Source organism: Vidua macroura, chromosome Z (genome assembly GCF_024509145.1).
Source record: "Vidua macroura isolate BioBank_ID:100142 chromosome Z, ASM2450914v1, whole genome shotgun sequence".
NCBI lineage: Eukaryota > Metazoa > Chordata > Aves > Passeriformes > Viduidae > Vidua > Vidua macroura.
Genome location: NC_071611.1, coordinates 59,521,283 through 59,665,461, shown reverse-complemented (window position 1 = coordinate 59,665,461; position 144,179 = coordinate 59,521,283). Strand labels below are relative to the sequence as shown.

Sequence of the window (144,179 nt, the reverse complement as noted above, 5' to 3'; positions counted from 1 at the left end):
TAATTGGGCAGTTTTCTGTATCTCTTCTACAACCAATCCTCCCTCCACGGAGATATCTTCTGTTAATGGGCCATTGAGTCTCACTGCATGACTGCTAAAATTGCATCATCCCATTGGGAGATGCTCTGCCCAGAGGGAGGAGACAAGTATTCCCACCTGAATATAATCAGAGATTTGAAGACCACAGGCAGCCTTTTCCCACTGTATCCCAGAGGAAGACCAGGTGCATCTACACCACCACTGGACCTTCAGAGGAAACCTACACCCTTCTACAGGATCACTGCTTCAACAGAACCACACCTGTCACTCCAGGAGGACTGCAGCCACCATTTAATCAGACTGCTACCAAAACCCTGACCCACAGGGTGTCAGGTTCTATTCTGACTTTGTCAGTGGGTTTTTTTGTTTGTACTATTACATTTGTTTTTCTAGTTTACCTAGTAAAGCACTGTTATTCCTATTCCCATATCTTTGCCTGAGAGCCTTTTAATTTCAAAATTACAATAATTCAGAGGGAGGGGGTTTACATTTCCCATTTCAAGGGAGGCTCCTGACTTCATTAGCAGACACCTGTCTTTTCAAGCTAAGACACACATGCAACAAAATTTTCTATACTGGGGCCAAATATCTAAAAAGCTGAAAAGTAGCCGTACTCACACTTACTGTACTTTGGAACTTTGTACCATAGATTACACATTTGTGATACAAACTAGGTCATCATGTAGACCTTCTGGTCTGAATCCAACTCAGATCTGCAGGACTTTTTATAAGATTTATTGTGTTACTTGGAGTAATAAGGAATTCTAAATTGCAAGATATTAAAAGAAAATCATAACAAAATCTATTAGTTCAATAAAAAGATTAAGCACAAGAGTGGATTATACAAAAAAGAAAAAAGTTTAGAAGACATTTTAAGGGTCTGGATTACAGGGCAGCAGGAACAGTCTCCAGGTTTCTGAGACTGTGCTGTTTGGCCTGTGACTCACACATAAATTCCTAGTTCTGTTTCCATTACAAGATTTCACAGTTTTGTTTAAAACATATTTGACAGGAAAGTCATCCCCATAACCCCAAGATGTATATCAAGCATCCATATTAACACTGGAATCATGCAAAAACATCCCAAGTTTCAGAATTTGCTGCACCAGGCACAACAGAATTGTTACATAGGCCATAAAAATCTCTGTTTTGTCTCTAGACAGGCTAGAGGTCTCTGGGTTTCAAATTGTTCTTTTTGTTGGAGCTAATATTTTAACAATTTCAAAGACTTCTATGCATTGAGAAAATATAAAAACGTTGTGAGCACAGGGCAAAAAATTGTGTGCTTCAAAGCACTTTAAAAAATAAACATAAGATTAAAAATCTCTGGAGGTTACAGACTTGTAGAATAGCAAATCAGAAACTAGAAAATCTATTATAGCTATATAATCATAACTATATCAAGAGCATATGAAATAAATAATTGTGTTCAGTTCCCACTCATGCCATACATATTCCAGGAATAAGTTATTTTTCCACAGGATGTGTAAAAAAAGTTTTTTAAATATACTTCAAATTACAACAGATCTGATATTCATGCATTGCTAGGCATCGAGGCTTAATTTCAATTTGTTTTAATATTTACTTGAGCTTTCTCTCCTCTTATTTTAAATGAAGACCAAAAGATCAATAAAGCTTTTAAGTGGATGTTCCGCCCTGGAGTAAATGATGGTGTGTGGTGGAATAAGGCAGTTTTTCATACATTTAAGGTGCAGGTAGTGTTTAAAACCTTTATAGGTGCGCTACAAAAGTACAGAGACAGCGGGTAAAATTTTCTCCCTGATGCAACCTCGCTTAAATCAACAAATCTACACAGGGGAAAAATTGGATGGTTGAAAGTTCTCTGAAAAGCAGAAAAATAAGTGAACGTACTTCTTTTTCCTGGGGAAAAAGCAAACCCAGTGCGTTTGAAGATGTTTTTTTGTTGCTAAGGAGAAAGCTAAGCCCAAGCATGGTCTGGGCCGGTCCCCATGGGGCTCTCATGCCATCTAGTGGTTCCCACCACTCAAGTGCTTAAATAGTAGCTGGTTTTGTCAATAACTGACTATCGGCATAGTTTTGCATCATACCTACTTCTAACTACATAGTCGGTAGCTAATTCTAGAACAAACGTATAGCACTGTGTATTCAAAGTACTTTTTTTTTTTTTTTTTTTTTTTTTTTTTAAGCATAGGGGTGATTACAAGTTAAATACTTGCTTCTTCTCAAACCAGAGAATTCAGGACCAGCTGGCACCAATACATTTCTACTGTGGTTTTATTCTCTATGTTTTTTTCCCCCTTCCATGTGTTGACATGGAAAATTATCAGCTGGACCAAAATGCTAATCTCCATGTCAGCTGTGTATTTTAGTCTTTAATCAGTAACAAAGGAAGCCATCCCTTCCTTAATGGAGAAGAATTTGTTAATTTTAGAGACTAATATGGAATAATTAGCTTTACAGTCTATTTTGGGATCTAAGTTATTGGTTCTGGATGCCCAGAGGTTTGTTGTTTGTTTTTTTTTCCTTCCCATAGCTCCACCACTTTTCTCTTTAATCTCATCTTGTTGGGAGCTCTCACTCTGACTCAACCTGGGATCTATGTCTTTTGCCATAGGTTTCTGAGCTAGTTAATGATCTTTCCTTTACCTTTGCTGCATATTTATACCATTTCCAGATCTCCTGATTTTGCCTTTATTCTCTAAGATTTGCAAAATTTTCCTGTCTTACACCATTATTGCAGGTTGTTGCAGGTGGTAATGAGGACTTCACACACACAAATAATTATTATCAAGCAAATGTATGGATCAACATTCAGATCCCTCAAAAAACATTATAAAACAATCCAGACAGTACTAATTATCTGCTAAGTAAGCAACATAATAAAGGTTGTATACAAGTTCTACTATAAATCATTAACATCAGCCCAGATCTCCATCCTCATGCATGTCAAGCAGTATATCAGTCTGAACACAGAGGCAAACAGTATAGACATTTTTCTACTAGGCACATTCAAAACAACAAGAAGGAGATGGTCGAATATTGTAGAAACATTTTACATTCATAATTCTTTAATCTGTAAATATCTGTACTGCCTTCCTTCATCAACTTATATGATGCCCATTTTGTTTTCATCTTGGCTTCCTGTGACATTCTTTTGTTCTTCTTTGGATCTCTACAGATTTTCAGAAAATTCTGTGGATTCAGTCTTAAGCACAAATGTAAAATATAGAGACCTAGATATGGTGAATAAGACTTTTTTCATTAAGGTGAAAAGAATAGAAACATTTGTACATTTATATCAAAATAATGTATTGCATTTTGATTGGTAGAGTCTTACCGTTGCCATGCAAATTTCCTCATGTAAAACAGAAAAATTCTTAATTGTTCCTTATAATCCAAGTATCCACATAATTCCTTATCTAAAACTAGGAAACCTTCTCTGTGCTCTTATTCTGCTATTAATTTGAGTAGACTTTTCTTCCTTGATGAAATGGGAAAAAAATTGTTGAAGGTCTGCTGCTCTCATTAAATAAAAATCCTCCTTTGAAGCTGAGTTTTCTACATTTTAGTTCCTTGACCTTCAGTATTTATCTTATGACTGTAGCTATTCTAAGATTATTCATCTTTTTAAGACTAAACCCTAAAGGGTTTGTCCCATGAACATTATCATTCTTTGGCTTATACAGTAAGGATCCCATTGTGTTGATTAGTGTCTTCTGCCATTCCTAACATCTTCTCTGATTTTCACATACACTCTCTGTATCTTCTAGTGCTCCAGAGTGTAACATCGGAACCCTTAAATGTGGGGGCGATCTTACATAGGACAAAAGTAAAAGACAAAAGGCGCTTTTCTCCTCAGGACTAAAATCCTGTTTATTCAGGAGCTACCTCAGATCCAGGCGACACCTCAGGGGGTAACAGAGGCTGAGGCATCTGGTGGCATCCAGAAGAGAAAAAGACACCGAAGGTTTCGTCCAGGGGGATTTTGAACCCAGGAAAAAGGTGGGGCAGAGCCGAGGGACCACATCCATTGGGATACAGGTAAGGAGAGGGAGGGGGAGGAGCAGACTAGGGAGAGACCACACACCTGAGGCTCAAGGGCAAGAAGGGGGAGACCATGTGATACCAAACACCCAGTGCAAAACAACAACTAAATAAACTATTTCATGCAGTACAGCACCAGAGCACCTTTTGCTTCACTCTCCACTTCTTATTTCTTGGTTTCTTCTTAAAAGAATCAGAACCCGCATTTCATTCCCATTTAAATAACTGTTCTCCCACTGCAGGTCCCTCACTTAGCGGCTGGGCTGCCTTACCCCACAGCACACACTGCCAGACAGCTCTTCATTCAATCAACAGCTCAGAGCAGCATTGTGCAAATCAAAACAAGTTAAATTGCAGATGGATTGTTGTATTTTAATGAAATGTCTACCGATTAAGCAGCCTCACTCTTGTAAACTTCAACAATGAATTAGCTCTTGTGTGAGCTACAGTAATGGAACAGGCACAGGCAGAGATGCTGAAGCTGTGTTTTGCAAGATCGGCACCAAAGAGTCCTTACTAGAGCACAGGTACCTCCTCCAGCTCCTGTACCACAGGGTTGAGCTTCTGAGATGACAGCCACCCCACATGAGTCAGTCACAGGCAGTCCTTGCTGGTTTTCACCTTTGTCATCACCATAAATTTATTGCTTTCTTAATTGATTCATGTTACATATATTTTCCCCTGGTGTTTATATGGTACTTCATGGTAAGTAAACCCTTCATGGTCAGAGTGAAAATGAACCTAAGTGACCTGATTAGTACATGTGTCATACAAGAACTCTAAAAAGGGGTGTCATCATTGTCATCATAGTAAAAGACAGGTGGTATCCTCCTGTAATATTCTACAGGTAAAAAAAGTTCTAACAAGGTTCAGTTGCTCATTTCCATTAGTGGTAGGTACAGTATGGCTATGCATGCCTGCATTTTCTATGCTTGTTATGGATTCAAATATTGCAGATGCAAGCTTATGAAATTGATAGAACCGTGAGTCTATCCTCAAGTACCATGGTGGTAAGCAATTACAGCCGATCAAACTCCCACTGGAGATGATAGAACTGGACCTAGTGACTTCAGCAAAGAGCTTTGCTATTCCATTTGCAAAGCAACTTAGAGGCACCATTCAGTGCCACAGTTTCACATTAAAGTAAAGTAAATAAAATTTTGAAAAAAAATTTAAAACCAGCAAAGCTAAGTACCTTCTGAAGCATCTTAGAAACTTAGAGGTAAATCAGCCTATTAAAATATGGGGTTTCTTTTTTTATTTGCCTGAGTTGAAAAGTAATGCTGGCCCTGATCAGTCCACAGTGCTGAGAAATAAAATAGTTTTTATAAGAATTCTATGCAAGTGTGGTTTTGTGTGCACAAGCTGATCATACTTGGTTTCTCATGGGAATCAGCATGTTTTACTGCATTCCAGTCAAGCAGTTCTTGATTCATTAATGCTAGTAGGAATTTTGCCATTGAATTCAATGGGAGCAGAAAATGATACATTTGCAAAGTTATAACCTATTATTCCAAAAAGCCTTCATTCATATCTATGTAGATTGTCTAGGAGAAAGTAAGGTGCAAATTAAAAAAAAAAAAAGGAAATGTAATTTTACACACTGATTATTTATTTAATTTAAAACAAGCTTAGAGAAAGGGAATTAACATCAAAACAAATTTTAGAAACATAAGAGGATGGGAATCAGAGAAACTCAGGGATATCTGTCTAAATTTTTTCAGTTCATAAATTATTCTAAGGTTATACTTTTAAATTAACATTCAGATTAGTCTGTACTTGACATATGGTTATATATGTTAGTGTCTTCCAGCTTGTTAGGAAAAGGTGCAGCATGAAGAGCTCATGATGGTATTGGTCAAGTTACCCTGATAATTATTTATTTTTGATTATTTTTCAGTCCTTTCATGAATGCAGCATTTTTTTCAGAGTATCTTAGTAAGGGATCAAGTATCTGTGGTCCTAACTCCAGACACAAGGCACTGTGCTTAGCCAGTGAAGACTTGTTGAGCTTGGGAAGCCACTTTTGTGACAGAGGCTTTGGGAATTTGGGAGGACATGAGGAGTTTCAGAGTGCTGCTACTCTTGTCACTGGAGTCCCCACTACAATGCCCAAAGCATTTAACTCAAGCATTGCAGCTTTCTTGCTCTCATTATCAGCAGTAAAACCAATTTCACAGATGCAGGGAAAACCATGTCCACAGGTTTTTTTCCCACTGCAGGAGTCTGTTGTGCCTACCACGTCAGTGCACAGAACCCTTCCACAATGTTACATATATTACTCAACAGAACTGATCCATAAGCTTCCAAAAGTGATGGCAAACAAGCAAGAGAGAAAAAAAGTATTCATCCTATTAAAAATTTATCATCTTTTTAGATAATTGCATACCTTTGTAAATAGTTCCTTTGGCCAGCAATCCAACACCAGTACTTTTCAACCCTTTAAACAGTGGGTACTTCAGTACTTCCCCTCCCCAGAAAACAACTTCTCTGATATCCTGTCACACTGGATGTTCATACACAATGACTTTTTAATGATTCTTACTTCACTGTGTGGAGTTACGTTTTATAAAAGTCAGAGATCAACAAATATAACTATTGTGGTATTCATGGAATTGTCTCTGGATACCTGGGGAAATGAGTGCTAAAAGAGAAGTCCAGAAGAATTTTATCTTGAAGTTCCCCCCACCACCCCTTTTTTCTTTAAGGAACATTGTTTCAGCCATGGTTTTGTGTAGCAATTAATTACACCACCTGCTCGCTGGTTATATTAGTCATCTGGGGGCTTCATATGGATATTCCAAAAGATTTAGTCTCCATGCTCTTCTGTTTCAAAATGCTGGCAGAAATTCAGATGGGATGAACAAAATTTTACCCTAAAATATGTTACAGGATCTAGTGCTTCTTTACACTTGCTAGTCCTATTCCTAAAAGTATATTGGTCAATTTGTTTCACCACCACTGAGAGCAGAGAGAGCCTAACCCGCTAAGGTGACATATGAGCTAAGACAGTTAAAAAATGTTAGTTCTCTTGTCATGGGACTGGCAGGAGCTGAGAACACCAGACTATAGTCAGCTGCTCTGTCAGGTCACTGAACTCAGTGGTGGCAGCAACTTCCACAACAGAAGACCCCTTCCAGAAGAAGCCATCTGTGGGACAATAATTTTCCAGCAGTTCATCCCAGATTGCTGCCAATTGGGGAACATTATTAGTATTCAAATAAAACCTTAAAGGCATGGTTTTAGGAAAGTCAAATAAGTGTAATTAAAAAATTGGCAGAACTTCTCTATTTATGGTACATCATGGTGCTGGGAAGCAAAACAGTGATGAACAACACTACAATGGGAACAATCAGAGGTGATTAAAAGGAGGAGTTTCTTGACATGGAAGATACAATAAATATTGACTAGAAATTGTTTTCCATTTGCCCAGAGTATCAAGAAAAAAGAATAGAGTATTCTGAAGGGAGTAATTGCAGAAAAAAAGAATAGAAAAAGGCTTTTTATGTTGCATACATCAAAATTCCTGCTGCAAGTTAATGTCATGGCTTTTTTATTTTAACAAAAGTGGGTTAATGTTACCTTTTGGCAATATTTCTCTTGGAAATGGCCTGCAGCACTGTCTTGGTTTGAAAAGACAGGTGTCTGTTAAGGAAGGCAGAAGCTAAAAATGCAGGAGTTAGAAGGTGGGTGTCAGAACCCAAGGTGTCCCTCAGACACTCTTGGATGTTCCGGGTCCAGGGCAGAAGCCTCTGAGACCCTGGCAGGCAGCCAGAAACCCCTGTGGTTTTGAATTTGACCCATGGAACAATTTACCAACTTTGCAGGAAGAACAAGAAATCACAAAAGTTTAGATATTATAATAGAAGTAATCACAAAGTAAAAGGTAGGATTTTTGAGTGCTGTACAGGGGGGTTTTAGGCCTTGTACAGAGGAGTCTGAGTTTTGTACATGGGGGTCAGAAGTTCTAAGATGGAGGGATTTGGGCGTGCCCTGTCCTCCTTCTTTCTCCTTCCTATTCCCCATGTTCTTGGTGATGTTGGCACTCACAGATTGGTTTAGAGTAGAAAGCCACCGTTCAATATAGTTAATAGGCATTGGGGAAAAACTATAAACATTTAATACGTAATGTGTGATATAAAAGATGGCACCAGCCCCTTGGGCGGGGGAGACGAAGACGAAGGGAGACGGAGAGAGACGCAGAGGGAGAAGGAGTCAGGAAGAATGTCAGGGAGTCTGTGTGCCTTGAGATAACATGCAATAAACTGCCTTGAGACCGGACGACTGAAGACTACTGAGTCTTTCTTTGAAGGCACGGGTTGGAGGAGAGACTTTACCACCACCCGGAGTCACCCCAATCTGGGGGAGATTCCGATAGGTGGGTGCTGCTGCCTATTATCTGTTTCAAACAAACCTCTCCTGTAGAAAAGCAAGTTGGGTTAACATTTAGGCAATGCAGTCTGATCCACACACAACACTCACCACATCTGGCTCAGCGAGAGAGGCTAGAAGGTTCCTTTTTGCAAAGTTTTATTTCAGCAAAGTATCACATGTGGTAGCTGAAGGGAACCTGGCAAGAAAGAGAGGACAACCATGTGGTGCAGGCAGCTGAAAAAGGGGACGGGGTGGGGGCAGAACTAAGGGCAGGGCAAAGGGGATTGGTCTTCAGGGGAGGGGGGCCAGCCACCAGTGGTACCAAGCCAGTGAGGGGAAAGGGAAAGGGGAAATCAGGGGAAGTTCTGAAACCAAAGTGCATGTGGGAGTCTTGTTTTTTCTCATAGGAGGAATGACTCTACAGTAGATGCTTCCAGGGCAGCAAGCTTGGGAATTGGATAAAGGGAGAGAGTTCATGGGATGCTACAGGGAGTCTCCCTTGAAATGCAAAATGTAAACCCCCTCTGTCTGAGTTATAATTTGAAATTAAGAGGCTCTCAGGCAAAGATATGGGAATAGGAGTAACAGCTCTTTACTTGGAAAACTAAAACTACAAATGCAGTAGTATAAACAAAAAAAATCCCACTGACAAAGTCAGAATACAACCTCACACTCTGTTAGTCAGGGTGTTGGTAGCACAGTTGGTAGTCTGATTAAAGGGTGGCTGCAATCCTCCTGGAGTGACAGATGTGGTTCTGTTGAAGCAGTGATCCTGTAGAAGGGTGTAGGTTTCCTCTGAAGGTTCAGTGGTGGTGTAAATGGGCCTGGTCTTCCTCTGGGAATCCAGTGGAGAAGAAAGCTGCTTCTCTGGGAATCTAGTGAGAAAAGACTGTCTCTGGTGTACCAAATGTCAGATTATATCCAGGTAAGAATGCTTGTCTCCTCCCCCATCTCCCAATGGGATGATGTAATTTTAGCAGTCATGCTGTGAGATTCAATGGCTCATTAACAGAAGATATCTCCCTGGAGGGAGGCTTGGTTGTAGAAGAGATAAAGAAAACTGCCCAATTAACGGACAATAACTGCTCCATCTCTAACAGATGGCAAATAGAATACACACAACCAGCTACATCTTTCAACTTAAGCCAAGCACATAATGTTTTTTTGATAAGTCTATATATTTAGGGTAAAATTAAAGTCTTTATCTCTATCCTAGAAAAATGTCTATAAGCCAGCAATCTGGGGTCATCTCCTCCTGTAAACTTCCCCAGGGCACTTCTTTCTCAGTTTGAGGGCAAGAAAGGAGTTCACTCAGAGGAGCTCAAGAAATGTCACATGTATTTCCTCTGGTTCCTGATTCAGAGAGTGATCAGACTCCTGATTTTTCATTGGTCTCATATAGTTGCAGCAATCTTCTGGAAGCAAATGGCAGACCAGCAGCTGATAAATTAAGATCCAACCATACAACAGTGCAGCTGTTGATATGAGGTGGTCAGACAACTGTCTTCCACTTCTCTGCTCAAAACCAGACCATATCTTTTCCTGGTGCCACTCCCCTGAGGCCTGTCACCCTTCCACTGATGGCCATTATGGGCTTTCACTCTAGTGCAGGAATAAAATGGTCTGACTTTTCTGCACTTACAGCATGATAAGCACTGTTTTTAAAAACTGGATCCCACTCTGTAATCTAAGCAATATTGTATTGGCAGAAAAATAATCAAAGTAATCATATTTCCACTGGACAATTATTGTCATTCTTGTAAACTTAAAGGGCTTGTTCCTTAAAGCATGCAACACAGAGCATCTGATCAGAAAATTACAAAATAACAAAAAAAGCAAGCAAATCACATTGCTTTATCAACACAGTATCATCAACAGAGAAAAAGGAAAAAGAGGATTCTGATTGATCATCATTTAAAATTAGACAACAGAGAAACCTTACACACTGCTAATTCAGACTTTCCAGCAAAACTCATCTTACAACAGTCTGTATTTTTTTCTCAGGATAAGGTCAGTTTACCAAAAGAAACAAAGTGCACATGACTAATACATTACTCAACTACTTGTATACACACATTTATTTTTCTTACCTGGCCTCACTATTCAGAAAGGTAGACATGGCAAGATGATAAGAAGGGTCATTTAAGAGACTTCACAGAAGCTCTCTACTGTGAAGGATTGAATTTTCACTTGAATGCTTAAATTTTCACATCTTTTTCGTTACAGAAATATTCCCCTTTTCAGTGACAGGCTACGTTTTGGGGTTTTCTTATGTTGCTGACCAGGAATCTATAAAATATTAGAGCATATTTGCCCCATGGGAGTAGCACAGCTAACTCAGAGGTACATCACTGTGATTATTGTGGTTACACAGCCAGCCCTGTCCAGCAATCTCTTCCATTTCTGCACATATGAGAATAGTACAGAATGACTAAATTAAACCAATTTCCCAAATCATTAGTTCCCAGACATATTTGCAGGGCTGTCTTTCATAAACTTTACATCTTCCATGAACTGACAGAATTCTCACTCTCTGTATTTTCCCTTTTCTCAGCAAATTTAAGTGTTAAAGGACAATAATTAAACGATATCTGCATGTTGATTACAGGAATAATTGTGGGCTTGCATTTGTGCACACTTAACCACATGGTGGCATGAAGTCACTCCATAGTCCTATTGGAATATCTCTGAAAATACAGGATGCTGAACAGACACAATAGCCGTTTCAAAAAAAGCACATGGAGAATTGTAGGAAAACAATTTCAGGAATTGTTTCAGACTTGGCAACTTCTCCAAAGCACTGTAAGTTTTGGTGACACAAAAATGAGCTGAGTTTCACCCAAGGAGATGGAACTATTCTGGCTTGATATGGACAAGGTCAGCATAACTGATTAAACTAATTTTTTATTGTGAGTTATTCAGTTTTTGCTAGTTATCTACTGAAACACAGAAGTAGGTTGTGCACAGTGAAATAAGCCAAAGATTTACTCAGTCCTCTGTAATGGCTTGAGAGTTTGGTTCCCAGTCAAAGAAATTTCTTCCACTAATCTCTTAGGCCTATTTTTCTCATACTCTATTTTAAAACATAGAAATATAAAGAAGGTGAGAAGCAGGGTCAAGAAGAGAAGTAATTCCTAATAGACAGCAAAATACAATCACTGTACTTCTGGCAAAAAAGGAAATTAATATACCACAGCTTTTCTAAGATATGAATGGGTAGATGAGTTTTTAGTTTTATTTGTTCAGGCATCCTTGTACTTTTTTTCTTCTAACAACATTTGTCTAAAAGAAATCCTTTTTCTGGTGCTGCTGTTTGCTTTATGGTAAGTTTTAGAATAACTACAAAAGGATGTCATAAATGAGAAGAAACTTATAATGATATTCTACTCTAGCACATGCATTTTTTCCCTATGAGGAAAAAGTGAACTTTAAATAAAATTACACAAACGTAATCCGTTAGAAATGTCCCATAAACAGGATGTAGTACAACCAAGCAGCAAAATATCTGGTGCTATAAGCTTAGATGAACACTGTTGATCCATCACAAATTTAAGAAGAGACTTTACTGGACTTTTTACTACAATGTCTAATCCTGAGGCTTGAAAATTCAGGTGTCTTCCTGGTCAGTATATTTTCTAATGGACTGCTGTCCTTTGAATTTGTTGTAGAATGTTTGTTGTAGCTTATTTGTTGCAGTACAATAATTTTGAACAGTCACAGCCTGTTCCAGGACAGCTGAGAGGTAGAATCTGAGCTAATGTGAAGGGGAAGAAGGACACAGGATCAATGGTGTTTTGTCAAACTGAGGTTCACCTGTACTGCAAAGCATGGCTGGCAGCAGACTTTTGAGGGGCCAGACCATCAGTAGTGAGATCATTTCCTCTTCACAGCCCATCTGTCCTTTGTTATGTCCTGGCATCTGCCAGCCACTGGCTCTGGTTCTCTTTTCTAAGTATTCTCTCCTTGTATTCATATGCTATCTTGAAGAGAGTGCTCAGAATTGCATTAGAGGCTCAGGATCAGGGAGTACCTGTGAATTTACACAGTGACTTTAAAAGCTTTTTGAGGGTCTTTTGCTCATGTCCACATAGCTACCAGCAATGTCAGTGATAAAGTAAATCAAATTGAGCACCCAACACTGAGCACCAACAGCATAAAACACAAACCTGTTCACATGGGCTTCCTTCCTACTGTAAGAATTTCTTTAATAAACTCAAGTCTGTTTATCCCTCACCTCCTTCATTTACACTTTACTCTTTGTGTCCCCATTTGGAGCCTGGTCTGTAAAGAGAGACAAGATAGAGTTGAGCTAGAGGCTGTGGAGCATGCCTGCAGAACGCCATGGCAGCAGAGACGCTTGTCTCTGCATGACCTTGGGGGGAGGACATGCCACACAGCAGACACCCTTCAGATAGGAGCCTGCCAGAACCTGGCAGACATCTGAACAGCGTGTGATCACCCCTATAAGAACATTAAGAAAGAGTGTTGCTGACATGGCAATGTGTGATAGGGTCACTTAGTGAAAAATACCATATAAGGAAAGAAGTGAATTTTTATACACTTGAAGAAATGTATAAAGCCAGCTCATTTCTCTCAATAAATGTCCCAGTACCCCTACTGGTCTGAGTCCATGCCTAGGTCGTTACACTGGTCTGCACTTGGCATCTGTTACTTCTGAACAGTATTTTAAGCCATATGTCATTTCAGCTGTTGTTTCTTACCTTCCTCAATAGTTTTTTGTCATATTTAAAAAGTCTAGCTCTACATTTCCATGGTTTTATTACTTTCTTACCTGCCTAGTTGTCCTCCTGCAGATGTTACCAAGAAGATCCTACCAAACTAAAAGATTAATTTAATGCTATTTAGCATCTTCATAAATGATCGCTGAAAGCTGTTTGAATTCTGTCATGACACGGTTTTTCAGCACTCAAAACTGTATCTATCTTTCTACCAAAAGTTTTGGCCAAGCATTGCAAATTAGTCCAACTAGGGCAAAAATATTTGTGATTGCATGTGTACAGTGATGAGCTATACATTAATGGTAAGACACTGGAAAAACACTCTGGATGCAATGCAGAGAGAAAACAATTTTATCCAGAGGTACTAGGAAAATAATAACTGAAGAAACACAGAAATGTCGTGGCTTAAATTTCTGCTGCTTCTATGGCTTGAATATTCTGTGAATTTTTGGGTCTTCCTTTCAGGGGAAAAGAAAAGGGAAAAGAAAAAAAAGAAAAAGAAAAAGAAAAAGAAAAAGAAAAAGAAAAAGAAAAAGAAAAAGAAAAAGAAAAAGAAAAAGAAAAAGAAAAAGAAAAAGAAAAAGAAAAAGAAAAAGAAAAAGAAAAAGAAAAAGAAAAAGAAAAAGAAAAAGAAAAAGAAAAAGAAAAAGAAAAAGAAAAAGAAAGAAAAAGAATAAAAGCTAACAAAAGACATGAGGAAAGGGCAGTCAGTATGATCACATGATGGGGTCTACTTTGCTTGGAATGACCCCAAGATCATAAAAGTCCTTGTTCCCTAGCCTGTGCAGATGAAGAAGAAGTCTGGAATGTGTGAGGTCGAGTTTTCAAGGTTGTTCATTTTTCCTTATCTATAACATTCTTTCTCTGACCTGCCGAGGTCCGTGTAGTAAAGAAGCCATAGCAGTCTGCCTCAAGCCTCAGGCAGCTCCCACATTATATAAACTACATGTAGTATGTTTACAATTTTGTGCCAATATCCATCATTTTTGTTAGACAGTGAATCTCTACCTTAAACCAATAGAAAAGTGTCACCATCACACCAAGACATGGAGGACAAGACGAAGGAGAAGAAGGCTAGGACACATCCAGATTCCTCCATCTTGTATCCCTGAATCACATTCTAAAAACCCCAAAATTCTACTTTTCCACTCTGTGTCAATTCACCTATCACACTACTCAAACCCTTTTGGTGGCTTGTAATTCCTCATATAGAATTGGCAGCCTGCCCCATGGGCTAAAATCGAAGCCACGGGTGTTTTTGACTTCTTCCCAAGGTCTCCCAGCCCCCTGCCAGGGTCTCGAGACAGCCAGAGCAGCCAGAGGGATGACCCAGACTCTGACAATCACATAGGAAAATTCATCAGTATGAAAAGATATTAAACAGGCTAGGCTTCTTGGCTTGGAAAAGTCAGAAAGGTGTAATATATGATTTAGAATAAATTTGTGCTCAGGACTAAAAAATACAGTATCCTTTTAAATGGAACCAAGTGATGGAAAAGTGCAATTTACATAGGATGAATTTCTGTCTCAAAAGAAAGTTATTCTGAAGGATTATTCCGTCTAGAAGATATACATTGAACGATAAGATGAATATTCATCACCAGAACAAGATATTCGAGGGGATTACAGTCTAACAGAATTTCAGCAATCAGAGTATTCCAGGAAAACCTCTGTTTAGAAGCACCACAAGAAAAGAACATGCATTAATATGTGAAAAAGGATAAAAGGAAACAGAAGGACACCCCCAGAATCCTGCTAAGTCTGGAAATAGTATAAAAAAGACCCTGTGAAATCAGTACCTGGTGAACTGCCAGGGGTATGGAGCTGCATAGTCCAGACCCAGTTCACCCAGCACTGATCGCCTGGCTTGGTGCTGATTTGCTTGTGGCTTTTCCAATTTTACTTTGATTTGTTTTAATAAATTCCTTTAATTGTTAAATTGATTGATTCATTTATAACAATTTGGTGACCCCGACATGATCCAATTTTGGATCTGAGGTCCTCTCCTCTGATCAGAAGGCGCCCCACTATTCAAGTGGTCCAGTGGTGTGGGGAGGGCCAGCAGAGCCTGTTGGATTTCGAACAAATTGAGGTGGAAACCAAAGCAAAGGGAGAGAAACAAGCTCAGAGTTCCTAGACGTTTTTATAGGACCCACAGGGTCCTCTGAACCACGGTATTTAAATACTCATAATTCTACACGCATGAAGATCCACACAGGAAAAGAAAGAAACCGTTAAGTACTGTGGGTTGAGTAAAGTGTGGCTGAGCGTATGTGTGAGATGTGATAAGTATCATGATGTGAGTGTGGACCCCCGATAAACCGCAGTTTCACCATTTCCTGCAAGGGGACCGGTCAGCAAAGGGGGGAAGCAAATCTAAAAGGGGGGACTCATCATTTACGGATTTTAATCCAAAAACTCGGGTTTGGACATTAGCCACAAGAAGACTAAAAAGGGAAAGGCACGCTCTCAGAGAATCAGGGAGAAGGGTAAGCCCTTTTTAGTCTAGGACCAGGGTCCAGGAGACAGAAAGCAGGAGGAAATAAAAAAGGGAGCTCATTACCAAATCGAATGCCAGGGGACAGTCCTCCGTTGGTTAGTAGAGTGGTGATAAAAATTAGTTAAGCACAATATGCACCAGCTAAAATTAAAAACAAGTGTGTAAGTGTGAAACTGAGTTATGAGAAGAAAAGTGATTAAGAGTCAGAAAAACAACACTTGGTGAAATGGGACAAAGGAAGATTAAAAACCAAGGAAGCACCTAAGAAAACCTCTTGGGGGAAAAACAGACTGACATACCAGGAATTCTACCAGAAAGCCCACTAGGTTTTTTGCTGGAAAACTGGGAAGAATGTCCCTAGAGAAACGGGAAAATCAAAAGAAAAAAATGATTCATTTTTGTATGGATGTGGGAGGGGGGGAGAAGAGATTAGGAGTCATTTGATTTGGCCTGTATTCAGGACATTTGGGGAGTGGACATGTCAAGCCCTGAAAACTTATGTAGATGGCAGGAAACCACAGAATCAGGAAGAGAGTGACTAAGCTAGGATATGGGTGGGATCAGCCAGTTCGGTTGTTCACAGTGGAGATCAGAGAGGGAGGCAGATCCGGGGGTGAGGCTTGGGATCCCTTGAACTATTTGCCACCCCTGTGTCTGGTTCCGGCGCCCCCACCCTTGCCCTTGCCAGTGTGGGCTCCGCAGCCTTGGGCCTCACATCTAATCCCTGTGCCCCTGTCCCAGCCCGTGCAGGTGCAGCGGCCCTGGCTTCCATCCCAACCTGCAGAGGCTGTGGGTCTGGCTGCCCCCTAGCCCTGGGGTTGTTCTTTTTCCTCCTGCAGGAGGAACACAGAGTGAAATGAGGGAGGGAATTGATGGCAAAAGCAGTGGGGGTGAGGAGAAGGGAAAAAGGGGCACAATCTTCTCCTGTTGAGAGAAATACCAACTGCACTGGGAGTTATTGGATATGTATGTGCCACTTAACACTGGGGACGTCAGAGCCTTCAGAAAGGAGATGGGTAGCTTAATGGATGATCCCCTAGGGTGGCAGACCAGTTAGACCAGTTTCTGGGAACCAGCATTTATACATGGGATGACATTCAAGCCATATTGAGAACTTTGTCTACTATTGAGGAAAGAGAGATGATAAGGCAAGCTGGCGTACAGGAATGGGAACACTGAAATCCACAGGATCTACCTGTGATTTCAGGTAGAAATCAGAGAACAGAAGAGATCAGAAGTGGCAAAACCAAAGACCCAGGTGGAATGCTCAAAAAGAAGAGGGTCAGCGAAATATAGTTGATTTAAAGAACATTATAACACAAGGAATTCAAGAGGCAGTGCCCCAAGGGCAAACATTAGCAAAGTATTGGAGAGTGCTAGGGGAAAGACAAATCTCCTACGGAGTGGTTAGAAAGATTAAGAAAGGGTTTGCAAATGTATTCAGGGCTTGATCCAAATTCACCAGTAGGGTAGGTATTATTAAAACCACAATTTGTAGCGAAAATTTGGGTAGATATATGTAAAAATCTTGAGAAATTAGAAAACTGGCAAGAGAAGGCATTACAGGAATTATTGAGAGAAGTACAAAAAGTTTATATGAGAAGAGATGAGGAAAAAGAGAAGGATTTAGGAAGTTAAAAGAAAGGCACTGGAAGGATGTAATCATAATTGTGCAGAGGTGGTAGAATTGTAAACAAAGATAAGGCCAGACATAGAAGAAGAGGAATTAGAGGATGGGGAAAAATGGGTTGTGGATAGGTCCTCAAGAGTCATAGAAGGGAAAAGGAGATTGAAGGATATAAAACATTAGGAGGCAAGTGGAAAGAAGGTAAATGGAAGCTGCCTGATAGAAGGGAATTATTATCTAAAGATTATACAAGGAAAGTTTTAAATAGGCTTCATCAACAGACCCATTGGGGAGCACAGGCACTTGCCAAACAGTTTCTGAAATTTTTTTGATGTAAGAGAATTTATGAGTTAGTTAAGCAGGAGGTACAAGAGTGTATGACATGCCAGAAAATAAACCGGGCCAAAGCATGGCAAACTCCATTAGGAGGCCTCCTTTAGCATATCGACCATTTGAAAAGATTCGATAGATTTCACTGAACTACCTAAAGTGGGGAAGTATAAATACCAGGGCTGGTATTTATAAATATAAATGGTATTATAAGTATAAATACTAGGCTGGGCTACAGCCCAGACAGTGTCAAAAAAAGAAAAAAAAAAAAAAAACAAACAAAACAACCCCCCAAAGTGTTAGAAGAGATTATACATCAATATGGTATAATGGACTATATAGATTCAGATCAAGGGACACATTTTACTTCAAAAATCATTAAGCAATTGGCTAGCGCTGTAGGCATCTGCTAGGAATACCACACCCTGTGGCATCCTCAGAGTTCAGGAGGAGTAGAGAGGATGAATCAGACATTAAAAGCGCAGTTATCAAAACTAATGTTAGAAACTAAAATGTTGTGGGTTAAGTACCTGCTTCTAGCCCTGCTAAACATAAGGACTATGCCACACTGAAAATGGGCTGTCACCCTTTGAAATGCTTTATGGGATGCCATATGAACATGGGATGCCAGTGGAATATCCAAAGCTACTTATTTAGTAGCGATTAATAAGAATCTACGAGAGTTAAAAAAAGAAAGAATTAATAACGCCAAGCACCCCTTTAGGGTTTGCAATACATAAAATACAACCAGGAGATGAGGTATTGATTAAAACTTGGAGAGAAGCTTCCCTCACTCCTCATTGGGAGGGTCCTTTCCTTGTGCTTCTAACCACAGATACAGCAGTACAAACAGCTGAAAAAGGCTGGATACATGCTTCCTGGGTTAAGAAGATTGAACATGAGAAGAAAACACCTGAATGGAAAGTGACATCTCCCCCAGGAAGCCTGAAGGTAAGACTGCACCGGCATACTAAATGACTGAAGGGGATAAGTTGTTCAGTACCTGGGTGCAAGTGTTATTCATTTGTTCATTTTGAGTGCTACTATTGTCAAGAAATCTGGGTTATACACTGTAGGCAAGGATATAAACCTAAAGGGCTTTGTCCAACGTGTTGGGAGGAAGAAACCACTCTAACCACCTTAGTGGTCACTTAGTGGTATAGTGTAGCAGGCAGAGGCCCTGCAAGACCTCCATGGCAGTCACTCACCTAAGATAAGAAATGCAGAGTCATGATGAGTGGACCAAAGCAGCCCCTCTTCCACCCTCAGACCCTTGTTATCTCTCTGTAAGGCTATAGGTCATATGCTCCTCAACCCTGGCCATTGGACAATTCTAACACCCCAGAATCCTACATAAACCCCCATCTCTGCCCAATTCGGCAGAAGAGCTGTGACTGGAAACCTTCGCAGGAGCTGCCAATAAAGACACCACTGCAAAACTCCATACAGGCTTCTCCTCTCTCCATCCCTGTGTCTGCTCTTGCGCATACATCCAGGGCATATAAAACAGAACTGCCAAAGGTGATCATGACCAGCAAAGGATGTGATGTGAAGAAAATACAATGGAAATACAACTTCAGGATGTTTCCCAGGCACATAGGTAAAAGGCAAAATTATTTCTCTGCTTTTATGAGTATTGGTTAAAGTCTGGTAGAGGATAGGAGTTTTGTGACTATTTCCAGTCCATTTAAATAACAAAATAACCACAGATCAGTTGTCAAATCTGGCTCACACTTTGGGTAGCATGTTATACTGATCTCCTCCTCACAGCTAATTGCCATGAATTTCCTAAACCTTTTTTCTTTCTAGAACAGATAAAGCATCCCATGACCTATTTCACAGTCATCTTGCCTCTAGACTCTGGAAATACACTTGTACAGAAGTACCACGGAGATGAGATGCAACTAGTTTTTCAAATCAAAGGCAGAATAAGCAGTACAGGCAACAGGAGTTGACAGAGTTGTTTTATCAAAACATAGACTTCAGTTATTATTTCATATTATTAACTAATTAATTTTATATTTTTTTAGCATATGATATCTACTGTAAATAGGATATACTCAAAGCAGTTTACTGTGTCTTGAATTTACTGTCCTGAAAATATTTGTCTTTTTTCTGTTTTTTTCTTGGTCCTTTATCCCTCTCATTGTTTCACCAACCACTGTCTCCTAAGAACAGAAGTCTGACACCTTGCCATAAGCAGTCAATATTCCAAACAAGATTTTGCTTATTGAACTGTGATTCATCTTGTAAATTATTAGGTGGTGATTTTTTTCTCTACTTTGATCCAACAAATCCACATTCTTAGAAGGCAAGTCTGAAGGAGAATGGAAGACTTAATTTTGCCAAAAATTAAAGGATAAATATTGGATGAGCAGAAAGTAGTCTCAAGAAACATTGTTCTTTTAGGACCAAAGCACTATAGACTGAAATATAATTCTTTAAAAATAGGTTGCTCGAAGACAAACTGACTGAGCGCATGGAAACCAAAATTTTCATTTCTGTTTACCCATGCCATCAAGCCTGCAGAAGAAGGTGGCTAAGTGGAATGCACATCTGTATTGTTTAATTTTTCTGATCCAGAACTTTGAGGAGAGGTGGTGATTCTCCATGAATTTTATGTATCAAGTAGTGTGACTTTTTACAAGACACAGTCATAGTCCTTGTTCTATCTCACAACATATGTACAAGAGTTAACACAAAGACAACTTTGAACAGACATTTTATCACTCTTGATAGGGTTTCTTAAAATATTACATTAGAAGGAGAAAATTGAAGAAATTAGCTACCACCAGAATGGAGTTTGGTGGTAGAAAGATGAAAAAAGCAGGTTTTGAGGGGTGTGAGAACTCTTTAGATGTTTCAGAGCCAGAAAAATGACCAGTTCTTCTTTTCTTGGTCATATATAAATCTATGTATTGGGAAAATTAGATAATGCACACTTAATATCTGTGTGTATATATACACACACATATATTTATACACACATGTATTTATACATACACACACACATATATATATAATCATATATATTATTATCATTATTTATTTTCTGCTGGTGTGGAAAACCAAGTTCACAGTTAAAACAAAGATGAACCAGATGAAAATAAAGATATTACCAGCATGTGCAAAAAAAGCCTTTTTTTTCGCTATTATTATCACCAAGATTTCATACTGGATTATTAAAGGGATACTTCAAAAGCAGTAAGTCATGTTTGATACTTTTATTTTTATTTCTTCATCATGCTGTAGTTTCTCTGTCATAATTTACCGTATTGTATCAGATTAATTTCACAGGCAATATGCTCAGAGAAAGAACAGATCAAAGAAAGAAGAAAAAATGACTTGAAGAACCTTAGGTTCAGCTTTTTGCAAGCCTGCTTTACTAAGACTTTTAAAAGTCAACTTATTAAGCTGTAGATTATAACATTCTGTACTTTCTTTACCTTAGGAAAAATTAATGATAGGTATAGGCACATTAAAAGAAGCCATTGCCCAGTTATGTGATCACATTCAAAAATATTTTTCAATAGAAGTTTAGCAGCTGCAACACAGCTCAAATCTAGTTTGAATACTGATAAGCATAGTTGTATTGAGCAGTCTATTACATTGAGCTAATGTTTGCACAGTTGCTTCATCATGAATGGGGTGAAATGTGCACTACTGGGCCCAAACAGTTATTCACTGAAATGGTTATAAGACACCATCTTTCCTCTGGTCTGAAGCAAAGTTAGAAGCATGAACTTAGCAATGAGATGTGGCAACACAAGAGGTTTTATAGGTGACATTTGCCTTAACACAGCTCAGCCATAATAGAAAGATGGGAATTCCAGAATTTGAGTCCTCAATATGTTGGTTGTTATCCCCTTGGAGCTCCATGTTCATTATGGTTACTGGCGTTGGTGGCAACAATGTTCAAAGGCAATTATAAACATGACAAGAAAGTTCAGCTGGCTAGTTCATTCAAATAGATGGAATTTCTGATGTCTTTTTTATCTTTCTTTAGGAAAGAGATATAAGATGGTCCATTAAAATTCCCATGCATACATCTATTGTCACCACTGGAGCAGGAACATGGTTTGTGGAACTACATGCAAGTTGCATTTTTGTTTTTAATTTGGGTGAGAGTTTAAGATACCATAGTTTAAGATACCATGAAAACCAGTTTCAAAAGACTGAGAACTTCTGTTGATGTCTTTTTCAGAGGAGAGATTATCTCTGAAGGTAAAATTAGATTGGCTCCATATGGCCCTGAAACCCTTATGAAAAAAATGTCATTGTGAGTCATTAATATCTAATTAAATGTCAGGATACTTCCATTTTTCATATCATTTTCCCTTCATTTCAAGCTTTAATTTGGGTGGCTCAGAAAGCAAGGAGCAGAGTTGTATTCTACATAAATGACTGAGATATCACAAGACTCTCTTGATCTAATACTGGCTGGTCACTTGTCAGAAAACAAAGCTCAAAATATTTTTTTCCTGAAGTCTAATTTACAAAGCTGGGCATGTTCCACAAAAAGAGAGAGAGAGAGAAGGAGAGAGCATGAAAAAAATCAGAACATTTAAATCAACTGGAAAACAGGATCTTGAAGTAGCTATTGATTTGCAGAAAGCAGAGCTATCCAGTTAGTGAAAGGAGCACACACAAAAATTAAGATTACTGACACCAGATTCTCGTTTGAGCTGTACCCAAGTAAACAACTTACACAGCTGTGTCAGGAAGGTGACTCCCGTGTTAAACTAATATATTGGCAAGGCTTTAGTAGGGTTCATACTGACTATCTGCACAGAAAATGAGCATTAAAGACTGTAGATAGGTCCCAGAGTGAAGTTCAGACAGGTAGTTGCTCACCAAACAAAAAGAGGTGTCCTCAAAATTCCCCCACTGATCACTGAAGTTATATTCATAGCTCAAAATATAGCAAATATAGCAAATCTTTGTTCAATCTTTCTGTAGAATTCAACCCCTATGTTTCAAAGAAAATGTAAAGACAAAGACCAAATGGATTCTTATTCAGAAGGATAATCTGCTTCTGTGCTCAAGTAAAAGCTCAGTGCATGTCCCTCACCCATGAGATGATTGAGGAAGGGCAACAGAGAAAAGGAATAAGGGGAAAGATGGTCTTTCAGATGTTGCCATGGGGTTATAATGCTTCTTACAACTTTCCACCTGATTTGCCAGGTGAAAGGACATCCATTCAGCAGGATATTTATGATCCATACTTTCATTTTTTTAAATTAGATATCAAAACACATAGTTGTAGGAGCCTAGAAAAGTATCTTTTCTAATGGCTCTTTCCTATATCTTGGGGCATTGATAGGATCCTTCACCATTACTTAACAGCCAGAAAATTTATGGGGACTTGTTATATTTGATGCATCAGCCTAGCTAGCAAGCTTGGTTAAAATTAGTCAACAAATCCAAAAGTTATTGAGAGGGGAATAAACAAGTTATATAAATAAAAATTATTTAGAGGGGAAGAACTGAACAGGAGATGACTAAAGAGATACATGCATGTTCTCCTTGATAAGAATTAAATAAACCTTTGTTCACAAGGCAAAGAGATTGGAATCATTAAATTTTAAGAGCCATTAGTACTTAAGTGAGAAGCTTAATAGGGGATAAAATCCCTGGACCTTCTTTCAAATCAGTTCAGGTGTCTAAGTTCACTGTTCACTCCTTTCACTTAGTTCACTGTCTCCTCATCCAAACTGTAAGCACAGGATTTCACCACTGCTGCTTGAGAGCTCAGTCTGGGTTTCCTTTCTCTCCCTGTTTTCTTCTCCCTCCTCGTTTCTTTGTCCCTCATTTATGTCCTGGATTTGCTACAAGGCAGAACTTACTGACCCTGCAGATTTAATGCAGCAAGCCTGTGTAACAGGAACAGAGAGGACGAGTATCTCCATAAAGCAAAAGGTGCAGAAGCTTATTCACATACACATCTGGAACAGATATGAAAAATACTTGTTTCAGCTGTGTATAGTAGGGAAAAGGTAATAAGTCATAAGCAGATAATGTGAGGATTGACTGTCACAATTAAGGGATAATATATTGTGTGTATGTTAAGAGAAGTTTTATTGATGTATGGTTATGTTATCTAGTTTTTTGTTTAGACATCCTCCGTTCTCCCCACAGTTCCCTTCCTCCCCTCTGTATTGTTGCCACTAGACAGCCTTGGTTGTTAGGGGCATGTAGAGGGAGGGCGTGAACATGTGCCCCCTTGCATGGGGCAGTTGGGAATAGGGAAGGTTTGCTGCTAAGAAGACGCAGCATGACAACACCTGACCTCCGGTCAAGTTGCAAGAAAGTAGTCTCCACCAATGGACAGCGAAGAAGAGTTGACTGACAGACTTCAGGATGGGCCAGGGTTGGCTGTTTCAAGACCAGGGGTATAAAAGGCAGAGCAGCCATTCTGGGGGCATGTGTCAATCAGTCACATGCTCTCCCTGCACTACCCTTTTTCCTTATTCAGTCCTTTGTTGTATTTGTTAAAGTTTAATAAACCTTTAAAATTTTAAAAGTGAAGGGTCATTTCTCACAATGCAAATACAAATTTCCACTTCTACATATTTTTTTCCTCCACAGATCCTGAGTGACTATGTACTTTATAAATATTCTTATTTATAGTAAAAAAATCAAATTATTTCTTAAATATAACCTACTCAGAAAGAAACTGGAGTAGGCAGAGACTTTAGCACCTGTCTCTTTGCCCATAAATTCATCTCCCAGACCACAATAATGAACTGACAATTTTTGTTCATTTGCTGTAAGATTATTACATCGTATGGGGCTACTGGTAAAGTCTGAATATTTCTTTCATACAGAAATTGTTCATCAGAAATAATAAGTGCCTCTATATTTTAATATGATTTTATTTTTTAAGTTCCACAGTACCAAGGATGAGAAAGTTACCTGACAATTCTAAATGTCATCTGCTTCAAAAGAAGCACTGTACTGGTTGTTACACTGATACCCAGAAGAACATGATAAGCATACAGTTAAAGCATATACCTTGCTGTGGTTTGCTCTTCTGTAACTGAGAGTGGGACCTGGCCTCATTCATTAAAGTACATTGGAGGGAAGATGAAATAAGTATTTACTTTTGAGCTAGACTGCAGGATAGCATGGGCTTGGTTCTTGTGAAAGCACCTGAGATGCTCAGCGCTCAAGTGGCAAATTTTAAGCCCCAAGGCTTAAGAGTCTACATTGTCCTGCATCAGAAGGGCCTGTCACACAGCTAAGTACAGATTTCAGTATAAAAATCAAAGCACTTTAAAAGATCTTCTATGGCTCAGCAGAAGTTGTAGAATGACAGTAAAACTTGTGTTTTGCTTGGGATTGGTTATGTCTTTTTAAACTGGTGAGGAGAATTCTGAGCAATTCATAGTCGTCAGCTGATCAAAAGGTAGTGCAGAATATCAGTGAAAATTGTTTTTGCACAAATTCATATTTATTCTGTGGTACAAATATTTTGCAGTTCAAGTTTGAATGTGTGCATAAAAATGAGTGTCTTGGATTATAACCTAAAATAGGAAAAAATAATCTTGTTCTAAGTACATACAGACGCATGTACATTTTTCCATAAGTATTGAATATCTATATATTTCTATTTATTTTATAGAATACATGCATATAAAATATAGTTTCTGTGTCTCTGGCTTTGTGTGCTGGTTATAACTACACTTTGTATATAAATTATTTATTATAAAAACATCGGGTTTTTTAGATTATGCTGCATAGTAGATAAGCTGTAATTAGAAAAAAAATAAAAGAAACACACATACAGTTTTTCAACAAAGGAAGATACTGATACTGCCAGATTGTTGCTGTGGTTTGGGTGTTTCTGTGTGTATGCATGTCTGTACTTGTGCATATCTCTGTGCATTTTTTTTTTTTTTTAGCATCCATCTCTGCCAATCTTTTCACTGTCAACAGGGAAAATCATATTCATGGCAACGAAGTGCACCACCCTTACCCACATCAATGATGACTCCAATCTAAACTGTCAAATATTCTATATACATCATGTAAAATGGGTCTCTTTCCTTATTCCTCTGTGTATCTTGTTTCTGTGGCTATACATGTACGCAAATAAGAATTGTCCCTTTTCTCTTAGGTTGACTGAACACTGAATTTGCTTTGCACCTTGTTTTGCACCTCTTGCCATCTGGTTTGCCACAGAATTGCATTATAACTATAATAGTTCTTAAATTAGCTAGATAAAATCAACTATGTCACTTGTGAAGAAGATGCGGAGTATGCTTTCAAAGAAGAACAGTAATATGGAGCTGAGATATGTGAATAGTGTTTAATTGGTTCTCTAAAGTGTACTGATTTTCAGAACTGTAAAGCTACTCTTTGACTTGCTATTTACAGTTAGTGGAAATAAAGAAAATACCTTTAAAAATCCTCAACCTATTAGTCACCATTTTTTGTACAAAACCATCAGATTCCAAGGATTGCCCCCTCCCCCCCCACCCCCACACCCCCCCCTTTTCTCCCCTCTTCACTCCAGGGAGACAGACAAAAGGCGTAAATTATGGGCTGAGATAAGAGCAACTTAGTAGAGCAGGAGGTACTACCAATCTCAGACACCAGAACACAAAGCAAACTCTAGAGAAATGCAAGATTTTGACTACAGTTTTTCATACATAGAAAAATCTGGATCTCTAGACGTTGTCAGTGGTACGTGGTAAATAAAAAGCTATGGACAAAAGATACAGCATTAAAAAGGATATTATTTTGAAGCAAAGATCTTTTGGTAGTGTTTTTCTGTGACTTGCAAGAATAATTTTGAACTTAAAACTTCCTCAGGTACTGTGGCTCTTGGAAGGGTGAAGTGGTTGCACAAGTCTGTGACTTAGCAGTGCAATCAACAAAAGCGAAATTGTTCTTGCTGAAGAAAACAATGCCAACATGTAATTTAATAATGATTATCCAAAATAAAGGGTATTCCGTTTGTCACAAATGCTATAATTTAAATATTAGCATGTAAGTGCACTTATCTTTTACAAAGTTTTGACTAATCAAAGACAAAAAAATTTACAAAAATGAGTGTTCTCACTAAGTAAAATGTGTATTTTTCTGTGACGATAAATGTTTTGTAAACAGATATGACTTTGTCATACCTCAACTAGTAAAGTGTAATACACACCACAGTGCTGTACATACAGCACACTACACCTGTGAATCCAGAACAAATTGCACCAGTGAGACTGACCATTGGTGCCTTATCCACCTCCTGGCATTGAGAAGCTCATAAAATATAATTCCACTGACAATATTGTGTCTGGATTTTCTCCAAAGACATTGAAAGGAGAACATTTTAACATAAATTTCTGAAACAGTACCAGTGCCTCTTCTGAAGGAAGAATGTGAAAAGGTTATTGCAGACTTTAAAAATGAGGGTTTCCCCCTGGCCTAAGGGAACCTGAGATATAAGAGAGAGGATGGCCTCTCTGGAACTGTCATTTTCCTTCTGAAGTTCCCATCCCATCTGCTGCTCAATGAAGATGTGGTGGGAACCCCATACTCTGCTTGTGGTGCTCTGAGGAAAGCTCCTCAGCCAGACAATGAGAAATGCAGGAATGTGAAGAAGAGGGAATAGATTAATGGAAGGGAAGTATTTTTGCTTACATCATATCTGAGTATGATATGGGAAACATGTATGTATATGAAAATTCAGAATTTTAGAAGCATATAATATGCTTAAGTGGGTAGAAGAGAAACAGAATTATATATAGCTTATTTAGCAATTTTATAAAAATAAGAAACAACTGTAACAGAACACATAGGAATGTAACTTGTTAGGTAGGAACAACTTGTAACAGAACACACAAAAATTTAGTTGCTAGGTAAAGGCCATAAAGATAAGAAAACTCAGTAAAGCAAGACAGAAGTATTATGGAAACCCGATAAAGCAGAACCTTTTGCTTAAGGAGCCAGCAAGAACCAGGCTCCTGGTCTTGGCCTAGACAAACAGACCAGGGAGTTAGCTAAACCTCCACTGTGCCTGCCCAGAGATGAGGTCAAGCAACGAACACCTGAGGAAGACCTCTTACTTCATCAAGACAACCTCTGCCCATGACCCCCAGGGGGCATGGCACCACTGAAGACTAATTATAATATGGAGCACAAGGAGGCAGAGAGTGGGTGGGGAATGGGTGGGCAGGGAGATGTGGACTTTGTGGGATCAATGTGTACGTAAACATGAAACCTGTCTCACCACATACGCATGTATGGTGAAAATATCCCCTATGTGTCCCAGCTGGCATAAAACATACTTGCTTTAAAATTTTAATTGTAACATCCTTATTCACCAACTCAAGTATATATTTGGAAATGCAGGTCAAATCATATAATGTTCAAATCATATATCCTCTTAAATCATCATAACCCTCGAGAAAAGTGGACACAAGCTTTAATCATTGGAACATGGGAGATTTTATGTCTTCATGTCTAGTAGACAGTGTTCTTTGTTGAAATTAATTTTTAGAAATATTTATAATAAAAAGAAACTACTTTTTTTTTTTTTTTTTTTTTTTTTTTTTTTTTTTTTTTCTGTGATAGTCAGGAGTGAGCAGGGTATATGATAACTCCTAATAATAGAAACCCTGGTCTCAGTCTTTTGTCACCAGCTGATGTGTTCCTATGAAAACCAGTGATGTCGTCCTGCTGTGAAAGTTAACAAGATCAATTGCGTTCCCATATTTTGTAAGGTAAACATAATCATGTAAATGGTGTAAAATCAGGAGGCAATTTTGCACATGAGTATCCATTATAAGACTCAGGACCTAATGGTTAAAATAAAATCTTCTATAGTATTTTTTCACCTTTATTATCAGTAATATCAGAAAATAACACAAAGATGCTTTCCAACTGTGACTATCCACAAAAGCACCATTGTTGCCTTCCGCGGAGAAGGCAGGCGACCTGGTTTCAAGACACAGCATGGCAACCCGGCCTTGCCCGGGTCACTCGGGCCACAGACATGCACAGACACCAATGTGGTGGATGGTCAAATGGCGTTTATTATCTCATCTCGTGAGGTTAAAAAGTCAAGGGGGTCTTACTACGTCAAAGGGGGACGATGGGTCCGGCTAGGGTTAGTAAGGAGTGGAAAACTACTGGAGTTAGGAGGGGCTGCATGCTTCAGGGGTGATTGATTACCTATAGCAGGATGAGGGGGGAAGGGTCTTGCTTTCCGTCACATCCCGAGATTTTCCATTCACCTGTCCCTATCTACCACACACCATTCAGATTATTATTTGTGCATAAGAAACCCATCATTTAGAGCTACACATGTTACAAATCGAGACATCAGAAAGTGACAAGTTTATTTTGTATAAACCTACATATGCATGAATAACCTTACTATAGTCATACCATGCTCTATTATTATTAGCAGCAGCAACTTTTTACTGACTTTTGTCCTACTGTGGATTTGAGTCCATTCTTAACAAGCCTTCTTACTGAAAGCTGTTCACATTCAAATAATGCCACAGGGAGAGTCAAGGCACTTACACTAAATGCACTTTATAGTCTCAGGGCACCATCCGGGGTACCTCTGACATCATAGAACAGGAAGTCAAATGCATTTTCTTTCATAGTTTGAATGAAGTGCCTCCTCTGGCTATATCAATATCAAAGACTTTATGTCTTCTAACTCATGAACTCATACAATCCTCACTCTGAATTTTTACTGGAGCAATCTGCAAATCCATGTTGGCTAATTCAATTTCCAGGTATCTGTGTCAAGCTGCTCCCCTGCTATGAGGATATCATCTATATAGTGATACATTATAAAGGCTGGGTTTTTATGGCGGATTGGGTCCAATGTCCATGCTACTTACATTTGACACATTGTGAGCAAATTTTTCATTCCTTGGGGTAAGACTACCCAATGATATAGCTTCATGGATTCTCCTTTGTTGACAGAAGGCACTGAAAAGGCAAACTTAGGGCAGTCATATGGGTGTAATGGGATTGTAAAGAAACAATCTTTTAAATCAGTAATCAAAAGATCCCAGTTTTCTTGTGTCATGCTGGGATATGGGAGATCTGGCTGTAATGCATCCATGTCCTCCATGACATGGTTAACTTTGTGCAGGTTATGCAACAGTTGCCATTTTCCACTTTTCTTTGGAATAGTAAACACAGGAGTATTCCAAGGGATGTTAGAAGGAACAAAATTACCCTTTTTCCAATTGGTCCTTGTACCAGTTCTTGTAAATGGGCAATCTTTTCATTAGTCAGCAGCCATTGGTCAATCCATACAGGAATATCTGTTAACCATATTAACTTTTGGATTGGTCACCCTCCAATGACTGCTCCTAAAAATCTTTTCCCTCTGAGGTAAGCTGAATCCCCATTTGACTCAATACATCCCTTCCTAATAAGCAAATTGTGGTTCTCATTACATATGGTTGTGTTGATGCTTTTAACACATCAGGTAGTGAAAAGCTAATTGGCAATTTACTGATTTGAGTAATTTGAACTCCTCCCACCTCCATTGCTGGTGTCTTTAGGCTCTGTAAAGGCTAATGTTGAAGCTATTTTTCCCTAGGAACAGTGGTGACATCCACTCCAGTATCCAGCAACATTTTAAGCTATTTTAAGCTGTAAAGTGGTCTTGTCTGGTCCCATTATTATAACTGCTCTGACTGGTTTGGATTTGTCAATTTCCATAGTAAAGTACATTTCAGATTCTCCAGCTGAGCCAAATCCTCCACCTCCTCTAATAATTTCATATCTATTAGGGACCATATCTTTAAATGGTATCAATTTTCCAATTTTTGTCCTTGCCGGGACAGAAATTGGTTGGCTGGGTGTCCATACTATTATTCATATATACTAATTCATCACTATAATCTGCATCAATTACCCCAGGTAAAACAAACAAAACTTTAAATGTTGCTGATGATCTGCCTAACAGCAAGGCACTTAATCCTCTTCCCAAGGGTGCATTCATATTAGTAGGGATACATTGTACCTGGTTATCAGTAAGAGTCACAGCTACTGCTGTTGCCACGTCCACTCCAGCAGTCCCTGGTGTGGCAGCAGAGATGCCATCCAGGCAGCCAGGCAGCCCTTGTTTTGTGTCATCATGCTCAGGCTGGATGCGCTCATCTGCCCATTTCCTAAGGGGGGTCACATCTTTTTAAAATTTTGAGCATCATTCCTGTGCATAGTGGCCAAATTTATCACAACAGTTACAAGTTCCACTAAACTCCTTGCCACCTGATTGTGACCATTTTGTTTGTTTGTTGTCTGCCCCACCATTTTCTTTGTGTGGCCTTAAGATGACCTGGCTTAAAACAATTAAAACATTTTAAACTTCGGTCATTTTCCTTGTTGAATGTATGGCTTAACAGCTGCAGCAAAAGCAGTAGCCATGTACTCTGCCTTTTTCTCAGCTGTGTCAACTGTGGAACAGGCTACAGTCATGTCCACCAAGGTTGCAGTTCTTAGCACAGTCTGCAATAATCGCTTACAAGTTAGATTAGCATTTTCTACAGCCAAGGACTTTAGCAAGGCTTCCCTTACAGAGTCAGTAAGCAGAACCTTTTCTAAAGCATTTTTCAGCCTGTCTAGGAATTGCATGTATGATTCTTTAATACCTTGCTTGATTTTTACATCAGAGGGAATCGATTTCCCATTTTCTGGTAATGTTTTTAAAGCTTCCCTTGCTAAACCTTGTGACTGCCGTAAAATTTCTAAATTTGCAGTCGTGCTTGTACTTGTGCATCAGCAAAAGGTCCCTGACCTAGTAACATGTCTACAGAAGTTCCCCTTAAAGGATCCCCATCATTGCTTTCCAGATTGTTAACTGCAGCAACTTGACATAAATCAGGCCCCCTTGTCTGCCATATCAACTCTTGCATAGGTGTTAATATCAGTCTAGCTATCTGCCTGCTATCAAAAGGAGTCAAGAGTGTTCCAGTAAAAATATTGTCAATAAAGGTTTGTGTATAGGGGGAGGTTAACCCATACTGCAAAACTGACTGTCTAGCTTCCTTCATAGTTTTCCTGTCTAGTGCAAACCATGTATTTGGATGCCTCCCTCCTTTCCTGTTACTCCCCCACAGTTGTACTGGATATGCCACTGGAATAATTTCACCCTCAATAATCCTCTATTAGTCCTTTCCACCGTAATCTGGGATCACTGCTGTCCCTTGTATTATCAGTCCCTGTCAGTCGGTCCATGGCTGCCATTTCATCTCACATGGATTGCTCATGGAGTTTTTGCTGTTGTTCTAACTCCCATAATTTCTCAAATAACTCTAATGCCCCTTAATAAAGATTGGTCACCCCTTGCTTGCCGAATATACTGGCCAGCAGGTGATGGCGGAGTTGACAGAGGGAGTGGTGGGCACATATGTCAGGTGCAGGGAGCAGGTTGCAGTGGAGAGGTTGTAGCTCCCTGTCCCTCAGGCTCAGTTTCCATTGGCTCATTTTGTGCTAGCTTCGGTGCCTCTCAGGGGTTAACAATGCCTAATTCCTGTGCTGGAGATAAAGTTCTGTACTGTCTGTGACTCTCTTCCCTCTGCTCCCTCCAGCAGGGATGCTGACAGAGGAGCAAAGGAAGGAATGCCAGGGTCATTGCCAAATACTTTTACTGGATACACAGACACAGAGTCCTAGAGCAGCAAATGCTGTGGTGGCAGTGTTTTGTTCTGCCTTCATTTCTTGGATTACCGTAATTACTAGTTTCCAAGTTGTTGCTAATTCTTTTGCCTCTTTTGATCCATTACTTCATCCCACAGAAGCTGTCCTATTTTGTTCCCATGTCTCTACCTTAAACGCAACATTTCCTTCTGCAGATAGTCCATATTCCCTGCTCCATAATAACTGTTTTCTGAGAATACCCTCATCATATTTAATTCCTCTCTTAGAAAGACTATGGAGGAGAAGCTTCACTATTGCACTTCCATCTTTAGTCAGATTTTGTCCCATCTTCTCCTCCTGGCTGCTCACCTCACTGGGCGCCTGTTGCAACATACATTAGTCAGTGCCAGGCTATCCTCTGACTTGTGGGTCTCAGTCCTGGTGATCCATCCTCCAGCCAGGCTCTCCTTCTGGGTTCTGCTGCCTTCCCTCCGATGCGGATCACATTGCGGGGCATCAGCTGAGGAGACAAAACAAAGGACTCCTGCATGATTCAAAGTGAATTAAGCAAAAGCCGTTTATTGTGCTTCTAAACATTGTTTATATTTACTTCTTATCTTGGTCTACACAGTCACACACTGTGTAACTGGTAGTTCTGCTTTCTCCACGCATCTCTTGACTGGTAGCTCTGTTTTATCCATGATGCAAGCATGCATCTTTTTCTTTATCTAATTGGTAGATGCTGTAAGCTTCATTTTACTCAGTTTGACACCCCTATGTCTGTCAGCAATTTTTCTACTACTTCTTCTTGCAACATCAGCTTTTTTATCCACAAAGATAACCTCGTTCTTTAGTTCCAGAAGGTTAGGCTGATTCATTTAGTACATGTCCATTTTCCTGTAAATATGATCCTACACCATACAACTGACCTTTATGTGAGATGCCTCAGGCATTGTGATTGTACAAACCATATTTGGTGTCGGATCAGAGACAACCTGAGTCTGGTACACCTGAGGTTCTCCAGATGATCTGAAGCCTCGGTCTCCTCGTGTTCATGGGTCTGTTTTGGGAACACAAGTCTTGAAAGGTGTAAGCTGGGCAATACAAGTTTTAACTGGGATATTCATAGGAGGAGTAGGTGTTGACACTATGGCACATATCTGCCCTGTGTAATCAGCTTCTATAACACCGGGGTGAACAAAAGTACCTTGCAATGTTGCTTGGTCTTCATAAAAACGGTGCACTTAACCCCTTCCCTATACATCCATAGGCCTTGAGAGGAACTTTATGCACCTGCAATGAGGTTATGATTATTGTGATAGCAGTGGAAACATCCATACCTGCTGCCTCTCTTGTTATTCAGGTGAGCTGGTCGCATAGGCTCACACTGGGGGACGGGAAGATGCTTGTGTCTGTGCATGCTTCCCCGTCGTGCTCCTGTTCCCATTTCCCTGCTCACTGAGAAGCGGTCCATTAAGGTGAAACTTGGACCTGCACAGCTTGGCCAGATGACTGAGCTGCCCACAGCAGTTACAGTTTCCCATTATAGTTCCAATTCTCTCCTTTTGATGTGTTCCTAGTTGGTTAGACTTATGGGGATAGTTCACTTTCACATGACCTTGTTGCCCACAACCCTAACACTGGCGTGTTAATAGCAGCTGCAAAAGAATCAGCTAACAAAGCATACTATATGATTCAGTTCCAACTTTAGCATATGCATCAGTTAGTTCATTTAAGGATGGATTCTCTTTTGGTAAAAAATCTATAGCCCTTTTGCAGTTCTCATTTGCAGTATCTCAAGCCAATTGCAATATATATTGATTTTTTGCATCATTGTTTGCTATTTGATTTTCCGTACACTCATGTAATTGTTCTATAAACTGGAGGTACAGTTCCTTGGAGCCCTGTTTGATTGTGGAATACCTCTGGGTTGGTGTTGCCATGTCTGCAACCTTAAGCAGGGCCTGCATTCCCAAGTCTTTTGCTTGCACTAAAATTTAAGGACAGAAGCGCACCTGTAACTGTGGGCTGTCAATGGGAGGCAGACCTGTAAGTTGAAAAACCCCAGCCCCAAAGTGTGGATCTTGCTGTGGTACCTCTAAACTGCACAGCCCTTGATCCTTGCATATCGACGCCAGGTGGATTTGGACATCCTATATTGAACTGGGGTACAAAGCAGCTTCACTATCTGTTTAATGTCAAAGAGTATCATCTCATTGGCAGTTAGAAATTGTAGCATGATTGCTACTGCCAAAGACCCCAGTTCGTATTTGGCAGCTAGATGGCGCAGTTCAGAGAGGACCTGCCATTTGATAGATTGCACCATCTATCAGGTGCAATCCTGTCACTTCACAACACCAGGAAAGCTCTGATCGCCCTGCCCATACGCTCTGAGCCACCTGATCACAGTGGGGGCATGAGCACAGAGATCATTTCTGTGCCTTAGAGATCCCCATCCACAGTGGCAATCAACTTTACCTGCCTCCTGAAGCTGACCGGATTGTAGGTGGAGATGGTGACCAATACCAGCAGTGCGGTACAAGCCTTAGGTTCCCCCTGTTAGGATGCTGTGAGTTTAATAATGAAAAGCGTTGCATGGGCTTCTCAAGTCCCAGCTGTATATGCTGCAGGTACAGTGTCCCACAGTCCTGGGTGCCGGCAACCTCCCGCCAGTGCTTCTGGGTTTGGGTGCTTGCAGCTCCACCCCAGTGTTTCTGGCGCCAGGCGCCACTTGACTTCTGGCTTCCACCTGTGTGCTGAAGCTGTAAATGGGTGTGCCAAGTCGTGGCTGGGCTGCCCGATCAGCCACAGGCAGGAGCATACCGAGCACATTAACAGCGATAACTGGGTGTAGAGCACAACTATGGGTCTGGTGGCTGCAGCACGGGCAGGCTCAGGTGCTGCGCAAATGTTTCCATTGCTGGTGGTGGAGGAGGTCTAGCAGCACAAGGGGATGGTACCACAGGGACAGGGGGCTCTGGTAACGGCTACTCCCCTGCTGATTTCTCTCCTGTTCTCTCTGCCTATGCACCAGAGGTTGTATTCACTCTTCCCCTGGCTTCTCCTCGCCCTCCGTCCTTATAAGACAATGCAGTAGGCAGTGCCCATGAAGTCTCAGGTGTGACTGTCGTGCTCCACTCAGCTTTTATTTGTGTCAAGGTGTCTAGCACCAGCCGCCAGGTTGTTAAAATGCCTCTAGCCGATTCATCATGAAGCTGAGTCAAATATCAGTCCACCAGCCCCCTCCCATATTTGTACATGTTGTGGTTTAACATGGAAGTGAATTTTTTCTAGGAAGTTGGGTTAAACTAATCAGTGGTCAGGTTTGGATATTAGCACTTAGAGTGACTACTAAAAGTATAGACACGCCTCTGAGAACACAGGGGGTTAAAAGGAGAACTCTCTCTTTTAGTTCTGGTTGTCAGAGAGTGCAGACGCTCCCCTGCCCAGCTACGGGCTGGGTAGGGGAGGGGAAGCTACGCGGCCTTGTCTAGGTAGGCTGAGGGGCTGAGAGTCTGGAACTGAGCTAGCTCTTGGACGGAAGGGTGGAGAGGAGCGGAGATGCCTTTGTTCCCTCCCCCCCCCCCAAGAGGGAAAGAGACAGAGAGCTTGGCGGCACCTGGAAATTTGCCGGCAGAGGAGAAAGAGAGGGGGGGGGATGGTGCCCAGCGTGGGAGGCAGCGGAACACCGGACCAAGATATCAGCCATCCAAGGAGTCTGAACGTTTAACCCTTTCCAGGAAATGAGGGCTTTTTAAAAGTATTACTCCACCTTAATTTGTAGTGGAAAAAAGATGGTCTGGGACCTGAGATGTTAGAAGAAGAAATATTTAGGTAAGAAGAGAGGATGAAGTAGCTTTTGGCTAGACTTTTCTTGTTAGCCATGGACTGAACTAAAATCTCCTGCAATAGAGACTGCATTTTGGAGGGATGCAGTGGTGACCCAGGGAGACCTGTTTCAGCTTCGAACAGCACAAGAATGGCGAGAAACGAAGAAAGCTAAAGAAGAAATGGTGGTACCCTCTGTCTTCAGGAAGAAAATGAGTCCTGTTTTTAGACCCCTCAGCCCCAGGGGAAAATGGGGGGGACTGTAGTCCCAAGATGAGAAACTGAACTGTTGTATTTTTGAGTCCGTAGCAAAGCATCCTTAAAAGAGCCCTATGAGCAGTCTGTCCATGCACGGTGGTGAGAGCACTGTGACATGGAATGGAGAGTGTCACACTGGCAGATTTTTTTTTCCGGGCAGTTGCCATGTGTGACAGGAAAACACAGGGGGGCAGCTGTGTTTCCTGGGTAGTCTGTAGTGCAAGAGAGACTTCTCTCTCCCTTAATAGTTTAAGTATAGATTACCTGAAGAGTGGTAATTTGATCAAGAATCCCGGGTGATGTTTCATGGCTAAGTGTTTTTAGAATTAAGAAGAAGAGGGGTAGTTTAAAAGGTCTTCATCCTAGATTTAGTTTATGTGTTTTCTATATTAGTAGTAGTTTAATAAAGTTTTTTTCCTTTGTTATTAAGCTTGAGCCTGCTCTGCTCTGTTCCTGATAACATCTCACAGCATTTATTTAAAGAAAGTGCATTTTCATAGGGACGCTGGCATTGCGCCAGTGTCCAACCATGACAGTACATTAAAAGAAGCTTCTGCAGTGGTGTTTAATCCATGGCTCTTGACATGTCTCATGACAACAAGGTTTGCAGAGCCTTTTCTTCATATTTTATTGCCTGTTTGGGTAAAAGGAGGGTCCATACCTGCATAACTGCTTTTTCCTCCATTCAGACTTGCATCCCCATGTTCCCAGCGGACACTTTCTATTTACAATGGTCCAGACTCTCTGCATCTCTACACGCTGCTGGCAGCTTGCCAGCTGCCTCTCCACTGGGCTCTGTCTCTCCTCTCTCCTGGCAGCAGGTACACATAACATCCCTGGAATACCTAGGGAAGGCATCTCTTGATTGTTTAACAGAAATGTATTTAAAATGTTTGACAATTGCATTTTCTTTAACTTGTCTTTAGAAGAGGTACACATATGTGATTCTTCATTTCCTCCCCAGGATTTTGAATTTTTGCTCTTGGAAGTCAATTTCTTTGCCTTAACAACATCCATATCCTTGAAAAATTATTTCTGATTTTTCTATTTGCCCAGGTGTCTATGCTAAAGACTGAAATAGTCTAGCTTTTCTTAAAGCACTTGGATGCAGTCTTTTAAGCTGAATTCAATTGCAGCAAATTAACCACAAATAATTTTTATATAAATAAAATTGACATTTAAATTATTTATCCTTCAGGATCAATGCTGCAAGGAGAACTTTGAGGACTGCATAAAGACAATGGAGAAAAGGCAATACTATTTGTTAATGAGAGTGTTGGCGTTGGGTTTTTTGTTATTTGTTGGTAGACTTGGGGTAAGAGCATTTAAGTCACTTCCCTTGTTGAGCGAGGGAAGGTTTAGATTGGGTATCAGGAAAAGGTTTTTGACCCACAGGGTGGTTGGGCACTGGAACATACTCCCCAGGGAAGTGCTCACAGCACCAAGCCTGACAAAGTTCAAGGAGTGTTTAGACAATGCTCTCAGGCCCATGGTGGAATTCTTGGGGTGTCCTGCGAGGGCCCAGAAGTTGGACTCCATGATCATGATGGGTCCCTTACAACTTAGTATATTCTACGAGTGTATGATTCTAGGAAAAATCTGAATGGGATTGGGTGAAATAGTTAATTTTCTGAAATACACCGATTAGGCTGAATTCTAAAGCAAACACTTACAATAGTGGCAAAGTGAGTGCATTCTCAGCAAATATTTTTATAGTGGTTTTGTTTCTTTTTCATTTGTAGCATTGTAAATGAAGAGTTTCGGTAAATCTATCTTATACTTCTCTTTACTGGATAAAATGTGGACTCCAACAAGTTTATATAAATAGGAGTCAGTGCTGTTAACATACTTCCGTGTTTTTAAAAAGTAAACATATAAATAAATAGATCTAAAAAAATGGTAGCAAGGAGAATCGTTAATTATGTGATGTCAGTGCCTATGTTCTGATGTAGTGTATGCCCCATCATGTTCTGTACATCTTCAGTCAAGCAAGGATATAAACTTTTACACCATAGTTCTCAAATGTAATGCAGTACAGTTACACTACATATCCAAGAAATAATATTTGTTTAAGAACCCTAATATCTTAAAACATAGCAAATGATGTCATAAACATACAAGGCTACTTATAAAACAGAGAGCTTTAGGTGTTACAGTATGAGCAGATTTCTATTATTGCTGCACAAAGCAATCTGCACCTCAAGAAGGAGACATCCTAACATCCATGCTGCTTGATGTTTCACACATCAGCCTAACACCATGTTTAAAATTTATTTGGTAAGTGGTCCACTGTGAAATTGCCTGGATTTGTGTTCTTATATCACAATGGGACCCAAACCTCCCTTTCCCAAAATAAATTCTGCAAGATCTCCTGAGTAAGGCATCAAGACAGTAATAATAAAGTCAAACTAACCACAGGAGATTTGTGTTTGACTACCTGGTAAAATAGAGAGCTGACTGTAACAATATTTTCAATTTATCTTTGAAAATAGCACTTGAAAAATATTTCCTCCAGTTTTTTTCCATTTCTCAATCCACGAAGCAGAAAAAAAAAAAAAGGGAGAGAGGGAAAAATTCCAAACAAAAACATGTTACAGGAATTGAAAGTATAAAATAGTCTTATTCCACAAATCTAGAAACTTGTACAGAATTCAGGGCTATTAGCCTTTTGTTACTGTAGCATCATGCCAATACATATGTGAAAGATTTGGTTTTTCTAATATGCCCTGCATTACATATGAGAATGATAATAACTCTAGCAGCTGATTTTTAAAGAAAAGGAATTCCCAGGGGTATGATTCACCTTGCAGCTCTGGATATGCAAACAACTCATTCATTATGTAGAAGTGCTTCCTTCCATTTTAGGTATTTTTTTAATTGTTAATAGTCTATCAGAACTTTCATTCTAAATGCTGATTAACAGTGGTAGGCAGCAGAAAATCCTACAAAATATTTTTGAAGTCAAGTAAAAAACAAGAAAGAATAATTTTTAGAAGTTTAAAAGGATACATGTGCAATAAGGCAGGCAGTGTATGTGGGTAAATGGTTTCAGAAAAAAAAAAAAGCTGTGTACTGGATGTCAGTGTAGCATTGCTATTTTGGAATGCATAAAGGTGAAATACACTTGATCTGCACATATTATAAGTCTGTAGCTTATGCCAAGGTCTATGGTGACACAGCCAGAGTAGCTATCTATTGCATTTTTTTGTCACTGAGAAAGCTATAAAAAATTCAAATCTTGATTTTCTTCTTCCTTTCTTTAACATGGGTCAGCAGTACCACCACTGATGTCAATGGTATTGTGCCAGTTAAAACCAGGGTGAGAGAGAGGTGAATGAACATTGTAATTTATTGTTTCATGCCAAGCTATTATTTTTCTTTTTAGGGCTTGGTCCTACAGTTCTCCAGCACAGCAACCAAAATCAGTGATACTGTACCTGTGTAAAGGTTACTCACAATGGGAAATGAAAAACAGTTTTTCTTTTTAAAACAGCATGCAAAACCCTGCAAGCCTGTTTGTTTCCTTTTTCTCCCAATAACTTTTTCCAATACCAGAAGTACAGGTTTTGTTCCATGCTGTTGTCAAACTGGAGTATGCCATCACAAGCACTGGAGGAGCAAAAACTGTGGAAGTGGGATCTTCTACATTCAGATTTCCTTCTTGATTTTGTCTGCACAATTAAAAATCTATAAAACTCCTGAATTAGAATTCATGCATTGTTGGCCCCCTTGCTGGTCAGTTAAGGATGAATTAAGTTCAAAGTTCAGTCTCCAATCACTGCTATTGAAGACAGGCTTCCACTAATTATTTATTTCCCCTAGGGGAAAAAGGAAAAAAAAAAAAAAAAAAGAAGAAACAGCAGGATCTATGAGGCTTTATTTCTGATTACCCTGAAAAAAACAGGTGAGATTGATTCATTCAATATTATGGTTTTATTTTGAAGGTAAAATGGAAACTGCTGTATATTTGCAAGGACTGGTGATGGGTATTTTGGAGGTGCTTAGGAGTGTATTAAGATGGGTTGCTCAGCCAAGCCAAAGCATGCGTAGGAAGAACATGTTTGTCATGTTTATCTCTAAGCATTCAGCGTGGATGATTGGGTTTCTGACTTTTATCACATCTTTGCTTGGAGATATTTAAGCATTTCCAACCATACACTTCATCCCGTCTCATTATAGACAATTACATTGTGCTCATTGGCCCTCAAGGTTTTTTCCCCAGAAAATGTCTCGGGCATTATCTCCTTTATGTCCTATGGTGCCAACTGTTCATTAACAACTGTCAAAATTTTTAAAAAATTTAAAAGTCCTTTCTCCATGTAAAATCCCTGCACTGCCTCTGGAAATTTCATCTAAGCAGCAGTGGTAACAGTTACAGGTTACAATCAATTTCATCAGGATATTAACAAATTTTTGAAAAAAGCAAGGGAGGGCTTAACACAGAGTGAGGTACTACATCCTCACAACATAATAATAATATATTTACTATTACAGATGTTCCTCACAACATTTTTTTAATGTTCTATTAAGTATATCCTTTAAAATGATCAGCCCTAAAATCCCCATAATGTGTTAAAGATCACTTATTATTTATGATAGCTGTAAACATTTAATGACTGAAGATTAAATGCACAGTGAACTTATTAATAACTGAAAGATTTAATTAATTCAACTTGACAGGTGATGTAAACTCAAAATTAGTTTTAATAATTCTGTATAAAGTTAATACTTTTTAGAACCTAATAATGAGAACACTTTTCTCTATTTTGACATCTTAAGTTTTAGCCCACTTTCTTGTTTCTTTTTCAGAATACCAGGCACTGATGTAAAGGAAAAATGAAAACAAAACTTGAAAACAGGTCAAATAATGAAGCATGAATCTGACAGGCTCCCTGCTAGGAATCCAAAAATATTCTTTTGATGCCATACAAGAAATGGTAGAAATATTTGAAGACATACCTCAAATGAGGAAACTAGTGACTAAACCAAACATCTTTGTTTTTTCTTCATTCCTTTTTTGTTTCTTTAGTTTTCATTTGCACTAGATTTATGGGAATAGTTGACACAAACAATGAAAATGCTTTCTTTGCTCAGCATCTTGTCATTGCAGATCACAACGCAGTGGAAAACACACCAACTGGACATTATATGCCTCACATTACTCCAGGTTGCCTTCAGTCAATCTAAGGCATAATTTTTGTAATGTGGTATTGTTAAAATCCATCTGTTCAGGTTTAGAGGTTCTACCTGTAGTCCAGACCCATGGACAGCTCATTAGCATTTGTGAAGAACATGCATTGCTGTATTTGATATAGTTTAATAGATAGATTGCCAATTATGCTTTCCATTTAATATGATTTTTGACCTCAATTTTATTGTGTATCACACCTCTGTTTCATTAATTTTTCTTTTCCACATGGCCATCTTTGGTACCCACATATATATTATATTTGCCTGGGACACTGACTCCTTCAAGGACCAGCATACATACAAGTTTCTGGATCAGAACCCTTTGTAACAAGCAAGCTTGAAATGGGGTTATTTTATCCTCCATGTTGGGTCATTTTAAGACACTCACAAAAACTGAATACTAAGCAAAGAATAAGGAGAAGGACACTAATTATCTTCAGTAATTTAAATACATAAATTAGCTTTGACTCTCTATGCCATGCAGAATCCTCAATTGCCTTCTCGCCTTTCCTTAATTTATGAAAAAATAGCCATCCACCAATCTTCCTCCTTTAAATTACGTTTTAGATAGCACAAAAATCACACTAGCATTATAAGTAACACATTTAGTGTGTAGTTATTCCTTTCCCAGATTGCATCCCAGCATAAGCAGAGATGAGGCCAGAGATTTCCAGTATGCAAAAAGGAAGGGTGCACAGTGCATACCAACAGAAGTGTTTCTTATTTACATGTTGCTCCTATTTATGCAAGTTAAAAGTACACACAGGTGATGCCACCTTCCCCATGAATCCCAGGCACTAGTCAAGGCTACAAACAGTGGGCACAATCGAGCTTATATTTCTCATAAACAGTGAGAAGTGCTAATAGCTGAGGGAAAGGGAGAGACATTAGTGCAATTCTCTTTGGAAAGATAGCCAACATTTTCAAAAAACAAATACTGCAGATTAGTACAGGTTCTTTAGTGGCTTTCAGGTTTATAGGAACATTTGCCAGCAATGAAAATATTGCAGAGCTAATCAAACCACACTGCCATATATACATCCATGCTAGGAGCCCACTGTTTAAAATAACCCTAATGTATTATTCATTAAGAGTTCATGTTTAACGCAAATTAGAGAAGCATGTTCCGAACCTGGCCATCAGGGATTAATAACAACAATAATAATGATAAAAAAATACATAAATATAGCTTCTCCTTGATCAAACTAATAAGCTTTCAGTCATCCCCAGAATCCATATAATTAACTGAAATTCTTTTTCATTAGATATATCAAAGAATTGCAAACCTTATCCAGTTAGCTTTGTAGGGCTCTCAGAATTTCTGGAAGAAATAGCTGACTGTGCACAACCAAAAAAACTGAACTGAAAAGCTGATTAAGGGCATTTATTTAATGCAAAGCCACTTACATTCATATGATGTCTGCGTTTATGCAAATTAAAGCAAAGGAAACCCTAGAGGATTGCTTGCCAAGGTCCACAAATTCTATGTACAGAAGAAAAATAGAGAACAGTGACAAATAAATCTTGAAATTACAGCTAGAAAGTAGAATGAAGAGTACAGTAAAATAATACAAGTAATAACAATGAATTACAGATTTCAAAAGTTTTATACAAGCATGTAATTTTTAAGCCTGTTTTTATACAATATACAAATCTGTAATTATCACCATCCTACAAGATAGGGTCAATGATGTTTGTCAACTGTATTTATTCTGTAGCTGTGTAAGCATATCGAGTAGGTGAAAAATAATTACAATAAAACTTACAGTGTAATACATTTGCCATGGTGTGCTTGGTGTTATGCACCTGACAGGTGCGCAACACCTCCCTGGGGCCCTGAAGCTCCTATGCAGTCACCGGTGGATCAACATAGAAAAAGCAAGATAGGCCTTGCTTGTAAATCCGAGGATCGTTTTTTAAACTATAAGGGTGAAAACAAATGCATCCATAACTCGAATATAGAATAGAGGCAAGGACCATGAACAAAAGCAGGGTAGTGGGTTTTAAAGGACAGGACCAGGATGGAGTTTAGGGCTGGGAACCAATAACAAAGGGACTGGGGAGGAACACAAGGCAAGGATTACAATGTTTAAACTAATAGGAGTTACGGGGAACAGTTTAAACAAACCAATGAGGCATTGAAGGATACAAAAATGACAGGAAAATCTCTGGAAAAAGGGGTAGGTATGAGGGAGGGGATTAAAACAATGCCTCAGAGCTGGAGGGGAGGTACAAAATAAACTATTAAAAATAAACTAAAAAAAAAAAACACTGCAACATCTCCCCTTTTCTTGTTTTGGAAAGAGAGGAGGAAAGTTTTGGTTAACAGACAAAATCCTAGAAATTTTGAAAATAGAGATTAAAGGATAATTGCTAAAGAAACAATGACAACTCATGAAGAGATTCTCGGATATATATAAAACTCTAAAGTTGAATGTCTTAAGAAAGATTTCCAGGAATGTAACTATAAACAAAAGAATGTTATTAACTTGATAACAACAATTATAAAGTTCATAATTTCAATTAAACTTGTGCTAGCAGTTCATTTCAAAAAGTTGTGTGATGAAAGGGTCTTTGTGTCTCTGTACTGTTCAGGCTACACTGCCATATTCACAGGCACAATCCCACTAATGTCTGCCACAGGAACTTTGACCTGCTCTGTCTCTGACCTGGGCTGGTTCACCCTCCTTTAGTCAACCTGGTGTCCCTCAGCTCCCCGTATGTCATTATATTGACGGCGGCCCTTGCTTGGAAGCCTGCTCAGCACAGAGCACAGCATCCCAGATCTCCTGGGCTCAAGCGATCCATTGGGCTCAGCCTCCCTGGCAGCTGGGACTACAGGCGTGCACCACCACACCCGGTGCCACTGTGCCTTGAGTTGTTTTTCCTTTCCTTTTACTGCCTTTTTCTCTGCAATACAGAACTCACATCACAGATTAGATTGCATCAACATTCACATGGGATATTCTATGAAACAGGGTGCGCACAAGAGATTAAACTTAGTATTTGCAAGGGAGCCAAGGCAGAGACAGGGAAATAAAGTTTAACATACTAATTAACATAACTTTTAACTAAAACAGTCTCCCCCACTTCTTTGTTCACCACCCGATACCTTTTATTCTTAGTAAACCACTCATTTTCCTTTTTATTCTTTCCCACTGTCTCCTCTCTTTTTTCCTTCTTTCTCCTCCTCTCTTCTTGATTGTCCTTTTAGGCATTCTACACCCCACCCTTCATCATTCTACACACCACCACTCTAACACATACCTTCTTACACTTGCTTTTTTGTTCTCAGTAAGATTTCTATAGTCTTTCTATAAATTAAAATTATATTTTAAAATATTAAATACTAATTAAAATGCATTATGGTTAAACACACAAAAGAGAACACTCTTCATTATAAAAACTGTGAATATTCTCCCTCTGCTGGGCCCTTAGCAAAAGAGGTAATAGACAGAGTATAAAGAGTGTATTAAATCAATTTAAAATATCAAAGTTAGGACTACCTATATCTCATTAAAATAATGATTTTGAAATAGAACTATTTACACAATTTAAATAAAATTATTAAACCTAATGAACCCACACAAAGTAACACTGAGCTCAGGACAAACCAATACCTAACAGTTTTAAAGTAACTGGGATAATAAAAACAATTAAACAAACATGTTTTTGATATAAAATCCATGTAAACTTAAGATGGTTTAAACAATAAAGAAATGAACTTGGAGAAAGGTGTGGAGTATCCCAGACAACTTGAACAGACACTACTAATTATTATTTTTAATGATGATGATGATTATTTTCCTTCTTTTGCCATTGGCCCTTAAAAACTTTGGATGAAACACAGTTATTCTAAAAATCTCCATTGTTTTAATTGGGAGTCAGAGTGGTCTTGTGCAAGTCCATACAGCAAATGCTGCACTTCCTAAACTAGCAAAAACTAGCATTGTCTCTGTCCAAGGAGGGCTTTATCATTCTAGTGGAGTTGGCAACCGAGAGATCTGTTTCCAGAGAAGCACTGATATCGTGTGTCGAGTGATGGTAAAAAGCTATCTGGGTTCCCAGTGGGGAAAGGGATGAGGACTGGGGAGGGGGTACAGGTGCTGCCATTGTGGAGGGAGTACACAAAATGGCAGTTTCCAGTAGGGAATCTCCATTTCTGCCCTTCCCAGAAGGGGCGTGACCCATGATAGGATGGTTATCATCCCTAGGGGTAGAGCCTTCAGGGGAAAGGGCTGGACCCAGCATGGGATTAAGGACAGGAAAAGAAGCAGAAGCACGGGAAAACTGGTGCCAAGTGGCGTGGCCATTGCCATCTTTAAGAGGGGAGACTGGGATGATGCGGCCAACACTATCCTGGGCTGGGGACTGGGAAGAGGGTGGGAGAGTCTGAGGGAAAGAGGGTAAGGGAGGCTTCACAGAAGCTGAAAAAGGATATATGGGAGAGGAAACCGACGATTGAGAACTTCGATGCTGTTCGAATTGGTATGTGGTTTCTCAAAGAACATTATAAGTAGGCATTAATTGGGGTGCCCTAATCTTTAAAGGCACACCCACCATATCCCAAAAGTAGGCAATACAAATAATACCTGTATCTACTCCAAAGATGGAACCAGACCTAAAAAACCCACTTCAAAAAGTGTAATAGAGTCAAAACAGTCATCCCTCTGACTACAGGGACAATGAAACTCTTACATTTAATTTCCCACATAGTTATTGACATGATAGATGGAAATCTGATGCACAGATGTCACTGGACAGAGTCCAGTCTTCTATTGGATCTCTATTTCCTGAATGACACAAACAAATTTCTGTTTCAGATTTAAATGCTGACCTTAAAATATGAGTTGAAAGAGAGAAATATTGCAAGTCTCTATTAATATTAACAGTTCTGGGGAATTGAAAATCCATCCATCCACAATTACTTCCTAAAGCAGCAGAAGAAACTGTCAGGAAATAACTGATATTTGAATATATATCATCTTCACTAAGCATACACATGCCAATGATGAATCAACCAAGAAGTCCTGGCTCTTACTCTAAGGTTCTGAAAGAATTTACAAAGTATAGTTTATTCACAGGGACACATCAAAGGAAATTCCAACTTTTTCACTAAAGTCTCTTTGATAACTAACCGAAGTGTTATAAAATGAAAATCTTTTTGGAAAGAAGAGGAAGAGAAAAAGGTGAAAGCTAAGAAATCTGAGATAACTGCAAGTTAACTGAACTTATTGGGAAATTTTAACGGAATGATGGATGGATAAACCTGTAAGGATAGCTTCTCTTGGATGCAAACATAACTCTTCACTCACTTAGGCTTTCGTTAGCAAGACAATGGGGAAAATCTAGGATGCCACATATTTCCTGATGAATGTAAGCATAAGTCAACAGAAAATGTTTGAACCTCTTCAATAAAGGGTACTAAAGGGTAATAAAACTAAAGGCAGATAATTAGCAACAGTAAAAAACATACAGTTCCATTAAAGTCACGTTTACCACGTAAATTCACACAGCTAAATATCTGTCTACCAGCATTCTGAATACTGCTAAAAAAGTTTGTTGTACCACAATATATAAAAGTGGGTAGTTCCCCAATAGGAAAGAAAAGAACCTTTTCTTCTACCACAGGAGAACAGATAGCAGGCTCTGTTAAAGAATCTTTCCTCTCTGCCTATCTAGGAACTACTCTGTTCTTCTCATTTGCACCACCACAGACTCTCACTGCTGGGACCCCAGGTGGCCCCAGTGACCCGATGGGTCCCCTCTTGACTCCCCACACATCCCATTCACACAGTCAGACAAAGTTTCTTCATTGGTTCAGTCTCAGGTTTCCCACAGCAGAATCTCAAATGTCCACATTCTTAAAGCAATTTATTCACAGCACAGTAACAGAGAAGCAGCTGGAGTGGCTGTCTCAAAGGAGATGCCCCCAGCCAAGGAATCTCTGGGCTTTTATACCCTCACAGTCCATAATGGACTGCATGTGGTAGTCTGGAGTCTTTCTGGTGAGTCACCCTCTCCTGATCCCATAGTTCATACCAGAAGTCCCATTCCTTTGCTGTGCAAATGTGCAGTGCCAGGTCGCAGCCTTTGCCTCAGGTTTCCAACATTTCCCCCATACAGAGTTCAACTTGTACCTGCACACTCAGCTATCTGCACTAAATGTATTCTTCAACAAGTCAGTGTTTGAAATAATTGCAAATCATTGCCATGCCATCCCTGCATAGCATTCATGAAGATCAAGGAAATCTCTTTAACCAGGCAAATGCCAATAGTGAGAGTTTTGACTGCCTAAGGATTTCATCAGGGCTTTGGAATTATCTTGGAGTGGTTTTCTATTCCCATGATTGGCTGCTCTAGGACCAGAAATGGTTGCTGTAGCTTTAAAGTGGGTCCAGGATACGGGGAAGCCTTTGGAGCTCTTTTGTGGGCTTTTTCAAAGCCTCACTCCCCATCCGTCATGCCATGTGGACTGGGCAGACTGCAGCAGCAATCTGTCAGCAGCCTTGTTTTTCTCTTGAACTACTCAGTTTGGTTCTGGTCCAAGAGTAGAGAGGACAATCAACAGGAAAAGAATTCACTGGGGACTGGCAGGGAGCTGAGGGGCCGCTCTGTCCCAGACCCAGAATTCAGGAAAGCCAAACCAACAAGAGAAAGGACACCAAATCCACCAGCTTCATCTGCTGTGAAGAGGAGACCAGCACAAGAGATTCAATAAGTTCCCATCTGTTTTTCCCAAGCTGCTGCATGTACCCTTTGTTTTTTTGTTCCCTGAGACAAAGGCCGGGGCCTTTTTTCCCCTCCCCCATTACATTGCAGTTGTCATGGGGGTTTTTTTGTTTGGTTTTTTTTTTGTGGGTTTTTTTTTGTTTGTTTGTTTAGTTGGGTGTTTTTTTTTTTTTTGGTGGGTTTGTTTTTTTTTTTTGTTTGTTTTGGTTTTTGTGGCAAGCACATTTCTCTCTCTCTCAGGATTTTTTATTGAGGTACACAGAGAGAAATGAAAGAGAAAACAATTTCTATTTCTGCTCCTTGTTTTTCTCTTGTGGAATGTGTTTGGAGAATTGTTTACCCAGAGTGAGCATTTGGTTGGACCATGGTGGATTGTTTGGGCCTGAGAGCCAATCTGGGCTCTGGAGAACAGGGTCACGAGTTGTGAGTTAGTTAGATATGATAGTTAGAGAAAGTAGCATGTAGTATTTAGTATCCTCTTTTATATAGCATATTAATGTATTATAACATAATTATAATAAAGCAATCATTCAGCTTTCTGAAATGGAGTTAGACATCATCATTCTTCCCATTGGGTTTGCTGACATCTACAACAGTTTTTTTTTTTTTTTAGTTTTTTTTTAGGTTTTTTTTTTTGGTTTTTTTTTTTTTTTTTTTTTTTGGTTTTTTTTTTGGTTTTTTTTCCCTTTTCTCTTTGCCTGGCATTTTCTTTTCCCAGTGAGGGGGGTGGGAGTGTTGGTCAGAAAATTCAGTATCTAGCACTTAATAATTTTTCTTCTTTGTGCCATGTGGGCACTCTGTTTGTCAATAAATGGTTGGGGTTTTTTCACTTTCATCCACTAATATTCTTTTTTTATTATTGGCAGAAAGAGATTTTTGGAACCATTTCTTTAGAAGAAACACTCATTTCCAGAGTGTTTTTCTCCTAAACTTGTCTCTAAACCAAGACAAGAACTCAGACAACTAAAATTGGAATTGATAGTAATAATTTTCAAAATATTAATGTTTTTCTCCACGTCCAGTACAGACAAGAATCTTATGAACATTATCATCATTATCACCATCATCAAAAAATAATCAAGATGAAGATGATAATAATAAGTTCTTCCCAAGCTGAAAGAGAGGAAAAGGTTAAGTTGGTTGTAGTAGCTACTTCTCTACAACTAAATTGTGTTTTCCCCTCCCAGTACTTACATGAAAAATTAAAAGTACAAGGAAAAAGAAGTCAGGGAGATAGATTAAAAAGTATCAGAGTGTCCAAATGCTTTGATTTGCTCAGCCATCTCAGAATCTTAAGATTTACATCATGATGCTGACCTAAGTGGCAAAGCATTTTTTCCATAGTAGAAGAAAGAAGCTAGCGCTTTCTGGATGGGTCGTGTCTTTTTCATGCTCACAGCGAGTAATGTAGGTCTCCTCATATGAACCGGATGACCAAAGGTTGAGTCTTCTTCAACTGATTTGAAGCCAAGCATCTTTCATGTAATCACTGTGCCACTGCTAGTAGTTGAACAAGTTCTACCTTGTTTAACCATTTTCCTTTGTGAAATAGGCTAGGTATAAAACAATAACTCTGTTTAAAAACCCTACTTATACTGACATCAATTCAAATTCAACTTCGGAAGGCATTTCACAAACTATAATGTAGTACTGGAGCAGCTGAGCTCCCAATTCAAAATGATAATTGTATTGGTTTAGCATGGCCTGGTTTTTGGCCATAGGGGAGACACAAAGAAGGTGCTGGAAGCTTTCCACTGTGTCCAGTAGAGCCAATGGCTGATGGCTCTGAAGATGGACATGCTGTGGCCAAAACTGGGTCAATGAGAGAGGTTCGTAACGCCTCTGTGATTACATATTTAAGAAGAAAATCAAAACAAAGTCAGGGGATTTTTGCTTCTAGTTAGAAAAAAGGAGGAGGTGAGAACATGTGAGGGCAAACAGCATGGAGGCACCAAGGTCAGTGGAGAAGGAGAAGGGAGGAGGTGCTCCAGGCACCAGAGCCGAGATTCCTCTGCAGGCTGTGGTGAAGACCATGCTGAAGAGGTTGTGCCCCTGCAGCCCATGGGTCCACGGGGAATGCAAAGATCCACCTGCAGCCTATGGGGAGATGCACATGCCTGAGCAGGTGGATACCTGAATGAGGCTGTGATCCAGTGGAAGACCTGGAGGAGAAAAGGGGTCCCTGCCTCCAGGCTGGAGCATCCTGTCCTTGGAGGATTGCACTCCATGGAAAGAGAGAGACCCATGTCGTAGCAGTTATGGGAGGACTGTCTGCCCGTGGGGAGAATTCATGCTGCAGCAGGTGCAGTATGGCTGCTATTTGTGAGAGTGGACCCATGCTGGAGAAGTTCACGGAGAGCTGTCTCCCATGGGAGGAACCCCATGGCCTCACAGGGGAAGGACTCCTCTCCCAAAGTAGTAGAAGAAAATCTTGGTGATGAACTGACCAAAACCTCCACGCCCTGTCTCCCTGCGCTGTCAGTGGGAAGAGGAGAGGGGCTGTGGGGCAACCGTGTTTTAAGGGCTTCTTTTACTTCTCATTATCCTCCTCTGATTCTTTTAGTAATAAATTCACTTTGCAACTTAAGTTGAGCCTTCTTTGTCCTTGAAATACTTCTCCCAGTCCTTATCTAACTCATGAAGCCTTCATTTTTTTTTTCCCCTTTTTCCCTCCTCTGCTCAGCTGTAGCAGGAGAGGGTAATTGAACAACTCTTGTGGGTGCCTGGCATTGGACCAGTGTCAAACCATGACAATAATGTCTGGTTTGAACTGTGTCAAAAACATGGTATCAGATCAGAATTGATGGGGTATTTACTTTCTTGAATATAATTCAGACAACCATAGAGCTTGATTTAAGATGCAGGAAAGGCATGCATGTGTGTATGTCCTATAAAACAGTTACTGTCACTTCTGCTGATACTGAAATTTTAGTAATTATGGGAAGTCAACCTACAAGTAAACCAGGAGAAAAACTCAGAATCTAAGAATGGTACATGTCAGTCATGGGGAATTGCCATGAAGGAAATGGTTGTATGGCAGCGCTTGAACCATAGGCAAAATTAACCAAGGACTTCACAAAACACATCTCTGATACGTTCAGGATTAGCATTTTACTCTTCTCATTAACTTTCCTTCCATGCTAGTAATGTTTTTACTAAATTGTACTAAGTGGGATTGGGAACAGCATCATCCTGAAAGACATTTCTGTGTGAGGTTTTACAACAGTAAGAGCTTACCCAGCCTCTGGAAGCTTCGATGCATCTTGTTCTTCTACAAGGAGAATATTTCTGCTCTGTTCCATTGTCCTGCACCCCAATACAGGATATCACAACTTTTCAGCATTCAGGTCTACTCCAGATCCAACAGCCTCCTGCCCTTGCATTCAAGTTAATGGTGAGGAAGCATGCCACCACCAGCACAATATGCCAACAATAGAAATAATTGTATGGAGATTGAAATGCCACCCACTGAAGAGTCTTCTCAGAAAGGAGAGGACCAAAAGAATCAAAATCCTTGCAATTACAGAAAAAGTTTCATATATTCAGTTTTTCGTTTCATTATTGACTGTATCTTGGCAGGCTGGAGATGCAAAAGGTAGATGTGATGAGAATGATTTTATGACCTGCTTCTGATGAGACTGAGCTCCTTTGTAAGATGCTAAGTACTTAAACCATGTTTTACACACAAGTTAGTGAATACTAGCAAAAAAAAGTGCTTTTAAAGGAAAGTGTCTTACTAAGGCTGTTTACCTCTACTGTATCACATATGTATTTTATGACAAAAGAATGTTTAAATTAAATTATTTTTCTCAGCAATCATGTTTAAATTAATACAACTGCTCTCCACATCAGGGACATGACCTAATGACACTGTGCTATCTGTGAGTTTTTGGTGCCCCAGTAGTTCACAAATTCCTATTTATAATTTCTTGATGAGCATTTTCTTCACTGACTAATCTTTAGTGTACAAGCAGTTTAACATTTGTCCCTGCCTCTCAGTGGTTTGTTTCAGCTCAGCTCACCATCATGAATTACCATGACAGGTATCTCATGGCCATTCTGGATTAGCTGATTTGATCACCATTAAAACCTCAATTTGTCAAGTGATTTGGCCAACCATTTGCAGTTCACTGTGTCAACAGGATCCAGTTGGACCCATAATCCTACACATCCAAATGTCTTTGGGGACTGGAGTTGTGTTTGTATTAAGATATGCAGTTTCCAATTGTGGAAAGCACAGCCACAGCCTTAGCTATTTCTGCTGGCTCCAGCAAAGCCCATCTGGCTTGCACCCATTGAGAAATAGGCTTGAGAGCCTCTCAGTGTTTTGATGGGCACTGAGAAATTATTATTCAAGCAGTGTCTTTCAAGAATTCTTCTAAATGGAAACAAAGGGCCATCACCCACAACATCTTCATTAGAATTCCACTATATTAAATGTACAGATCAGAGCCCAATGAACCAAAACAGGTTTTCTCCTTTTTTAGTTTTTTTTTTTGTTTTTGTTTTTGTTTTTTTTAAGGTTTAGAATTATTAAATGCACAGGAACTTTCTCCACTTGCTCCTCAGGTGGGAAAAAATTTTTCAAAGGCCACCACCAAAAAGAACCACAAACCAAAAACACCCACCAAAAAAAAAAAAAAAAAAAAAAAAAAAAACAACCAAACCAACAAAACAAAACAAAAACACCTAAACCAAAACCAGAAAAACAGAAAAACACCCAAAACCAAAACAAACTTAAAACCCACATTCCCCCTACAAATACCACAAGCTAACTTAGCTCTCTGTCTTTTCAAGAAGTTCAATCACAAAAAGATCTTATCAAAATCTGATGTAGTGCAAGATTTATTAAAAAGAGAGTCTGAGTTTGTGAACAGAAAAATATCTGAATATTTGGTTAGTAACAAACCATGCAATCTGCTAGCTTCATTGACATTGTCTCTGGAAGAAAAGGTTCTCTTCTGCAATGATTAGAAGTATGAAAGGTATGCTTTAGCAGCTGGTAAAATAGTTTTTATGGACATTTGTGTGTTTTTATGAAAGAACTAATGGTATCACAGAATCAAAACAAAACCCTGCACTAGAATTTTGCAGAGGAATATAAAGAAGTGCTTTCTTTTAGGTATTTCCAGGTGTTTGTTAGCAATATTTTGGAATCAGTTTTCAAAACAGTAAATCAATAGTAAAGTGCAGGAGTATATACAGAAAACATAGTTGTTTAAGTCATCACTTGTCTTGCACTCTGGGGAGCTCAGAAGTCGTGGTTTTTTATTCATTTAATCCCTTATTTGTTTTTGTCAGGACAGGAGTAAGAAAAATAAAGTCTTGCACCGGCAATCTATCTGAAATGAGCCATCAAGGACTTGAAATACTAAATGCTTGACATGTACTGTTGATGTTTAAAAAAAAAAGACATTTCAGCATTCTGTTTTGGTTGCTTAGATGTAATGTGCAATCAGCAGATAAAACTAAAAATTTACGGAATTATTTATATAAGTAGCAGATGGTTATATGACAGTATCCTCAGATATTAAAAATATTAATCAAACCTAACTGTGAGAGCTTGCACATGACCTAATCATCTACAGTTAAGCATGTTGTGAAACTGTTTGCTATAGCAACCTTTAGACATTCTCCTATAATACCAAAAGAAAGCAGAAAAAAATTTCATGTAATTTACAGATACAAAAATTCCTAAAACAAACCTTTCTTGTGCATCTGACTAAAAAAATAATGATGTTTATAGGTGAATAGTCAGGCTGGCATACTGACCTTCATTTTATTTCAGGAAAAATACTACTTTCATCAACATGCCTGAAAAGCTTGGAAAATTATTGTTCAAATCATAAATAGCAATAGCTTTCCCTGGTCTTGTTAATAAATGATAGTTGTTTGAGAGGAGAAGAAGAATAGGAAAAAAAAACCCCTATTTTCTTTCTGCATAAGCATATAGACTAAGATATTGCTAATATAAAAGTAAAACCTTTGTGCATCGTGGTTACTTAACACTGTCTTCGTTCTCTGTTAAAAATACATGCTTAATGTAAGGATAATCTATATGCTATAACAGCATCAACTGACTTGAATAAAAATGATGAATGTACATTTCAGAAGAAATTTCATTCTCCTGGGGAATAAACCAAAATAATCTAAAATCTCTAAACTAAACTAAAATAAAAACTAAAATTTCTATATTTAAACTTTTTAAAATCAATATATTTAAATGTCTTCAAGTGTTTGTTAGCATTGTTTTGTTACTTTCACTGAGAAACCCTGAGAATCTGATGGTTCTTTACTTACTATTGCTCATGCTCATGTTTATGCAAATGGAGAAAAAATCCAGCAGTATCCTCAAAAAAACTCCCCCCAAAAACAAACCATAGATCTGATTTAATCTACAATGGAACAGACACAGACTTTTTAATGCATTCTTCCAAGGGAAACAAAATCAAGGAGCAATAATTTCACACAAAGCTTTGCAACACAATTGCCTTGAAAAGACTACAAATATTTCTTGCAAAATGGGTACTGTCCATTCCTGTCAGCCTTTTCAACCTCTGTTATGTTCCCAGAAATTACCTGCAATGAAAACAGAGCAGAGTCAATCATATTGTTGTATAAACTACTGCACTGTGAGAGCTAGGAGCCTTGCCTTTAAAATAAGTCTTACACATTTTTCATATGCTATGTATGTTTATGTAAATTATCAAAAGAATAAGAGTATACTAAAGCAGAATAAAAAGTAAAACAGTGATATTAAAAAATATGAACAGGGAGATATATATAGAGAGAGAGAGAGAGTGAGAGAGATGTGTGTGTGTATATATGTATGTATATGTATATATAAAAATATTAAAATATAAATACCCCTTCTAGGCCTCCAATTAAAATTAAAAGAGTGCAGACACACGCCGTCTCCTGCAAAGAAAACATACGTCCTGGCTTCCAGGACCAGACATATTTTTCAAAATTTAATGGGAATTTTTTCAAAATTTGCATAGGAACAAGTATATAAATATAAAACAAGGTATGTGAGCCTTTCAGTCATTCAGAAAGGCACTGGGAAGGTTTGGTAGTACTATTTCTAGAGAAGATACATATATTTTAAACAACATAAGGGAATGTGCAGGAACAGTCACCTGCAAATTTACAAAAATAGAAAAAAATCCTAAACTTGCTCTTTCCAACAAACCCAGACTATTTCCAGCTAAAAGCTGCTTTTTCCATCAATTTACAGTTGCTATTATCAAGGTACATATTCCGTCTTCTAAAAGGAAGAGTTTTAGAAAAGATCACATTCAGTACAGAAATGCAGGCAAGGATTAAAATGTTAATTTCATTCACACATTTTGAGTGAAAAAATGAGGAGGAACATTTACATAAAAGGCCTTTCTACTTAGAAGTCAACTCTCCAGAAGCTACTCTGCAGTTGAGTAGCACACATGGCAGGAATACATTGATGCTCTTGTATTCATATATTTGCATGCAAAATGTAGTATCTTCCTTCTAAAAGTAAATTTTATATTATATTATTTCAAAATATATATCTAACTTCCATGTTATGTTAAGCAATATAAATGAATATAACATGTAATATATTACGTGAATGTTACATTACATAAATCAGTCTCCTTTTCATTCTTTAAACAAAATTATTGCTTATCCTAAACTCAGAGTATAACTTAGTGAGTGACTACAGCTACAGAATTACACATTTAGTATGAGCAGGAAATTGTTTTTCTCATCTGTGTTGCAATTTTGCCTTAACGCATTATAACAAAACCACCACTTCTCAGAATACTGCAGATTTGTAACTTTCACCTAAAATAATCTGTGTTTCTTTAAAAACATGGGTACTTTGAGTAATGAGTTATTCCACACAAACCAGAGGCAGAAACAGAAGAAACTTAGGCCCAAGATGACTGATAGGAAAGTAGAGGTTTGAGAGAGACATTTTTCCACTCTATCACAGTGATTTTTAAAAGTTAATATCAAGATTGTAATGTGACAATATCTCTGAAACTTTATTGTTGAGCTTGTTTCAGCAAGTAGAGAATACTGCGGGAGGCAGCTGGACCCATAATCCTGCAGGACCAAAAAACACTCAGTGAATAACTGTCTTCTAATGCCAAACATTTCTCTCCAAAACACTGGTCCATACACCTTTTTTCCTACATGTACTTATATAGGAACCTCTCCATCACCAGTTTCCTAGAAGTGTATTAAAAGATCATTTGAAAATGCCCATAATGAAACACACAAGTAAAGGTTTGGGTTGTTATCTGTGCATTAGCACAAAAAAATCCCTGAAGGAAGAAGGACCTGTTTCACTATATCAATTTTAATGTCTCAGGGTTGTAGTCAGAAATGCTCAATGCCATTAAGTCTGAGAATAGAGTGAAGAAGGTCCCATGGAGAGCTGGCCAAATAACAACAATCACACCAATATGGCTACATGCCGTTCTACAAATTTTATTAACAAAGTTATCATACTTATACTTCTATGCTTTGTTCATGCAGTAATTATCTAACACTCATTGGCTAACTGGCTGCAATCATGAATACATGTTACTTGTTGATTGGCTGTCATGCTGCAAGAGCTTGGTCAGGGTTTGCTAACATGGTGGTTCTCATATCCTGCATAGTGTCTAGCTTTGTACTTATACAATGGTTTACTTTTCCTTATTCTGCATGTTTTAGGATGGTCCAAGATTGTTACAGTAACTCTGTAATCTGCAGGCCAGGTCCAGTCCCTGCAAATGCATAGCATGTCCCTGTTCTGCAAGGTTTGGGGTTTTATCTGTGCATTAGCATTAAAAAATCCCTGACGGAAGGAGGGCCTGTACCACTATATCAATTTTAATGTCTCAGGGCTGTAGTCAGAAATGCTGAATGCCATTAAGTCTGAGAATAGAACACTGTAATTAGTTATTACTGTTAACCCAGTGATAAGCAGGATCCACTCAAAAGACTCTTCTAGAGAAGAACCTACTGCCTTCAGACCTCTCTGAAAAGACTTTGTGACTCCGAGGAATATGTTGTACAACAAGTCTCAAAATCTCAGACAGCAATTTTTTGATATAAGTATCTTACAATATTTCAGTGACACAGTACTCAACATCCCTGATTCTAGAGTATAAAATGGTTGGCTACAGACTTTACCTGGTATTTTCTGCCAGGTAATATAATATTGTGTATATATAACATAGATATTGTTATCTATTGTGTAATATATTATAGAAGATAATGTGTATATTATAATGTGTATATTATATATGTGTAATGTGTAATAATATATATACTGTGTAATTATATATATTATGTGATATTGTGTAATATAACATAGAAGATTAGCATATACACCTGTCTGATAACATTGTGACTACAAAAGGACCTATTTAGTAAGGAGATCAGACCATATTATGCATTTTTAGGAAGAAACATGGATATTTAATCCCCTGCTAGGGCTGCCCTAAGAAAAAGAAACACAGTAAAAGTTTTGTTTTGACAAGAGTGTGCAAATTTTCTTTGAGAAAAATTATCAGTGTAACCCTTAAGAGGTATAAAATCCATACAGATGTCCTAAAACTTTTCAGCCTTTGTTCTTCTTACTTGTTGCAGCACAAGTTGATTTCTACTGAACATTAATCTGGTTATAAATATGAAATCCAGCCCACTTCCATAAACCAGCCTCTGGGCTGACTGACAGAGGTTTCAACTAATAACAACTCTCCTAAAATACAAGTATTTGAATGGTTCAAAGTCTGGGAGGCACGGGGATTAGACCAATGACTGTTTAGAGCCAGAAGTTTTGAATTGCCTATAAAAGCAAGCCCCAAACAATAAAATAGGCTGTTTGGCTGATGAAACAACAGAGGTCTGTTGTGTGTTCCATTTCAGACACTCGAACATCGCATGTCACCTGGTGCCCGCAGTGTGAGTCCAAAGTAGCCTGCAGGTAGAGTGGAAAGAGACACAGGGCAGAGCTTGCAAAGCCTGTCCCCACAGCAAAAAGCTGGAAAGAAAGAAGCGGGGAGAGCCCAAATTTGCAGCAAAGGTTGCAAGACTCAAAGCTGCAGCAAAAGCTGCAAGAATAATAACTGCAGCAACAACTGCAAGAGTCACAGCCAAAGGGCTTTGTGAAAGAAGAAACCGGAGAAGCTGAAAAAAGAAGAAAAATCCCATCAAAGATGTGGGAAACTTTCTTTCTGCACAAGACCACCCAGTACTAAAGGTATGAAAATTTCTTCTTGAGGAATGGGACATAGACTATGATGAAAAAGCATTATTAGCATTAATAACATAGGCTAAGAACCACAGATTAGACACAACTAAAAAAGCTACTTTTGACTTTAATACCTGGACATTAACTGGCCAAGTCATAATCTGAGCAGCCTCAAAGAGCAAGGAAAATGCGATAAGAGTTATAAAGCTGTGGAGACTTATCTTGGATTTAATGAAACTGTTAAATATGGAAGCATATGGTGATGAATCAGACGAGTTATTGGAGGGGGATAGGTGCCTGTCCAAACCTGCAGAACACATGGACGGGCTAAATAGCCGCCATGTGTAGCCATGCCATTCCACGTGGCCGAGCTGCCTTAAATTCTCCCCCGAGCCGGCACTGTTCCCAAGAGAGCTGTCCTCTGCAGTGGAGCATCCGGTGCCAGCACCGCACAAATGCTACTCCGTGCTTGCCCTGTGGGGCTCCTACAGTGACTCAAGCCACATCCCCATTCCACAGCAGCCTGTGACCATAACTCAGCCCAAGTTACTCACACAAGGGTTACAAATTTGCACAAAAGTTTACAAAGTGTGTCCTAGAACTCATAGTACAATATTTATTATTGTTAGTTGCATTTGCTAAAGCAAAAATTGATAAGCCTTTGATAACTACTGTTATCACAGTTACTAAGAAAACATCAGTTTCTGTGTCAAATATAGGTTACTGTGTATTAAATATATCCTAGAATGTATGTTACCAAGTTTTCTCTTAGTACTCCTAGTATTTCTGCTTGCATTGTTTCTTGATCAACCTGGAAGATTCAAAGAATGTACTTGTCCTAACATTCTAGGTCCACTAAAGCATACATAGAACATTAATTTACTAATATCATAAGCAAATTTCAGCTGCAAAGTCTTTTAACTGATAATTTACCACTTGTCATCATTTTAAAAACCTAAGTCAATAACAAATTTCTAACTTCTAACAAAAAGAAAAGTATATTACTTACACTATTACCATAGTAACTAGAAAATTTAATACCTATATTTCTTTAATTATTCATAAGTTGTTTGTGCTAAAAAAATTTTATACTAGCTTTTAATACAAGCTTGTTTTTAAAATATAAAATACAGAAAACCTCTCCCAACCAAGTTCATGGCCCTGATCAAGCCATGAACCTGGCTAGTGAAGAAAAATATATTAGTGTACAAACTTTACAAAAGGAAAACCCTTTTTCCTTTAAGAAAATGAGAAGGCCTTGTACAGAAGAGGTTCTTTCAACTCCTAATAGTGAAAAAGGAACCCCTCAGCAACTCCCTAGATAATAGTACCTTATTAATACTGTTCAAAGTCCATTTTTGCTTTTATTTTTAGTTATTAATAAAAAAAAAAAAAAAAAAAAAAAAAAAAGGGGGTGGGAAGGTTGGGGTGAATGTACACCCCATCTCTATCTAAGTCTTTGGTAGTACCATATTCTAATGTTTTTCAATCATATAGCAGTACAATAATCCTATGATAAATACGTTCTATGTACTCTGGGACATGCTGAACACCTACTAGATGTATCCATCCTGCACTGCATCCTGCCTGGAACCACAGCATCAGACGATGTCTGTTCAATAGATATCACAGAACTGTGTAACTAGAACAATTAAAAACTACCTCACAGAAATGTGGGACTATTGAAATAACAGTTCATATAAAAACTCTATTTGTTTACAAATTGCTTTATCTCTTAAGTTTGTTTTTCCTCACCGTTCTAAAATTGAATGTTTCAAAGTTTTAATTTCAGTTTAGAGTTAAGATATAACTTACAACTTTGTTTGCAAATTATTTTTCATGTTTACAAACTGTTTTTTTCTAGTAGTCAGACTTTTCTTTAATAGTTAAGAGTTAAGTGGTTTGTTGTTTTTAAAGAAAAGTTATGATTTCTAACCTAAACATTAAGCCATAACATGCTAACCTGAATTCCTGCCCAACAGATTCTGAACCTAAATGCTGCAGCTTCAGTAATATATAATTCATACAAATTAAAACCATGCTGTTTTCTGTCACGCCGTTTGCAAGGGACCCTTGCAAATGGATTACAGAGAGCAAGTTACAATTTTAGTAAAGACAAAAGCGTAGGATGTTGCAGTACAAGCTGACTTCTACTGAACATCAATCTGGTTATAAATAAGAAACCCAGCCCACTTCCATAAACCAGCCTCTCGGCTGACTGACAGAGGTTTCAACTAATAACAACTCTCCTAAAATACGAGCATTTGAATGGTTCAAAGTCTGGGAGACATGGGGATTAGACCAATGACTGTTTAGAGCTGGGAGCTTCGAATTGCCTATAAAAGCAAGCCCAAACAATAAAATAGGCTATTTGTCTGGTAAAACAACAGGGGTCTGTCGTGTGTTCCGTCTCAGATGCATGACCATCACGTGTCACTTACTGAGGCATTTAGTTAATGATTGTGTTTCTTGTGTGTTTCTGAAAAATAATCTCTCAAGTAGTAACATTAGCACACTCATCATGGTACAAAAGGGCAGCTGTCTGTCTTCAAACATAACACCCTTCCTTGTGCTGAATGTCCTCACTGAAAAGTTCAATGACCTGACAAATTCGAAAGAGAAGTTCTGTTCTTTCAGAAAGGTCTCCTTGTATCCAGGGTGTAGCTTTGGAAGACTGCAGTAGCTGACTCAAAACAGAGACATTTAAATTAGTGACATTTAGTACAGAAATAATTTAACAATTATTATGCAATGGTCCTCTTTCAGTTTGTGGTAAGTACAGTTCCAGTGAATACCCTTCAGAGGCAGATGTCTCAGAGGATAGTTATTAGTACAAGGCAGACTCTCTGGGGCTGTATGGGGCTCAACAGTTCCACAATAAAATTACCTCCATATTCACTAGTGAGTGACATAATCTAAAAGTGCCTGGACAGGTATTCTATGCACAATTTCACATCCTCATTTTCAAAATGTCTGTAGAAGTACTAGTCTTGGAGGTTTATTTGGACCACTCCAACTTATGCTGTCAGTACAGAATAACTATGGAGTCTCCAATGATGCTCTTTCAGGTGCCCAGATGGGGCAGCAAAGCAAGACACTATAAAAATATAAATGCTAGACAATGGGACAGCACTTGGCACCTGTCACTTAAAACTCTTGATGACCCAGCCAGCTTAAGTAAGAAGGATTGCCATCTTGTTGGGGTTACAGGAAAAGGGGTGCCACTATGGGTGTAATCAAATGATGTATTCTACTTCCATCTACATCATGAGCTGTCATTTGCAACAGCTGCCCGGTATACACTCAGACTATGATCTGGGTGTTTGAGATAAGGAAAAAAAAGAGCTGAACTCTGAGAGGCAGGTAATGACTCGGCCTGATAGCTCCCTCCAAGGATGCACAGTCACACCCATTTTGAAGGGGTCATCCCTGTTAATGGACCATCAAAAACTCAGGGCTACAATGACCATCAAGGACTCCAAAAATATCCTATGACACACAGGATTACATCATTCCATTGTGAAACTCCCTGCCCTGGGGGAGGTACCACCTGAATCTGACCACATATAATCTTGGCATTTGAGGACTTGGGACACCACCACCACTGAACATTCATAGGTGGACCACTTTCAACAAGACCACAACCATCACTCCAATGGGACTGCAACCACTGCTTAAGTGGACTCTGACCACTACCCTGACCAACAGAGTGTCAGGCTGTATTCTGACTTTGTTGGTTTAAGCCAGTGTTTCATTTATTGTAATGCACATTTCATTTATTGTAATAAATGCAGTGTTGCATTTATTGTAATTGCATTTATTTTAATTATTCTTATAAGTTGCAATTCCAACCTGAAATCTTTCTCAAGCTGATTGTGTGGGGGTTCATTTCTCCTGCTGGTTTACCAGCACATACCTCTGAGATCTTCTATACACATATAATCCAAATTAGGGCACAAACCTTGCACTGTGACTTGACCTAAAATTTTGGTCAGTAAACACTTGGTGAGAAAGCAGCTGAAGGATGGACTGGGGCTCCTATTCCAGCCCTTTCATATGACTTGGGAAAGTTAGATCCAGATAGTGTAGCTTAGTTAAAATTGGAGGAAGTAGGTACATCAAACCATATGTGCAGTGGCATTACAATAATGTCTGCTGCACAGTCATTGACTGTATGAATACTAAATCAATGAAAAGTATTTCTAAACACTAGGACAAAAATTTAAAAATCACCAGGGTGGTAAGAGATGATTTCTTTATGAAAACCTCTCTCAAATGCATGCTAAGCAGTAATGTGAAAATAGAATTATTGCAAAATGCCACCAATTACTGCGCAAATTGTGCTTCTGCTGGCATGAAGGTGCAGCTGATTTACATATAATATAGTTGGAAATGAAGCACTGTGACACATAAGACTTCAGAAACATCAGACAATCCTGCTATAAGTTCTACTGTAACCAACAAGTAAATATTGCCACTTATAGATCAAAGGCAGCACTGCAACCGTTATGTGTCTAAAACTCTAAAAATACTTGGCTTTCTTTTCAATGGGATTAGAACTGGGAATTCCAAGGTAACAAGGCAATAATGTCTCAGATAAACTAAAGGAACATATTTTTCAATTTATCATGGGAAGATGGAGATATTTTCAATTAGACCGATGGAATTTTCTGGAACAAGAAATTGTGCAGTGAAAGGATAAAAGTCTTCAGGAACTGGATACTCTGAGCAAACAATACGTACATAATCTCATACTGTTATGTAAACAGCATTACCATAATAACAGCTTCATCCTGCACTGTGGTAAATTGTGGCAAGCACATTTTTCTCTCTCGCAGGATTTTTCATAGAGGTGCACAGAGAGAAATGTGCTTGCCACAATGAATCACAAGGTTTTATACAGAAATGTGCTGTTTGAAATATGCTGATATTTTTATACAAAGCACTGGCTATTCCAAATCATGAATGCTGTAACACTGATGCCATGTCAAGAAGAAAAACACATTAAATTTACTTCTTAAAATAAAAGAATAAATCCATGGTAGATGCTTCAGTTAGTCTATGATTCCTAAGCTAATTTCAAAAAATCATAAATGGCTTGGGTTGGAAGCAACCTTAATAATCGTCTGTTTCCAAAACCCATTCCACTGCACCAAATTGCTCAGAGCAACAAAGTGTTCCCAGGGATATAAACAAAACAGATTAAATGGGAGTGTGGTCCTGGATTCCATGGACACAGAAATGTGAGATGCAATGTGTTATTTTGGCACTGGATATTAGACGGTCTTTGTTGGTTTACAATCTGTAGCAAAGAAGTGTTAGCATTGGCCTATATAAGTGAGACTACAGAGATCACTAATGCTGCTTCTAGCAGTAGTCAAGAAGGATTGAGAACTGTGAATACAAATTAAATTTTAAAGGTACTTTTATATATTGCCAGTGTTTAATCTTCCTAAATTTCCAAAGTAAATGGCCCAGATGCCTCAGCTGCTAAATATTCACAGTCTCATGATATATCAACAGAGACAAAAGCAGCAAGGATGGAGCAAGAAGAGTGCTTGTGGTCCTTTGAGAAGATAGGACAAACATGGCAAGCATAACCACACCCTTCTGACTGCCACCACCATTGCTACTGATGGTGAAAGAGCTAGTGTTTAGGCAATGGTGTAAGGTATTCTGGGGTGACTTTATGCTGAATTGTATCCCCATTCATCTGTTTAGCCCAGAAATAAGTTTTGCATCTTTAAGACTGGTTCTGAGAGCGAATGCGGGGGAGAGAAGTGTGCAGTTTGTTTTCAGAAACTGCACTCACTCCTCCACATTCCTGCTCCTGGACTATGTTGTCTGTGGACAGACAGACAGCGGGACAGAGCTCTCCTTTGCTTTTAGTTATCTTTTAGCTAGCTAAGGCAGAGAAGTTCAGTGGACTGTGGTTTTTCTTTTCCTTGGAACTCTTTAAACCTGCTCTGGACTGAACACCCAGAAGAGCACCGGGAACTCCCACATGTGGCCCACTGGGCTGGGCCTGGGCCGTGACATTTCTGGTGCAAGAGGGACTGATAAGAGACTGAATGAGCTGAGCTACAGCCCACGAAAGAGACTTTCTGAGTTTTTAATTTCTTCGAAGCAGCCAGAGGTCTTATTGTTTAATATTGTTCAACTTTTTGTGCTGGTGAATGCTTTGCCTGTTAAATAAACACGTTTTTTCCACTTTTCTCCAAGGAAACATTTTCCTGAACCATTTTGGGGGAGGGGCTGCTTGAATTTGCTTTCTAGAGCAAACCCCTTTGGAGGTTTTCTTCCAAATTTGCCTTAAACCAGGACAGGTAGGAGCCAATCAAAAAATTAAGGAATGCAGTCATTTTCAGTAGGAGGATCCCAACAGCACTTTACGGACATGTGCTTTTTCCTCAAGAATAAATTGAAAATAATTTTAAAGACTAAAATTTATTCCTTCTGCATTATCTGGAATACCACCTGCTTTGACAATGAGTCTTCACAGTTCTATGTTTTGGGAATAAATTTGAATACAAAATGGCATGTACCACAGTTCTGTATTAAAGAATATTATTCCCCACAGTAAAATTCACCTGAGTTTTACTAATTTTTCATAACGCACGTAACTGTACACAGAGGAAGTATGACCAGTAACACTTCTGTCCTGTCTTCCAACACACAAGAAGTAACCCCATGTTTTCATTTCATATAAAACCATTTTAATTTGGGTATAAAGATCAGTAGCTTTAATAAAAGCAGCCTCTAACACCATAAACACAATTTAGACAGTGTTACCATTGAAGAGGAAAATAATTTCTTCCCTTTTATTGTTTTACAGATTTTGAAGAGTGTTTTGTTCATTTGCATTCAAGCAGCACCATAATAGAAATGTGACTCTATTTAACAGTATCAATACTCTGGACTCCAGCCACTCCAAATGACAGCATCAGCATGGACTAGTGAGGGTGAAAGGACAGTGTAAGTTCTATTTTGAAACTAAACAAGAAAACAAAAAACAAACCCACAAACAAACAAACAAAAATTTATAAGAAAGGGGAGTTGGTTGAAATCTGCTACGCTTTGGTGTCCAATGCACTTGAGAAGCTGCAGGCTATCCTGACCCAGCAGATGGAAGGTGGTAGGTGCTAGGGAATCCTGTTTCGTTCTTCATGTCTCTGGATGGGACAGCAGGGTTTCTGAGATCTTTTCAAGAGGGGGCAAGGATAAAATCTGATCGTGGAGAGCAAATCTGTAAGGAAATCGGTGGAGTTTGGGAAGTCTGGGAATAATTACTGCAGTCCACGGTGTCATAGAAATGCTCCTGGAAAAAGGTTCAGGCACAGCTAAACTGACCTCATTGTATCTAAAAAAATGTTTTTAGCATACTTAATTACCAGAACATTTATATCAGCAATTATAAAAAACACAGAATAATCATACGACAGCAGAAATTACACCTTTTTTGATTTGAATTAGGTTTGTATCAGGCTTACAGTTTTGTTATACAAAACTTAGATTCCACTAAGTTGTGCTTTATTCACAGTATCACTAGTACAAATTCCATAATAATAACACTTCAAAACAAAGTTTTTAAAAATCCTTCATGTGACAGACACCTCATGCAAGACACTGACTAGATTTTTCACATTTTTTCTTTTGAAAATAGAATAATATATGTGGAAAACATTAGAATTTTAATACAATGAGAAAACATGTAGAGATTTTTTTTAAATATGCATGAATAGGCTACAACACATTTGTTAATATAACTGCCATATAACCTGTTTCTACAGATTTTCAATAACACACTACAGCTGATATCTCCTCAGGTCTATAACAGCTGAAATTTCTGCAGGAAGACCATTTTGGAAAGTCAATTCCCTCTTTGAAAAAAATTTATTTCACTGTTCTGTGAACTCACTTGGCAGCAAGGGCGGAAGAAAAATACTTCAAAGGCCACAGATTCATCTAACCATGGAGTCACATTTAGGTTGCAAAATCCAGATTTTCCAAAACAATAGAAGGACTGTAAAATACATGAAATTCTAGTGAAGGACAAACCAACTTTTATCCCAATAACCTGTACCCTGCATCACAGATACTTTCCACAGGAAAAAACAATCACTAAGTTTTGCTACATGATATAACTTGTTGTCTTAGGTTGCAAACACAAGACGTGGTCAGGGGTGTGTATTCTACTGCCATCTGTTAGAGGTGAGGCAGTTATCTACTTTTAATTGGGCTACCTGTTGAAACCAGGTGGGCAGTTTTCTTTATCTCTTCCATGACCCATCCTCCCTCGGGGGAGCTATCTTCTGTTAATGGGCCATTGAGTCTCACTGCATGACTGATAAAATTGCATCAACCCATTGCGAGATGCTACACCAGGGGGAAGAGTCAAGCATTCCTACCTGGATATAATCTGAGATTGGAACTCCACAGCCAGCCTTTTCTGCCTGGATTACCAGAGAAGTAGCTTTCTTTTCCACTGGATTCCCAGAGGAAGACCAGGCCCATCTACACCACCACTGAACCTTCAGAAGAAAACTACAACCTTCTACAGGATCAATGCTTCAACAGAACCACATTTCTGACTCAAGAAGGACTGCAGCCAACATTTAATCAGACTGCTATCAACACCCTGACCAACAGGGTGTCAGGTTGCATTCTGACTATGTCAGTGTTTTTTGGGGATTTTTTGTACTATTGCATTTGTATTTTAATTTTCCCCGTAAAGAACTGTTATTCCTATTCCCATATCTTTACCTGAAAGACACTTAATTTCAACATTTTAATAATTCAGAGGGAGGGGGTGTACATTTTCTATTCCAAGGGAGGCCCCTACCTTCCTTAGCAGACACCTGTCTTTTCAAAACAAGATATTTGTGCATCACTGAATGGTGGAGAGTGGTGTCACAGAGGTGCAGACTGTGAAACTCCAAAGCCTGGCTCTCCAACAATACTGACCTGCCTGGTGTTCTCTTCTGCTGGCCCACCTCAGAAATGATGTCTGTGAGGGCAAAGCCTCTTGTGCTCTGCCCAGCCTCCAGCACAGATGGGAATTCTGTGAAGTTCTCATTCCTCAGCTTCCCAGCTTCAAGAGAATAAGAGCTTCTCTAAACGTCCAGACCAAATAACACATAATGAGTTACTCCTATTACTTGTTAAAAAATACAGTTTTGAAAATATGGTCAATGAGTTTTTATAATCCTTACTCATTTTTTGGATACAAAGGCACCACACAGCATCTTATGTACTGGACACCCCTAGTCTGAGACTAAGAGGGATAATCAACAAACACACACAAAAGAACTCCATTCATCAGCAAACAAGACACATAACTGCAAAAATGAGGATGCAAAGGATTTTCCTCCCTCTTAATCTCATGCAGCCATTGTGTGCCCTGGTCTGTATTAAACAAAGGATGGTCAGCAAGACAAGCAATATGATTCTCCCCAGCTACGTCAGCAAACTGTACATTTCTCCCTAAGGCACTGAGCAGAAATGGTGCAAGGCATTTCCATGGCTTTCCATTGCTTGCTTGAGGAATGCTTGTATTGTAAAATGCAGGCGAACCTAGTGGGAAGAAATGATGATGCCCAACTCCAGTTCAGAAGGCTGAATGATTTCTTTATTATAACTATGCTATAATACTATATATATGCTATATACTATATATAGTATATGCTATATACTATATAATATACTATATAAAGGAAGATACTAAAACTACATACCTACTTTTTCTAACTACCAAATCTAACTAACTCACAACTTGTGACCCTGTTCCCCAGAGTCCAGACACAGGTGGATCTGATTGGCCATCAGGCTCAAACAATCCTCACCAGATTCCAATCAAGCAATCACCCCAGGTAAACAATTCACCAAGCACATTCCACATGTGAAAAACAAGGAGCAGAAATAGACATTGTTTTCTCTTTCTTCTCTCTGTGCACCTCTATGAAAAATCCTGAGAGAGAGAGAAATGTGCTTGCCGCATGCTTGATCAGTCTTTCCCTTTTGATTCCTCTCTAGAGCATCCACCCCAGTGTTTTCTCACAAGCTCTTCCATCATTGTGGCTGCAGCAGCATTTCCTGGGGGAGGCAGCTCTGCCAACATGGCCCTAGGGCTCTGGAAGCCTTTGGCTGACACTGGGGTGTAAGGGTAAAGGAAAACTGCTTCAGGAGAAGAGGAAGGAAAAAGCAACTTGAGACTGCATTAAGGAAATAGCCATTTATTTTTTTTTTCTTGAAAGGCATGCTGTGGCCTTTCTAGAGCTGATCATTGTTGCATCCCGGAGTTTGGGTTTAGATTAGGGTTTTTAATTTATGTTAAAATAAGTCAAGTTCTGTAATCCCGTGTTTCCCCCGCGTTGTTCCCCCCCGCGGTTTCTGGCCCCATGTTGCCTGCTGCCGGATCTTACCCCTGTGCCGCTCCTGTAACCACCCTGCCGTCCGGCCCCGGGAAACTCCGTGCTGGCCACACGATCCCGCTCAGCCCACTCTGGCTCGGTGCCCGCCCCTGCGGGGTTCTCTGGTTGGTCGCTGTTGCTGGCGTCACCGCCACGGCAGCCGCCCCTATTGGGCGGCAGGCCGTGGATCCTCTCGCCCCGCCCCTCCATAAAGCCCTATCCCGCCGGCAGTCAGACGCCATTTTCTCCCATGCGAGTGCCAGGAGCGGTCGCGTCTTTCCATTGAACCGCGCCACGTGACCAATAAACCGTTCCTGCCAAGCACGGAGTAAATGGACAAATTCCTTCCTCTTTGCCGGGTCCCTAGCACACGGTAACAGCGGTTGGCCAGCCCACGCACCCGAGACACGGAGCCGTGTCCGGGAACCCGCGGCAGCAAACCCCGGCAGCACGTGGAAGCTACGCCACAGCCGGGCTCCCAAGAGCCGCGTGCAGCCGGGGAGAGCAAAAACCCACGCCGCAGATCATGGTGCTGCCTCCTGCCTTCATCTGGGGGCCCAGGAGTCCTCCTCTTTTGGCGGCACTGGGATGTCACAGGTGAGGGCTCACTGCCCTGGCCAGGAGCAGAGGAACCAACCTGCAGCCACTCTTGCCTCCCCCAGCTCTTCCTGGGGCTGCTCCTGCTCTGCAGGGATGGAAGATGGGGAGCAGCTGGGATGTCCATGAAGGGCAGTCTCCAATGGGCTGGCTTCCTCCTCTGTGTTGAAATTTGCAATGCCACTGGATGGGGCCTGGCTGAGGGTGGGAGCACCCTCCTGGGAGGCAGGGGGATCAGAGCTGGCAGCAGGGATCTCATCCTCCTCCCTGGCAGCATGATAGTGCTGTAGCCTCCAAACCTCCTCACTGCACTGGGTCTCAATGATATTGAGGATGACATGGACCAGTGATGCAGTGTATTGCTGGAGACAGGGCTGCAATCTCTGGACCAAGACTTCTCTGGACCATAGACGCAGACTGCGAGCACAATGCCACTCTCTGCACTCTTCACCTGATACCACTCACCCCCATATATCATCTTCAGCCCCTGGTGCAGCCATGGCCTCACGGGGTCCAGGAGGTTCCTGGAAAAGTTCTGCCCAAAGCTCAGGGCCTCTGGTCCTGCAGCCTGCTGCTGAGCAAGAGCTGTTATTCCTTGTGGAGAGGAAGCAAGGGAATCTACAGGACCAGGGCATCTGTTTTCAGCCAGGCCTCTAGGAGCTTCTGCTGCCTGGCTGCTGGTCTCTGGCACCTCTCTGGAGGTGTGATAACACAGCGTAGGTAGTCATCTCCACCATGAACAGAAAAATTCACTGTCAAGATGGATCTTCTGCAGAGTGGGCAGGCGGGATTTCTTTCTGCCCAACGCAGGATGCAGCAAAGGCAGAATTTGTGGCCCCAGGGCATCGTATAAGTGATGTCATCTGGGTCCTCAACAGGCAGGAGAGATGGGCAGAGAGGAACCTTCTGACATTCAGCAAGGGCAGATGCTGGATCCTGCACCTGGGGAGAAACCATTCCATGCACCAGGGAGGGCTGGGGGCTGACCTGCTGGAGAGCAGCTCTGTGGATAAGGACCTGGGGATCCTGGTGGACAAGCTGTCCATGAGCCAGCAGTGTGTCTGTGTGGCCAAGAAGGCCAATGGTGTCCTGGGGTGCATCAGGAAGAGCACTGCCAGCAGCTCGAGGGAAGTGATCCTGCCCCTCTGCTCAGCCCTGGTAAGGCTCATCTGGAGTGCTGTGTCCAGTTCTGGGCTCCTCAGCACAACAGGGACATGGAGCACAACTGGGAATGGGTCCAGGGCAGAGGTACAAAAATGGTTAAGGGACTGGAACATCTCTCTTCTGAGGAAAGGCTGAGGGAGTTGGGCCTGTTCAGCCTCAAGAAGAGAGCACTGAGAGGGGATCTCATCAGTGTAAGTATCTGCAGGGAGGATGCCAAGAGGATGGAGCCAGGCTCTTCTTGGTGGTGCTGAGCAGTAGAACAAGGAGCAATGGGCAGAAACTGATGCACAGGAAGTTCCACCTGCATAGGAAAAACTTCTTTACATGCACTGGAACAGATTTCCCAGAGACACTGTGGAGTCTCCCTCACTGGAGGAAGACTAAGAACTGGACACAATCCTGTTCCATGTGCTTTGGGATGACCCAGCTTGAGAAGGGTGATTGTACCAGATGACCCACAATGGTCGCTTCTAACCTGAACTGTTCATGTGATTCTGTGATCCTGTGATTCTGTGATGATGCTGAGTTTTATATTTACACTGTCCTGGACTTTGTTTTCCTGAATTTTTTGCTGCAAGATTCCCATACCAATTTTCTTGTGACTTACAAAAGACAAAACAAATTTTCTCCACACTGCATAGTGGCAGCTATAGCCTACGTTACTTGGGTTTGTTCTGGTGCAGAAATTGCCTGGAGGGAGTATTGTTTCCTGATGTAAATTTATCAGCTGAAAAACAAAATGTGAATTGGATGTACCATTGTTGTGCAATTGACTGTTCTGCCTTCGATTGAGTTGAGAATAGAATCCTTTCTGCATTTCTGTATTTGTTTTGTTTTACTGAATGGAAATATGAAGTCTGAAGTATTCTTGAACTTGTTCAGTCATGATATGGAAAATGAAGGGATATGTGCCTTCATATACCTCCTGAAAGAGATGTTTAGCTTTTTAAAACAGTGTTGTATTTACCTCCAAAGACAGTGGTGTGAGGCAGGACAATCCCTCTGCTCTGCCCTATTCTGTCACAGCTTGTAAAGGCTGCAGACTTTTCTTTAATCATATATTTGCATGTAACCTCTCATTCCTGTGGTGTTTCAGCCATTACAGATTTACCATGATATGAATTCTTTGCAGAGCTATTTACTACCTCTATTGAAGGAGCTACAGTTTGCAGTTTATCTGAACATCTTTGCTCTGCAAAAATGTTTCCCAAATTACCCTTCATAAGACTTATCTATCTGAATATTACTACAGATCTATGCATTTATACAGAGACATGTAAGACAGAGCGCATTGGTTTTTTGACCAAATAGAAGATACAGAAATGAAAATTTCCTTTGATGAGTTTTGAGTTTGCCTTTTCTGTATACTTATAAATATATGTTTAAATCTAGCTTTTTGAACAAGCATTACATTTTGTCATATTTGTAGTGAGAGAATAGATGGACTATTTTGGTGTGAAAAGTACCTATAGGTCAGATTATATGATTCAGCAATGCCAGTTTAAAAGCAGAAATCAAAAGACTGATTCCCAAGCAGTTATAGTACCAGTTGTTATCTCTAAAAAAATACATTAATATTGGACAGGGTTTTTTCCCCCTGAATTTTCCCATTCACTATTTCAGATGACCTATTATTTTTTAAATTTCTTTCAGATAGCCACAGAACAGCAAACATATACCACTGGCATCAGCTGAAATATCACATCAGCAGACTTGTGGCAGTACCACAAATTCCCAGTTGAACTGAAACTATTAGCAGCTTTAATTCTGTCAACTTTTATGGGATCAAATAGGATGGATTTATTCTTTCCTAAGGCAATTACTCACACAGATGGTGGGAATTATCTTATGTTGTTCTGACCTCTACTGGAGAGAAGACCAAAAGCACATGTAATTTTTTTTTTTTTTTTTTTATGAGGCAAGTGGAAGAGAAAGAGAAAAAAGCACTTTTTACATCACATTCTTATTATGCATACAGGTAATAGATTAATACGTATCTGATGGCCCATATCAGTGTGAAACTAATGGTTAGGTACTTACACACTTAGATGCTCACTTATTAGTAGCTCCTAGTTCGATTAGAGCAGTTTTGCAGTGGGAGCCTCACAAACAGATAAAAAGTCTAAGCTACCTCAAAATGTTCACATGTAGTTCAGGACATGATGTAGTCAGTAAATTTCACAACTTAAAATGTTTGAAATAAAGAAGTGGCTAGGCAGATGACTTTTTTTTAATAAGTTACATTCAACTTAAATTCAACAATTAATAAAGTGAGGACAGCAGGCGTTCTTCTGCAGTGAGTGAATGTAAATGATGGATTATGGTCTCTTTATCTCTATTTTTAAGTGATAGAGTGGATAGGGTAGAAGCTAAACCAAAAGTCCACAGTTAGCAAGGAAGAAAGACAAAGAGCGAGATTTCAGGAGAGAGAGAAAGACAAGGAAGAATTGAAGGACAGTTTCCTCAAATTCATATACTGTCAAGAAAAATATCTTATTTGTCATATTTGTCTTTCTTCAGTTAAAACTGGGGAGCTACCAAGACAAACTATTTCCTAGTTCAAGCACTTTGGAATAGAAAAATCCAGAAAGCATTTTTACCAACCAAATTTAATTGGGGTGAGAGGCACCTTCAAATAAAGAAACAAGGTAAAGGTGGGATTTAAAGAGTTAATGAGTGCCTTTTAGAAAGCACTAGAGTCCTGTCAGGGATACCATATAATCTTTAAAAGTAAACATAGCCAGCTTGGGTTCTCTCAGATAAAGGCCTAAAAAAACCATACATACAACTAGTAACATTCTAGTGGTATTCTGCAAAATTGCATATGGAACTGAGTACAGGATAATGACATAAACCCATACATTAAGTAAGCTAATATCATTTTAGCCTCGGACTTGATTAAAAGCAAAAGTACTGGGACTTCTTTTATCTGTACATCAGAACAGGAATGAAATTATGGAGCCCATGTGTAAAAGAAGTCCTACAGACAGAAAAAGACTGCCTGGCTGGTCTGCAATTTCAACAGCACTGGTTAAACACAGAACATCTCCTCCTGCCTCAGCCGTGGCACAACCATCCCAGCACATTACCTCTAGTGTAATACACATGCCTATCACACAGGGATTGCCAGTTTCACAGAAAGAGCATGGATATGTTTCATGAACTGAGAGGATATGCAGACGTGCTGTGCCTTTTCTGTCCCATATATGGGGCATAAAGGAACAGCAGCTGCAGGTCTGGAAAAGGTTGACTAGCCTCTCAAGCAAACAGATAGTGTGGCAGCTCAGGAAAAAAAAAAAAGAAAAAAAAAAAAAAAGAACCTGCTTCTGCTATGTCAGATTGAGTCATGGGACATAGCTGGACTGGCTTGTCACCAGGGAAGTGGAGCTACAGCCACCACCAGAGTGCTGCACAGAAAAGGGAAAGTCACTTCCATCTTCGCATCAGTTTCTGTCTACTCTTCAATGATCCTGCTGCAGCCTTCCATGGAAGTATTACTAAAAGCCTGGCTCACAGGGAATCCAAACCAGAGACCAAGCCAAGGTTAGAGGCAGCTCTATACTGACAATGATAAGTTTGTCCCTCTGCTGAACGAACATGCAGGAGACAGCCCAGAGATTTAAGTCCTCCTTGATTTGAGGCAATGTTTAGAAGATGAGGACCCACAGGTTGTTGACCAGGATTCCCAGTGTCTTCAGCATCCTGATGTGGAGGGAATGGCTGGGGTAGAGAGGATGATGCCTAAAGATTCCTTGCTTTTTATAAATTTTTTATCTATTTGTACCTTTGTAGATTTTTTTCATATATAGCTGTATAGTTTTTAACACTTTCTTGCACTTTAGAGGTTACCCTTTCTCACACATTTATGCCATCTTCTTGAAAATCTGTTCAGTCTTATTTTCAAGAAAAGAAATTCTAACAAGCACACCCAGTTTTGCACCAGCACTTAGGAGACATAACAAAATATGGCATTATGTTACTACCCCTTGAAGTCTTTCCAATAGGGCAGGTCCAAGGGTAGGTTGTCAGGACAACCAGTCTTCTATTGCATGTACCTGCTAGATATACTAATTAATTGAACTCATTAAAAGTGTGGAAATCCAATACTGTGCATGTACATACAGCTATGTTTTGTGCACTTGAAAGCTTTCATTAAAGAACTGCTCATTATATTATCACTTCAATATTGTTTGGAAAGCTTTTCTTTTGATTCCATGCAACAGGAAGCTGCCTGGACAATGTGCCTTAATCACAGGTTTTTGATTGGCCCTGGAGGCAATACTGAAGCAGAATAGGAGACCAGATTTTAACACATAACATGCTTTGGAACTTAGGACATCAGCTGCAGATAGATAGATAGATAAATAAATAGATAGACAGATTTAGACCTAGTCTTGCCTGGTGATGAAAGCAGCATCATATTATAAAGGCAGATGGTGGGCACCAAAATTCTCTGAAAGCTGTTATTTATAGTAAATTGTCAGCCTGCCCTGGAGTATCTCACTTCCAATACATGTTGTGCCACTTTCCTCTGTTTCTGGAAAGAACAGAATATTTGCTTTCCACTGTGCAGCTAAGTTCATTTGAGGATAGGAAGCACCAAGCGCCAAGGAGCTTATTCTGGTAGATAATATTAGAGAGCATAGTTTATAAACTGAGAATTCCCATCTGCATGAAGCACACAAAAGCAGCAGTGGCACAGCAGAACTGTCAGTCTGCTTTTACGTGGTAGGACTGAGGTTGATATTGACAGTAAGAAACTGCTTGTTAAAAAAAAAAAAAAAAAAAAAAACAAAAAACCAAAAAAAAACAAACACAGATACTTCTCTATTTTTAGAGAAGTATTTTTTAGTTGCAGCTGGAACACAGATTATTTATGGTCCTTCAGCATCATTGTTGTATGTGATCAGAGATACTGGAAGGTGCCGGAATGTTGCAATACACTGGCAACCAGAACATGCCTTTAAAATTGTATAGGAGATTTTAGAGTCTCTTAGTCCTAGGTATTTACACATTAAGGACTTTAAAAACACAGTTGCATGCCTCAAAACACTGTCAAGGCCACAGAAGGAATATGCCATAAGATAGGCCACCACAATAGGAACTTGAGACAAAAAATTATGACAGGAAGGTACTAATTCCAGGCCTGGGGAGGTGAGATCTGTTTATCACATTATGGCTGACATATCTGGACAAAAATTCCCAGTGTGGCAAACTGTGGGAAAGGAAGCAACTGCTCATACCCATACATACCAAGTTATGAGATCAGCATCTGTGACTGCCGCATGGATACTCGAAACTTGGAATGTAAAAAAGTGAAAAATCCCCAGTAGAATAGTTCTTGCTTCCCCACCACTGAGAAGCCCAGGGTTAAGAAGAATCAGTGGGATGCCCCTGGAACCGTGGGTGCTGACTATCTTCATGTTGATCTCTCTGTCTTTCCCTCTCTCTCCCCCTCTCCACCCCCACCACCTCACTTCTATAAATTTTTATGTTTCTACCTCACATTTAGAGTTAGATAAAATCCATATTCCCAGCTTATTATGCGATTCTGTGATATTATTTATTTTGACATATAGTCTTGTTTGCACTTTAATTCAGGCAGAGACATTTCTCACTAATCAGACCATAACAACCAGCTCACCAGGCTTACCAGCTTTTGGGGAAAATATCCTTAGTGTATTAAATATTGGTCCATTAAACAAATGAGTGTGACTTGCAGACTTTCTAAAATTATCTTTTATCCAAAATATCTGGACCCATGGCTCTATCTACAGAGCAGTTCTTAGGTAATTTAGGTAATTTAATAAAAAAAAAGTTTTGAAATATCAGATTTACTTTCAGCTAGCAAGAAATTAATCTCATGTTAATTTCAAGGAAATACTACTACATATTTTCACACTGAAAGGATCAGATTGTTACTTTACATAAGTTATGGCTTAGATTGATATTTCTTTCTAGAGGTTATTCGTGTTTTGCTCAAGAACTGGCCTTCATACATTGAGAGCTTATGAAATTATTTTTAAATATTTTTTTCTTTAATTATTATTACATATCACTTTTTATCTTTCTTCTACTAATTTTTCCAGGTCTTAAACAATTTATTTTTATTTATTTATGTTTAAAAATCCAAGAGTCATTCCCTATCGGTGATGCAACCTAATTGTCCCAATCTTCTGTTAGCCACTTCTCTCTCTTTTGGATACCTCATTGCCTGAAAATAGTTTTTTCCTTGTGGATCAATCACTTGAGATAAATATGTGTACCATTTTATAGTCAGAAAGTTCAATACTTTAAAATTATAATTTTGATGGGTAAAATTGTTATTGATTTAAAACTATTGACACTAAGAATTATGGAAATTAAATATTTCCACTATAACTGTTATAATGTAAATGATGTAATATTTTGAGGCAACTGGTTATAACTATTATTGACAGCAAATTACAAAATGGATTTTTTTCTTATCTATTTCCAAGAAAGAGACAGAAAAAATGTTCTTGATCTATTTTTTTTATTAAGTTCTTCAAAATGGATTAAAATGTGAAATATTAAAAGTTGTGGAAATATTAACAGTAGTGGAGAGCTGGCAAGGACACAGACAAAGGAGTCAAGTGATGAACATTATTTATTGAACGTATTAGTTGTGTATGATACCAATGTACACATATAGGAATGGATCAAAGTGGGAAATCAACAACAGGTATTGGAAATTCTCTTTGCTTTTGTAATTTCCAAACTAAATCACCATTATTTTTTAAAATTTACATACCTGTGATATTAAGAGCAGAGACTATTATGTGAAAATACATAAAACATTTCAACAAAAAGTCAATGACCAAACCAAGCCTCAAAGTGTATAATGCTATTCTTCATTATTATTTTACTAACATTCCAACAGATGTGATTCATAACTTCCTATGACTATGCACTGCAACTGAGATGTTACATCTCAAAAGAAAGCAAAATACTCTGATGTCATGTACTAGCTCCTTTCTTTAAATTTTCATGCTAAGCAGAATAAAATAGTAAGACCTTTGAAGTGCAGATCAGTACATTCAGCTGTTCCCCAGACAGGGAAGATTATATTTATTCCTACCTTGAATTATTATTAATGCCAAATATCTTCCAGCTTTTTACACTAATGTAAAACCTTGTAATAATGTAAGTACAAGCAAAAACAGAGAACGTTTACAGCCAAATACGATACTGGTAGTGTTTTACATCTTAAAATTAGCAACATTTCCATGTTGTACTGAAATAAAATCATCACAAAATAGAGTGATGAAATGCCTTTACTTTTAAGTACCAAAGAATAAAAAAAAATATCTCATTTCAATCACAGAACATCTAGCTTTGCTATTGTTATTCATATTGGCTATTACATGCTCATCTGTGCATATACATGTATTTTAGGAGAACACATTGATTGTTGAAAATCAGTACAGCATACAGGTCTGACAGAAAGCTCCCCAGAACAACTTCAGCTGGTGGATTCTTTGCTGTGTCTCTCTTCTGTTCATAATGTGAAGCAATCACACAGAATGAAATACTAAAACTACTAACAATGAGAAAGCCTTTATCATCCCCAGAAAATTTTCACTCCTGACAGAACAAGGAATCCTTATTAAGGTCTGTGTATGTGATGTAAACATCCCTCTACATCTTAGAGAGCCAGACTGCATTAAAAGTATTTTACAACTCTAATTTACTTTCAACACCTCTTGAAAAACTCCCCAAGCTATAACATATCTTTAAACTTTCTTCACCTGTTCTATAAAAAATCATCCCTTTTCTGAGGAATACCCAGAGTTTTCTTATTATGAAATGCTAACAAACAGTGAACTAAAATCTCTGTGTAAATCAGTATTTCAGGATAGATAAAGCCCAGTTTATAGGAAAAAGTTTTTGTTAAAAGCATGAAAACATTGTCATACTGGGCATGCTTAGCTTCAGTAAGAAAACTGGCAAGCTTTTGTTTCTGGGCTAGAGACATATGCAGTTTAAAAATAAACCCTATTAGAAAATTTACCAATTAATAAACAGTTTGAATTTCTGTACTTTTTCCATTAGTTTGAAGTTCATAGGTGAGAAAGGTGAAACAACTTACACTGCACTTATCTGTACTCTCTCTGACTTAAAATATAAGACTCACAGCACACTAGTTGCAGATACATCTAGTATCTGCTCATGGAAGCAGTACAACAGCCAAGTAAAGTATAAAGTGAACTTTCCTTTGGTTAATCCTTCCAAGCTCTGGCAATTGATTTAAAGACTGCTTGAGCTGAAAGTTGTATCTGGATCACTGTGGTTTATAGGAATACATACTATGACAGACTATGCTGGGGGGCTTTGTAAGCCTTTTTTTCCTAAGATCCACAATTTAATTAGGTGATGTCACAGACTTGTTTTATAGTAGGATATATGGCTATATGGTTAAGATTTTTCTACTATAGAAAATAAATCTCTGTTATACAGAAGGTCCTCAATGGAATGACATTTATTTTTTTGAAAGACAGTAAGTTGATTAATTTTGTTGTTATTAAGCTTTTGAGTCTTAAAATAATTATTAAGACCAATGTTCTGAGAAAGGAAGTAAGATCAAAACAAAAAAAAAATCAACTTATGTTATTGGATTAGGTAATATCAACTTGTCCCTGGGCTTATACCTATCCTGTGTTTCCACAAGACCTGTCAGGAAAATAACCTCTTCCACTTTGGGCTGCATAGAGACCAATACAGGTATCCAGTCATAAATTCACAGAGAAGATTATGCAGTACATATTCTTATGAAATGTTAACTGTCTCTATACTACTAGGGAATTTAAGAGAAATTAATCAATAATTGTCTTACCTCCATTCCCCAAATATGTTTTCCCGCACAGGAGATACTCCTTTACCACTCTGATTTTTAAAATGTATTTCTAGTCTTTAAGAATGTGACAAAACTATTACTAGCTGAAAGTGGTAGTGTAATAGGAGTTAAATTTTCTTCATAGTTACAGGTAAACCACTGATTTTCTTTTTCCTTTTTAACACTTTTACAGAGACTTTAGATGGAATCATGCAGATTTCCCTAGTTTTGGTCCTAGTTTCCCCATATACAATCTGAAATCTTTGGCTAAGCGTGTTTAAACTTCAGAGGACAAGATATATGCAGGGTTTAACTGATTCTCATAAACTACACAAAGCTGTGCTTTCATTGAAATGTTCTTCTAAGAAAAAGGAAAAGATATTAAGCACAATATTTCAAACTTTTAAGAAAAGTCAGCTGAATACAAATTGTTTTTTACTCTTCTAACAAGTATCCCCAGTAAAAATCTGTAATTTTAGCAATTTATTGATTCAGACAACACATTTTCACAATGCCTTCAAATGCAAGAAGACATATGCCATGTTTTCTTCTGAAGCTCCCATGCTGCACATGGGTTACTTCTATGCACATGAAGATTTACAACAAACATAGCAAGGTTCTGCTCTTACAGGAATGTGTTTGGGTTTACGACCATGCTTCTATCCTTCAGTGTCTTATTATACTATTCTTAAGGCTCCTCATCTGTACATGGGAGGGCCCCTGGGCATTCCTGGCTGCATACCTGGGAGGCATGGATTTCCAGGTGGATAGCCTGGCACTCCAGGCCTCCTGGGTCCCGGTGGCCTTGTCACAGCTATGGATGGTGGAGGAAGGTTTCCTCCTCGGCTCTGTGGAGGATAGTGGCCATTCAGGACAGGGCCAGGATGCTGGAGTGTCTGAGAGGAGCTGGCTTCTTGTGGTTGGCCTGTCATCTTTGATCCATTGCCATCCTGTCCTTTCTTGCTGTCTGAAATGTGTTTGGAGGACAGAATTAACAAATGCTCGTGCAAGCCTGAAGCGCCCTGAAATCCAGCAGCTGCCTGACTATCCTAGAGTGCAGGAGAAAGCCTGGGCCTCCCCTGCCCAAACCTGGAGTAATACACCTTCATGACCTTTGTGCTCTATTTTCCATCCATTTTTTTATGCAAGGCTCCCATGGGGGTATGTGGGCAATTTCTCAAGATGCACTTAGATATTGTCAATCAATGGTGATGAAGGCAGTGATGAAGACATGGCTCTTCCAAAGACATGGCTCTTCCAAAGACATGGCTCTTCCAAAGACATTCATGTCTTAGCTGGGTTTTCCTCCTAGGCTTGAGGCAGTTTAGTGGCTGTAGGGCATGTGTGCATGATGAGGGAAAGGAAACAGCCATCAAAATCCCTTAGGACAGACTGACACCCACCTGCACCAGCCAGGCTTTCTGATAAGAGCTGCTAACTGTGTTCTTACTACACCTTCTCCAGGTGAAGCTGGCACAGGTGGCAAATACTTTCCTGCATAGTTCTGGGTCAATAAAATGCAACAGAAGTGTAGAAGATGTAGACTTTGACTGGTGTGTGATAGATAAGCAGGATCACTGACACTTAGACCAGGCTTTAATTGCTTTTTTTCAACAGGGCTGTGACTTTCAGTTCATTATAGTTCAGCTGTTTACTTTAGTGTTGCCAGATATGGAATAATGTTGCAATATTTCTTAAACAAGCCAAAGAAAGAAAAAGGCTAACATTTGTGATTTAACATTGTGAAGGTGTTTCAGGAGATTATAGCAGAGGAAGCAGTCAAAGCAGTGAGGAAGTCTAGGATCACATATACATGAGTTACTCATCGTGAGACATTCAAACCAGTTCTTACCTTTGTTTGGAGTGGATTCATCTTGCTTGTCTCCTTTAGGTTTTGCTGGTGGTGGTTCTGTCTCAAATGGATTTTCTTCTTGTTCATTTGATTTTTGTGCCTTTTGTTTATTTCTTCTTTTATTTTCTTCTGCTTGCTAATGACAGGGAGAGAGATGGCATTTTTTAGTGACCCAGACAGTCTCTCTAATATTTAGTAAAATATAAAAAAAACATTAATTCTCTATTCTTACACTTTGTAACTTCTTTTTAAGTTCCAAGTTAGCTTCCTTGTAGGATTTGGATGTTGCGTTGAGATAATAAATGCTCAGGCTAAATTTTAAAAATAATAGTTTCTTGTGAGACAATGATTTAAATATAAAAACATTCCTTTAGCAGAACATTCCTTTAGCAACCATTACAGTTATGATAATATAAGGCTTGTATCTTTTTCTCATTTATTGTACTTATCCAGTACTAATATTTTGACAATGAATAATGTGCTTCCTTACATTATGAAGAAGGCACTGTTATTTCTGGGGGGAAAATGAAAGAAATTATTCTATCCATTAATATTCTACATTCAATCCTATAATATTTAAAAAAGATGTTTCATTAAGTAGTGCTTAACTGTGAAATTACATCTATAGAATAACTTATAAAAGTTAATTCTCATGACATACCTTAAAGATTAGTAAATAATATTTATGAAAGCTTCTGAACAAATATTGTAAGCAATCTGAAATACTGTCAAGAAAACAACCAAAATAATATTCCTTTTTTTTCCCCCAGTTATTACTTCCTTCTTCTACTAAGAAAAAACATAAGAACATTTTCATGTTTTAGTGTATGAAATTACTATTTTGACAACTTTATGAAATTAATAGTTTTCACTACCCTGATTTAATAAGAAAAAATCTGCTATGACATCTTTAATTGACATAAGCAGTAAATAATTAATCAGCATAAGCTCTTTCCTCTGCTTTGCCTGATTTTGCCTTATATTTTTCCTCTTTTTTTTTCTTCTCTTTATTTTTAAATACCTGTCCTTACTCTTTGCAGCTGAGGGTTAAAATAGAATATGGTGTTAAGTGAACCTTGGCAAAATTTCATCTCAATATTTCATATTGCTCATATAAAATCCTTTTGTAATTTCTGTTGTGCTCTGTAATGTCTACATTTACTTGCAGTTCTGCAATGCAAAATTAAATCCCAGCATATCTTTGTAGCAAATTAAATTTTACTTCAACAGTATACTAAATACCCAATATAATAACCCATTCAAGCAGGTTACAATGCCTTGATAAAATAGGACTCAATACAATCTCTAAGAGCAAATATTCCAAAAATTTTTCTTTACCAGTTACTGGGTTACTCACAAAAACCTCTACCAGCCTTATTTCACAAAGCTTCCAAAACTCTGTGTCACACCCCTATCTCAATAATATAGAGCACAATCTTTATCAGTTAAAGGCACTGGAAATCATATTCACTGAAAATTACTGAGAATAACTCTGCTACATGATGTTCATGTTTCTATTGAACTTGCTAAGGACTTATGGTGTGCTGTTCTGCAAAGTGGACAAGCTGATCAATGTCAAAACATTACAAATTCCCTATGGGCCTTTTGCATTTTAATAATTTTATATCTTTTGTGGCAGGGCCAACATTTTTTAAAAGTATAACTAAAGCAAAAATAAAGCCATTGAACAAAAAAGAGATATCAACCTTTCTGCAAATGCGCATCAAATATGTGCAAAGAAAAGACTCATGAATTGTTCAAGTCTCTCATCACTGCACAATCAGCACTGCATTTCTTAGATATTCAGACAGTGATGATTCAGAGTGAAAGAAACTTATCAGACCTTAGATACAGCAAGCATTGAGTTAATATTGTGTACGTACACCATCAGCAATATAAAGGGTAGGATAAGTCCAGGGTTAGAGGCATAACCAAATACCTTCCCAAACCAGGAAGGAAAGTCGTGCTCCAGAGTTTCTGATATGACTTCAAACATTCTAGTCTTCCCACTATTAAACAGAGAAGTTGACAATATCACATACAAATATTATGGCAACTATGAATATATAAGCTAATCACATCACATCAAACCTGGAAAAAAGATAATATATGGTATGTTAACATTATTTAAAACCTTACACTTTGAAGGGAATATTGTCTAAAGTAGTATTTATGTATTCTAAGAGATAAAAAATGACACCAAAATTCTTATTGTATGCTAATAGATTTTGCCAGGTTACTACCCAAATTATTCCTCAGTAAATCAATGTTTGAGTTATAAACTCCATACCATCAACCAACAAACAAATCATTATTTGTGCTCTATGAAGACATAGGGGGAAAAAAAAAATTCAAATCCTTTTTTTTATGTTTGACAAGAAAATGGTCTGCTTGTAATTGTTTTTTGTTCCGCCCAATTCTCCTTTCTCTTTGATGTGTACCAGTGCTACACAAGTCAGGGGCTGTGTTTCAGGATATTTTCGTTGCTGTTGCAGCAATATGGTTACCTTCATAGGTAATTGTTCCAGCTTATTCATAAAGTTATTTTCTCCCTAGACTATTTTCCTTCTGAAGTGTATCAATAGATGTTCTGAAAATCCCTTTCTTTTTATTTTGCCTTTTTCTATGCCTCATGGCACAGAAGTTTGTTATTTTTAACCTGGACAAGACTGGAAAAATGGGTCTCTGTGTATCAATTCTAATTAGTAGTTCTACTTAGTTGTAGGAATTTTCACCAAAATGCTATGTGATTGTCCAGTCATTGAAGAATTCTGTCACTGCTTTTCAGTTCTGGTAAAGAATTTCTTACAAATGGGTCTTTTTCTTAATTCATTCTCAATGTTTACGCTCCCTTTCAAGTGATATAAAAATTTTGCAGGTAGAGTTCTTCACACCTGTCCTTTCTCTCTATTTACCCAACCCACTCTCAGTAGATGAGAAATTCCATCCTCTGCTCTCCTCATGCTCTCCTCAGCATGCACAAAGCTTTTTCTACTGCACTATTGCAGTAGAAAACTGTCTTCCCTACTCCTGGCAGGTCTCTGTTGAATTGTGTATGTTGCTTTATTTATTTATTTATAAATAATATATATTTATTCACTAGCTTAACTGTAGCATTACCTATATTGAGTCTGAATGAACCTTCATCAGTTTCAAGTGCTCCCATCAAAAGTTACATTGAAGGTTTCACTTTCTGATGAAGAACATCATGTCTCTGCACATGACAGAGAAAAAGTGGCAAGCATTATCCTTCTCATTTTGAAGAGTAATCTCACCATTTAGTTAATACCCAGTTCAATAACTGCTGCTACTCAGATCTGACCTCAAATATTTCCCTCAATATTTTTTTGCTAGGACTCAAAAAAAATCTTAATTTGTATCTCTTGTTTTGTTGTAAATTCTTCTCTAAAATAATTTTCTGTGTCATCAGAATTTTTGTCATGTCATGTGATTCTCTCATTTAGGTACCTATGACTATTGCAATGACAATCTGTCATTTTGCCTTGTGCCAATTTTAATGCGGTGAGACTTCTGCTCCTTTACAAAGTGCACTGGGGATCATACAGATGTCATTTTAGTCACAACAGTAATGTATTATTTAAACCTTTCATTGCAACCAGAATGCCTTTTTTATGGTTCACATACTCTTGCTTTGTTAATATTTTGCTCAAAAACAAAGGCTAAAGGCTTTTAAATTTTTTTATTTCTTATCTTTTCTGTTGTCACGTGATACAACACATTATAATTGTATCTCATGTTACCTGGCAGGTAATGATTAAAATGATCCTAGACTTTCCAGGTACTGTGCACAGGAGAAAGTGTGGCAAAGTCTAAACTACCTTGAATTCAAGACGTGTTTGCAGGGCAGGCCTAAGTGTTTAGAAAAAATCCATGACTATGGAGGCCTTGAAGACTTCAAAAACAAATTCAGCTTCACAGTGGTAGTACAGACACATGAAATTCTGCGAACTGGAGAGAGTCAAAGCATTCAAAGACTGAACCACAGTACACTTATCACCCTCATGCATTCTGATCTGCCCTTCATAGAGGGCATATAGACATTTCCTAATAGCCATGTCTTTCAAACACAGCAGGTCACTCCATAAGAATAATTTTTCTTCAGTACAGCAGAAATTTTTTTTTTTTCATTGAAATTGACAAAAAGAAAAGTTTTTCTGTTCTACACCTCAGATAAAACATTCTAAAGAATTAGTCAGTTTTCCAGGATTCCCGCTTTGGGAATTATCCACAATGAGAAATACATCACAATTAAACACTCATCATATCAGGTGCTAATGCTTATTATAGAGGCTCTTTTTCGTTACTGCATCATTCACTGTGATGTATGGAAGCAGTTCATTACAACAATTGCAAAAGATGGAAGTAAAATGCAAAGAACCTGAAAGGACCACAATCAAAAGATGGTGGAATGGAGACAATGGTGTACACAGCAGGCAGTGTGGAGAGAAAGAGGATGAAAAGCAGCATGGCCATGTAGAAGTTATTGGATCTGGAAGCCTTGAAGACCCGTTCTTGGGGGACATTGCAGCACATCACTGCCCAGCATTGCAGGTACATCGATGTGTGGAGGCGGAACACGTTGATTGCTGGGAGACATGGAGCATAAAAAGATCCCATCCTAGAAGAGAAGCAAATAAATAAAATAACCACTATGTTATAGGATTTCTGTCTTTCCAGGTATGCCACACATTCCTTCTTTCAATGTGTTTTGCACACTGTGCACTCAGAAATTCATATAGCCAATTTTATGTGGTTTTTTAATTGGTCTTTGCTCTTTTTTAAAAAAGGTTGAAGGTGTATGTAGACAATTATCTGTATGAACTTTTTGTTTCAAAGTCCTCTTTCTCTGCAAATCAAATGAGAACTTCGTGAAATGTTATTCACTCCAAGTTTTCCAGGTAGCATCTTTCTTGTGTCATGTAAAAAAAGGATAGCCATAAAACTAGGTATTACCAATTCCTACAGCTAGGTATAAACAAAATAATTTCATTCATAATTTATTATTTTTATTGATATACTAGCACTTTTTTGGAAGGATATTTTTTCTTAATTGACATTTATTTTAATTGCTGTTGCCAAGGTTATTTAGTGCTTCATGCCAACAATCTGTTTATTGACTCTGTTAAATATGTTTTTTTCCTCATTATATATGGTTGCATGGTTATGACACTGAAATAGTTGGCACATTTTTATTTTTATCACACCTTGTTTCTTGTGTCATGCTGACTGAAGAGCAGCTAAATTCATTTTCCTGGCCAAATGGTACAGAGTACAAGATATTGGGAACCTGTGTCTTCCTTAAGCCTTGCCCTTGTGATCAGGTGGCAAGGTGATCAAGCTAAGTTGTTTTGCCCCTGAGTGCCTTGGACATCCTATTTATAAACTGGAAATACATTTACATTAGGGTTGGAAAGACCTTCTGAGTACAGAAAAATGACAGGCTTTATTATATTAATATATCCCCTTCCTCTTTTCATGTATCTTAAATGAAAAGATAAAGGGCTTTACAGAAGGAACGGCTTCTATCACACAAAAAAGCCTGATCAGCCAAGTCATATTAAATGTAAAAAAATAGGTTTTAGCAAGAACTGACAAGCCAAGTGCTTGCAAAGAACTACTCCTGAGGAAGACTGAGCATGTTGCATGAGGTGCTCTTTACCAGTCATGTAAAGTCCAGAAATAGTATGAAAATTGACACCTTTTCTCCTCTACATCTAAGGACTAATGCTGCAGCAGTAGCATCGTTTACACATTCATGTCACTGCACAGATAGGTATAAATACATTTGCTTTAAGGTCTTTTGGCACAGGAACATGGGAAAATAATGTTAAGGTTCACTGAAAGGCTAAATTTCAAAGCAAAACAGTACAGCAAGCTGTCAGTGACCAAAAACATAAATTTAATCTATGCAGATTTTTACTGGTTAGTCTTACCAACACAGTGCAAAATCCTGAAATACGTGGTCCAATAATCTCAGTCTGTAACTAGTTTTGAATTTCTCCAACTGATTGCAGTGTACCAGAATTTTGTATATATTGCATATACTTTCATCAAATTAAAGAAATGGGATATGATCAGGATTTCAGAAAAATCCTTCCCAGATACAGATAAATCCCACCATCCTGCAGATACAATATGCTTTGCCACACCTACCAGATCATGCCTTGGTTAAAGATCAGTCCCAGCACATTTCCACTTATATCAAACTCAGAATATGATGGCTGAAAGAAATTATACAGATGTTTTCATTAGGTTTGCACAAAGGGTTTTAAAATGAGTTAGAGTAGATGAAAACTCTCACTTTGAAGAATAGCAGCACATTGGCATCATGTTACAAGGCCTCTTGTTGCAACTTATCAGTGAATGATGAAATAAATTATATAATTCAAGGCTAGTCTTTAATATAGCTTGCTGAAAATCTTTCTGACATTTACTGATTTACTGAAAATCTTTCTGACATTTGTTCAGAGGCAGGCGCTAACTGAAAATTAAAAATCATTCTGGGCAACAATTCAGAAAATTTCCATTGGAGTGGCCACTGGAGAGGCCAAAATATTTTGTCCTCAAGTACAGCACCAACAGTGAAATTTAATGTGACGAAAGTGATTTAATTGATTTAATACCCAATTGAACTCTTGCGCTATTTTTCTTTTTTTTCTCATATTTCAGCTTTTGAGGTTTTCCTTTTAACATTGATAGAGGTTGTAATCATTTTCTTTTTTTAACATGAATACCTTATTTCTAATTTGAGTGCTTGATACTAATTTTTCCTTTAAGATACAGAACTTTAAGAACTTCATGGGGTCTCATTATCTCTTTCTTTGCTGCAGAAAGCCCTGTATTATACATTTTATCTCCAGTGTGAGAGATAAAAATCTCACAAAAATTGTTTAGTCTTTTATTTCTGAACTAATAATTTGACCCTTCATTCTGGTTTTTCAAATCTTTAATCACTTACCCATCTCTTCTTTTACCTTAATTATTGATTTATTATTTATTATTATTTCCGGCTGTAATCATTGAATACACAGAATTTAAGCAACAATTGAAAGGCAACACATGTTAATTTGTGTTCATATGGACCAGATCAAAACTTTCTGCTAAGAAATTGGTGGCTTTAAGCTTTTTATTTATACCTGAATATCTGTTTCAAATATATTACTGATACATTTATAAATATTTTTAATATATTTATACACCATAGTAGGTGTCTTCCATGATTCACCATAATGATGGACAAAAAGACCATGAGTAATGCATATATTCCAGTTAATAATTATATCAATAACTGAGAGAGGGTAAGAGGGGCATGAAACAAGACAAAGAGATTCTATTGAAGTCTTCAATTAAAGCCACAATTTTGACTTGTACTGTGCTGTGCTGTTAGAATATTTGAAGGTCCTGCACTCTTTCCATGTAATTTTGTGCCTATACACATATATCTATGTTTACAGTGAAGTGACATATTTATGTCACATGTATTTATAAACTTGCTAAAATAAGGGGGAAATTAAATAGACGACTAAAATTACAGTTGAAAAGCAGTTGACTAAAGAGATCTGTATAGGCTAGAATATCAAAAGAAACATGAAGATATTAATAAGATCATACAGAATCAAATAATGTATGACTGTTTTTTGTAACATAGGTGCTAGCAATAACATATTAAATAATTTGAAATCCAATTTTTAAACAAATAAAAAGGTCTTCCCACAAAACATGCAAGTTAGTCTCTGGAATTCTTCACCAGTTGTCATCTTGATCATCAAAAATATTTTTCTTGCAGCAAAAGGCTGAAAATTAATGGATATGTATTCATGGCCACTAACCACAGAGACATAGGTATAGCTACTTCCTAAGGAAGTTTTTTTCAAAAACTATTTCAAGAAATTCAGTGATTTCCAGTTTCAACTTCCACTTCCAGCTGTTGTTTCAGGCAGCTTACTGGACCTGGAGACCACAATGGACCAGACCATTACAGACACTCCAATATACTGCCAAATAAAAATGTCAATTATAAAATGGTTTCAGGATCCCCTACAAGTAGATACATTGTTGTCAGTTTTTCTGTTCATGCTATATTCAAATTCTTCCATTTTATTTTGATATTGCAACATCTATTACCTGTTTGACCACAACCTGACTAGCTGGTAGACTTTGTCCATCCCTACACTAGTCCAGTTAGAAGGTAAAACCTAGAAATAATGCTGAAATTTCATGGGAGTGAGCAAGAAAGAATGACATTGCTGCACCAGAAACAAGAGTTTTTTAACAGAAAACATGAAAATTTTCACTTCCTCTGGAAAACTGGGATTTCCCAAGATGCAGTTCTTAGCAATGCAAGAAATTTTTATGTGTATGAAGATAAAATTTTGATGAAAGGAGGTGAAAATTACAGCTATGATGACTGCTTATGCAGAGATACCCTTGATAGTCTTAAATTACATAGCACTTTTCTGTACTTCTCAGTAAGTACAAAAGAGGCTTCAGGAGCTTCACAAGCTTTGACAATACCATGACTACTACTTAAAAGATAAAAAACAGCATCAGACCCCTAAAAGCATAAGTAGCTGGCAAATTTAACTTGGATCAGGTCAGTGTGAGACTGCAAGTCTCAACTTCCAAGTGAAGAGTTCTATGTCTGCTTATGATATGGGCCTTACTAACTTTACATCAGCTAAACTAATTCTAATGAAATATATATACATATATATATAGAGAGAGAGAGTAGTACTTTTAGAACAAGATCTTTCATATTTTTCTCCACAAGAACTATGTGCTTGAAGACCCTATCCAATCAAAGAGATTATATTCTGTGAAATGTCCAACTAGTGAATGTGTGAAAAATGAGTGTTCTTACAAACAAAATAAAATTTACTCTTACAAAATAAAATAAATTAAAGAAGTCCTAAAGTTACCAAAGTCTAAAGAAGAAAAATATTAAGATGTAAGCAAAATGCAAGAAAAACTAACACCACGTAGTTCAGGGATTTTTAAGTTGATGTATCTAACTAAAAGTTAACTCTGTAGCATTGAAAGGAAAATTAACTTTGCTACTAAACTGTGAAATGATGGAGAGTAAAGACATTTAAAATCAGATACTTACAAATCCGTACTCCAAATCCCAGCACCAGCAATAATTGAAAAACCTAACAAAGACAGCTCTCAAAAAATCGCCGATTAGAATTGTGATGTACGTTGTCATCATGTCAGAGACTGTCAGGCGCACAAATTCCTGTTAGAGCAATATTCTTTTTTAAGAATACATTTAAGAAACTAATAGTTACAATAATAGTTAAATACTGTAGTAGATCTGTAATTGTACTTATCCTGCTTCAACATAGACAAAAGTCTTAACTTTTCTTCATTCACTGATTCTGTAATGTGCCAGAACTACTGCCCCTCATTTTCTAGAGTTCTTAAACTGCTTTTGACCCCTTTGAATTTAAGATTAAAAAAAAAAAAAAAAGTGAGTAGCTTCTTTCTCAAGGAGTTTCAATGTCCAGTGGATATGGAGAGGAAGGAAGAAAATCCTAATGCAAATCCTCATGCCTCTACTTTTATTTTAGGCTTTTTATGTTTCACTAAAACCTGCTGTAATAGGCCTTACCCCAACAGCCCAGAAAACTATTACTCTCCCTGATATGAAATTAAGGGTAAAATTATTTCAATTATGAGCTTTTGGTGTTCTTTGCTTCTTATTCAGCATCAGTGAAAAGTGAGGGCTGATTTTTCTGCCTATATGGTCCCTGCTGGTGATTTATTCATTTGGGACAACAGATTGTCAGAGTGATGGAGAAACAACAAAATTGATTCAACAGTGAATTTGTTGTCATGGACAAGTCAACAACAATTAAGTAGGCTCAAACAGAGGGAAAGGGCATGTTAGAAAATTGTTTGGAAACCACATTTTATACTAGTGGGTCAATAAGAATAAATGTTCAACTGAATCAAATCAAATATTTGAGCAGATTTTCTACTAAACTTTTATTGTTCTTTGGCATTATTTTGCTTGGCTAAAGACAGAGATACCTTCTCAAAAGCATACTGCTCTACGAGCTGCCTGACATATATGTCCCTTTTGAGCTACTCCCTTATTTTTTTTAAAATTAGTAGACAAGCAAGGCAAAGACGGCATCAGGAAGAGGAAAATAAATTAAGAGGATAGAGGAAATGAGAAGGAAAAAATAAATGCTTTCAATTTGTCAACTAACAGAAGAAAAAATTTCCTCTTAGATAGGATTCAAAGAAAATAGAATAATTTTTAAAAAACTTTTAGTTCAAGAGAAAGTTTCACATCTGTTTCTTCTCACATTTTCTCATGTAAATGACACTTGTTAGCCAAAATAAAGAGGATTTAGATATCATATCTTGTAAGAGATAGTATGACCTATTTTCAGATCTGAGCTCCAAGCAGCTACATTACCTGTCCTACCATTGTTTCCCAACATGGCCCTCTGGGGACATCAGCAGGATCCACCTGTATTGGAGGAGCAGTTGAATTCTCTGGAATAGTGCCATTGTACAGACTGGCTTCCCATATTGTCATGTTATATTTCACTATCTTTTCTTCTTCCAACTAAGTAAAGAAATAAAGCGGGGGGAAAAAATCAACATGAACTTGTTACCAACCCTCAAGCTAGTCTATTCCAAAATTCCCATTGATCACTTAGGTAAATGTAATTTGCAGAACAGAAATGAAAGAATGCCTTTCATTTATATGTCTGGGACTGACTGGAGTGCCTCAATGTTGCCCAGCAACATGTCAAACACAGTGAAGGGAAGTAAATATCTTGCCTTGAGGTTGATTTCATCCATTAGGGCAATAATGAAAGTGTAGAGATTGCCAAGAAAAAGAGCAAAGATTCTTCCCAGCTGCCATCTTAGAGCTATTCGAGGGTGATAATTTTCCAGAGAACTGATTACATCAAATAAAGTTGGACAGAACATTCCTAAAAGTGACATAACTGTGTTCACCTGAGGAGGGGGAAAAAAAGTTTACAGTGAAATGTTAGACACAACTTCTCCTATTAATTCTGATTTGGGTGAAAACTGTATTTCTATTACTACTATTTATTTCGTATTTGATTTAATAAAAACCAAAATCCACTCTGAATATCACAAGCTGATGAAATCCACATACCATCCAGGTCTGTGTCTTTCTACTGATTTCCCCCTTCCATGACACACTAGACAAATGTATCTGAACTGTGTTCTGACAGAACTAGGAACTGCTGATATGGAGAGGGAGATAAAAAAATTTACAGCATTAAAGAGAGAGAAGGGAAGTCAGAGAGAAAAAGGTCTTTTCCACAAAGTCATCCGCATCCCTTTATCATGCTGTGAACTTCAGGAACACATGACAAAACATATATTTACCCTGGATTTCTCTATCATATATAAACCGTGTTCAGTCCCTTAATGAATCTAGTATAATGAAATTTTCTACAAAAGAAGCTTAATATTTTCATGAAGAATGTCAGTTTAAAGATATTGCTCCTTGCCTTGCATGTAGGAGCTGCACTTTTATTCACTCAAAGTTTTACATTAGGTGTTGGGACTTCTTTCTGATCAAATTCTCAATTTATATATTAATGATGCAAACATAAGAAAATTTGATCTATAGAATGAGAAAAATGTGTGAGTTTCACTCAGAAGTCAAATATATTTATGCAATTAATTATTAATATCCAGTCAAGAGGAATGTTCTGTACTCACAAATATGTTAATTACCTGTCAAGAGGAAAAATTTTTAGCCAAATAATGTCAGTGTTATTTTACCCACTCTGCTTTAGAGACACACCTGCTCCAGATCTCCAGTTCTGTCACCTTAGAAGTATACTTTTATTACAGAAAAAAAAGCAAAACTATGAATATAAAGACAAATGTTACCTACTTTCCAGATTACATCATAACCTAATATAACAGCCTTTGGTAGACAAGTTCTTGTTAGTACAAATCTGTTACCACACCTTTAAGCTGAGAGAAAGCTGAATTCCTCCAATCTCCGTTGTCTCAGAGCTTGTGCTGCCTTAAATCAAGAAGCTTTGTACACAATTTTTCCATCAAATTAAAATGTGATAACAAGTAACTTAATCCACTCTCAACAGCCCTATTTCTCTGGATTCCAGAAGAGAATTATTCGATATTTTAATTTTACTTTCTCAGTCAGGCTTTGGTGTTGAAAATTCTGGATTGATTTTCCTTGTTCCATTATCACCGTTCTCATCAGCTTTGTGAGGCTAACACCATTTTCCCTTACTTTAAGTCAGATATGGACTTTACACTCCAGCTCAGAAGATACGCTTGAAGTAACAAACTAGTTTTACAACACACACAGTAACATTTTTGCTAAGAAAATAAAACCTTCACAGGTTTTCATACAGCACCCTGACTTCAGGTGCATACACACACTGTTGTAGCAAACAAAATCACCATCTTCACTATACACCTCTATCAGGCAGGATGAATCTGCATTTGAGGAAAGCATTAGGCACAGACTAGGCACAAAAAAAATCACATGGGACTCTTGGATAGGGCAAGTGGAACTGGAAGGCATCAGTTTCAACCTGTTGCTACACTGCAGAGTTGTATTCATGAGGTCCCAAATAACCTCCTCTGTGCCCACAGATCAATCATTCTGCTTGGGCCAGTCGCAGGAGAAAAGCAAGAAGAGAGTGGGTTCCTTGAAGAGATCTCATGAATTCACAGAGTGTCTGGAAAACAATCCTAAGAGCACAGGGGAGGAAATGTAAAGGCCTCAAACGAAAGCTAAATACTGATGGATATTTGAAAGAGGCAAAGAAGAAATTTGATGAAGTAGGAAGCAGAGAGACATAAGTAATTCTTTTGTTAGACATTTCCCACCCACACAGAATATTTAAACTACCAGGGGAAAAAAGGCAACATGCAAAGAACAGGAACACAGTTTCACACCACATCTATTATAGAAATAGCACGAACTTCATTTCTTTCCCACCACCCGTAGTTCTCCAGACCTTCCAAGGCAAATTGCTGGGATCTTCTGACAACAAAAAAGATGAGGTAGCCACTTCCAGCAAGTGTGCATAGGGCTAAGAAGTTAGCAAGAACTCTTAGGAATCGAGTCAAATGAATATTTTCTTCTTTTCGACTCTCCTGCTCCTCCACAATTGCTTCCTGCACTTGTTAGAAAGAAAAGAATATTATGAATACTTTAATTGTCAAGGTCCCACATTGTTTCCTCAATTGTTAGAAGTCAGTTAAATAAATTACAAAGATGGAAATGGATAACCGGGGTTCATGCTTTAAGATGAATGTATATTATCTCATAAAGTCTTGCTCAGGTCCTGGAAGATTCTGGGGTTTTGGCTCCCCAGGGATTTCTTTGCCCCGTTGAGTGTGCCCACAATGAATCTTGTTACAGTTGTACTCATGTGTCAAAAAAAAACCCAGCACGTTCTTTGAGCTTGCAAGGTGATACAAGGTTGAGTGATACAGCAGGATAAATGTGTGATTGTCTGCCAGAAAAGGAAATGTCATGTTTTAAAAATGTGCACTTGTGAGAAAAGAGGAAAATGTTTTACTCTGAAAGTCAGCAACTCAGAAAGAATGAAAGGATAGTTGAGATGTGAGAAACCCAAAAAAAAATTGGACAGTGCAGAGCTTCAGACTGCAGAAAAAATGTTTGCCCCACATTTTCCCTGATTATAACTGATAAATATTATGATTCTGAGGCAAATATAATCTCCAGCTTTTACTTTTGCCAGGTGAAAGAGCTTTTGGTCTGGAGTGTTCTTATGAAAGGAAGTTTTGTTACAGCTTCTGACTTTGCTTAGAGATCTGTTGCCTAGAGGGGAAACTGAATGTCATTGTAATAATTGCCTTTAATGGCTCTGCTCCTTTTACAGCATGTGTTTGTCACATAAATGACAGAAGACTGCAGCAGCTTTCAAACAAAACTCCCATGACCTCACCCAAGACAAGACTTCACCCTTTTTTTCTGAGGTTCCTTGCTTGTTTGTAACAATTACAGTAAAGCCTCATGAGTTTATTTCTCAAAATTAAGCCTTTTTCTTGATAGATTTGTATTCTTTCCCAAATAGGTTTCAACATCTGCTCTTAGCTGGCAGACAGGGAAGCTCTTACAGATTCAACACTTTCAATCAGTATTTCTCCAGTATTTGCTTTCTTGGAATCTTGTCTTGATGACTTACACTTGAGGACAGTTCTCTGTTATGCCTGCAGCTGAGGAGGTGGGCAGGGTGAGGGGCTGTGGTGGCTCTGCCACTACTGTGGACAGGAGAAGTGCAGCTGAGCAGAGCAGCTCAGTGCTCAGTGCTCCAGCTCCCACAGTGTCATACTTGTCAGTGTGACTGCGAGCCTGGCACCTTCTTCATTGTCTCACAACACTGCACCTGTGTGTTCCCTGTACATTATTACATTAAAAACTAAATCCTCCTTTGCATGCTGCATTGGTGTGTCCCAGCCACCCGACAGCACAAACACAATCTTTAACGTTCAACATATAGAATATATCCCCTCCACTGTTTTCACAGCCCTGCACCTTACATCTTGCCTCAGATTCCTTACACAACTATTCTTGAAATCAACATACCCTATACACTGGAAAGAGGCCTAAGAATATTGCCTTGCAAATTGGGCTATGTTTTGTCATTAATTTGAAAATAAGACATTTTCTTACTGAAAAGCGAGTATAAACTCAAAATTCTGTGGTCAGTTCTTCAGATAAATAGCCCTATACAGATTACTTTATTATTTTGTCTTATGATATTTCTTCTCTGTAACAAGAGAAGTTGATAATGTGAGGCTGCCAAAAAGGGAGCAATATTTTAAAAACAGTTTTCAGACAAACACCATAGAAACTGGAAGCCATAGAGATAAGGAAAAGAAAAATATTATTTTTACAATAGAATCCGTTTTCTAAAACTGGTACTGTCAGCACAGAGGACACAAAAAAATGCTAATGTTATTTCTTTCACAAGTAAAAAGAAAAAAAATCTGATGGCAAGATACAGAGACCCAGAAGGGTGTACAGATGGCAGTCTGAGTACACGTTTCTGAACCTCAGTACACCTAACTCTTGACCTTAATTCTGCCTGATTCACACCAGTGTGAAAGCCAAATCATGTTGCCACTCCTTAGTAAACTCTGTTTTACCTTAAAGCTTGTTGTGATGGAGGCAAACTTATTATCTGCTGTCTCAGGATTGCCAATAAGATAGTCCCAGCTTGTGAACATTTTCCAGCTGAAATTAAAACTAGTGTCATCCCCACCACCATCGTCATTTGCATTCTTTGCCATTCTACAAAAAACACAAAGACACAGGAAGAACCTGTTAGCCCTAGTTCTGCTTTGTAGGCGTGACTTTTAAATGGTTTCTAATGTCTAACTTTTTTCCTGAAAAAACTCTATATCATTCTTGCTTTACTAAATCTTTATTACTGTTATGCTAAATCTTTATTTCTGAAACAAGTGTGCAAGATGGAGATTTTCACATTTAGACACTTTATGAGCTCACCACACACATTTTGATGAGAAAGAATAAATAAATGTATTTCATTAACCTCTCAGAGAAACTCTGCTGGATAAGAAGCTTAATAGAAAAACAATATTGAGAACATCTCTTAAATATAAAGGTGCAGAGCATCCTGAACTGCAATAGACTTTATTAGAGAGTTCACAAAGAGAAAAAGAAGAAAAAATCCAATAAGCAAAATATTCCAAAATAACAATAAACAAAATAAATACATAAATAAAACAAAATACATATAACAAAAATATAAGAAATATTCTAAAATAACAAGAAAGAAGAAAATGTAGTTGTAACATACAAAATTGCACTCATAAAACAATCTTCCCTATCATCTCCTATGCATATACAAAAAGATTTATTACAGAGTCCAGAAATATCAGATTATTTCTTCAGAGAAGTATTTCTTCAGATTAAACTTAATCTTGTCTTCAAAGTTCTCTGTTTTAAAGGGGTTTCATTTATGTAATAACCATGGTAGTGGTTTGCGTACTTTGTCGCCTAATTCAAGAAGTCATTAAACACAAGGATAGAGTGTGCTGATAAGGCACAAATAACTTAGTCTTCAGTATTTCTGGTCAGGAAAAGGTAACATTTTAAATCTCAATAATGCAGCAAAGCTATGTTATTAATATTATTGCATTTTAGGTACCATATTTTTAAAAGTCCAATAAAATACATGCTCTGAAATCTAGGATGAGAATAGTAAGTAAATAATACAGAAATTCTTTCTGAGATGCCAGAAATCAATACCAGGGTTGGTTTTACCCAGAAGAGTCAGACACCATGAAAGGTTCTTAGTGAAGCCTGCCCTGCTTCTGATTTATAGATTAAGACATTTCCTTCTCAAGAGTTTCTAATGAAATAATGAACATTGTTGTTAGAATATAATTTCTTTGCAATCAGAAATGTTTCAATTTTATGTTATACACTGCAAGAGCTGAAGAGAGGAACCCTGAATCTAAATATTTCCCTAAATAAAATAACAGTGTTTATAATCCTCACTATCTCTTCACATAGATCTTTCTCTGTTCTCAGTCAACAGCAGAAAAATGATAGCACCTCCTACGAGATCAGACTGATTTCAGTTTCTGTGCTCACTGTGCTTCTTTCTGGAGAAATAGAAAAGAGCAGAGGACTGTAAGAACTCTCATATGATTACCTAAATATAGGTCATCATTAGTGTCATATGGCCAGATGGAAAGTTTGCACATACATCCTTTTCTCAAGGATATTCCTTTTTTTTTTTGCTACAGGGTTTTCCAGCTATCAGGAATATTTCTTTGTCTGAGTGAGAGTCATTGAAATAAAATTGTCTGAGACTAAGACTTTTCTAATCTTGGTAGTTGTTTTATCAAAAAATTCAAAAATCTATTTTTGAACTAAATCAATTGCTATTTTATTGTACTGGTTTGTTTCCTCTCCAAAAATACATATATGTTACTGAAGACTTTTTTTTTCTGAAATGATTCTTGCCTTATGTAGGAAGCCAATTTGAAAACAGAATATGAATTAATCTAGTCATCATGCAAGTGAAAATTACTGGCTTCAGAACAAAACAATGGAAATACACAAACTGCATTTTTCCCTATATTTAAATGTGTCTTTGAATCTTGAACTGCAAGCTTCTTAATTTTTTCACTATAGGCTTTTCATAAAACCACTGCTAGAGGGGTACTACTGTTAGGTGGTAATCTTGCATGAACCAAGGGTATTAAAGATTATATTCACTGGCAGCATTTACTGTGGACTGTGAACTACATGCAGAATTATTTGCCATATGCTTCTTTCTTATGTTCGTCCTGCATAAAAGAGTCTAACTCACATAAAGTAGAAGGTAGATTGAATTCCAAGTTCACTGAAGGTAGAATTATTGAATTTCCTGAATTTTAGCTGAAAATCTACTGGATGCCAAGAATTATGAAAAGATGGGCTGACAGGTCTCTTCCTCACTTTACGCATTCATTTTTAATTTTGAAATTCAAGAGAGAAGTGTTCTGTTATTTCAGTAAAGATTTATTCCCACTTTCACAACACTGTAACTCAACTTCTAGTGCAGAAGAACAGATAAATAAATAGAGGTTGAAGGAGTCTTACATAACTTTGACCTTGCATTTGACCTTGCATTGTCCTATACCTAGAATTAGTGCATTTTTTAAAAAGACAGTCTTCAGGGTCAACAGTGGAATTACCTGCCTTTTTGAAAGTACTTTTTTCCAGAGCCAAGAACTTACGTTCGAGTGACAATCATAAAGCTATAGCCAATAGACCCAACTCCAACAAGGAAATACGAAAGAGGCATCCTGAACTTGAGCCACCCGATTGTCCTCTGGTTATTGTAATAACCATAAAAGAGTACAGAATACTGTGCAAACCCCTGAAAATTCAGAAAAAAATTATAATGTTACTTTTCCTAATAATGCACATAATCAGTAAATATATAAATAGCAATATATTAAAACATTCATTTCAGTGAATTCAAATCAGGTGCAGATACCACTATAATAAAGCTCACAGGATAGAAAATATGTCCTTTTATTTTAAAAAATATATAGAATATTTCATAGCAACTTCAAAATCTTTTAAAATTGGTCATTAACAATCCCTCTACTATTTAATGAGTCAAAACTTCTTCATCAGCATTCTTCTTGTAAAGACAGAAACACATCGTCTTACAGAATTTGATTTTCATATTACTTGCAGATAAAATCCCATAATTTTAACTTAATTTTCACCTTTCTAAAATTTATTTGCATGAATTTGATGAGACAATCTCATATGCCTTCTTTGTCTAATAACAGTTGTCTGCTGTTCATTGGGTGATCATTCAGTATGTATGACAACCAATATGTAGGGGCTTTTTATAGGTGATTATTCAGTATGTAGATCTTTTGCATACTTAGTCTCGACTCCAAGGCTGTAAAAATTACAATATAAGTTCACTGTCTTTCTCTGCAATTCAAAATCTATCTTCTTTTCTAAATATCTTAATATGAATTACCCTCTCTTCTACTGGTCAGACAGATGATTTTTCTAAATTTCAACAGTACCTTATTAACTGTAGGAAATTGCTGGTGTCTACTGGATCAATAGCTAAAACTTCCTGGTAATTCTTAGGTTAATGCAAGAACTTATCTCCTAGAATAAGGCCAAAGCCAGAGAATTTACCAGGACAGCTCAGTGCAGGCATTGCAGTGGCAAAACTCCAACTGGATGTAAGAATTCCAAGTGCAAGATGTAGTACTTCACCACGTAATTGGAGGATAGACCATGCATAATTTTAACAGTAATACAATAATATGAAGTGTTGGTGAATTAAAAAACCATTTGCTAACCTTGTGTTTTTCAATTGCCCACTTTCCTAAAAATTAATAACATCTTTCTCTTGTTTATTTTTTCAAGACATGCACTTGATTTATTGAAGCTTTTACTATATGTGAAATGAGTCACAGGCTTATTTGAAAAACCTAATTCACAGTTCTAAGCTGAAAATCAAATATTAATATATGGCACACATAAATATTTTTCAAAATATCTTGATCCACATATGTAATTTTTCTTCATCTCTGACTAGATTTGAGATATGTGCTTATGCATAAGGGATAAAAATATGTTCATCTCTAATAAGGCAAGTATTATAATAGAGCACATTTCTTGCTAAGTTGTAGTAAAACATCTACACCAGTTAGGACACATTCAAACTCAATAGTATGTATATTGAATATTTTTGGTCACTAAAGTGTTCTATAATTCCATCTTAGCCCAGGTTTTAATACAGCCTAATGCAGCTCTGGAGAGCCTTTTGGGTCCCCAAAATTATCAAAATGCCTTTTTAGTCTCTGTGTTCTGCAAATTAGGGGTAATTCCTGCACTGTGTACCACTCAGTTTGTTGATTTCACAGCATTTCACCATAAGATTAGAAACAACTTCAACTCTGTCAAGGCATGCATGGAAGATCTCTTTCACTCCTTTCTGAGCCTAACATAAAAGACTATTGATTAAATGTGTTATTGCAATAAGACTTGAGACTATAATATTTTATGACTGGATTATAATCTGAAAGCTATATGTTAAAATTGAATTCCAAGTAGAATACATCAAAATCCAAATATGCTTCCCTTTGCCATGTCAGTAATGTGAATCAAGCACGAAAGAAAGCAGAATGGGCATACTGACTTCATCTTTTCTTTACTTCTCTTAGAGAGTGGTTGGGTGTTATGATCCATTTATAGAGATGTCTCTGCCCAAAATAGGGTGACCATAAGAGACCATACACTGAATTCAACAGCACAGATTTTACTTAACAGTAAGTGTGAGGGGGAGAGAGACAGAGACAGACAGAGAGTGAGAGAGTGAGAGAGAAATGGGAGTGAGAGGGTGTAAGAGACAGAGAGAGAAAAAGAGATGGAGAGAGAGAGAGAGAGATTAAGTAGAAAGATATCACCAGTAGAAAGATACCACTATCACCACGTGGATTCATGTGGCATCCTGCCAGTCCTTTTTCACCCTGGTCTTCTCAGTGGAGGAGTCCCAGGACATTCTTCTGTGATATCACCTTTATATAGTCCAAGATCCATGTTCCACAAGGTTCCCGTGACATGGGATGGCATGTGGATAAGCATTTGCTTCCTTTCTCACAGTTTGCCACAGTGGGAATTTTTGTCCACATGCTAACCAAGCCTTCACCCCTGTTAGGCCTGGAATTAACTCCTTCCTACTGCAGCATCTGTGTTATCTCAGGTTCCATTATGTTGGCTTATTTTATGGGGACAGTGTTTCCTACTGCATTTTTTAAGGGCTTGGAGTTCTTGGGTTTTGTTGGAGTTTTGTTTAGGCTAAAATATTGATTGGTGATGTGTGATCATTTATTTCTAAGTTACCTGGTAGCATACAAGTGTTGCTAGCAGATGAAAGGAACTATTTCCTGTGCTGTTTAAACAAAGAAGTCATTGTCTTCAGGGAATATTTGACAATCTCACATGCCTCAAGAAAAGTTTTTTCCCCTCAGTCTTTCAGGGGATCAGTCTCTTTCAATGCCTTATTCTATGTTTATTATGTTTGCATTTGCTCCTTCTGTTAACTACTACATTGTTACTTATTGAACTTTCTTCTTTACACCTGTCAGTTTGTTTCTGACAATTATTAAAAGCTTTTCTTGTCTTTCCACCATGCCTTCATCCATCTTCTCTCAAACACATTTATTTTACAAGTTTTTTTTTTATTTTCTGTATAAAGCTCTTCTAGCCAATTCTCTTGACAAAATCTTCAAGTTGCTACAATTCCTTTTTTCTCCAATATTTCCCTGATATTTTTATTTCTCATTTTATAATTTTAGTATAATTATCTAACTCCCCAGCCACATGTTTAGATTTTTTCTTAATGTCACTCAAATATACAACTTCTGATGCACTAGAAGAAATGACATTTCATGAAGTAGTCACTGCAAAATGATACATACACATGTTTTTAGAAAGATCTTCCAATCCTGTTTTTATCCAAGGAGAAACCATCACCAGCATTGTATGTAGACAAAGGGATAAAATGTGTGGAGTTCACTGTTACTTTTAATGTATTTTCTTCTCTTTTTTTTTCTTAATTCATACTGCATTTTAAAATTCAGGATCTTAATCATATGAAAGAAGAAGACTAAATTCACTTTTCAGAAATGGAAACCCAGTACCCCAGAATGGCAAACCAGCTTTGAAATATTTCCCCAGATGTCTTTGGATTGCTACATATACTGAGACATGCTTGTGAATATCAAGCTTCATTATGGGTTTTACCTGAAAGAAACATCTATACAAAGAGCTCGTGAAAAAAACATGTAAATTAATTATCTTGTGAATTATCTCCTGAAATACTTCATATTAAGTAACTGAACATTAAATAATGAAGTAATGGTGAATAAAAGTAATGTGGATATGCAATATTGCAAAATTATGCACTTACACTAAAATCCCAGAGGGTAGCAAAATTCATAGCAGTTGCTTCTTCAGCTCTTGGGACAGTTTTTCTAGGCAAAGAGCCATATGGCTTACCCATCAAAGCCTGAAACAAAAAAAATCAGAGTGATTTATATTTTAAAACAAAATAGCAGCAAAGGAAATGGACAGTGATCTGTCATTTCTTTGAAAGACTGGTTTTATGTTCCTAACCTCCCTAATGAGAAAGACCTACTTCTACAATTCCTTTCACCGCTCCTCACATTACTGATTGAAACTGTGCTTAACATATGCATTCAGTGGTGTGTTCTAAATTTAAAGTTCCACTAGTATCAATGGATTGCCAAACTGTGCCTCTTACATTCAAAGGCACAGAAATCCATCCATATTTCTCTAATGAGTGGTGTTTATCTTGCAAAGACAAAAATGCTAATTTTTCTTGCATTATGGATTTTATTGGGATATTTTAAATGAAACAAATGGGAAGATGCTAGGGAATCAGTTTTTGGATTCTGACAGTTCACCTGCTGCTGGCAAGATGCTTGTTCAGGCACAGTACATCTCCTCACAGGGTCCTTTCCAGGCTCACCTTGAAAAGTATTGGACATTTATTCTGTTTTGGCTTCTAAGGAAGATCACAGAATGACAGAATATGCTGAGTTGAAAAGATTATCAAGTCCAACTCCTGGCTCTGCAAAAGATCATCTCAAAGAGTCAAATCAAGTGCCTGAAAGTATTGTCCAAAAACTTCTCGAATGCTGTGAGACTTGGAGCTGTGACCATTTCTCTGGGGAGCCTGTTCCAGTGCCCAACCATTCTCTGGGTGAAGAACCTTTTTCTGATATATAACCTCAACCTCACCTGACACAACTTCAGGCCATTTCCATGGACCCTGTCACTGTCGCCACAGAGAAGAGATCAGCGCCTGGCCCTCCTCTTCCCTGAGGAGGAAGCTGTAGATTGTGATGAGTAGGACAATCCCCTCCCTTGCCTGGCTGGACATGCTGTCCCTGATGCACCCCAGGACACACCTGGCCCTCCTGGCTGCCAGGGCACTGCTGGCTCATGTTCAGCTTGCCATTGACCAAGACCCCCAGGTCCACAGCACTGAATCCCATCAAACCCTATAGATTTGTAGGGATCTAGATGGAGGGATCAAGTCACTGAAATGCTGGGCTGGGAAGTTACTGGAAATTCCTACCTCTTTCTTATCCGCTTACTACAAAATGAGAAAGCTAAGAGGAATATGAGATATTGAAATCAGGGAGATGGCACAATAATTTTAATTTCATAAAGCCTTGCTTTTAGAAGGGCAATATGGTAGCTCAAAGAAACTCAGGAAGTATTACATTTCATAGAAGTAATTTATGTCTGAATCCAATGTCTGCTCTAAGTACCACTCTTAACAGAGATGTTGCACAGTGCAAAATATGAGAGGTCTCTCGTGACTTTACAGCCCTGTTATGCCTTATCAGCATGTGAGTGCTGCATCTGAAAGGATCCTTTGAGCCCCAGGATGCAATATGCTATTGCAATGCATATTTAGTCAACATAGTCCCCCATGAGTTTTCTTCATCTCAGTTCCTCAACTTTGTTATGCACAGAACAACCAAAAACAAACAAATAAGTAAGCAAACAAACAAACAAACAAATCCACTCCCCCATATAACAAAAATCCCTTACATCTATGTCATCCCAGACTTCAAAAACCATTTCAGAAGACAACCCTAAATATATTTTACATTTTCCTGTCCTGTTTAATTCAAGACATCTCTCTGTAGAGACAACTGTCCACAAAGGAAGCCCATTTTTACAGACTTAGTACAGTCTAATACTTGCAAATGGACCATAAAGAGACTAAAAACCATTTAAAGATGCAGTCCTATGAAATCTCACTGCAAAGACAGAAATCCACATGGCAATCCTCAAAGATAATTTAAAGGATTCCCACCTCAGGCACCATTACAAGACCAAAAGTCAATCCAAAGAGAATCATATTTATTCCATACATCCAACGCAAGAATATGAAATAAGATGCCACTGATGAGCCAAAGTGACCTGTGAAAACATGAGACGTGATTAAAAGGCAGATAAGCTGGTCCTTTGAATTTATTTTATGTAAGGATGCACAAAACTTATTAAAAAGAAGTAAAATCATGAGAGGCTTTTACACATTTAATTTATTCAAATTTTAATTAATTCTACATTTAATTAATTTTAATTTTTTTCTTTATTACCATAATTCTAATAAATTTCCTGCATATTGCATACTAGTATGGCTTGAGCTGGTTGAAAAAACAGGAACAAAAATATAAAAGTATTAGTTAAATAGAGTTTCTAGGGTCATATAAAAGCTGTGATACTTGCTCTTATTAAGTAATATCTAGAAGTATGTTTCAATTATATTTTTTTCTGTCTGATGTGGATTTTAAGCATTCTTGACATGCTAAAGCAGAACCAGCCCAGTTTTAATGAGAAGCACCGCAGTATTAGCCAGTGGGTAAAGTCTTTCCAAGGTGACAAAACACTTGTCTGTGCTATTATAATTGTGCTCAGCAGATTTTTTCACTAGAGATGAAAAACATTATCTCCAAGTGTTTGTACTCTTCCTTTCTCTTACTCTTCTGCTTATGTGCTCTATCTGTAGCCAGGTGTGCAGGCAGTCCCATCTCTAGGTGAAGGATTTGACCTCAAGCACTCCAGAACCTAACCCAGACCAGTGCACAAATTAGAAGCTGCAGGGAAAGCACTGACAACCAAGAGCCTGTTTTGACCCATGCTCTGCAAGTCAGGGCAAATAAAAATAAAAGCTCAGATAAATTACTATAGGAGAGCTGTCCGTTAGAAAAGTACTACATTGCAGTTCCATTACCATTCATTTGCAGGGGAAAAAATGACCTTTCAATATGTTTTTCATACACATTCTAGTTTGTGAGCCTGGAGCACACCTCAGCAAATGAAAAGTAAATCTCTCTGTTCAGAGTGACTTATTTATATTGTTGTTTCCAAACCCTTTTTCAGACATGCAACACATTCTTTCAGTCTGTAATATGAAATTAATATATCTTGTATTATTTGGGATGCATATATTCATATTTTACTGTAACAGCTCAATCAGTAGAAAATTTAATACACTTAAACAGGTATAATCCCAAAGTATAAAAAGAGGCCAACTAAGAGACATTTATCACAGATCTGCAAAGGGAGGAACAAACCATTCTGCAAAGGATTTCAGCATTTTGAATCTGCTTTTTTCACAGTTCAGAATTAAACCATCATTTTGAAATTTTGTGTGAAGTGGCCAATCTTAGCAGTGACCAACATAATGGGAAGTCTGGGGAGAGGTATAAATCAAGAGACTTTGAGTTAGTCTGTCTGGTTTTAAGATGCAGATTACCCAATTATAACCAAACTGCAGCCTTTGGGGGATACTATGGACTCAAAAAATACAGTGCAGGAAATTACAAGTATTTCTGATTTCAGGTTACTTTTGTAGACATCTCCATATCCCATTATTTCTTTTGCTCAAATCCTAATATCCTCGTTGTATTGGGAATACCTTCTTTTCATGCACTCAGTTATAGTTCTTGTATCAGTTATCCTGATGAAACCTCTGCTATGCATCCATCTGGAACATCTGCAGTGAGGCAATGCATTGGAATTACCTGCATCAGGACAGTTATTGCAAGTGAATGCACAGACCATTCATGTGCTTTATTCTTTTTCACCAATCAGGCAAGAACAGACAATTTTTAGTAAGTAAAAAGCTTAACTATGGATGAGGACAATTTAGCCATGACTGCCCTCAGCTGCATTTTCAGAGTAGGCAGGTCCAAACAGGGCCCTGCAACAGGGAACATGGAAATTGACACAAATGGACTGCACTAGCTGTGAACAAAACCAGTCCAAATTTCACCAGTATTTTGAATCCACTCTGAGGTGCAACATGTTCTGTGTATGAATGAAATAGTTTTAAGTAAACTTTAGTCATCTTTTCCTGCATCCACAGTCTCACCACACTAGGCATTGGTATGGAGATAGATGTGCATTTTATAGATTTCATCAGTGGAATAGGATTCACCCTGTCCCAAACCAGGTCTGTGTGATTCCCATAAAGTCCTTTTGCACAGATAATACTGATAATATCTGTTCTGTAAGGAAAAGAATAATTTATATTTTCTACATGCAAATACTTCATATATTTGTCAACTTCTCTTTTAAACATCAAAGTCCCAGCATCAGATTCACCTATTGTCCACATGAGGACACAGCACAGCAGATGCCCTTTGTTTTGAAGCCAGTCTCCCTGAGCTAGAAGAGACTCACATCTTGAAGAAGGGAGCCTATCTGAAGCACAGTGCTTCAAGCTTTCACCTGATCTTTCTAGATAGCTGGAGCACTGGAAGAGTCAAACTCAACTGAGAAAGGCTCTTTATGTTGTAGTGGGAAGCACTTGTTGTAAAAGGAATCTAAGTGGCAGACCTTCACTCAGGAAACCACACACTTAAGTCAAATCTCCCTCAAATAAAGGGCTGCAGTTTAAATTCATCACTGGAATGTCAACACAAAACTGAATTGTGACAGACCCCTACTCTCAAATAGACCCATAGTACTAACTACATTGCCTCATTTATATATGGGCCATCCAAGACCAATACTGTTCTCTCTGTGTTTTTTTATGTGGCTGACAATGACAAAAAGGCAACTTACACAAAGCTCAAGATAATGAAAAAAGTGGCAGAAATAATTGAAATAATTGCGGTATAGCCTATATAGTATAATCTGTATAAAATAAATACAGAAAAAATAAAGTGAAGGTGAATAAAGTGAATGGCTAAGTCCCAATTATACTTTTTTGTGATTCATTTCAACACTGTTTTTTTTTAACTGCTACCTGTATAGTGACAATTTTTATCTGTAAAGTGGTACCCTCTGAAGACGATTTTCAACTAGTTATATTATCAAGCTCAATAAATATTAATGAAAAAATAAATACTCATTGATTTTAAACTATGCATTGAATACAGATGCATATACTAAAAAAATTATCATTTGGCAGACATCAGAAATATGATACTAGATCCTATTCTTACTTACTTACTTTCAATCTCCTTAATTTTCATTTCCCAGGGTATGCAGGCTGTCTTAAAATTTTCAAAATCTCTTTGAAACTTCATCCATTTCTGGAAAGAGTCACAGAAAAGAAAAAACAAAAACCACACCATCATCTCAGTGCCCAGATGCTAAGTTCTTCCTTGACCTAATGTAACCCCTTAATCATTCACAAAATCCATTGGCAGAGTCCACAAAGTAATTGTGAAGAGCCATCTCCTTTTGTTTATTTTAATATGTCTTCTACTGGATTTGTGTGAAGTTCCTATTTCTACCACAACAATTATTAGCTAATCACTTTCTTTCATGCCAATCTGTTCTCTCTTTCTTTTTCTTTTTCTTTTTCTTTTTCTTTTTCTTTTTCTTTTTCTTTTTCTTTTTCTTTTTCTTTTTCGTTTTCTTTTTTCTTTCTCTTTTTCATCTTTTTCTTCCTCATTTTTTCTTTTTCTTTCTCTTTCTCTTTCTCTTTCTCTTTCTCTTTCTCTTTCTCTTTCTCTTTTTTTTTTTTATCTTTCACAGAAGGCTGTCTCAAGGGAAAAACTGAACTTTGGATTCAGTCCACACAAATACTCAATCCACACGAAGACAAATTAACTTTCACAAGATATTGAACCCTTGCAAACTCCTGTAAAACAGCTGATTTTTGTTTTGATGACAAATTTCAAAAATCAAACTACAAGCTTTCATTAGAGATATTTTCATGCAAGAAAAATAAAATTTTAAAAAGTTTATTTTTAAATAAACATTTAAAAGAAAATAAAATATAAAAATAAAAGTTTAATAAATAAAAAATAAAAGTTTAAAATCCATGGAAAGACAAAGAATGCTACTGTGGAATATGAGTACCCATGGCAATAATCTTCAGAAGGCTTGCTATGAGCTTCACAGGAAGTTAGTGAAACAATCCATTTACCTTGGTCATCATCACTTTGTATGCATAGAATTTTTTTCCTTTTCCTTTTCCAAGAGCACCTTCAAACTTCTCAACAAAAAGCTGTGCTTCCCTGGAAAATGAAGGCAAAAGAGAGATATAAATTATGTTATAAATAAATTTTATATTGTCCCTAACATATTAATGTAATTTTTTTACTCCTCATAGAGCTTTATAAAATCTTGTTACCTTAGTAATGTTTGAAAAAGAAAGCTCAGAGTTTTTCTATTTTGCAGAAGACTATATATGTAATGTATATGTAATGCAAAAATCAAGCAACTTCATTCACCTGATCTAATACAAACATATTTGGAGCTCTCAGATTTGCCTATGTCCAGTCAAGGTTACTAAATATGTTTAATCACTGTAAGTAAGTAAACTGACTTTTGCAGTTAAGCTACTGCCCATTTATGTGATGCACAAACAGTTATTCCTGTTATCCCGATAGTTATTCCAACAGAAGAAAGAGGGATCTTCATAGGACACTGCGGGTTCTTGGTGGTGATCACCTTTCTTGCTTTCTGTAATCCTTTGCTTTTTCCTACTCTTCTAATTTCTTCCTTGCTCTCTTCTTTAATAGTGAATAAAAGTGAATTTTATTTTAATTACCAACATTTGACCTCCTTTGTGTCTTAGTCATGCTCTGGATACCTTTGAGCTTCTCCCCTCTGTGTTCTCAGTTTAGGATGCATTCCCAGGTTGGGAGAGAGATGTGTACACTAGAGCTTTGGTTCCCTTGTGCCCACCCTTCTCAATACTACATGTAATTTCGCCCTTCTGAATTTTTGCAAACATCTTCTCTATCTGTACCATTCCCAGAGTAATTTCTTTGAAACACAGGTTCTCTGGTCCCCAAAAGGCTAAAATTTTGCCTATAGAGATATACAAGTTAAATAATATAAAGATGAAAGGAAGACTTTTAAACTCCTTAAAATGCATAAAGTCCACGGATTAAAACAATAAAGATATGAGATCAAGTGCATTTTAATGTTTCCTCCATTTAATCCAATTTCAATGTATGACTTTCCACTATGTCTCTCCTGAGAAAATGTGCTCTAAAGGCTAAATGTCCTAAACCACTGGAAAAAGGACTAAGGATTCTTAACTCTCAGTGTATGCACAATGCTTTAAACTGTTTTGTTGTCACACTGTATAACTTCAAAGCACTCTATATTATGCTTATTATTATTATATTGTATTGCACAAAGCACCTGGGAGAAGGTAGACTATTAGGAAAATACTAATTGTGATGCATATTGATGTTGATGCACTTTTCTTTCTTTCCAGAACTCCTACAGATAAGTTTACCAAGTGAAATTAATTATCATGCTTATATTTTCTGCTCATATATTTTATACAAGGAAGGAAAAACAGTGACAAACTGCAAAATCTGGCAACCGTAATGACAGTATAGCAGTGTAGTTGAGATAAAGGAGAATTAAAATTATGTGAGAAGATGGCCTTTAGCCATGACATAACTTTTCTCAACATCTGTAAAAGTAACTGTGTATTTTTAGTAACTGCAAATGCTTAGGGTAATCTTCAGTCTGAAGATCTATCAAATCCTTTTACAACTTAGATATCCACTGCAACAATTGCTTTAGCTTGCAGTACCAAGGATCCAAATAAGTGCACTTAAGTGCAAAATTGAGTTATTGAATTTAATTTTCAGTGATTGAGAGCTTTCCTCATTTGAGAGTCCTCTGAGCACTCTCCCCTTCCAAGTGCTTTCACCCAAACCCAGCTGGTGAAACATCAGAGCCAGTGCAAGTTCACCTGACCTTCTCAGGATTTCTGCATGCCTTTTCACAAATTATGAATGTTAATTTAATAACTTTTTTTTCTCTCTATAGCACAAGTAAAGCAAAGATTTAGATTAGCCACCCCCACAGCCACAGAGCCCACCTATTCATCACATCAAACATGTTCTTTGAGGTTCAAGTCAGTGTTCTTTTAGGGGTATAGATCCTTTATTTCCAATTCTGTGTTTCTAGATCACATTTGAATTCTGGATTTTTAAGTCTGATCTTTCTGTATTTAACTAGTACTGACACTCATTGGGGATTCTTTATTTTCCAAACCACTCTGAGTCCTCCAGAGATTTTACAACACACTGCTCACATATCATTTTTTTCATTTGGATTCTCAGAAAAATCTACAATTAAATTTCAACCCTTCCAAGTAAGTCATAGAAAACAGATTAGTTCAGCTTCAGGAAACCTGTGTCCAAGGGTCACCTTTAAACCCAAGCCACAGGATCCAAAATCTTACTGCTCTGTCAATAGGGCGTTCTGACAGCAGATGGCAGCTTCCTCCTAAATTCAGCAGTCAGTGCTGGAACAGCGCCATAAAAGCAGGAAGACAATAAATTGTATACCTATCAATCTCCCAGGCCGGCATACTATACTCTACTATCATTTCTATCACTGGGTAATTCACGCTTGTTCATGAAAATTTTCTGAAATCAAAACCTACAGAGTAGAAAACTTGTTTTCAGTTACTAATTATGCTGCAGAATACGAAATTTTCAAATTTTAAGTGGGGTTTTTTTCAGAGTGAAGCAATAAATTACAAACTTAAGAACACAGTGTGAAAACAGCAGTGAATACATTAAAAATCCTTGATAGCATATATGAGTACTTTTAACATCTATAGGTGAAACACTCAAGGTTTCCACAAACTTGTTCTGATATAAAATAAAGTTAAGCCAAAACATGAAGGAATTTTCCACTATCAAATTCCTAAAAAATATTTATCTTAAACCTCTTTTTGACTTGTTTTAAATTAATTCTGTAAGGTTTTCTACCAAAACTATTTTTTTATCTTCATCTGCCTCCTGGACCCCCATCAAGCAATCTTTCAAGTGTTATCAGTATTTAAGTTTTTTTCCAGGACAAAACAAAAAATTGCTTTTTGAAGGTGGTGATCTGGACCTACAGATTTTATGCTGCTGATTGTTCTGAATGTTCCTTTGGATTCTGCTTTGCCAGTGGCTGAAATTTTCTCTCTCTTTGCACTCATTCTTCCCTAAAGGTTTTATAACCTTTTTTTACTGTTTTTCATTCAGTTTCCCTGCATTGGACTAAGTTCATCATTGCATGACAAACAACCATTTCTTACTGAGTGGCTACAAATGTAGTCAACTGAGTTGTACAAGAAAGACTGGACCAAAAATCTGTTGGATCCACATGTGCACAATATTTATGAAGTTATTTTCATGTTTAATCAAAGAAGTGTGAAGCAGCTCCTTTCACTTTCTTAATAAATTGCATTTGCATACTAAAAAGTCTGTTGTATAAATGCTGAAAGAAATCAGTTAAATCCAAATGGTGGACTTGCAGTATTATTTTCATTTTCATTTACACTGAATTTTACTCTGGTCTAATAACAACGCACTTTAATTTTTTTTTTTTTTTTAATTAATAGAATTGCTGACATTAATGCATTGACCATTAATGCACCCTGACCATGACAAGAAGGTGTTTCAAACACACATTAAAAATGGTGGCCATAATGTTCCCAATTCTTGTGAAGTAATGGCCAAAATCATCACATAGTTAATAACCACCATATAATTAATAAAAGAGTAGCACATGCTATATGGTCAAAAGAGTGGTGGTGAATAGAATTAAATCCATCTGTCATCCAGTTGCAGTGGTGTTCCCCAGGGCTCAGTACAGAGGAGAGTCCTGCTCTATTAATGATCTGGAGGAGGGGATCAAGGGCACCCTCAGTCAGTTTGCCTCCTCAGAGGAGGTTGTAGTGAAGAGGGAATCAGTCTCTTCTTCCAGGTACAAGCGACAGGACAAGAAACAGTCTCAAACTGTTCCAGTGGAGGTTTAGATTGTATATTACAAAAAATTTCTTCACCAAAAGGTTGTCAAGCATTGGAACAGGCTGCCCAGGGAAGTGGTTGACTCACCATCCCTGGAGGTTTTGAAAAAAATGTGTAAATGTCATGATAAGGGACTTGGAGAGATGGAGTTGACAGTGATGTGTTAATGGCTGGACTCAATGATCGTAAGATACTTTTCCAATCTAAATTGTTTTGTATTATTGTTATGGAATTGTATTTTTTTTTTAATGAATTTTTTTTGCGAAAGAATAGTGGAAGTATTCTTTCACTATTGAAATAAAAGAAATCAAGTTACTTTTGATGTTCTACAGGCATATCTTACATTTTGGTAATTTTACTAATCACATTCTAAATAACATTTTCATATTGCTTATGATGCTAGAGCCAACAAACGGAATATGCATTCATTTTCTCCTCAGCTTTTCTTCCCCCAGCTCTGCAGCAGATTATTCCACGGACTACTTACTCCTGACTTCTGTGGTTTGTAAGTTACTTAAAATTCCTGGTCTTAAAATTTCAGCATCAACTTGGCACCATTCACTCAGGGACCAGGCTTGCCATGTCCTTTCCATGTCTGTGACATATGTTCTTAAAAAGTATAGTTCAACAGATTGCTTAATTTTAAGGTTTCTACCTTGATGTCTAAACTACCTAAATGAAAGACCTCTGTTTGTACATCCCTGTGAATTTCTGTCAAACTTTGTCCTTTCCTCCATGTCTTTTGTGCTATAAACAGGAAGAATGGGCAAGTCTTAGAAATACTTCAGAAACCACAAAAAAAAACCAGAAGTACATATATACATATTCATGCCCACTTGGAAGTATTGCAATTTCACAAACATGAGGATGTGTCAAAAACAATGCAGACCAACAAAACCAAGCTTTGTAATCACTGGTATCATGTGTTAGAGGTAAATTATCTGTATCACAAGATAGGCCAAAGTGTCCCTCACTAGCTGTGAATTTAAAGAAACTTTAGAGAAAGCTTATTAATTGACTTACAGATGCAAGCACTAATAAATGTTTCAGAGGGCCAGGCATTATTGTCCCAGAGAAGCCTGAGTTAATTATTAATACAAGGTGTGGAGTTACAGCTTCCAAAGTGATAGGTATATGGTACCTCAAGCACTTCTGTGCTGCACAGGGGATGTGTTACAGCTCTTAGAGCTTGTTGCTAATGAATAGGATGTGAGTGGATTGATCACATTTTTCAGTAACAGTTCAGGAAACTTTCAGACTCTAAGAACTAAAAGCTCAATAAAAAGAAATGTTGACCATCTAGGACTTTTGTAAGTCTTAGAAGATTGGCTGAAAACAGACTTCAAAACAAATATTGCCAGGCACAGCTCACTTAAAAAGCAGTTCAGCTACAATAGTGGGCAAATTATATTGTTATTTAATACCTAGCTGGCCTCCAAGACATCCAGTCTGGCGTCCAGGACTGTCAGTATATCCATAGTAAGAGAGATGAAATACTGATTGATGGGAGTACAAAGAGTGCAAAAACAGATGAGAAATTTCCACCATCTCACACATGTGCCTTATAAATCTTTGGGTTTGTATGCTTATAAAATTTCTTATTTCCAATTCATCTTGATGGACAGTCTAAGTCCTGTAATAAAATTAATTATGCTAGAAAAATACTGAAAAATCACCATAATGTATTCTGTCCCTAGAATGTGATCTGCTGTGATGAAGTGACCACATCAGTGGAAAAGAGAAGCACATCAACCTGTTGAAGCTAGTCCAAAGGAGACCAAGTTGCTCTTAGAGTAACTTGGTTAGAAGGATGGAGCCAGCCTCCTAAGAGGAAAGCCTGGAAGAACTGGGTTTGCTCAGCCTGGAAAAGAAAATGTTTCAAGGTGACTTATTTACAGCCTTCCAGTACCTGAAAGGGACCTGCAAGAGAGGGGGGGACTTCTTACGAGAGGATGTAGTGACAGGTCATGGGAGAAAGTCTTCCAACTGAGATAGAATGTGTTTGTATTAGATATTAGGAAGAAATTCTTTACTGTGAAGGTGATGAAGTGCTGTCATAGGTTGTCTAGAGAAGTTGTGGATGCCCTATTTCTGGAAGTGTTTGAGGCCAGGCTGGATGGGGCTGTGAGCAACCTGGTCTAGGGAAAGGTGTCCCTTCCAATGGCAGGTGGGTTGGAATAAATTTAATTTTAAGGGCCCTTCCAACCCAAACTGTTCTATGATTCTAAGTGAAGAACAGTTTCTGCACTGCTCTGATTTTTCTAGGGAAAAGAAAATAGTTCTCACATCTTTCTTTATGGTGTGTGTTTAATTGGAAGTCCTTCAAAAAGCCTAAACTTGATGTTTTACTATCTTTTTTCATATAACTTGTTATTTCACTTGTTTTGATAGTGTATTAACTGTCTTGTGGTTTCTCTGGATTCTTGCGCTCAGTTCTCTAATTACATGTTACCATAATAAACATTGCTGTTGGATACAAACTGCTCAGTTACTAATGGAATTTGTGCGTTTATAGCACAGAATTTTGTTCATCTAAAGTGCTATGAACATTAATAATGACTATACCAGAGGCAAACACAGTAGCACAGCATTTAAACCCTTCCCTTTTCTTCATATTGGTGCAAAACTCAGGCAGAAAAAAAAAAAAAACAGGCAGAAAACTCAGGACAGAAAAAAAACTCAGGCATAAACAAGAATGCAGTTCCCAAAATCCAAAATCCAATCCTCAGATTTAAACTGTGATAGCTTTCCCGGGAGGTTTTCCAGTTTGCAACAGCTGAAGCTCTGGCCCTTTAGTTTTATGGGGTTTTTTTTGTACCTTCTAATCCAAAAATCACAGAATCATAGAATGGTCAAGGTTGGGAGAGACCTTTAACAGACCTTATGTGCAACCATCAACCCAGCACTACCACTGTAACTCCAAAAACACTAAACCACATCACCAAACACCAGTTCCAGATGCCTCTTAAGCACCTCCAGGGATGGTGACTCCACCACCTCCCTGGGCAACCAATTCCAATTCACCCTAACAGTGATAATTCTTTTATACTATCTTATCTGACTCTCCCTTGTCTCAGCCTAAGGCCATTTCCTCTTGTCCTCTCACTGCAGGCACTGTAGTGGATACGGGCCCTGGCTCACCACAGCCTCCTTACAGGGAGCTGCAAAAAGCAATGAGGTCCCCCCTGAGCCTCCTCTTCTTGAGGCTAAACAGCCCCAGCTGTGCCTCATGAGAGATGTTCTTCAGTTCTTTCAGGAGCCTTGTTGCCCTTCAGTGGACAGGCTCCAGCCCCTCAGTGTCCCTTTTAAAGTGAGGGGCCCAGAACCGAGCACAGACTTGAGGTGAGGCCTCCCCAGTGCCTGGTACAGGGGCACGATCACTGCCCTTGTCCTGCTGGTCACGCTGTTCTAGACACAGGCCACTGGTCTTTTTGGCCACCTGGGCACACTGCTGGCTCATGTTCAAACAGCAACGCCCAAGTTCCTTTCTGAAGAACAGCTCTTGAGCCACCTAACCCCAAGACTGTAGCACTGCACAGAGGCTGCTGCAACCCCAGTGCAAGACACAGCACTTGGCCTTGTCGAACCTCCTGCAGTTGTCCTCAGCCCATTGATTGAGCTTGTCCCTCTGCAGAGCCTTCCTGCCCTCAAGCAGACCCACCCAGCACTCCCACCCAACTCAGTGTCATCTGCAAATTTAATGAGGGTGCAGTCAATTCCCATGCCCAAATCATCAATAAAAATGTTAGAGAATACTGACCCCAAAACAGAGCTGTGGGGAGCACCACTAGTGACTAGCCATCAGCAGGATTTAGGTCCATTCACTACCACTCTCGGGGCCCAGACAAACAGCTAGTTTTTACCCATCCGAGCCAATATTTCTGGAAGGATGCTTTGGGAGACTGTATCAAATGCTTTACTGGTCTAGACAGATGACATCCACAGGCTTCCCTTCATATACTAAGCGGGTCACTTTGTCATAGAAGGTAATCAACTTGGCCAACCACAACCTGCCTTTCATCAAACCATGTCGTCTGGGCTTGATCTTCTGATTGTCCTGCATAACGGCACTCAGGATAATATTTTCCATAAATTGTCCGGAACTGAGGTTAGGCTGACAGGCCTGTAGTTCCCCAGATCATCCTTCTCATCCTTCTTGTAGACGAGTGTTACATGTGCTAATTTCTAGCCAGCTGGAACTTCTCCAGTTAATCAGGACTGCAGGTAGGTGATTGAATGTGTTTTGGTTCTTTCACCAGTTTGCTTACTCCTGTGGAGTGGATCCCACCAGGACACATAGATTTATGCATGTCTAATTGGCATAGCGGGACACTAACCATCTCCTCCTGGATTGTGGGGGCTTCACTCATTTCCCGATCAACAACTTTCTGATCAAGGAGATGGCTATCATAAGGAAAACTGGCCTGATATTGATGATTTGAGAGAAAGAAGGCATTAAGTACCTCTGCCTTTCTCTCACTGCCTGTCACTACACTACCCTTCATATTCAACAAGCGATAGAGACACTCTTTGACCTTCCATTTACTGAAAATATATTTATAGAAGTTTTTTATTGTCTTTTAAAGTAGAGGCCAGTTGGGTTCTAGTAGGGCTTTGGCCATTCTTATCTTCTCCCTACATGAACTTGCGACATCCTGGTAGACCTCCCAAGTTACCCGTCCCTCCTTCCAGAAAAAATAGATTCCCTTTTTTTCCTGAGATCAAGCCTAATATTAACCAGGCTGGCCTTTTTCCCTAATGACTTGTCTTCCTGCATATGGGGCAGCCTGCTCCTGAATATTTAACAATTTCTTCTTTAAAGCATATCCATCCTTCCTGGACTCCTTTGGCCTTCAGGACTGATTCCCAAAGGTCTTTGTCAATCAGTCAATCAATCAATTTACTCCTCTCTCTAAATTTCAGTCTTGCAAGTAATAATTAATTCTCATTTTCACCTGATGGAAAAGATAGAGCAACAGGTATTCACAAAAAATGTAAAAGGTATTCACGAACCATGTAAACCAGTAGAAGGAAAATTACTAGAACAAGAAAACTGTTCTGAAGAAGAATATTTGTCTTCAAAATCACAAAGAGTCTGGACTCTAAGGCACACTCATATACTCAGCAGCACAGACCAGTGTGTCCCCAGCCCAAAGTCTAACAAGACTATTGCTTAGGGCCGAGGAGAGTAGGGATGCTGCTGTAACATCTTTTCACCCCTCTCCATGTCTCCTTCCTCTCTTTTTTCACATCTCCAGACCTGAGAAGATCTGACCATGATGTTTCAAGGTGAGCTTAGAGTCTGACAGTATCAATACAGCTCAACTTCAAACTGCAGAGGGACACTGTATCAGAGCAGTATCCTCATCAAGTCACAATTCTTCAGAGAATAAGCATGGGCTGCTTGAAATGCATCTTTTTAGACATGGGGATGTAAATTAGAAGTTAGACTTGATCTAAATTACCAGTGTAGTTCTATTAAGAATGCCATTTCTGCAATGAGCTCTCAGACATGTTTTGACAGAAGACATCTTCTGCAGAGTAACTAGTTCTACATCTGTGTTCTAAAATTATTGTTCATTCGTGCATTTTCCAAAGAATGAATGAAAATATTTATTATTTTACAAAGTAATCACTAGAGTTAAGTATAAATAATCAACTGTATTCCTACCCTATACAGTTTAAGCAATGAAATTTTTTTCCTTTGAAAATGCTTAAACAACATTTTTAAATTATTAAAAATACCTTGTTTTCTTAAAACCACAAATTTAATTGGAAATTAAATCTTTCCCTCAAAATTGTTTCTTTTGACAACACTTTTTTTAAAAAAACAACATTTAAAATGAAAAGTACTAATTGATGTTAATATTAACCATTCAAAATAATATTGTACAAGATTTTTGGTCTTGTTTTGTCATGTATAGGATCATTACTGGATAGCATTTTTTTTCCGTTCTTGGAAATAAAGATGCTAATACAGAACAAACATGGAAGTGAGAGCTGGCTTATATAATTATGTAACATTTATCATAATGTTGAGAAGAAACCTTCAATGAAGGATCTCTCAATTGTGAAAGCTGGGAGACAAAGAATAGGGCAATTTGCTCTTCCACCTGTAAGATAGTTTGTTTTTTTCCCCACACATCCCACAATATTCTAAATCCTTCACAGGGAAAGAAGAAGATGATAGGAGGAAATACTTGCTATAAACAATAGTTTACCAAGAGTTTCAAGAGGCAGAAATACTAACACAAGGTTATTCAAAAGTCACATTATTGATTTAAAAGTTTAAGGCACTTACAGACAGCACGTGTCCATTTTTCATATGTTCAAGAACAATAACAATAATGCCAATCTATTAGACTAATGATTCTGTTTAAAATATTAAATAACTTGCTAAAATACAGAACATAGATACCTTAAAATATGCTGATACTTTTGTAACTGTAATCATAATAGAGTGCCCATTCATAAGATAAAATTTTTACTTCAAGTAGCATAAAAACTCCTGGTCTTGTCTTGCAACTTAGTGGAACTTAGGCCAAAGAAACAATTACAAAAGCAGAGCTCTATAAAATGCACTCTATAACTGTATGTCCTGGGATCGGAAAAGCATTTAATGGCTTAGGCTGTAAAGAATCTTACAATCACTTATTTCCAGACCCTCTGCAATGAGCAGGGACACCTCATACTAGGCCAGGTTGAGCAGAGCTCCATCCAGCTTGTCCTCGGACATTTCCCGAATATAGCATCCACAACTTCTCTGGATAGCTTCATCCACTGTCTCTCTACCTTCACTATAGAGAATATCTTCCCTATATATATAGTCTGAATCTAAATTCTTTAAGTTTTCATTACCATTTTTCTTTAAGGTTTTGTTACACTTGTCTAATTTTCACATCTTCTTGTAAAACTCTGTTTTCATCTTCCTTTAAAGCATCCTTTAAGTATGGAAAGGCTGCTGTAGGGTGTCTCCAGGGCCTTCTCTTCTCCAGGCTGAGCAGCCCAATTCTCATGGCCTGTGTCCATAGGAAAGCTGTTCCAGTCTCCTGACCATTTCTGTGGCCCTCCTGTGGACCTGCCCAAGCAGGTTCATGCCTTTCCTGCATTGAGGACCCCAGATCTGGACATTTCAGGTGGGGTTCTAGAGTGGTTTAGAGGAGCAGAATTCCTTCCCTCACCCTACTGGCCACACTGCTTTGGATTTGGTTTGCTGGGCTGCAAACCCACATTGTAGGCTTTCCTTTGACTTTCCATCCACCAGCACCTCCAAGTCCTCCAAAGGGCTGTCCAAGCAGACATTGACCACCAGCTCCCTAGGTGTGATCATTCAGAAAATTTCTTAGCAACCTTACAGTCCACCCATTTAATCCATATCTTTACAATTTGGGGAGAGGATTTTGTGGGGTACCATGTCAAAGACCTTACAGAAGTCCAGCTAAAGGTCCTTCCTTTGTCCACTAATGTAGTAACTTCATCACAGAAGGTTTGTTCAGGCAGTTCTTTCCCTGGTGAAGAGGTGCTTATTGTCTCAAATCACCTCCCCATCTTCCAAGAGCCATAGTAGAGTTTCTAGGAGGATTTTTTCTGTGAATTATTGTATTAATAGACTGGGTGCATCTGTTTCCTCCACTATCACTGCCCATAACTGGAAGTATAGCAGAAAAAATAACTTCGGTGCCAACTTTCCTTACCAGATATCCCAAGGCCGAGAAGTGTCTCTTGAGCTCATCCTTGAGCTATGTGTTGCAGCAGCATCATTGCCCACTTGGAAACGCAATAGTAGAAAATAGTCTAAGGTACATACCAAGTCATGAAGTCTCCTTGGAATTGCTAGGAATTATGGCATAGAAGAATGGCTGTAAAAATATAAGCTTTCTCCTTAGGAAGACTACAAACAAATGTTAAGTTTATGATCATGGGGATCCTTCAGCTGTAGACTATCCAAAACCTAATCTGCTCATTTATACTTGACGAAAGTTCTCTTACCTTCACAATTCTTCTACTCTACATCTCCTAGATACTGTTCCCTTTTACCTATTTTGAGTCTTTTCACTACCTCTTTCCAAAATTACTTTACCTTCTAAAAGGACAAATCTATAGAATTTCCACACCATATTTCATGTCTGTGTTTTCTGTTCATATTAAAAACTCTCTGCAAGACCATCCTTTCTCTGCTAGATATGTTTTATTGGTGTCCTGGTATTGCTGCAGCAAATTAGCTCTCTAAAACAGGGGAGCATAGAAGTTTTGTCAAAAGAATAAAGTTGTTCAGTTCCTGTGCTTGGTGAAAATTTAAATGTAAATAAATAATTTTTGGCTTCCAAGTAAATATAGGTGTGCTAGGGCAAAATACAGTTTTCTATGTGGCATAAATAAAAATGCATGAAAGTACAAGCTCTGCTTCCAAAGAGTTTGGTTTTTCATAAGTTAATTTTTTTTTTCTTTCCTAAAAGTCAGACTAGGGAGAAAAATCCTCTCCTTTCTCTCCAGCAATCTTGAGGTAATCCTGCAATTTCATCATTTTTCTGAGAGACATTAATGAGATATTAATCTCACAAATGGAAGAATTCATGAACCTCAACCTAACTGAAGAAAAGATTTTGCATTGGGTTGTAATGGAAATTCTGAAAACAAGAAGATATTAGCTTTCCATATTTGATTTCAGCTCTACTGGGACAAGAAAGCAGTGATCTGCAGCACCATTAACCCGCACTTACTGTGAGCATACCTCCTAGGGAAGAGAGATTAGAGGTGGTCTGAAGTTAATTTTGTGAATATGTGCAGAACTAAAGTGAAAATTCAGAAAAACAGTGCAAAGAAGAACAGCAGATATTCATTATGGAAATCAAACCATACTTCAGGACAGACAATTTCTTTTTCATCTTCCATGGCTTGTTTCGTAGCGTGGCAATCAGTTTCTTTTTTTCTTCTACCTCTTCTTTCAGCTTGGCCAACTCCTCCTCTGTAATTGGCTCCTCCTCAGATTCAGAATCAGAGCTTCAAACAAATGCAGGAACAAAAATCATCACCAAAACTCAGATAGGACAGAAGTTTTCACAGAAAAACATGTACTTTGTGTTAATGTCTGTTAAATTTGAGACTAGATTAATGCCTTCACACTTGCACAGAAGGGAAGACACACTTCATTAGACTTGTTATTAATTTTAGTATGAAAGGCAAAGCCTGCAAACAAAGGGCAGAGCTGCAGGTGAACCAGCATTACATTTTCAACATCACAGGGTTGCTCACAAGAGTGAGCAGCATTCTTGGGGTAAAATCTGACAATCACTTATTGTTTCTCCAGCTGTAATCAGCCTCCTACGCAAACTCACTATGGTCAAGTGAAGATGCTATAACTGCAGCCATAAAAGCAAACTCCTTCACCTTAATGTGTCACAGTAGAGAGAAGAGACACCACAGCCTCAGCTAAGACAAATTTAAACACCAAATGATAGCCCATGCACTTACCAAGGAAATAACATTTCATAGATGGGAAAAAATTCAAGGCCACAATTGCAGCAAGCATTCAAGGAAAGGAGGTGCAATTGTAATGGCATCTCCAGGTATGTTATGTCTGTGATCTGAATTTATTATCCATACATCAATTTACAATAGCTTTGCAAAGAATTGCTGATGTAAACAGTATTCACTTTCCTAAACTCTACATAGATAACCTTTTCTGTGAGTAACCTTGCATCTCATAATGGCATGTAGCAATTCATTAGCAACAGGTGTTTCCTCTTTTTATGCCAGGAAGATGATAAAAATGAAAATATGCATATCACCTCTTGGTGATAGCAGTTTGATGTATTTCTCTCTGTTCTCGTTGTGCTTTCTTTCTTTTCTTTTGTTGATTTGCTTGCTTGTTTGTTTGTCTTATGAATGTTTAAAACTGTACTACAGATTTGTTTGGGGTGTTTTAATGGTTTTCTTGATGGCTTGATTTGAGAAAAATTTATTCTGACTTTATCAAGCAAGCAGTTTTCAGACTCTTTTGCTCATACTTCACCTTTCTGAGAGTTTGATATCCAAGATCTGATGTGAGAGCTGAATTATTCATCACCTAATGCATAGACTCTATCTCCTGAATAATTTAAAAATTATAAAACTTTTCTTGTACCAAAACACAGATAGGTAAGATAACAAAGGTCTTTTTAGATATCTAAATGGTATAAATGATGCAAGAGTTTACCAGCAAGAATATTTCTAGGATTCAAAAGAAATAAAATAAAAGCAAAATACTTTTTGAAACACAGAAAAAATACAAATTTCTTATTGGTCATCTGCCTATAATCTTCATAATTTTTTCTTAATTATAGTAAAAGATTAGGGGATGAGCTAAAAACTTTCAGACACACAGAAGTTAGCAAAGTAAAGGAAGAGGCTTCCACAGCTGTGGGTCACCCTACTATTAAAGTTTAAAATGCTATTTATTGTCATAGAGCCATAGAATCTCAGAATGGTTTGGGTTGGAAGACACCTCGAAAATCATCTCTCTCCAACCCTCTCTGCCATATGCAAGTATGCCATTCACTAGATCAGGTTGCTCAGGACCCCATCCAGCCTGGCCTTGAACCCTCCCCAGTTGTGGGGCACCCACAGCTTCTCTGAGCAACTTGATCCAGTTCTACACCACACTCTGAGTAAAGAATTTCTTCCTAACATCTAATATAAATTTGTTCTCTTGCAGTTTAAAACCTTTGCCCATTGTTCTGTCACTGTTTGGCCGTATTAAAAGTCTTTCTCCCTCCTTCTCATGAGCTGCCTTAAGGTACTGGAAGGCCACAGAGAGAGGTCCCCAGAACCTTCTCTTCTCTGGGCTAAACAATTACAATTCTTTCAGCCTGTCCTGTAGGAGAGGTGCTCAACCCTCTGAGCATCATTGTGGCCCATACTGAATAGACTACCACATTAGAAAATTGTACCCATCAGTCTTACTATGTTTGGTTTCACACGACAAATAATAGTATCACAGAAAACGTGAAGCTAAATAAAGAAAAACTACTACTGAGAACCACATCTATTTGTTGTCATACCAGTATTGTGAAGAGCAAGTTGAGGATGGTATGAAATGGATAAAGGGTAATGAAGTGATTTGTGTATAAAATTTTGAGGGAGAATGCAAAGAGTGTCATATCTTCATGAAGAACAGAAGAATTAAAAGTCAGATTTGAGAGAGGTCGGAATCCATTGCAATCAGCTGTTTTGCATTTTACAAAGTGGAGTGATGTGCCTGATATTAAACATTTCCTTTGACAGAAGATTGATAGATTATGCAAAGCTGGAATTTGCTGGTTTACAATGCTGCAGTGAGAGGGTGGGAAACATGAGGGCTTTATGCTAATGCAGTGAGCTTACTGAGAAAAGGAAGCTTAGCAGAATACAAGAGGTCAAGTCAGGATAATATGGGCTTTGTGCCCTTTGCCAGCTATTGGTTTGTTTGTCTTTACAATCATGTCTCATCTTCCATTCTTCATTTTCCTTTGGAACCAGAAAAATAATAAAAAATCTGAATTTCAGAGTTTCTTTAAGAAATCAGTCTTTTCTAGAGTGTTTGCATTATGCAGACAAACTTGGTGGACTAACAGCGGACTTTTCATTCAGTTGAATTGGTGGAACACCATGTTATTTAAGTCAGGAAATCAAAATTATGTCTTCTGCAACCAAAAGTCTTAGCCTTTCATAAAAGGTTTTCATTCACACATTTGAAGGCCAGAAGGGTTCATTGTGACCTGCAGGCCAACATAAAGCATTAAGTGTCAATAAATATCTTGACATAAAAACCCCATCCTCTTTGGCTCCAATTTAACACACATCTAAATCAGTAGAGCTCTTGAAAACAAGTGCTTCTTCAAGTTACACACACAATGAACTTCTTCATTCTATTCATCTGTAGTTTGGTTTTACAACCATATTATTATACATCTCTATTTTGGTTTTAGTTTCATCTCCTCTTTATGGAGAAATAATCTACTTTTCTCATGATTTCTGTGAATAGCATTAAAAATTAGGATGAAAATGTTTTCTTTGAGTTAGGATATTACAGGATAAGACTGGTATGACTTTGAGAGTAGAGTGTGACAATTTATAAATTAGACAAAATTTGAAATTTTTCTTTCTAGTTTTTTTGTGTAAATTCTATTTATACAGATTTTCTCCATATCATTGTCTGTCAGTTAATACTATTCAGTTAGAGAAAAGAAGTAGTGTCTTTATCTTCCATGTACCTCTAGGCTTTCACAGAAGCTTTATACTCTAGAGTGTAAGTATAAACTGACTTAATAAAAGTCAGTTTATTTACTCACAGATAGAGCTATGCAATAGGAAGAATATGATCCCATTCCTATTTTTTTCCTCATGTGACTCCAAAGAGTTTCTAAAATCAATCAGAAAAAATGAAACAGGGCAGTAAAGAACTAAACCAGTTTTTAACCCATGAACATTTCCAACCACCACAGTGAGATTAAAGGAGCAAATCATCATTGATATTTTGGGATTGATGATTATGAACAGTGTAGAGCAGGCCCTCCTCACACCCTCAATAACAGGTAACAATCAGCCTCATCAACAACCATTAATATCTAAGAACAGAAGATTTAAAACTCACCAAGAAAGAACTCCTTTCACCATGGCATTACCCTGGGAAACTCACTACTACAAATTAACCAAGAGCAGAATATTTAAGTTTCAAAAAACCAAAACAACTAAACCAGAAAATCAATGCAGAGTTCTTCTAGGATTCCCTTATGTCCTTTATGTAGAATAAGTAGTGCATGAAGAGGTTTTCCTGATTTAAATGAAAAGTACAGAGGGGGAAGAAGGCAACTGCAGCAGATTCTACTGACTTGTACTGTGATCTCACCAAAATGGGCCATGTAGCAAAAGTCACCATGACAGCAGTAAACACAATATTATCCCTCTGTCAAATAGTTCCACGTTTCATTTAGGGAAATTTTTCTTGTGTTTTCTTTCTCAACTTCTGATTTCACTCTTTTCCTGCTATTTCATGCTGAAACACCCCAGCAATTAAAAAACTGCATCAGCAAGGTCTATGTTTAAACAGTGGAGAGAATTTGTTGTGATAGGTCCTCCTGGACTTGCTAGAGCAGCTGTATTTCTATACTGCCAACCCTATTTTCCATTCTGAAGCTTTATCTCAATCACAGCCAAACTGATCACCAGCCTGCTATCCTTCATTCTTACATTATTTTGTTTTTTCTTTTGAAAATATTTTAAAATATTCTTATTATTATGCAATCTTTTCAGTAGCTCCTATAAGTCTAAAAATATAATACTCTTGAGTTAACTTTGAGAGTGTCCTCAAATGTTGTTAAGCTTACTACTTTAAGATCAATATCTTGTTCAGGCAGCAATTTCAAGTTATTTAGCCCAAAATTATGTATTTTAATATTAAGGACTTTGAAAGACAATAAAAAACATTGTGCCCTTTTCCAATTTTCTATTTTTAGTGGCCTTTTTAAATTAATACTGAGTAAATGTTTACCATGAAGATAAAAATAACTAAGGAACATAGTTTTACATAATGAGGGCTGTTGCTCTGTGAGTACAAGAAACTGCGCACAGGAGTATAATTGCCACCACAGTGAAGAGCCAGCAGAAAGAAAGATTTTAGGCCTTCTCATTCTCATTGGGAAGGGAAATTAAGTAGAAAGGTATAGAAATGGGATCACAGACAAATTAATACAACAGCATATCTTACTGTATATTTTTCCTTTCCTTTTTTTTGCTGCTGTGCTCTCTAGTGATGGCCCTGGGAACAAAAACAGCTGTAACAAGTGCTGAATGAGGAATGGGAGTTTCTCTCCCTGTCCATTGAGATAGCTCCGTTTGCTCCTTTATACGTATCTCCCAGGGGCTGCTTCCTTTCAAAAGCACAAGAAGGGACAAGGAGCAAGGGAATGCTAAAATGGCAGAGAAATAGAAATGTTTTTCTGAAGGGCTCCCTGTCACTGGAGTCTTATAAAGACCCCAGGTTGCATTACATACTTTGGAAAGTGGAAAAGTGACATTTCAGAGGAAGTGAGTGGGAGACAGACTGGAAAAGTCCATTTCAGATTTTGGATCTGGGTTCTTGAAATTTTGGTGATCCTAAGTCCTAAAAAGCTGGCCCAAAACTGACTGGGAAACAAGAATGTTATCTTCCGAGAAGCACCAAGATTTGAGTTCTATACTGGAAATAAAACTTGACTTTCTTGGAAGGTTATCAGCTTGGACTTTGAGGAATTTTTGTTTTGTAGAAAGAAAAAAGCAGGGCATATCTCACGTTATCACCTCCCTCTACCACTTTCTCTTCTCCTCTGTCATTTTCATTCCCTTTCTCATAAACTTGTAATATAACTAGATATGATTTTCTGGAAAGTTTTCATTTCACTCAGCTGTCATTTCTTAATTGCAGGACAAAGAATGTCTGTCCAGCTCTAATTTGACTGTCACAAGTAAGGGGGTCATACTTACGCTTGGTATTTCACAGATATAAGTGAAAAGAGGTTTTATGTAAGATAACTATGGTTGTAATATAAGAAAAAAAAAATTACCCTGATCCTGATTTCTTTTTGTCTTTTTTCTTCTTGTTGGCCTTCTCTTTTTTCCCTTTTTTGTCAGACTTTTTGTCCCCTTTCTTCTCATTTTTACCTTTCCCACTTTTACCCCCTTTCTCATCTTCATCTTCTTCATCATCTTCCTTGGATTTTTGATCTGCTTGATTCTTCCTGGCTTTTGCAGGCTCCATATCAGAATCACTGGCCTCATTTCCAGCTGCTCGTCCTCGTCTACGGTTTCTGTGCCTTCGATGCCCAGCTCTCCTTGTCCCATCTTCATCATCCTCATCCTCCTCATCACCATGCTTGTCTCTCCCTCTGGCATGTGCTCTTCTGGTTCTTGGTGTTGCTCTCTTCCTCCCTTTATCTGTGATTGATTAAAAAACATAAAAACACATGAGACAAGGATATATGTTAGAAGGAGGCCTTTCCTCCTCCTTCATTCTTACTAATAATCAGAAAGCATCTGTGTCTGGCCTCAAAGTAATCCACATTACTGACCTGTGCCTTTGGCAGTTTCTTCATTCTCAACTGCACTGCCTTCTTCATTGTCATCACTGCCATCTGTCAAGTGAAAAAAAAAAAGGCCAGTGGATGTGAAGGGTAGATCAATCCTTACAAATTCAGAGATTTCAAGAAATTCCTGGCAGTTACTGCTTTGTACCTCTTTACAACATTTTATGAATCCAGCCTTTTGGAACATGGCCAACAGTTTTCAAGAGGTAAGATGAAGGCAGAAAAACCAGTTACACTTTCCTTCCGCACTCAAATAAATATACCTCAAAGGGACACTGGGAAGAACTCTTTCTTATGGAAGTAATATATAGGAAAGGAGTATGCTAAAAAAACCCTAAAATTTGGAGAACAAGGATGAAAATGCTTCTCAGGCAATTCTTTGAGATTTTCTTAATCATGAGAGATAAATAACTTGCTAGATTAAAAAAATACTAAAATAATCATTTTCTGATTTGACTGGAGGGCATGAAGCTCTAGACCTGCAGCATAGCTGAAGAGTGCAGTTCCAGAAGAAAGAGCAGACCTACTCTCAGTTCCAACAACCAAATCTCTAAGCAGAGGGACAAACCTTGATCCAGCTCACTTCTATGCTCTACCACAAGTTCTAGTCTATCACTCTACTACATGGGATGTTTCTAATATCGAAGGCTTTAGAGGGATAGTCTATGTTTAGAAGATTGTAGTGTTTCTCCTTAGAAACCTCTTGCTTAATTTTCATTCTCAATCATTCTCAATAAGCTCAATGAGAGACAATGTCTGTGCTACCTATCAATAAGTAGAAAATTATCCCCTTCATTTTCCTGGTAGACTTTGAAACTGTGATCATGGATTTATAGAGAATAAACTAAATAATAAAAACGCTCTCATATGTATTATATCCATTATAATATCTAATTAATATCTAATTAATGTGTTCTTTGAATACATTGGTATGAACATATCACTTAACTTGTAAGTAATCTGAAACTGCTTCTGAAACTGCTACTGATATTCCCTAGGAAAGTTTCTTCAGAAGCAATACCTGAGAAGCCAAGTTCTAATGGGCCCTTTTGAGGTATTTTTGAGCTTGTATGTGTGGCTAAACACTTTAGACGCTTTGGTGATATTTGTGGAAATAGATGATAATAGGAAATTAATGAGAAGACTAACAGAGATTACCATGAAATAAAAGAAGTAGCTAGTAGTTGTTCCACTCCTATATAACCTGTATGTTCCATGTATATATTGTCCAGTTTCCTCTCTGGATAGGTGATAGGTGCTGACCCTTATAGTTGTATTTTTCAGGTAAGAAACTGCAGGTATCTTCCTTTTTCTATCATCTGTAACATTTCTGAATTTTTCTTTATATTATTTTTTCACACATTCCCTGGTTGCCCAGTTTCTTTTATAAATTTTACTAAGCCACTACCAATTCATTGAAAATTTATACACAAATTGATTTATTTAGGAACTGCTGTGGCTAACTTCTTGACTTTGCCTAGTATCAAAGAAAAGGAGTAAAATGAAGAGCATGTTAGGCTGCAAACAAAAAGGAATCAGGGTCTTCTTTCACTATGTGCAGTAACAGTCAAAGTGTTATTAACCAGAATTTAACTGGCATATTAAAACTGAGTCTAACTTCCCTGCACAAAGCATCTAATTGTAATTAACACTTTCTACCACTTCTACAGCGTCTGCACCATAATTTTTAAGGTTATGCAAAAATATTGTCATTCGATATCATCATTGGAATGTGACAATAAGTGCTCCTTTGTTCTGCCTGGACACATGCCTTCTGCTGCTGACAGTAACAGGATCTCCTTTGATAAAGACCATTGTGCTGCTATTGAAAGCTTGCAAAGATGAAGACAAACACCTCTAAAGCGATACTTCATATGCAACAGTAGGGCACTGCCTCTTATCAAAACAAATGTTGTGGCTGATCTCCTATGGCTAAACAAAAATTCCCAGAAAAGCATTTATTGGTTAGAGTGCAGCCTGATGAGCCCATACAACAAGCAAACAAATGGAAGTTTATCATATATACTGAAACATGCATCAGCAGTGAAGTCTACCAAGCTTGAGTTAACAACATATTGACATAACAATGACAGTGACAAGGGATTGTGAGACACAGAGACTTAATCAAGGTAGAAGATAGCTGCTGGAATCAGTTTAATTCTTGTAGCATAAGAATAGCAAAGTCACTACACTGAAAATTTGAGATAAAATTCTAAGGTAATTTACAGATTTCAGACTGCTTGATAAAAGCATTAAAAACACTGCTATGCGTGAGTGTATCTGGATATTAAGTTATGTTAATGGAGTTTTTCATCTGCATTATCAGGAACACGAGTGATAAAGAACAATTTTTTAAAAAGTAAGGAAAAAGCCTAAAATCAAACAGAAATAGATATTGCCATAGAAACAAACCTAGAAAGCATGACCAGTGATTACACAGGGCTATCAGCTAGAAATGGGTGTTATAGACATGTCCAGCAAGCACTAGTCCACCTTCAAAATTTATGTCTGCAAAGATTTAAAAATGTATCTACAAACTGAACTTCATATGGAGATAAAGTGTGTTAATATGAAGACTGTTAGAGGTGTGCCCTTCTCATTCTGGTATATCTACAAAATAAGAGACCTCTCCCAGGTCATAGGTGCATGCAGAGAGCATTTTGCTGAAGCTCAAGGTAGAACTAAAAGTTATTGATTGTGACAGTGGTGATAGCAGTTGGTGCTGTTTGGAAAAGAAAAAAATCTCCAAGGAGAGGGAATGGAAGAGCTTTGTCACCTCTGAGAACATAAACCACATATATGCATGGGTTCATGTAAGCTACACAGCCACTCCACATTGCACCCACATTGCAGCTACCCCTGGCAACTTGTATTTCAGACAAGCTGTATTAATAACTTTTGTGTCTAATTGTTTTTCATTTAGTATTGAAAGACCGGTGGTTATAGTTGGCTGGGTATTTGAGTAATAAGAAAAAATTATTATTATTATTATTATTATTATTATTATTATTATTATTATTATTATTATTAAACTATTTATGGTCATAAACTCCATTATACTTTTCAGTGAGGAAAGGGACAGGCTAGGCAGCTCATAATGCAGCAATTCAGGTGTTTGTGCAAAAGCTTGTCTCAATGAATTACTGGAGAAGCATTTCAACAATGTTCAAACACAAATAACGCTTTCTGATGACACTATATCTAAATGCAGTTTAGCACTTAATTTAAATGTTCTGCTGTAAACCACAACATAGACAAATGGTAGAGCTCATTCCTCAGGTACTGTATTTGCATCCTACAGAGAGCCAAAATATATTTTTTATGCTTTGGCTTGTTAAATTGTAGTATTCATTGCAGGAAAAAAAATCCTCACTATATGAGAAATTCATATACTAGTCTTGGGAATTTTTAAAAAGATCATATGATCCCACTTATCAAATGTTCAGTGAATCCTCCTGTAAAAACAACTAAGTATCAGAAAAGCACTGGCTAGAATTACCAATTTTTCCAGAAAAGGGTTGATAGAACCCCTTATCTTCACAGTGTTAATATTCATAGGACTAATAGCAGCCTTTGACTCAGCTAACTTGAGTTAGTCTGACCCAGAGCAAAAGCTCAACTGCTACACCTTCCAGAATACATCATCTTGTCCTAATGACAGTATATTTGCATATATATCATTAAGTATATTCGAAGATATATTCCATAACTCCTTTTAGTCTAGGAAATCCAATCACGTTCTTATTTTTTTTCCAAGTAGTTTAAGGGAAAGTTTCTCATCTTTCTAGATTAAGGGCAGTGATAGTGTAATCTAAGTAAGCTATCATTTTACCCAAAGTCTTATTTAGACTATAGCCATAAATAAGACTACAAGACTTAAAGAAGGTGTCCTGAATGGGCTCAGACCAACCTGCAAGTCACAGACACAAAGCAGAATATCAGACAGCTCAGGGAGAGGGCTCCAAATGCTGACATGTTGGCTTCTGAGGAAACTAAGGGCAGGAGAAAAATGCACAAAACCATAGTCTTTGTTCTATCAGGTATCTGTTTAGCAGATCATAAGAATAATTTTACCCTTAACTCGATTTCCCAAGTTGTTTTTACATCTTCTATCAGAAGCTATTACCCAGATTTCATGCTTTGGATTTTTTTAAGCTTATTCTACACTAACATAGTTTTATGGACCTTTCACTGTGAGAGGGATAATAATTCTTGAAACTAACTCATAGAACATGGCCCACTCCTGTAATATCTGTGCTCCTACTACTACTGTGTAAAGCTGACTGCTGCTAAGCAATTCAGCATTTTGGTATTACAAAAAATTCAGTGGAATGCAAAGTAACCTGTATATAAAAAATTATGTCTGACTTTTTGTATACGTTATAAAAATAAATTTCTAGTTAATTAATTGCCAAGCCAATGAAATGGATCATCTGCCAACAGAGCCTTGTAAGCAACTACTGTGTTTTCCTCTGAACTAGACCATGTTCTTTAAGTGCTGGAAAGACATCAGCCTAGGTAAATAATAAACTAAGTGTTCAACAAGAGAAAATGTCAGAAATGCAAGATTGTATTAGACAGTAAATGCCTGGCAAGTACTAGTCAAAAAAGGGTAGTGTTATATAATACTTAGCTCTATATATTTTACATACTTTTCCATATTATTCTTTCTAATCATGGATATATGAGAGTATCTCACAACACTCCTGTAACAATAAATATCACTGGAAGTAACACCTGTGAAATACACCAGAAATAATATATCAAGATATCACAGAAAGTCTATTGGAAAAGTGAATTAATGAAGGCTTCAACATGCAAGATTTGTGACCTTAACACTAGAGACCCCATGCTCTTAGTCTCTTTCCAGACTTTGGGAAGAACACCTTGGCTCACCTTGGACACAAAAGAAGAGAGCTTGAAACACAGAAACCTCAAATAAAAATTACATTTATAGAGCAACCATATCACTCAGTATTTCAGACCATGCTTTATTTTTCCTCTGTTTTTCCCAGTAAGCATCACAAATTTTACTTCCAATGAACATAAAAATCACACAACTGGAAAAATGTATCCTGACCAGCAATAGCTATGAAATTATAAAGTAAAATAATAATTATTATTCAGTTACACACAACCTGAAAAATAAGCTTATATATTGCACTTTTTTTAAATCTGAATTTGCAATATCATAAATACCAAAGTGGGTAGAATATTTATGCTTCAGAGTCATAAGGACACCAGGGTCTTGGAAGACTTACTGGTCTTAATGTACAGTGCTGTGCCCTGCAGGCCTATATGCCTGAATCGTTTCCAGAAATTGTCTCTGGGGCAATGGGTTTTCCCTCTCTGCAGTAAAGAAAATTTGCCCATTTAATATTTGAAGTGTTTGAAATCAATATTTGAAAAATACAGCTGGAGACCACAGGGAGCAAATGAAATCCATTCAATTCACATCCATAATTAGCTCATTTCTTCTCCATTGGTAAGAAAAAATTACTGGTTTTCTATTTTCTCTACCTTTTTTCTACCTTTCTCTGAAAGGTCAGAGACTGAGCTCACATAGCTCATGTTGATACTGTAGCTAGCATGGGATACATCATCTGATTGCACTCTCCTCTTTCTTTCCAGTTTCCTTCTGGGCTGTTCTTATACATGGCAAGGTTTGATAGCTGTCTCTCAGTTTGAGGGCCAGGACTTCTAAGTTAATCCTCCCTTCGGGGATAAATAAGTTGCTCCTTGCATGATTTCAGGGCAAGGATTCTAAAATCTGATATTACTGTTACAAAACTTACAAAAGTTAGAGGGGGAAGACAGTTCAATGAGAAGCTCCTCAGTATTTTACCCCCCTTCAGGGAAATGTGTAAAAGTTTCCAGGCCTCTGTACCTTATTCCATCCCTGTGGATACAGCTGTGTTCTCCTACCTGTTCCCTAGAAAGGTCTAATCTTGGGGTGCTTTGCCTTATCCAAGGCTAGAGAGCTGACCACCTTGCAGGGCACATTGGTTACTGTAATAAAACAACAAGACATAACACTTGCACTTGGTCTTCATCACACAATGGGGTAGTGGTGAGCAATTTTCCATTTTCGTTGCAGGCTTTACTGCAAGAATTAGTAATAGTAAGTGTTCAGTGCCCCTTGAGAAGTCTGAGACTGCACTAAACTATACCAATCTGACCTTTTCCAGTTCTGAAATGGGATTTATTTAGCTGATTGTCATTCACTAATAATGCTGTTAAAATGGGAAGAAGATGTGATAATATGGAGAAAAGAGTTTATATTCAAGTTAAAAATGAAGGGTTCTTAGTGGATATGAACTCAATTGTATTTTTTTTCCGTTATATCATGAGAAAAAAGGTCTTTTAAGGTTGATAACTATAACTGACCAGTTCACCACATATTCTTTTTACTATGTTTAGAGGGTAATAGGCACTTTCCAACTGCTCCCTTTTAAAAATCCAATCTGAAGATTTTTGACCTAGGTTGTCTTTTCCTGTATGAGATGCCAGGAACAATGAATTCACGTTCATGAACTCATCATAATGGACCATACCTCTCCTACTATCTTAGACTTGGCAGCAGACATGCTGTGAAATAAGAAGAACCACCAAACCAAGAATGGTTTCACTAGAGACAAAAATATCAAAAAGCAAAAATGCAATATTTGAAACTGTTACAAGAATAGTCCTCTGGACTGTCAGCAGTGATGATATAAACCCTCCTGTACAGAAACTGGAACTAGATTAGTTCAATATTCCTGAACTCTGTGCTATATAACTCCAGCCCCTGGACTTTTTAAGTTAAAAGCGGATTGAGAACTATATTCTGGAAATGTCTCATAGATACTTGTAATGGAGGTTCAGCTTTTCATAAGTTCTGAAATCATGATGTAGTCCTAAGCTTACTCACATGATCTCATCACCAAATACACACATAACTGTCATTAAGATTGTTAGGTTTTACTGTAAATTATATATGTACAAGATCAATTTTCATTGGAAAAAAAAAAAGAGGAGTCAAAGAGAGATCATGATTCAGCAAAAAAAATCTTTTTCTTCTCCAGGTAAAAAGTGTGCAGTATTGGCTTGCCATGGGAATGATATCCTCTATAATTCAAATTAATAATAAAGTCACTGAATCACAAGTTAATTCAGTCAGGTATTTTCAAGTAAAAGGCAGATATTTATGGCAAACTTAGAACCTTTTTAGTAATAGAATTTGTTCATCATAAATGTTTATAAAAATGTGTATGTTCTATGGTGATGCTTATAAGGTTTCTTATGGAGATAAAAATTCATTTCTAGCCATTAAGTATTTTGCCTATGCTGCATTAATTTCTGTGATTCTCTTGTGTTAAAATTAGTTCCATTAGCATATACCACTTGAAAATTAAATTGGTCAGTAAAGCGTGTCATAGAAAAAAAAATGAGGTGGAGAAAAATAAGAGGAGCTCAGACAACAAAAGCAAATAAGCAAATAAGCAAATAAGCAAATAAGCAAATAAGCAAATAAGCAAATAAGCAAATAAGATGGACTTTTAAAATGAACTGGATGTTATATTCTGTCAAAATGCTCAGCAGTCCCTTCTGATGTTTTCTATTGAAATAGAACATATTTTATTAATATCTAGGAAGCCCTGGTATTAGTGTCAGCCCTGGTACTTAGCAAGACCTAAAAATTAAGGTCCCTGGCAATTTCCTCCCATGCTGAAGACAAGAAACATCATACTTGTTGCATACAATAGAGATCTTTGCTTTAGAAAGAGTAGCACTGCTCATGAGAACTGAGAGCACTTCCCGTATTAGACTTGCCTTGCACATTGCCAGAATAAGCCATTAGGTATTATTATCCTACAAAAAAAACATTTCTTAGATCCAGAAAGGTATAGTATTAGTAGAGAAATACTGTTAATCTTACTATGAAGAATGTTTGACATTTCATAATAAATATTGAAAACAGTAAGAAAAAGAGGTATTTTTTTGTGCACCTTACAGAAGCCACAAAATAACACTGTTTTCTTAGTCTTTCATGCAAATGACATGTAAGTGTAAGAAAAGTAACAGGACTGTAGTCACAATCTTTTGATTTACTAACCAGTGGAAAGCCACACTACCATGCTACAACTAGTCATCTTCCAAACAAAACACATTTATGAGCAAAATATAATGAATTGTGACTACCAAGGTTTTACATTAAAAAGAAGTAGAAGAAAACAGAATTTTCACACAGTTGAGCTACATGCAAAAAATGAATATGTGCCTAAGTTACATAATTATATTTGTAATTACCATTTCCTTCTGTTGATTTGTCCTGTTTAATCATTACGGTATTTCACAGGGCTGCTGCAGGTACTGGATATACAGGAGAGTGTCTGAAGGCTGAGTGGTTCAAGATTAAGCATACCACAATATCATCCTGCTTGTCATTGAACGGGTGGCGCTGGTGAAGTTTCAGTCACTGAAATATAAGAAGATACTAATTTCGTAAGTGATAAATCTTTCATGAATGTTTAGTTTACTATTTAGGTTTGGCATGCTAGGATTAAAAGAATCAAATAAGTTATTTACCTTCTTTATTCTTATTGCTGAAAAAACTCTTCTGCAATGTACTTACCTATGACAAACACTAATTGTTTAAGTGCCTTACTGAGGAAGGAGGTTGCACGGTGTCCACATGAGTATGCTTTCATGCTGTATTCAGATCTACAGTTCTGCACATGGAGAAAATTACATAGATCATTCTTCTACCACAAAAGTCAGATTTTACCAAAGACATGCTTAAATTGCGTAGCTTTAATAGAACAACCTGACACTGATTTAAAAAATCTTAGCAAAATCAGATAGATTCTGACTTATCTGCTGGTTTGCATTTGCACTCCTTGCAGTTCTGTTAGGACTCTTGCTTCTGCCTTTTTATCCAGATAATACATCCTGAGTTTATCAGTTTTATGCAGATTGGCCTTTAATCTAACAGTGAAAGAAAGCCAAAATATAGTTTACAAGACAAGTCAGGTTTGGAAGTAAAAATCTGAAAGGGTATGTTGCAAATAAAACAATGCAAAATACAATTCTTGCATTAAGTATTTGTATTTAACTAGATAATTCCATCATAACTCTTTATCTGAAATTCTTTCAGTGTGACCCAGCTGAAAAAGAGTGTAACCATCTGCAGAACAGCCTTCCTTCTCAGATGTTCCTGAGTGGTGTCTGGATCCTCTTACACACAGGACTGTGAAAGCCATTTTTTTTTTCTTTGGAGCTGTCATTCAGGTGCCTGAAGGAAGTTTATCTGGAAATGAATCCAGTGAGGCTGACTACCTTACCTTTTCATTTTCCTTTAGCATGGAGCTGCATGGGTTTTTTGTTTTGTTTTTAAACATATGGCTATTTCTCTTAGAGTTTTAACATTGTATGTTTGAAATATTCCCCAAGAGATTAAGCCTGCCTTTTCAATTGTAAGAGTCCCTGTGCTATAAAACTTTTTTTCTGAGCTAGTATTTTTCCCTTTTGCTGCATTCTTATATTAGTCATTTCATAATATCCTAGATCCTGTGTTTTTATATACTTGCGAAAGACTTTTAAAACAAAACAAGAATTCAAATAATCTCTGAATATCGCTAGTTAGACTATGTTTCAAGTATTCAGAAAGTAAGAATCATGTTCTAAAAATTCAGTTGGTAGACTTATGTACTTCTTTAATAATAGAAAGAAGAATATCTCGGAAAGAATGATGAGCATGGATTTGCAAGTACTTGCAAAAAGAAGCAGTCAAAAAATTCTAACAAGGTGTTTTGTAGCTGCAGTCAAAATGGGACCAGAGTACTGGTCCTATAAGTCTTCTTCAGAATTTAAAGTTAATAATACCTCATTTACATCTATTAGTCACATTGGAAAATAGTTTACTGGATATATGAAAAGGGAAAAAATTGAATGCTGACTTATTAATCTTACCCTAAAAAAAACACAAAACAGAAAAATCAGAGATGCAAAAGCAGTATTTAAAAATATACATAAATAAATGAGCTAAACATGCAGTCTGATGTTGTCTGAGGGTGAATATATGCTATGATGTACGTGAATTTTGAACATTTTGCTTGTTTCTTAAGGTCTCCTGACTCAGTCAGCAACCAGATTTCATTAAGTACTTTTATCACAGTACAGCTTGTTAGCATTTCCAGTCTAATTTGTAGCTTATATTTGTGGCTGTAGAGTTAAATGTTTCTTTAAGTTCCTCTACTTGCTGCTCTCATCAGTATGTCACTGTGGGGCTGTGATGCAGACTGGCAATCAAAGCAAATAATCAGTTTCTTAAATCAGCTTAGTGCAGTGATCCCATCCACAGCACAGTCCACAAACAATTGTATTAGCACAAGAAGAAGTAGCCAAATTTTGACATGATGTGGGAAAAGGCAGCCAGGGTCAGGAGACAGGAGACAGGAAGAGGCTGCAAACCTTTGGAGAGACTTGTCACTGGAGCTAACATAGCAAGGAGATACGTGCTAGATTTCCTTTTACCCTGGGAGTTCAAATACTAATCAGAGATTGAAAATAAACAGTTTTCATTTATACTAGGTTCTCTTTACAGCACACAAGGCTTGAAACACAAAAAACCAAAAACCCCTGAAAAAAAACCAAACCAAACCAAACCAAACCAAACCAAACCAAACCAAACCAAACCAAACCAAACCAAACCAAACAAACAAACTAAAATCCAAACAAACAAGCAAACAAAAACCCCAAACCATTTTATTTTAGCTCTATACAATAGCAATGAAATCAGAACAATACAGAATTCTATTAATATATAAAAATATATTAAAATAGTCCCAGTGCAGACAGGTTTAGAGAACTGGCCTTAGTCCTGATGGAGTTTGTTGAACACTGTGAAAGTTTCCATTGTTGGCAAATGTCACATTTTATTCCCTTTGTTCAAATCTCCATCTCTTTATCAGAAACATTTACTATATATTCCAAGAGCTGAAGCATGCATAGTAGGCAAAAGCTGAGGATGACAATACACAATGATCTCTACTTCAGCTGAAAACCCATAATGAAGAAGAACTGGAAAGTATTCGTCTGCATACCCTTCTGCATGCTGCTGAAGTGATAACCATCTATCAAACAGATAAATCCAGCCACGGAAAAGAGAAATGACACCAAAGAATGCTGACTTAACCATGTTTTGTATAAACACTAATGCCTCAGTAAATATGCAAGCATCAGTTTTACTTGTAAACAGCTTTTAAGTTACAGTGCCACAACCTATGCCAAAGAACCGCTGTAATTTCCTTCTTCACACTTCTACATATCTGCTGAAAACACTTTCTATAGCCATGAAATGCATTCAATGTTGACTTTTACTTGATTCAAGGTGAATATTTTCTCTGTTTCTAAACTTAATGCAAAACATAGGACAATAAATTATTTTTTAGGGACTTTGCTGAAGGTTACTCTTTTCAGGATGGGATTTTAAAATGCCATTTTGTTTAGAGGCATGCAAAGTGTATATTCTGCCTGTCTAAGGACATCATAAAATCAGGGAGTTCTGGAAGTAGATTCAAAAACAGTCTAAAGGCATGGCACTGTCGCCATGCTGGCAGAAACAAGTTTTTCATCCTAATGTACTACTTAATCTTTCCCAAAGTCTGCATTCAAATGACTCAGATGAGTCTGAACAGCATTAACTGGTGTGTTCTTACTACCCTCATTATCCCACATCTTTTCACGGCTGAGTGGATGATTTTGCCAATCAGTCTGGGAGCAGCAGGAGACTGCAACAGGAAGCGGCTGAGGTGGGATGGGGGTCAAAACTTCCCCTAGGGGCACCAGCCTGCAGCAGTGCTAGCAGAGCAGGGAGGTGACACTGGCACTGGGGCGACCCTGGTAAGGGTGAAAGGCACCGTCAGATGACAAATCAGATTGATTCATTTCATGCCAGAAACTTCCAAAATCTGACTTGCATTCTTTTCAAATTTTAATTCCCAAGTCAAGGAGTTCAGCTGCTGAATGCCATAAACAGAAAGACAAGTAACATTGCTCTGATGCCTCTCTGGTATTGACTGAGGAAAGAGTTACAGCTTAAATGTACTTGTAGAAAGAGCTTTATTTGTGTAGAGATCTCTGCACCCCTTGTGGAAAGGAAATCTAACAACTAAGTCAGAAAAACTACAGGGAATGCCAACGCACTTACAATTACTGCTTCTAAAGCCACTTGTAATTTCTCTAACATTTCTGAAATACTGTATTTCAAGTTTTTCTAAAAAACTGGAATTTAAACCAAAAGTACAGCAGGATGTAATCTTCATTAGATTCTCATGGTAGACAAAAGAATTGGGTTGAAAGAAAAAACATCAAAAGCCTCACAAAGAAGCCATTAAAAAATTCTAATCAATTGATGTGAATGATTGTTATGATTTAGAGGTCTTGGTCAGTGAATCTGTCCTGGTCAATGAATCTATCCTCTATTAGCAATTGGAATGTCTTATTATAGCCTCAAAACCCACTCTAAAATCCTTTAAAATCCTAAATATTCACTAAAACTCTCTGGGTTTGTTTGTTTGTTTGTTTGTTTGTTTGTTTAATTAGAAGAGGAAATACTTAGAAGAGTTTCTACAGATCCATATATTCTGTTCTTTGCACCACTTCTGAAAATTTTTAGCTAGAAATGTTAAGGAATTTCATGTGAAGATATGCATATATATATATATATATATTTCCTCTAATGATAATACTACTTAGAATTAAATACTTCTACTTAGAATCATATTCTTGTCTTTCTTCTAGCCAAAATTAATGGCTGAATGAAAGGTCATTAATAGACCAGCTTTCTTTATTAATATCCAGCAGCACATAATGGCAGCAGAGACTGCCTGTGTGCCTGCTTGTAGCACCTGCTATGCTGACAAATGGGCACACTGCTCAAATAATTGCATTTACTACTTACTTGTGGCTGCACCAGGTGGAGGAACTCCAGATTTATTTCTATGACTGGAAAAATACTGCCATGCTCAAACCTGGGATACACAAACTGAGGCTTGAAATATATGCTTAAAACCATAAAATTACATTCTCTTAAAATCAAAGCTATAAAGGTAAGTACTCTTGAAATAATTACTTGTAATATAAAAGATCCTTTGAGAAAAAAACACCATTAAATGTAATGCACAACAATAAATGTAAATACACTAAAACCTGTCTTAAAGTTATTATGATTTGGACAAAATTCAGATCATCAATATTCTAAAAATCTTACAGAAAACTACACCATTATGATATGCTAGTGAGTTTTCTTCATGTAAGCTTTGGAATTTACAGGAAGACAAAGGCAATTTTGCAACACTTTTTTCAGAATACCCTTATCTTTTTGTGTCTTAACAAAAAAAATTGTGTCATCATTTAGCAACACAAGATCCTTGGGAAAAAACACCACCTCATATTCCTGAGAACAAAGATCTCCATCACTACAGGGACAAAATGCCTCAATCAACATTTTAAATCTATGGTATTCCTGGTCCTCCAAGCCCTGGCTCAGCCTTCTAATTACCCCCAAGAGGAGGTGAGACAGCTAAGTATGAGCCATGGAAAGAACTTTCTTTTTTTCCTCAAATTTCTTAAGGTCTCCGAGGTTTCAGTATCCATTTTCTGTAGCTAACATGTCATGATGTACAGTCCTGGCCTCTCAGCCAAATTCTGGGAAAAAATTTTACAATTCTGTTAGCACATGTGGTGGTTTGTTGTTTTATAATTGTTCTTTGTCAATCAGTTTATAATGGTTAGTTCCATGTACCCTGTTCTGTTCCCCTAATGGTTTAGCCCTAAGTTGTTTACCTCAACATTTTCCCGCCAAGTGCCTGTCAGTCCCTATGTCAGTCTTCCCAGTCCCTCCTTTGTACCTCCCTTGTCTCCTTATATGTCCCTGTCAATCCCCAGTTCACTGCCCCCTATCCCTGCCTGTCAAGTGGAATACACCCTGTTTGCTCAAGAATGTTCCGTGTCTGTTGCCCCTTCCCCAGTATCTCATTGGACCATTTAGCCTGCTCCCTCCCCTGGATTGCCTCATTGGACTGCCTTAGTTATGTTCTCCTCCCCTAATGTCTCCCCATTGGATATGAGTTGTTTCCACCCCTCATACCCTGCCCTCTTTAAAATGTGCTGCAACGCTTAGTCCTGTGCTTATTTGTTCTTTGGCAGTAAAGTGCCTTAGAGTTCATACAAGCAGCCTCTCTCTGTTTCTTCGCTTTGGTCCTTCGTACTGTTCAAGAGCTGTGATACCCACACCACAGCCAGCCACAGGGAGCTGCAACTCTGTGTGCACTGCCACCCAAGGAGGTTTTGGAAGAGATCTGGGGGCAGCCACTCCCGTAGTGCTCTCTGGCCACAGGGAGCGTGCTAGCCAGGAGATCTCCACACTGTGGTCACGACCGGGCAGCTACAAGCACACAGTTGTTTTCATTATGTGACACAACACTCATTCATTAATTGCGGTTTTACACACGCACATGTTCACGTCTGTCAAATTCCATTAATTGATTTACTGCTCTTTATGCAGAACTGGATAAAATTGTAATTCTATTATTTCCATCGTTCAGCCATATATTCATACATACGTACATACATACATATACGCGTACATGTATACAACAGAGAGGCAGAAATTTGGATTACTGTTTGCTGGGAAAAAACTCCAATGGAAAGGCACTGTAGTAGCAGGGCAACATCAGACATTGGCGGGGACACTAGTGGGGACCTGCAGAGCTCCATTCTTGGCCCTATGCTCTTCAAGATCTTCATTAACAACTTGGATGCAGGACTGAAAGGAATACTTGCAGATGACAATTAGAAGGACTGTCAACTCTTTTGAGGGCAGAAAGACCCTGACAAATAAGAGAGCTGAACAATCACCAACCATATGAAGTTTAACAAGGACAAGTGCTGGATTCTGCACCTGGGAAAGGCAACCCTGGATGTTTTCATAGACTGGGGAATGAGAGGCTGGAGACCAGTGCTGCAGAAAGGGACCTGGAGTCCTGGTCAATGGCAAGCTGAACATGAGTCAGCAGTGCCCTGGCAGCCAGGAGGGCCAAGCGTGTCCTGGGGAGCATCAGGCAGTCACAGCATGTCCAGCCAGGCAAGGGAGGGATTGTCCTGATCTGCTCTGCACTGGGGCAGCCTCACCTTGAGTACTGGGGGCAGTTTTGGGTACCACAGTATAAAAGAGACATTGAGCTGTTAGAGAGCATCCAAAGGAGGGCAATGAGAATGGTGAAGTGTCTGGAGGGAAGCCATGTAAGGAGTGGCTGAGGTGCCTCAGTCTCTAAAGTCTGGGGAAGAGGAGACTGAGGGGAGACCTCATACTGCTCTTCAACATTCTCACAAGAAGTGAAGGGGCAGGCCCTGATCTCTTCACTCTGCGACCAGTGAGAGGACTCAAGAAAACAGCATGAAGCTGTGTCAAACTGGATATCAGGAAAAAATTTTTGTCCCAGAGGGCTGCTGAGCACTGGAACAAGCTCCCCAGGGAAGTGGTCACAGCACCAAGCCTTCATAGTGTGTTTGGGCAATGCTATTAGGCCCACAACATGATTCTTAGGATGTCCTGTGCAGGGCTAGGAGTTGGACTAAATTGTCCAGATGGGCTTCTTTCAACTCAGCTTATTCTGTGATTTTGTCTTTCTATGATCTCTCCTGTGGGTCTGCAGTTTCAACGACGAACAGATGGCAACGCATGCAAACCAGCTGCACCTTAATGCAAGGGCTCTCCTCACAGCAAAACCAGCATCAAACATCAAAGGAAAATCACGGTCTCATTACTTAGGAAAGCAGTGGACCACTCAACAGATGTTTTGCCTAAAAGAAGCAAAAGAGATAGCATGAAATTAAACTGCATTAATCTTGCATCATGTCAGTTATGTCTGTTCTTCTCATGACCTGTTACATCTAAATTAATCAACTGTTTGGATAGTGGAGATAAAATACCATTCTTGGTCAATCTGTCAGTCTTTTGTTTGATTGTATGGAAATAACTTCAAAGGGACACCCAGACAGCAGCTAACTACAGGAGAAAAAGGTTCTGGAAACAGTTCACTTTTGGTATGACATGCAAACCTTACTCTTTAGCTGGTGTTTCTAACAGTAAATGGATGCTTACATGCACAAATTGTACCACTCACCACTCAACAAAGTGAAGAAAAACTACAGAAGAAAGCATGATCTATATGCTTTATTCCATCTTTTTTTCCATCCAGGAGGAAAAAAGTAGAAACTTAATTCTATCTCCATGTATTCAAAAGGAACTTGAATCAGAAACCTAAATGTGGCTGTAAAACTTAAACACCTGTTCTGTGAATTCATCCTACTACCGGAACAACGTATACC

The 144,179-nt window shown here is 38.0% G+C and overlaps 1 protein-coding gene across 1 annotated transcript; it reads right to left on the bottom strand.

The window, feature by feature from the left end:
• Positions 1 to 80,200: 80,200 nt before the first annotated feature.
• TMC1 (transmembrane channel like 1) lies at positions 80,201 to 136,128 on the bottom strand. The gene is made up of 20 exons (XM_054002405.1): positions 136,095 to 136,128; positions 127,791 to 127,853; positions 127,287 to 127,656; positions 121,588 to 121,728; positions 108,876 to 108,966; positions 107,952 to 108,033; positions 104,802 to 104,908; positions 102,858 to 102,956; positions 99,142 to 99,284; positions 96,535 to 96,679; positions 94,339 to 94,533; positions 92,173 to 92,352; positions 91,802 to 91,954; positions 90,482 to 90,610; positions 87,529 to 87,596; positions 85,754 to 85,993; positions 83,238 to 83,363; positions 81,587 to 81,665; positions 81,355 to 81,490; positions 80,201 to 80,469 (listed from the first exon to the last, which is right to left on the bottom strand). Exons 1-20 carry the CDS (start codon positions 136,126 to 136,128, stop codon positions 80,201 to 80,203), a joined length of 2,850 nt encoding a protein of 949 aa, XP_053858380.1.
• Positions 136,129 to 144,179: the final 8,051 nt, after the last annotated feature.

Excerpts from the sequence above, each read along its gene's own strand:
- TMC1 (XM_054002405.1), bottom strand. The coding sequence starts at position 136,128 with ATGATTAAACAGGACAAATCAACAGAAGGAAATG. Across the intron at positions 127,854-136,094 it reads CAAATCAACAGAAGGAAATG|ATGGCAGTGATGACAATGAA; the intron begins GTAATTACAAAT and ends TTCACTTGACAG. Across the intron at positions 99,285-102,857 it reads CTACCCTCTGGGATTTTAGT|GGGTTTGCACAGTATTCTGT; the intron begins GTAAGTGCATAA and ends CTGAATTTTCAG.